Source organism: Chelon labrosus, assembly GCF_963514085.1.
Source record: "Chelon labrosus genome assembly, chromosome: 22".
NCBI classification, from domain to species: domain Eukaryota; kingdom Metazoa; phylum Chordata; class Actinopteri; order Mugiliformes; family Mugilidae; genus Chelon; species Chelon labrosus.
Window position 1 is genome coordinate 8,666,691 of NC_140355.1, and position 122,610 is coordinate 8,789,300.

Below are 122,610 nucleotides of genomic sequence, written 5' to 3' on the forward strand. Positions count from 1 at the left end.
TACGTAAGCACACCCACCTGCAGGCCACCACAAAACCACGTATAGATGATCTATAAGTTGATTCAGTAGAGAATCTGAATTAAAGCCAGGTGCAGGTGCGTCAGCGTGGTTACACTTTTAATTTAGCAATCATTTAATTGTGTTAACCGATGAAAAGATATGACTTTAAAGCTGCATGGACCCACTTTTGACCACAAGGGTGCAGACACACGAGAGAGTGTATCCGGCTCATGCGGAAAAGATGTTGACAAATAAGTTTCTGCAGAAATAGAGAAGCATTCATTTTCATTTGCCCATCTGCTTCTTGGAAAATGACAAGTGTAAGTTCAGTTTCCTTTTTCAGTTTCTGAGAAAAGTGCATGACGACTGTAGCTCTTTAGCTGCTGCTACGGTTAACTAGTTTTGCCGGATTTCTGTTTTGCTTTTCATGATTAGGAAGGTGGCATAAAGTTAATTTTCAGAAATGATTGTTTAATTAGAGTGGCCGGACTGAATATACAGTGCGTTTTGTGTAACAAGAACAAAAAGTAAACAAACAAAAAAAGGCTAAAAGAGGCTAAAAAGGCTTGACACAGATAGAGTTGTGTTTTAATTATCATCATGGACTGATAATTATATCTGGACTGCAGGTTTAAGTCATATTTTTGTTTCTTTTATCACAAAAACCTAAAAAAAATAAGTTTAATCTGTACTGTAAATATTTAGGTCAGAAGTTACTATTGCACATTAATTTTAATGTCATTACAAATCTGGGGTTGACGACTTAAATAATTTCTTTAATTTAACGGACGTCTGATCTCCAGTCCCATCTCCTCTCGTTTCATTGATGTCTGTCTGTTTTATGAATGAACGGCAGAGGAGGAAAGGGCACGGTACACTGGACGCTTTCTGATTGGCTGCCCTCTGTTGACGTCACCTCCGCCGTGACGCGATGCACCCATTCATAAAAAAAGGAAAAAAAGAGAAAGAGAGAAACACACAGAGAGGCAGAGGGAGAAAGAGAGAGAAGTGAACGGACTCAACGTCAAAGAGCAGTGGTGATAACGATGCTGCTGCTGCTGCGCGGATAGAGGAGAGGCGCTAAGGGAGCCCACCACAGGATCCGCGCGCCTTCTCCGCTTTCGCAAATCGGTTCGGGGGATCGTAGAGAACCAGAGAAGACCGAGAGACCAACGACAGCAGCGAAGGACACACAAACACACACACACGCAGCAAACGAAACGACGCGCGATGGAGGACCTGTGCGAGATGGACTGCACGGTGCTGAAGCGGCTCCTGAAGGACGACAGCGCCAAGTGCCTGGTCCTGGACTGCCGCTCCTTCCTCGCCTTCAGCGCGGGGCACATCCGGGGCGCCGTGAACGCCCGCTGCAACACCATAGTCCGCCGACGGGCGAAGGGCTCCGTGCTCAGCCTGGACCAGATACTGGCCGGGGACGAAGACGTCCGGGGCCGACTCCGCTGTGGGATGTACTCCGCCGTGGTGCTGTACGACGAGAGGACGCAGGACTCAGAGGCGGTAAAGGAGGACAGCATCTTGACTCTGGTCCTCAACGCGTTATGCAGGGACTCCCCCGGAACACACATATACCTACTCAAAGGTAAATAAGTGGCATCATTACATTTGCTATTTATGCTTTTAATTTAGCTGCAAGGTTCTGATAGTGTGGCAGAAACATTTACTCTGATATGCTCTTTAAATTTAAAGGTTGAACTTTAATTTTAAGTAGTGCATTTAAAATGACTGATAGATGGTTGCTTATTACTTGAGTGAATCTGAATATAGAGCAAAAAATGTACATGCATTTATCATGAATAACAAAAATATACAATCATGTGGATTATTATTATTATTATTTTCAAATGAAATGCAAATTTTCTGTTCAAAAAAGACAGTGAAAATAAAAAGTTTCAGAAGATTAAGAAGATAATGTTTTTGTTAATGGCAATTTATTTTATCCTTCTAGACTGAGACTTCAAATCGGATCCAATAATAATGACAATAGTACCAAATTGTATTAACTGCCTCATTTAAAATAATATTTCCACTGTCATAAATAGATATTTTGTCATTTTATTTTATGAAGGATGCCGAACGGTGCCTCCTTCCTCTATTTCAACACACTAGTGTATTTTTCTTTTAATAATACACACTCTCACTCACTCACAGCTACACACATTCACGCACAGACCAATGGCTGTGAGCTGAGTGAATGAGGTAATGCTGATGCGTAGAAGCCACATCAAACCGGAGGGATTTACAGGACACACATGATCATCTCACAAAAGAGTCCATTCAGGGCAATTCCCCCCCGAAAGGGAAGCAGTAAAATCTAAAATCAACACCCGATTCGACCGCCCTATATTTAGACGGCAAGAAGATCTCAAGCTGCTGCAAAAGCTGTGGCGCATTCTTTATTTTTTCTGTGCATCCCAATGATGCAGGCGCCTCGAAGCACGGGTGTGCGTGAATGCAGCCTGCAAAAAAATAAAAATAAAAATGACATTTCCTGGTTAATTTGATCCTTGATGCTTGAGGTGCAGGGTTCTGCAGATGTCAGTCTGGACTTGTACTATAAAAAGCAAGGGGAATTGTTCTCAAATCGAGGGCAAGTAGTAGACGCAGGACAAAGCAGGTCAGGGGTCGGTTTAACAGACTTTATGTCGGACTAGCTGACTGCAGATGAGAAAATCCTGCTGCAGATTGTGCTGGAAGTTAATGTCACACTGTCTGCTTCTTTTGCCTTTCAAGTATATAGTACACCTTGCATGATCAGCTTTATAATAGAAGTCATCTTATAGTAAACCACATGAGATTAAATGTATCTATGAGCGGAGGAACATTACAAAAACATAAGCTTTCTGTTTGGTTGTTTAAAAGCATAACACACACCACAGATGCTTAGTTAAGGTTTATCATTCTTGTCTTCTTTTTTTCTAGGGGGATACGACAGATTTTTCACAGAGTATCCGGAGTTTTGTTTAAAAACCAAATCCTTACCACCCCTCACCAGCCAGTCTAGCGTGGAGTCTTCCTGCTCGTCGTGCGGAACGCCACACAATGACCAGGTAAGATAATAAAACAACACGAGGCAACAAACCCATCTCAGCTCAGACCTTTTCAGACTCTTCAAACTGAAAACACTGCACTTTGGACTACATGATTAACATCCAACAGTGTCAAACTGATGTAAATCTATGCTGCTACTTAATTTTCAACACGAAGGTAAAAAAAAATACTAATAAAGGCCTGCCTCATGCAGTTTATAATAATGTTCAAGAGACACTTTTTAAATCACCTGATTCATTTATTAACGGTTTTATATTATCTTGTAAAGTCAGCTTCAGTTTTGCATATTGGCACGGCTCCGGAGTGCAAACGTTGGTGGTTATTTGCTTTGCTTAAGGGGAACTCAACAGTCATTCATTTTCCCAGCAACATTTCCTCACCCAAACCATCACGTGTGTCATCACTAACTGGTTTCTTCAGTCCTCTGGGCTTATTCTAAAGAACATAAAATTTTCTGATAGTCCACAAATTAGTCACTGGTCTTATAATGGGCTGGCTCACTTCCTGTGACCCAGATTACCGCGTTTCGTTGGTCAGTGCTCTGTGGATTCGACCCTGGCACATTTTGTGCTGCCCTCACAAGTCACATGTGATGTAATGCCGCTGGATTGCACGAGGACGAGGAAAGAAAAAAAAAAAAAAAAAAAGCGTCGGTCCGCGCTCTACTGTCAGATGCATTTTAATTCCACGAATACTGCGACTTCCTGTAGCGGTGTAGATATGAGTGTGTTTCCCTCTCATCCTCCATCCCCCCCTCCTCCTCACATTACATCTCTTAGCAGTATTGATCATTTCCTGACGCTGTGTCAGTACCGAGTTCGTCAGCAGCTGTGACATAAACAGACAGAGCTTTTGTCAATAATTTGCACTACCGGTATAGACTGCTGACCGGCTGACCTCTCAGATGCAGTAAAAGGGAATCAGTACTTCCGCTCCTGTTTTAAAATAAGCCAGGAGATGTGCATTCAAACACAATATATATATATTTTATTTATTTTTTTGTGTGTGTGTGTGTACAAATGCACCTAAATCAACAGTGTGTGATAATAATAAAAGCATAATTGATTTCCCATGGTTCCATGATCTGGTAGTTTATGTTTTCAATTATAATGGATGATAGTTTATTTTTATTTTAACCAAAAATATATTTTTAGCCTCTTTGAGGTTCTTCCATTTTCCAGGAAGTATCAGAAAGCTTCCTGTCCTCAGTAAAAGCTCTTGCTGCATACTTACTATAAGTACTGTAAGTTTGCTTACACTAGAACAGCTGCAATCAGATGTTGCTTAGCAGAGCTGGTGTTCAGAGTAAATGCTGCTGTGGGCGTGCACAGTGTTTTGAGCGGTGAAAAGCCAACAAACCACGAGAGAAAGACCTCAAACGGATGCATGCAGCTATTACTTCTGTGACACTGTAAAACAATTGACGAGGCCCTCGGCTACCTACCGTGAGCAGGGCGTCCGTATGTGAAAATAACTCGGCTTTAGGCACAAACTGACAAATTAAATGGTCCACATCGAATGAATTTGCATTATTCACATAGATAATAAGCTGCTCCTGTCCGATGAGAAGCGCGGCTAATATGATTAACGAAATATTTAAGCGAGGTCACGCTTTTGCAGGAGTCATCTGCTGTTCACTGAGACAGGGCATTCTTTGTCTTATCGTGCAGGCCGCCTCTCCTTTAAGTAAATCCCCTCCAACATGGCCGACCGAGATCTTTATTGGCCGAGTGAATTAGGAACAACCTGCCAGTGAAAATCTGTCTCGAAAATATGAATTAATTATCATCTTCCCATCTGTCTACCATCCAGGGCGGACCGGTAGAGATCCTCCCGTTCCTTTACCTCGGCAGCGCCCTGCACGCCTCAAAGAAAGAGGTTCTGGACGCCATAGGAATCTCCGCCTTGCTGAATGTGTCGGCCGACTGCCCCAACCACTTTGAGGGGGCTTACCAGTACAAGTGCATCCCCGTGGAGGACAACCATAAGGAAGACATCAGCTGCTGGTTCCTGGAGGCCATCGAGTTCATAGGTCAGTGTGGAAGTGTGTGATGCGTTATATGAGCAGAACAAATGCATTTTCATGGTGGATATGCTCAGATAAAATGAGCTTTATTCAGGCTGTAGTTCTGTGTTGTATGTGGTTTGTTTTACATAATGTTTAGGTGAAATCTTAGTTCATCTTAATTCTGGAGATGGGTTATATATATGCTTTTGCAGCGTCTGCCAGGACTCGTAGGGCTGCAGTTAAATATTATTTTAATTACTGATTAATATACAGATTATTTTCTCGATCAATCATTTCTCCATTAAGCTTAATTAGCTAATAGTGGTTCCAGTTTTTTCTCCATCAAATAGTTGTTGTTCCACATTTACATATTATAATTTTACTTAAAATATGCGCTCGTGTATTTCTAGTATATTCCATCCAGAGATCACCTGTCACCTGCCATGCAAAAGTTTTCAGACACACTGTGCACATAGAGCTGGCAGGCGGTGACAAATCAGACGTTGATTCTTTGGAATCTGTTACGAGTTATTATTTCAGGTAGCTCTTACGTCTCAGCAGACTTTGCCGAGACAGAAAAAATAAGGATTTGGAACGATAAAATATTCCAATCGATGGTTTCTCTGCACCATGATCTTGTTTCAGTGTATATAGTATAGGCGAGTGTGAGCTTTGCTTTCGCTTTGCATATATAGGCGCCGTGTGTGAGTGTGTGTTTCGGAGTGTGTGCTCGGATATGTGTGCGTGTGTAGGTGCTGGTATGCGTCATAGTTAGCTGCTGTGGGACCAGAGTCTGACTCATCCACTGTTACCGGGTGAACAGACGCTATGGCGGAGTTACCTGAAATGTGTCTGTGTGTGCGAGAGAGAGAGAGAAAATACAGACATCTGACAAAAACTGAGCATGAGGGTTGGGGGAGGTGGTTGTTGGCAGTCCAGCGTCTGAGCAAAATTTCATCACAAAATCACATCGTGAGGCAGTAAAAAAAAGAGTTTACTTCAGAGCTGTCTAATTTCAGCAAAATTAAATTTAACTCATTGACATGAAAAATAAAAGCTATGAATTAAGTCCTTCGCTCATCTTCTTCATACTCTGTGCTCCTAATTTCCTGAAGCCCTCCACACGTGCTCCAGAACATTAACATGGCTGTCCACTAACTAACTAATCATGGGAAATTGAGTTACTGCAAATGCCGTAATCTGACTATTACCTAAATCTCGTTATTCTCCGTAATGAAGTAATAGCGTGCGGCTAAACATACTCAAACCGGCCGGGCCATGTATAGGACAGAGGAGGAAGTGTGAAAGAGAAGCTGCTGACTCAAATTTTGCACTTGTGTGTTTCAGTTATTCTCGATTCGCTGCTCTTTCTCTTTGAGGTTAGTTATCAGTTTGCACAGAGAGGGGGTGTGGGTGGGAAGAGAGGAAATGAGAAGCGTTTGAGGCAAAGCATTACTGTACATCTGTTGTGTTTGAAATACTTTATGTTCGTACAGTATATCAGTTGATCTCACAGTTACTTGTCTTCTTCAAAACTAAGCTATATTTAGTTTACTGTCGTGAGAGATAACTAGCTAAAAAAAACTTTAGCTTTTAGACAAAATGGCTCTTGTTGATTAACTATAAACACTAATTTCAAATCAGACTTCTGTTCTCTGTGAATAAAACTGAATGTACGATTATAAATATACAGTAAAAACTAGATTTGCTAATAGCATGCTAACACACTAACAGTGACAGTGCTAGCCTGCTAAAATTCAGTCTTTAATGTTCATGGTCTCAGGGTAGCACGGTAGCATTCTTACATTAGCTTACATTATCACTCAGCGCTACTACTGGACAAATTAAAACTGTGTTCCCACGATGACACTAGAAATGATTCAACCTGAGAAGGTTATGAACGTTTGTTACTAATTCCATGACAGTGCCTCTAGTAGTTGGTAAGACATTTCACAAATAAAGGTCAGAGAAGAAGCATTTGAGCTGCTGAGTAAACCTGGTGACCACGACTTGATCCATGGCAAGCCACGTAACAGTCACTGAGTTATTTTAGTATTTGTTGATAAAAAAATCTGTATTTATTTTCAGTGGTAACCTCTGACCTCTGACCCCTCTTGTTTCCTCAGATTCAATACGGGACTCCAGCGGCCGAGTGCTGGTCCATTGTCAAGCAGGCATCTCCCGCTCTGCGACCATCTGCCTGGCCTACCTAATGAAGAGGAAGCGGGTACGTCTGGACGAAGCGTTCGAGTTCGTGCGCCGGCGCCGAAGCATAATCTCCCCCAACTTCAGCTTCATGGGCCAGCTGCTGCAGTTCGAGTCGCAGCTCCTCGCCACCTCGTGCGCTGCAGAGGCGGCCGCCACGGCGAGCCCGCTGCTCGGACCCAAGTCGACGGCGGCCACCACCTCAACGACGGCCACGCCCTCCTCTCCGTTCATTTTCAACTTCCCGGTCTCCGTGGTGAACCCCGCCTACCTGCACCACAGCCCCATCACGACCTCCCCTGGCTGCTGATGGACAGCAGCCAGCCGCCCCTCCCCCCTCGACACTTTGTGAGCACAGACTGGGCTGCCATTGGCTGGTGGAGCTGTCAGTCTTACTGACCGTTACAGTATGTACATGCTTCCAGGGCGGGGAGGTGAGAAGCGACACGGTGCCTGATTCAGAACTCAAAGACTGAAAATACTTTTTAAAGTTCGCAAACCAGCCAACGCTCCTTCCATTTTACAATTTAGTGATATTGACCAAAAATGAACTGGCTTTCAAAACTTTTTTTTTCTTTTTCTGTAATCGAGTTCAGATGGAGTGTTGGACTGATGTTTACCCTCTTCCTTGAAAAACAACAACATCCACAGAGACACACTGACACACAAACACCGACACAGAGAGGCATGCGCAGCAACAGCACGCTCTCTCTCCCTCTCTCTCTCTTTCTCCCCCCTTCCTCTCTTTCTGCCTCTCTTTCTCCCACACACACACATCCACGACTACCAACTGAATAAGCTCAGTATGAAGACAGGGGCTGTTGCTATGGAGACGCCAGGTCTTTAGGAGAGGAGATGGACACAGGAAGGAAGGAGGAATTTTAAGCACCCGCTCTTTCCCCTTCGGGCGTCCCTCCTGTTGCCAGACAAAAGAGATGGATGGAAAAAAGAGGGGAGGAGACGGTGATAGAAAGCAGGAGCCTCTTCAGTGACAGGTGCTCTGCCGGCGATTCGACCGGAGCTTCCTGTCTTTCATACGTCCTCTTCCTCCCTCTGCCACCCCCCCATCTCCTTTTCATCCTTTTGTATTCCTTCCCTCATCCTCTCATCTCTGCCTCTCATCTTCACCCAGCCTGTCCCTCTCTCTCTCTCTCTCTCTCTCTCTCTCTCTCTCTCTCTCTCTCTCTCGCTCTCTCTCTCCTCTGCTCCTCAGCTCTTCACTCAAGAGGCTAAATAAATAAAACAAGATGCCAAATAAAGGCCCCGATAAATGAACTGGGATACCCCCTCAATACGCCCCTGATACACTGAACATAGGAAACCCCTTCTGCTACCATCACAAAAAAATTTGGGATGATAGGGAAGTCGTAAAAAAAAAAAAAAAAAAAGCATCTGCGCAGGACGAATTGGTCGTGGGACATTTTGTGGCAGCACCGTGTTTTCCTGGATTCTCCTTTTAGATCAAGGGGCAGATTTTAGATCGCATTTAGATCTCTTAAAGGACCATGCTGGTTGTTTTGTATTTTTTATTCCATTGTGAATATACTTTACAGGTGATAGTTTTCCAAAACACAACATCATAGAGCTTTGTTTCAGTCCTTTTTAGGAAGTTTATTTGTAGAGATGAACTAAAAAAAACACCGGCTCGTATAAGGTCTTTTGGAAAACAGTTAAAATGTGCATCATCTGCAAATGGTCCTTTAAGATGTCTGTGCCTTGTTCCTCAAAGGTATATCCGTGGATTTAGGCATCCCTGGATATTTGCCAGTGGTGGTGTTGTTGTCTTTTTTTTTTTTTTTTTTTTTACTTTCATAGCTGCCGTAGAAAGCAGATCACTGAATACTGGTTTAACTTCTTAAAAAAAAAAAAACAGCTACAGCACAGACTCTTATTCCACGGTGTCGAAAGAGCAAAAGCTTCTCTGTTCGTCTTTTCTCCAACACGCTCACTGGTGGACGCAAACACGCGATCACGTCTGTAAATTTTCAGTCTCGTGAAAATATATATGTATTTAAAGGGGCAGATTTCCTAAGCTGGAAAAAACGTTTAGAAATTAATATAAAGTAGTGAATATTGGGCAAAAAAAATTATGTAAAGATGTCGACTATTTTAGAATCCAACATTTGAGCAAACCTTTTTGGAGGAAAATACACATCCTCTTGATATCATCACAGATTCTCCATATTTGCTGCGCCATATTTCCAATAAGAGGACACCCAAACATAGAAGAACAAAAACAATCATGAACTCATTTTACTTTGAAATCCATTCAGAGAAATACAAAAGTCATGAAATAGAGATTTTAAGCTTCAAGACCTTGATCCAGAAACAGGAAGTTGGACTCAACATGCAGTTAATTCACTGTATATCCAGTGTAACAACCTGACCTTCTCTGATCGGGCGTTTGCACTCTGAAGCCATGCAATACCATAGTTACAATCAAGAATACCCACTAAGCAGTGACTTATTAGGACATTTCACCGAAACATCACTCGAAACCTTTTTACAAATTGAGAAGATGTTTGCTTCTGACCAGGCTAAGCTCTACACTGTGCTGAACATAAAAAATGGAAAAAACAAACATCCAACCTTTTATACCCGAGTCCTGATGTACATTAGATATATAAACACACACACACACAAGTGCGATGTTTCAAAGAACCTGTTTCTGTTTTTGAAGATTGTCGCCACCTATCTCTGTAGCACTTTGAAGTGATGCAATACTGTATTTGTAATTTATGATTGATTTGCACATCATGGTGATGCTAGGCTGGCTAGAGTTTGTCCACGTCCAGAGAGAGAGAGAGATGATCGGTGGAAAATGCAATATTTTGTACACTTGTGTGTTCTGAACCTGTCTGTCTATCTGCCTCTCTGTGTTAAGTCCATCTGTCTCCGTCTGGTTAATGCTGTACACCATTATGGCAATATCAACCCTCCACTTTGAAATATATAATATAAAACAAAAACAACGTCCCTCAATTTTATTGTGGAATGAATGATCTGTGCATTTATTTATTACTAAGGATCCACTGTTGAATAAACAATGTTCTTAATGAAGTCGTATGCCCGCTTTTTTATGCAGTGCAACTGAATACATGCAATTTATATAAGCTGGAATTTATATTAAAAAAAGGACCTCTTAGCAAACAGCTTCATATTGTAAATGGAATTCTGGGAAATGTAGGAATATGGAAACAGTGCAGAACATGATTTAGCAATTAAAAAGGTTCAGTGAATTGCTCATTTAGGTTTTGTCATACCGATTTACAATAAATTGACAATATTAATATTCAAACATATTAATATTCTGACATTCATGGTTACCTATGAACAATGTTACCCAGTCCAATAAGACTGCTTGGTGTATGTTTTTATTTCAACATTATATAATTTAGACCCGTCCAGTATACCCCGCCTCTCGGCCAATGACAGCTGGGCGACCCTTCACAGGACAAGTGGTTACGGAAGATAAATGAATATATAATTTAAGATGAAAAGGTTCAGGGGGGGAAAAGGAAGTTTTATTTTTTATTTTTATTTTAGTTTCACAATGAAAACTAGAAATCCACCTGCAGGAAATGTGTATTTGTATTAAATGTTAGAAGTTCAGCTGGGAACTCTCAATTTTTTTTATTTTTTTTATTTTATTTATTTATTTATTTTTGTTAAGTAATATCAAACTGAAAAGAAGCCCCTCAAACAGAAATCCTGTCCAAGTCTTGCCAGGACCCTCTTTGTGACTTTAATCATGATGGTCTGAATGTTATGTCGCAGCGCCACCGTCTGGTCAGAGCGATTAATGGTCCTCGTTCAGCCTTTTTTTTAGATGATGACAATCACCTTTTTTAAAAAAAAAAAAATTTTGGGTCTTTTTGTTATTTTCATATAAATTACAAAAACAATCAGACAAGACATCAGAACAGAGGTTGCTAATTTCTCTGCCCTGCTCACTTAAGTGGTTGGACCATTGACTGTATATACTAGGGTTGGACCCAAACTGGATGTCAACCCACGCTTTACAGCTCCACAATGACAACTGAAATACTTGATATTACTATACACACAACAATATTCCATACACATCAGAAATCCTTAAGGCTACCTGCCATAATGCCTCAAATACAACCACACTTTACTTCTGGGTGCTTGCTACTTGTTTGGTTTGTACCATGGACTGGAGGGTTTGTACTGGTGAAACAGCGCCCCCATGGATTATAATGGTTGTGTGGTCAAAGTTGGTATTGCATAAGTGAAGCCAGGTGAGGTTGATAACCATTGATTAAATGAGTAAACAGTCAGGACGCGGTGGCGTCGACGTTACAGATTAGCAAAAGTAAAAACAGACAGGGCCCTGTGTAATAAATACAACACTATCCTCGTGGTGGACTAACTACACGTGACTGCAAGTTGAGCTTCAAATAAGGTGAGTAAAATACACCTTCTCTCTGTCTTTTCCAGCTGGTTTCTTCTCCAGTGGTCGCACTAGTTTTGTCCACCAAGGCTGTTTTAGATGTTTGCTTCAAAGCATTTTTGTGTGTGTTTCTCCATCTGTTGTGTTGTGAGAGCTCAGACATTTGAATCTCCACCCTGCATATTATGGTAGTTCTGGTTGGTGTGTTTTGTGACAGTGGCTTGTGGAGAAAGTTGCTGTGTAATCAGTTTACTTTTAATCTAACGGATTATACACAGATCAGCCACAAGATTAAAACCACTGACAGGATAAGTAACTAACGTTGACCAACTGGTGACAATACAATGTTCTACTGGGAAACTTTTGGATCTGGCATTCATGTGGATGTTACTTAGACATGTACCCCCCCACCTAGACCAGACCAGGCACCCCCACCCCATAGCAATGACACTCCTTGATGGCAGCAGCCATCCCCAGCAGGATGCAGGCTGACACAGGCACACACACAAAAATGGTTTAGGAACAAAAAAACATGAAAAACAGCACAAGGTGTTGACCTGGCCTCCAAATTCCCTAGATCCCAAACTGATCAAGTATCAATTTATAAAGTTATTTGACTCTTTCATTTAATATCTCTTGAGTAACTCAGGCTATTTTCTGTAGCTACAATTTACAGATGTCCCTGAACGTCTCACATGCAATCTTAACAGTGAGTGTCACCTTGTGTAATGTTGACAATGCAGGTCATAGAGATTAAGATAAGATAAGACATGTTTATTAATCCCACGTATGGGAAAAGTATGTGTAATGTAGTGCTGTTAAATGTGGTCCAGGTGGGAGGTCAACATTTGAATCTGATCCCAAATTTACACTTGATTATTTAACATACAAACCTAGTAACCCTTGCTGGATTATGACTTTGTTTATCTGGATAGGTTAAAGAGTTGTTATTCTTATCAGAAGGTGGAGGTGTCAAATGTCAAGACACATTTACAGCTTTACCAGTGCAATTACTATGCGTAACATGGCTTAACTATAGTGTGTGCCAGGTAGCTTGTAAAATGAATGAGAGGGTTCTTATCTCAAATTAAAGAGTCTACACTTTAAGCCCATATTCATTGTTTATCTATACCCTGAATATGTTTTGGTCAACAGCTTAAATACCAAAAACTGTGCTGCTGTCCAAAAGTATGTGGGCCTAACTGTAGTAGTTCATTAAGCAGATATGTTGACTTTATTGGTCTGTAGGCTGGTATTGCTGCTTGAACTGAGCAGGTATATCCGGGGTGTCCAGTAATGGTGCAGACCCAGACACACGGGCGCATTACCATCATTACGAACCAATCGTTGGCTCTGGAGAAGGCCTTTCATATTTTTGAAGTGGTGCCTACACACTTATTCAGCTGGTTGCAGCCTCCGTTCCTGTAACTTTTCAGTCAGCTTGCCTAGCAGACTGAGAAAAGGGTGTTTCCTCACTTTTAAAAAGCAGAGGAGAATGCAGATTTAACCTAGGATTGCCGCTGACTGCAAGCCGGTGTGGATCTCCTCTGAGTATTTTTCACTGACATAAGCCTTCCCTGCAGATATGTCCAAGTGTGAGCCACTAGAGAATAATGCATGATTTATTTTCATTTAGGAGACAGGAGATATTGGAGGTGAGCAGGTGCCTGATATGCTTTTGGGATATGCTGCATATCCTCTCCAGGGATGGCTGATGAAGAGATACACCGACAGTGGTCACCTTCCAAGACAGCAGTGGTATGTAGCTCAGATCTTATACTGAGATTTATTTTTATCAGAAACAGAACCAAATCCATGGAAAAGGCCCATGAGTGCTTTTCAGCTTGGACTGACAACCAAACGATTAAAGCCCCTCTGTGGTTGTTCATCTTCTAGCGAACAAAGAACATCAGTAAAACGGTACATGAAACAGAATGAGTATTAAGACCATAATAAGACAGTTTCTTTAGTCTTTTTAAATGTCTCTCTGACAAGTCTCATCATGTCTTGATTAGATTTGGTAACAGTAGACTTGCTTATTGTGGAGTATCAGAATCATTTTCACATGTCACATGAAAGTATTCTTAAAAACGTGCTGTATTTTGACAGTAAGAGGGTGCAGCTGAGGATCAGAGAGAAGATTCAGTGTCGGTAACTAAACATCTTGTTCCTGTAGTTAGACTGTAGTTACACTGATGAACTTTGCATTCAAGTAAACTTCATCAGGTTTTGGTAAAAATGTTTAGAGTGGTGTTGCTTCGTTATAATTGTCATTTTAAGGATGTAGTTGTAGGTGCAGTTGAATTACACTGCATTGTACACATAGGTGTTGTTCACATCTTGGAAGTTCATTAGGTACACTCGCAAAAATAATCTAAAGAGCAAATCAGCATTTGTTTAAGATTATGGAGAGATGTCAATTCAATTGTGTTTAACTTGGAAGGCGGTGGTTTGTAGTTCTGAATTGCGTTGTATCGGAGTACGTTTCTATAATTTTGACAATCCCATTTTATTAATTGGGCTAGGCTAAATAACAGAAACAGTTGTTTAATTCAATACAGTTTAACAGCACCACAAACTACATCCTCCAGAGTGATCATGCTGTTGGATCCTGAGGGGGAATTTAGTTCAGACCGTTAAATTAGAAACTCTTTAAGAGTTTTCAGTTTTATTGCTTTTATAATTTTTACTATCTTTGTTTTATATGCCTGTTTCTAAAACAAATGTTTATGCCTTTAATGACTTTGTAACGTTGATTTGAAAAGAGGTATAGAAATAAGGATTATTATTATTATTATTAATTTCCCTAGTGTACCTAATGAAATGGTAAGTGGATGTATATTCATATTAGTGTTATCATTAGAGGAATTGCTATAAAATGCTTCAAAAACTGACTTCCCTGCTCCAGCGGGTTTGGGTTAGCAAATTACCCACCAAACCCCCCAACAAATATATATACAAAGGCAGGTTAATTCATGAAGTCCATCCTGTTTGGTAACTGTTTTACCAATAATCTGAACCTGAACAAAACAGAAACAAAACAACACTTTAAATTCTTTTATTAAGGACTTTCTTCTGTACAGCAGTGAAGGAGTTTCTCTGTTCCACATGTTAGCTGGTCAGCTCTGTACAACCGTTTATACAACGGGAGGTCCGACATTACTGATGAGGAAATGTGCTGTGGCTTTTGGTAGAAGGCAGGTCAGAAAGTGGGCCATGGATTGATTGAACACACACCCTCCACACTATTTACAACAAAGTTGGGGACTGGCCCTTGACACAAACCAGCAGACACAGAGCAGCTAACATAACTCAAATGGTCCTAACATAAAAAAAAAAAAAAGTCTTAATAGACCCAAGATAATCCATAAAAGGCTCATTAAAAGGCCCATCTGGAGTTTATTTACAGTGTCCTTTAAATCGAAGCCCACATCTCTCTGATGATAAATTATACAGTTCAGATGACCTCAGTGAGGTCAACGCTATATTCTACACATTTTCAGTCTGAGTGTTGAGTCTGATTGGGGACGATGACAAAAGGTTTTCTGCTGGTTTGAAAAACTGCCCTCAAACTAGATTTGTCATCTGATGAGTGCTAAATTAAGATCTAAGCATTTTTGGAGATGCTAGATATCTAGAAAATTAACTTTACATCGGGGTATTTATTGTGTTCCAGTGCAGCAGCTTTCATTTTCCATCTGAAAGCTTGTTTGCCATTTACACATTAATTTCAGGCTCATTTGTTCCATCTACGTATTTATTATCTGCAGTGACTCATTTAGTAATTTGCAGAAATGATTCACATAATTTCTGTTATTGGGATGAACTGTTGTTATCAGATGTTTGGACTTCAACATAAAGGGGAAGTGCTGATAACTTCCCAGCTTGAAAACCGTTGGACAGGTAGGTTTAGTTTATTAGTCTGAGGGTAGGCTATGAAGAGCTGCTGGCTAACTTTCACTGAAATGAAAGATTTTAGGCTCAGCTGATGCTTAAAAAGGATTCTGTGTTGGTTTGGACTCGGTTCAGACCAACATGTTCACTTTCCATTGAAAGTACAAATGAAGTGTTTGACTGGCAGATACTGTTAACGTCTCAGTGTAAAAACAAATCAAATATCGGCGCGGTCGGACTTAATCAGTCATTAGTTGCATGTTCAAACTGAACCAACAGTGTCACAAAAACATAGTAGATATGAACCAGCTATCTGTCTTAGTGTCTGATTTAGATGAACTCAATATAAACCACAATCACTTTCAAAGAGCTTCCAACACAACATTCTCAGTCCCAACAACTTTTAAATTCCTTTCTGTCAGCCATTAACACAATACCAACTCTATGTGGTCCCATGTGCTGAGTGAATAACTGTACATAATAAAAACATGGTTAGTATAGTTAAAAAAAAAAAAAAAAAAAGAAGCTCAAGCTTACAGTACATAGTGAGAGGAAATCTGTAACAAGAGTTGTTGGTCATCTTAGTGTGTAGTAATATTTAGTACAGATGTGTGATTGTTCATTGTATGGTATGTACAACATGTGTATTACCCTCTTTAATCAACCTGCAGATTCCTGGTTATATAAGTATCTTGTTGCGGCCTGTGACCAGCCGGCTGAAAGGCTCGCTAAGATACAATGACAAGGCTCAGTTTTCACATTTGCTTAATGTTTGAGGAGTGTAAACTCAGGAGTATAAAGGTTACTAAAAAAAAAAAATGGAAATGTAAATGCCTCATAAATCCATAATAGCTTTGTAAAATTAAATCCTTGCATAAAAGCCTTCCCTACTGCATGTGTAGCCTTTAGACAGCAGTACCAGCAGTTCCTATGTTTTACCACTAGAGGGCATCATCAGTTGCAGTTCGAGAGGAAAGGGGCGAGAAGGCAGCAGGTTCATGTAAACAGCCACACAGGGTAAATGTGGGTCCATCTCAGAGACATTAAGATACAAAGTAAAACTCCATCATATGAATGTAGATGATGTGTGGCAACAGAAATATGTAAATGTGAAGCTGCAATATTAAAAATTCACCTAACCCGTTAAGATCAATAGCCTTTAAGTAGAATAATATCTTGCCGAGTGTCTCTCCTCCAAATGATGTAACAAAACTCTATAATAAGCACCATCAAGAAAAAGCTTGACTTAATTTGTATCTGTCATTTGACATTTTGGGTCCTTCTGGCATAAAATATCACCTACTGACTAGAGGGAGCCGCTTCAAGTGAAGTGTAATACAAACAAATGGGAGAGTGCGAAGCAGCTGAGAGAGAAGTGCATGTACATATAATAGTGTCACAATCTTTTGTAGTACTCATGGTTCTGTAGAAGTTTTAGATAGAGCTGGGCAGCAGCCACGATGTTTGACTGTAGTTATACAAAGTGAGTAATGAGTGAGAGTTTGTATGTTTAGGTGGTGCTGGCAGCTCTGGCAAAGTAAACCCAAAACCTCCTTTTGTGATTATTCATAATCTTTATGTAATGTCCGTGTGTTTGTTCAGTCCTTAATGTGGCTCACAGCAGCAGTACTGGAATAAACTGGATTGGTCTGACTGGTGGCTGTAGACGATGGTCTGTCTGGACTGTAGTGGAAAGACTGCAGGCTATGCTAGCAGTAGAGGATTGTGGTCTTGTAGTGTCCTGTTAACCTTCTGTGTATCAGTCCACAGTAACCTCTTTTACTACTGTGTTCACTCTCATTTCATGGTTTCTTCTTTGCTGTCTTGTTTACATCAGCCTCGCTGCTGAAAATGTGAGGAGTTGCGACATAAAATACACTCTTTTTGTTCTCTGAGCGTGACAATCGCCGCTTCCGAAAATTGGCCTCCGGGTGTTGTTGTGGATGATGCACAAAGCCAAAAGAGGACATGAATATCAAAACAACACATTAAGATGTGGGGGTAGAATACACGAGCAGTGCAAAGGTGCAAAAATAGCAAAGTTTGTTGGGCTTTGGACTGTGGCCTCTTCTAATTACTTTTAATTTGTAGATCAAGCCATGGGCCTGCGAAAGGGCTTACTGGTACACATCCATAAAAATTGATCAAACCATTTGCATTTTCTCCTCAAAATTAGGCTCGATTAAATAAAGATGGATTTTTGCGGTCTGCTGCTTTGACTGAATATGTATGGTACCCCAAACCTCAAAACACTGTCTTTCCATCCTCCTTCCTCAGACACATCTAAGTCTGTTCCTGTGGGTCGTCTGACGCCTGCTCGGTCAACAGCTTCACGTCACCCACCTCTGGTTCAGCTCAGAGGTCTGGAACATCTTATTGTTCAGTTCTGGTCTTATGTGGCTCTTGTCCACCGTCACACCACCTCTTATCTGATCCAACTGTGTCTTAGGACTTCTGCTCATCCGTGGCAGCAGGCGCAGCCAGACTCTCTGGCTTCACGATCTGGTAGGTGATCAAGTATTCTGGGTAAGCCTGAGGACGAAGAAGAAATGAAATTATTTCCACTCTAGAAAATGAATATGACACCCTATTAATTTTAAATGCTTTGCCGTGTAACTGGTTATGTTTACATGCACAACATATTCAGGTCTTTGTTTTGTTATTACAAAAAAAAAAAAAAACATATTCCCTCTAAGCTGTTTAACATGGCTAATGTAAATTAATATTCCAGTACATTACTGTTTCAAACAGGTAGACTACTGCTGCAGCAGTAAACACAGCATCCCCCCTTTCAATCCCTAAACCACCTTATGGAAAAGGCGTTCAAATCATTCAAAGTTGGTGTATTTCAGAAAAAGGCCTAACTCATTACCCCATGTCAATATGCTATTTACATGACCTGTTTCAAGTTCTGAATATTGTCACATTCAAATTAAGAGCAGAATATTATTGTGCATGTAAACGTACCATACACTGAATATTATTGGACTGTTTGTCTTTTGAGGAGGTGAGACTAGATTCTAAGAAATTGTGATCTGCACTTTTATAGACAAAATAACTTGATAGATGGTTTAAGGTTACAACTCACTTTGTAGTTATAAAAAACGTGTTTCTGTGTACTGACCTGCTCCCCTCTGTAGATGACGTACTCTGCATATGCCAGTCCATTGACGCTGGGTCGCCCTATAACAGAGTGGTGTCCAGGGGGTGCGTGGGCCATTTTCATCGCACTGAACTGAAGAAATGACTTACCCAGCGTCACCCTGCAGAACAGCATCTGTCTGCAAACACAGGACACACACAGGCAGAAGGCTGTCAACGGTACCACTGCACTAAACAGTATTACGTATGTTCTAATAATCATTTTATACTGTTTTTGTAATTAGTATAAAAGAAATCATCTTGACAGGATATGATACAAGTGTCAACAAAAGGGCAACTTCAGAATATTCATTCATTTTCTGTAACTGTGTGTCCTCTAGAAGATCGCAGGGGGACTGGAGTCTTATCACAGGGCTAACACAGAGAGAAAGACAACCAGGAAGCTGGAGTACCCGGAGAGAACATGCAAACTTCAGTTGACCGGTGGCCTCGAACCCAGAACCTTCTTGCTGTGAGGCATCAGTGCTAACCACCACGTCACCGTGCCGCCCACCAGTGGTGTGGTGGTTAGCACTGATGCCTCACAGCAAGAAGGTTCTGGGTTCGAGGCCACCGGTCAACTGAAGTTTGCATGTTCTCCCTGTGTCTGCGTGGGTCCTCTCCAGGTACCTCCCACCATCCAAAGACATGCTCGTTAGGTTCACTGGTAATTCTAAATTGGCCGTAGGTGTGAATGTGAGTGTGAATGGTTGTCTGTCTCTCTGTGTTAGCAACCTGGCAACCTGTCCAGGGTGTACCCTGCCTTTCGCCCGATGACAGCTGGGATAGGCTCCAGCAACCCCTGCGACCCTTCATAGGACAACAGAAGATGAAGATGAAATTCTCCTCTGCAAATTCAGTGAGTATCTCCTCATGGTCATAGGAGCAGTGTGAGGGACATCTTACCTGTGACACACGTAGCAGGAGCGATCTTTATGCGTGGGGCATCCTGTTCCTCCACCGATCCCGTACACATACTGGTTGCTCTTTGAGGAGTTCTCAGCAAAATAGATGCCTGCACCAAACATGCCACCAATGTAGGCGTGGCGCTCGTCAAAACCCTTATGGATGATGGCGTTGATGAAGGGAGAACCTATCAGCGAGAAAGAAGGCAATCATATTAATTACGTTTAAAAGAGTTTGTCTGTAAACCTCCAGCTCAGAGGACATTTTTCATTGTTAGGGCTTCAGATCAGATCTGGTATCATAGTGGTGCTTCTGATAATGCACAAAGAACGCACAGTAGAGAAATCCAGAAACTGTGTGACTGAACAGCTATGATCTAAGAAGCTACACTGGTAGTATGATCGTTGGTGCAAGACATAGTTTCAGGCATCACAAAAAACTGATGATTTTCTACTCCACAGTGAGTCAAGTTCAAAAGAAACCAAACTTGACTGCCCTGTCCCGAGGGTTGTCTTAAGTAAGCCCTGTACTTGAAACGGGACAGAAAATAAAGGAGATTTGTTCAAGCTTACAGTCAGAGTAACAGAGAGTTTATCTTGGGGCATCCCAATAGCTGAGCTGTGATGTGGAAGTCCAAACTGAGTATCACTTCTGTCAACTGAGAACAAGTGACTGAAGCTACAGGGGAGACAATTTAAGTAAGACAGATTTGCCACCAGGATGGAGACACTCTGCTTGGTTTAGTGACCTACATCTCCACCTTGGGGATAATCAGATTTGATTTATCAAAGAGACAAAACAAACTGAACTGTTCTTAATTTTTACACCAATGTGGTCCTTTGGTAGTTTTGCACTGCCAATTTCCAAACTTTTGGCTCATTGTTTCCTAAACAAGTTGTATTCATTTTACAAAACTGTAATTTCTCACAGGGGTATGCAAACTGGCACACAATAGTGAGTTACAACATTTGCAAATTAAATTCGTTGGTATAAACAACAACAAGGAAACAACATTTTGTGGAATTAATAAGGTAAGGCTTGCTGATATAACTTATACCTAAATAACAGAAGTACACCTAAACTGTTTATGATGAGGAAACCCAGCATGCTGTCTTTTTTTTCCACATGTATATATTTACCGTGAAAGAGCATGCGTTCATTGTGGTGGTTGTGATTCTCATCTGCAATTTCCTTTTGTCTGTGTGCGTATCTCTCTCGTAGCTTCTTGTTCACAACCTTCTGAATCTACAGTAGGAGAGAGGAGAGTAGGAAGAGGAGGGGATTAAGAGTTACATTTATAATAAATTGAACCGTAAGTAATTAAATTCAGATGTGTGATTTAAAGAAAAGTGTTTTGAGCGCTCACCTTAATGATGTTGTACCGGCTGAAGACTCCGCCTGCGTTGCCTCCATCGCGATGTTCTCTGATAGTGCTTTGTAGCTGAGGAGGAAATCAACAGACATGAGACAACCTAACTTGCTTCCTGGTACGTGAAATACACTACTCAGAAAAATCTAAAGGAACACTTTTTAATCAGCATCAAGGCAATTAAACACCTGGGATATTGATCTGGTCAGTTAACAACCCCTCTAGGGTTGTTAATCTAGAGGGGCAACAATGAGACGAACACCAACACAGGAATAGTTTTACTGGTGGAGTTTCACATTTGGCTAGGGTCAGTGTCACTACTGGTAGCATGAGGCGATACCTGGACCCTACAGAGGTTGCACAGGCGGTCCAACTCCTCTAGGATGTCACATCAATACATGCTATTGCCAGAAAGTCTGCTGTTTCTCCGGAGCCCTACAAAATGACCTCCAGCAGGCCACTGGTGTGAATGTCTCTGACCAAACGATCAGAAACAGACCGCATGGGGGTGGCCTGAGGGCCGACGTACTCTAGAGGGCCCTGTGCTCACTGCCCAGCACCGTGGAGCTCGACTGGCAGTGGCCATAGAACACCAGAATTGGCAGGTTTACCACTGGCACCTTGTGTTTTCACAAATGAAGCACAGACCTCTACAGACTAGACAACAGCACTCTGACTGCTATTAGTTATCGGGATGAAATCCTTGGACCCATTGTCAGACACAACACTGGTGCAGTGGCACATTATCAGGCAGGCATCCAAGCACATGGGGGCCATACAAACTACTAAGTACCATTTTGATTTGTTGCAATGAAATTTCAGTAAAATGGACTAGCCTGTTGCATCATTCTTTTAACTTTGATTTTCAGGGTGTCTTTGAATTCAGCCCTCTGTAGGTTGATAATCTTTTCATTTAATTTCCATCAAACGATGTGGCAACCTTTCATTCCTAACACATCACCCCGTCCATATCAATATAGATGTCCAGTGTGATGTTTCTCATTGAGATCTGATGTGTTTTCAAAGTGTTCCTTTATTTTTTTGAGCAGTGTATATTACAGGTGCCGTAAAGTCAGTGATGAAGCAGAGCAGCAACTCATTCAGTCATAACAGGTGCACTGATGATACCTGTGGGAAATTTAGACCAATGCAGCTGAAAAAGTGTTGCACCAGCAACTACAAAAGTTGAACTGCTGCATCTGGATTTACACAATGCTGGATCTGGACAAAATTATTTTATACTATATTGAAAATATAGTCTAGACCTCATGTCAGTCATTTTTCATGTACTGAAGTAAGAATTACAGTTGAAATTACCTGTTAAATTTCTGTTAACACCTGACGGTTCTCATTAATTTAGCCAGTTCACACTGATGTCTGCTGTCTCCTTCAATCACTGCTTCTCATTTACTAGGGGATTATAGTCAGTGGAGCAGACATGGAGCCTCTCGTTCAGGGTGGTGCTGTACTGTGGCGACACTGTGTGTTATATGTCCTAAACCACAAGACTAAAATAACTAAAGATCCTCCCAGAGAAATCCTACATTATCTGATCATGCTACCAGAAATTCAAGCTGGTGGTGAAGTAAACATAACCACAACCACTTAAATGTCTATTGTGTTTGTGTTTCTCTGTGTGGTTTAAGTTGCGTGTGTGTAATGGTGTGTCTGCCTACTTCCTCCTCCACAGACTGGAACTCCTTGTCGTCCGGTGCCAGGTCGATCAGCACGGTGCCCTGGCTGGAGCAGTGGAACGTCAGGTACGGGTTTCCACCTGCAAACACACATTTTGAAAGTAAGCAGAGGATAAATGATGACACTGACCTTAAAAGTATCTTATTTTGTCACCTTGGGCAATGTTTGGCTAAGTCGCATTTTTAATCATTGAAATGATCATTTATATATTCACATATTAAATAAAAGAGTTTGACATTTAGATGTAAAATTAACATTTGGGTGTTTTTCACTTAAAGCAGGATGACTGAATATTTCATCTTCACGTTATTGCAATAACGTCTCAATCATATTTCCAATCTTTAAACATTAAATATTAATTTCAATGCGAGGTTGAACATCAGTACTGTAAGCCGTTAAATCTCACCAGATTTATCTAAACACTAACCCCTTTTTTTATTATTTTTTTTGAGAAGTTGTTTTTTTTCAGTGGTGTCTGTGAGTTTACTGACCTTGCTGGCCTCCCAGCAGCCTCTCGATGCCCTTGATAAGTTTGTGTCTGTGACCGTAAGCATTGATGCCGATCTCTTTCAGCTCCTCGTGACCCATGTCTGCCAGCACATCCAGAGAAATCTGCAGGGTTACAACAAACAAATCACCTCACGTATTGCTGCCCAAAGTATGTAAATTGATAGGAAAATAGAACTACATGATGATAATATTCACCAATTATTGTACCCAGACTTCTAATTATACATTTGTTGAACTAATCAATTGTTTTTTAACGATTTAACTATTGAACTTCGCATAAACCTAAACAAGTACATCACAACTGAACAGCAGGTTGCGCAACTGCTGATTATTAAAATTACCTACCAGTAATGATAATGAGTTCAATGATCTAAGACATATTGCAGAGACAATAGGTCTGACAAATATTCATGAATAACAGCAGCAGCATGCGGAGAAGGTCAATGAATGGATGGCAGTAATCAAGCCATTGATATGCAAATGACGGTGAAATCATCTCCTGAGTTTGTTCAGGGAGAGCAGCGATGACATTCATCCTGGAGGCAGAGATAACTTTCCTCTGCGCTGCAGTGATCACTGACATAGGTGTAAATCATCGCAGCTTATAAATACTTCACAAGGCACATATAAGCAAAACAGAAAGCTGTCTGGCACTCAAGGTTTATCCAAGTGTAAAAACCTGATGTGTTTTGTGAGTCACAGCAAAGAGACGTGAACTTCAGCTGTTTGCTTCTATAGAGAAAAAACGTTTGACATAATCATGTAAAATGACTGCAAGGCAAATCAACCTGTTTCTCTCCACAGTCTGATGCATCACTCTACTATTTTACAGTTCCACCTCAGCTGTAAGAGCGCCACATCAGAGCAATTATATCTGTTTAAACAACATTTGCACAAAACATCCATCTATGTGACTTCCAATTCCTCCTGTAGTTTACAATCTTATTCACCCACTTTTCTTTTGGTTCGCAGAGAGCCGAGTACAGTTATTTAGATCAAAGCTGGACATTATCGACCGTCAAAGCTCTTCTCCCGTCACCACTCTCTATTTGAAAATAAAATGCTGTCAACTACAGCATCCCTTCATCTAGTTACCTGTTGTTCCAAACTGCTATCAGCTTGGTGAATTCGGTGCTAGGAACCTTTTTCTTTTTTGTTATATAATTTCCAGACATCTTAAATGTTTAAAATGCTAGTAAAACACAAAATCTACAATTAAATGAAAGCAGCATGTACTGAGTGGACTTTTATTATGGGTTTTATAATCAGCCAGTATTATAAATGGACAGCCGGCTTGATGTTAATCAGTGGATTCAATGCTTGTTTCTTTGTCATAACTCTGAGTTCCACATGTTATTCTGAAATATGAATATTAATGAAGACCTGTTTCCCTTTACGGGCACCAAAAATAAATTTAACTCACACGCACAGAAACGCACGTATCCTCTATATTGCTCCAGCACTGCTTTCTATACTTAGCCTTTAGCCAGCTGTCACCTTTCAGTGTCACTCTGTCTGTCTCTCTCCATGTCTGCTTTCTCTTCTTTCTGTCACCCCATCTATCTTTTACCATTCTGTCTCTGTCTGACTGTTATCTCCATCCTTTTCTTCCTTTTTACTTCTGCACCACCTCTTTCTGTTTTAGTTGTCTTCCTCGTGCTCTCTGTGTTTCCCATTTTAAAACTTTTCAATTCTAAAATTTACAAAACAAGATTAAGAGTGTACAGTCATGCTGCTCAGAGTAGCGCTCTAAGTTCAATGCTAAAGCCACCAAGCTAATATGCTCACAATGATGAGGCTAACAAGCAGATGCTAAGCAGTTACATAGCCACAATCACCTTACTGGTTTAGGATGTTAGCATGCTAGCATTTGCTAGTTAGCACTAAAATCGAATTACAGTTGAGGCTGCCATTAGATTTGCAGCTGAGTAGCCACACATACCACTCATAATACATAATAAAGTTTTTAGGGAGCTAAAGTTAATTCTGTGGATGTGTTAACAATCTATTAAGGCAACTGAGATGTTTCAGTGTGAACCATTGTCATATTTACAGTCATGCTTCAACAATGGCTCAAATTTGACATAAGGAAGGTAATAAATAACAAAACCAAGAAAACTGATTGGATTAGTTTCAAACAATAGAGTGTTAGAGTCGAACCCTGAAGGAAATAACTTTACACCCTTCACAGGCTCATGAATCATCACAGAAATTGTGTTTGTGTACCTGTTCCCGTTGGAAGATGTCTCTGAGGTGTTCCAGCCCCAGACTCTTTAAGAACTGGTTGATGGTCATGTCAAGCAGAGCTACAGAGACACAGGCAGGAAGGTCAGTCTGGTTACAAGAAGCTAAAAATCTAAAAACTTGAATGCTTGTGTGTTTGTGTGCGTACTTTCTCCTTCCTTCCTGTCGGACCCAGATGCTCCGTCTGCGATGCCAGTGGCCCCGGCCACTGTGATGTCGCTGAGGGGCGCGGTCAGGTTGTCTATGCTGCTGGCTGCTGATAGGCAGGATGGTGACGGAGAGGGCGAGATGACCACACCCCCTGCTGCACCTGTACTCACCACAGTAGCACTCACCTGCGTAAGAGGCAGAAGATTCCGTTTAAAAGGTCATGAAGTAACTCTTGTAGTTTGCAAAATGTAATTTAAACTGAGTGTCGAAAACAGTGCCCAAACTTGAACTATTTTGACTCCTTCCAGTTTCAGCTGCTTTCATCCATTGAACTCCTCCTGATTTAGCTGCTTCCAGGACTCTAAAGTCTGTTGACGTTTCAGTTGCTTTCATCTCTTACACTCCTGCTCCTCTCAGGTTTTTGTTTTAGTTTAGTTGAACTGCTGTCAACATTTGCATGTAAACTGACAACTAAAGTGTCTTAACAGTTGGAGCCTGAACCTGAAATTTCAAATGCCTTCAGCTATTGCACTTGAACTGACACCAACACTCCTGTCAATACTAACGCTTTCTGCACGCACGTCATTTCTGTTCCCAAACCGCCTCTCAGAAGATGCAGGGGGAAAAGCCTTATCTGCTTTATCTGTGTCTACAGTTTTTCCACCGATAGCCCCAGTTCCCTGTGCAATTTGTCCCTGTGCATGGACACTCACCACTGTGGCCTGTGGTTTTAAACAGCTTGGCAGGGCATCAGGTGGCATGGCATCGATTAACAGTGCCCTGATGTCATCAGCCTGCAACAGACAAACACAAACAATGACAAAGTGCACATGGACACCTAAAACCCACCTCGCCGTTTGCTTGTATAGTTTCACATTCATATACACTTCCATTTTTTTCTCTTTTTTTAAAGTTTTTATAATTTATAGTTATTATTTTTTGGCCCTTTTATGCCTATGTTTGAAAGAGTTGACAGAGCCTGTGAAGAGAGACAAGAAATCACTGGGTGAGGCAGAGGGTATGACAGCAGCAAATTGAGTAGGCTGGAATCAAATCATAGTGCAGAGTATAGCCCCAGTCTATGGTGCACCCACTAAACTAGGTGAGATATTGAGGAACCCCAAAGTTGGTATTTTCATACAGTACATAATTCTGTCACAGCCACCAGCTGTACTTTCTGGGAGCACATATACAGATGTCTTTGGTTATCCTTTGGTTTATCCATTTTAGCATGATGTTCCCTGGCTAATCAAAGCACAGAAGCATCTTAAATTTAAAATTATAGGATGACTGAATTCAGACATGACACATGAAAAGTTTCCTTTTAAAATGACACTGTGATGTTTACTGAACTGGGACCACTGAAGCTGCAAATTATAGGATAAAATTAAAGGCTAAACTTCCTCATAGGAATGAGTTTTACAGAAATATTTTGGATTGCATTGGCAAGTTTTTTCCTCTTGTCTTCTTAGACACTGTAGCTGATAAAGAGAAATTACATTTCCTTGTAAACAAACTAAATTCCACAGCACTCAAATATTAATGTCGCTGGTACTCTTCTGTGCATCACAGCCCGGGAGATTTCTGCCGGAACATAACCAGTTCTAAACGGAGCGACTCAAGACCAACTTCTCGCTGCAAAACCTCTATGGGTGGGGCTGGTTTCTAGGCTAACACTATCTAACTTTAGGCTACTTTTTTTTTTTTGCAGTGCCTTAAAAAACAGCCAAGAAGCAGGTATGAATAATGGGACAAGCCCTTTCTTTGAGAAGTTGCTCCAAAACTAACCTCCAACCAGAAAAATACACACATTTTCAATATCGTCACACTGTTAAAATAATCGCCTAAGTCATTTTTTGTCAAAATTTTTATTTTTTTTGCCAAAATCATCTCCTCATGACGCCGGCCACCTATGGTTAAATTGCCTGCATCCTCAGTTGATCAGATCATGTGATTTTACCCCTTTAAGACAATGCCTATGTCAAGTGTGTGACACACTTTTGGTGAAGTTTTTTGTGTTTCCTGAAAAACTTGAAAAAATGACTTAGGCGATTATTTTAACAGGGTGACGATATGGAATAAATTTGCCATCATTTTACAGTTAGTTGTTTGGAAGTGGCTGGATTATCCGGGTTATTCTTGATGGTGCTGCATCAGTACTATGTTGAGGTTTGATGGTCAGTCAATGAACTGTTTAGAATTCAGTGCATCTATTAAATATCTTGTGTAACTTTTTGATGTCAAGATGTACACAGAGCCAAACTTTTTTTGTTTCCTTCAAAATGTAGCAGAACATTAGGCTAATTCTACTTAACAAGCCTGTGGATGTCAGCTGCAGTGAGGTGTAGTTTTCTAGGGAACAAGGAACCGTGTGATCTTATTAGGAAACCTCATTAGAGTGTGAAGAAGAAGTTAGAAAGCTGTCTGTTCCACTATCTAACCTTCTGCAATCTCTCCTCATGGTGCTCCACTGTCTGAAGAATTAACTATCAAAGTATCAATTTAAGCTGCTGATGATGATGTGCTGACTCACATATGTGGGTCCTACTGGGAAGATGTCAGGACTGATCGTGAGAAAAATCTCAAAAAAAGTCTCATATACCGTAGCCAAGTCCAGTGGTGTCTGTCCCTCCTGGTTCTTCATAGTGGGATCAGCTCCATGGGCCAACAACAGAGCACAGAGCTGTGTCCGGCCTTTCTGGGCAGCCTCGTGGAGGGGAGTAAATGCCCACTTGTCTGTGGCGTTGACACACGTGTTGTACTTGATCAGCAGGGCGGCTATGTCCACATGCTACACCGAGGAAGGAGGAGGTGGTATTGACAGGCAGGAGAGAGACAGAGAAACAGGAAAGATGTAAAGCAGAGATTCAAGAGGAAGTGTGAGGTGGAAGTTGGGGGAGGGAAAGACAGAAAAAAAAGCATTTTACAAAAGCAATTGTCTGAAGTGTTGGCGAATGGCTGCTACAAAGTGAATTATTAGCTCTTTTGTGACTCTTTTTTGTCTCACTGCTCCCTCATTTCCTTATTTCCCTGCCCTTCTCCCTAATCATTTGTCTCCGGCTCTTGTCTTCGTGTCAAACACAATGCAGCTTGTTTTTCAGTAACAGTGGGAGACGCTCGAGTGTGTATGCCTTTCCAAAATGCACAGCTCATCAAGCTTTCATGCTGACATGTGTTTCCTGACTCTGTTAGTAGTAGGACGCTGACAACCTATGGGCACTGCGCCGCTTAAAGACAACCAAGGACTCCAGATATAATGAATCATTTTTTTCAAGTAATATCAAACTTTATCTGAGATGCAAAACAAAGAACTGCTGATCTGGCTTGTATATTAAGTACTACAGTCTTCAAACCATTATTTTTATTATCTATTTAAAGGCCCTATCATAGACTATAAATTATGTAACTGGAAATAGTGAACGGCGCTCAAGGTAAAATACTCAAATTTAATCCAATTTAAAATTGAACGAAGCACAAGATCCTCACAGCTGAGAAGCTGGAGCCAGAAAATGTTTGGCTTTTATGCTTTGGAAATGTGTTATGTAAAGTGTTACTTGTGAGCTGATCCCAATTATAGCTCAACTGACTATTTTTCCCAGCAACACATTACTGAGTTGTACCACAAGATATGAAAAGATATCAAATAAAATAACGGCGGATCAGAACTCACACTCTGTAACGTTATAGCATGTGTGCGCTTGTCTTACCCCGTATGAGGCAGCGTTGTGTAAAGGTATCAGCCCTCCTTTGTCCTGTGCATTCACATCAGCTCCGTGTTCCAACAGATACTCTGCCACCTCCAAGTTGTTATAGCCGGCTAGGGAGCAGGAAGGGGAAACACGGCAGAACAGAAAGAAAGACGAGTGAGGTGAGACAGATACATGGAGGAAAGGAAGAGTCACAGAAACACGGTCAGGTAATGAGAGAGGTGGAAATAATGATAAAAGACACAGAGACTGTCTGCCTATATCAGCTGCAGCGTGACAGCACGTATAATCACCTTTTCCTATTACAAGCACATTAAGGCAAAAGGTGCGTGGGTGTGTGTCTAAATGGTCAGATCTGTGAAAAAAATCATCAGACCTTCAAAGTGTTTTTCAGCCGTGTCTTTAAAGTACATGCTGCAAAAGGTTTTTTAATTAAGATATACTTTATCTAGCTAAGAAAATTCTATATATATCCAGTATGTGTAAAATGTATATTAAGAAGGTCTGTGCAAAGCAAAAGCAAATTGGTTTCAAACACTGCAGACATCAAAGACATTTGCAAAAAATCATTGTCTTAATTAGAATATGAATTTTTGAGTTGCCAAAAACGTATGTTTTGTGAGATTACAGGGACCTTTGGCCACCAAATTTTAGTCAGTTCGTCCTTGATCAAAGTGAACCTTTGTGAACCTTATAAAAAGTGTGTGCTAAATCATACTCAGAACCAAAGTGAATTTGTGCCAGACCTGAAGAAATTCTGTCAAGTGTTCCTGGGATATTAGTCTCACAAGAATGAGCCAGAGAGACAACCTGAAAATTTTATGCCTAAGGCCACTGTCGTCTCCGGCGCCAAGGACTATAAACAGCTGTTATAAAATTCCTTTATGGTGCATGGCTGGAATATTTGCATTATTCATGTCTGGGCGTGTCAAAACACTTAATGGGAATCTTGACAGGAAAATATTATGAGAGCGCGAAGGCAAACCAAACAAAATGCCTAATTACTGACCCCCTACAACCCTTATTTAAAATAAGTAAACATACATAAATCCTCACTTTCAATATTTATCTGTGCTCCCTTTTGTGTTTCAAGTTTGCAGGTCTGCAGTTTATGCAGAAAGAAAAGTGCTTTAATGGAAATTTATGGATGATTAGATCAGCATGAATCTCATTAGGCGCATGTGTATATGCCTGTGAGGTGCTACAGCAGGATGGTGTATCAGTTGTTATCTCTGAAACATGTCAGGATGATTACAGGTACTGAATATATACATAATAGGGTGTTTGTGTACCTTTGAGGGTACAAGCATTATCTCGGCTATCACGATTTAAAGACCTCATAAAGTTTGTGAGTCAAGGTTATTCTCGGTCAACTACTCTATGGTGCTTTAATCAACCTGCACATTATGACATATTTATAGATGAATACTGGCAAATATTTAAATGGTATAACAGCCCAATAGCAGAAAGCATCCATGTTCACATCAGCTGTGGAAATGAAGAGCAATAGTTGAAATAGCTCAACATATGTGAGTACAGCAAGAATAACAAGAGCAGTCTGACAGTTGGCGAGCGCGTGAATATAGGTGCTTCTCAATATAGGTGCTTCTCAAACTGTTTTGTGATTGGTCATAATCTTGCAGAAAATATTGGAGTTCAGGAAGTCAGAAAAAAATCGCAGTGATAATGGAGCATCAGCAGTGAGCGTGGGCATTTATTGTTGTTCTATGATTAATGTATCAGCGTTATATATATGAACAACAGTTTGATGGAGCATCCATATGCTGAAAAGGTGACTGTTTCTGTTCCCAAGACACTTCAGATAATCTGGTTATATTATTGTGTGGGTGGTCGTATCAGTCCTTCACTTGCGTTCTCACAAACTGCTCCAGGGGGCGATTTCAAGCGCACCGAGACCACCCTCTTCATCCTGTCTTAACTCGTTTGACACGATTGCTGCGTTCACACCAGCCCAAACAAACTGAGGGGAAACGCTCCTGGTTTCACACCTAGTTTGTTGTTGTGACGTGGAGGTGACATTGAGGAGCTCACAATTCACAGTGATAATGACTCTTGAGTGTCCTTACAAAAAACTTGTGCTAAAAACTTATTCAAAAACATTATCAAAAATGGTGCAATTAATCAACAAACTGATTCTGTATGTAGGACTATAGTTGTCTGGATGTGTTTATCATCTAGCTCTTGGCGTTGCGCAGTAACAAAATCCAAGGTCAGCTTTTACTGACATACTCAAAGCCAGAGTGAGTGGCACTGGTAAACAACCCACGCCTCAAGGTTGCTTATTTCAGGGACATGCTAGATATTACTTGACAAAATTACCCCTTTCCGCAAGCATGTTACCTGCCAGGTGAAGCGGAGTTGAGTTGCGTCCCTGCGTGTCCCGACAGTTGATGTTGTCGGGGCTACATAACTTCTGTACCCTGGCCAGGCAGCCTTTCTTAGCAGCGTCCAGCAGGGCGGCGTCTCCTCTCAGCAGGTCCTGGATATCGGTGTCCCCGTCCTTCACCAGGTCCAGAGGCGTGTTGCCATCCCTGTTCTTCTTGGTGGGGTCTGCTCCGTGCTGGAAGGAGGAGGCCAAAACGGAGAAATTAAGGAAGGAAAGATAGACAATTGTGCAACTCAGATATGTTAAAGAAATATTTATCCACTGTGTGTTATTGTGAACTAATACCTATAATCAAGGTTTGCAATTAAAATGCAAAGATAAATCTATCTAAAAGTTCCACTTGGTTAAAAGCCAAGCAGATGATTAGGTAAATAATAAATATCATGGGGAATGCTTCAGTGTTTAAAGAATAGATGTTGCTATAAAACATCAGCTACTAAAAGTTAAATCTAAAAAAGAAATTCAGCGCTCAAAATCCCAAATCATTCCAACCCCAGTGGAAGCGTTTCACTTAGCCAAGGAAGACATGATGACAAGTGACGAGTGAAAAGAGGATGAAGGTAATTCACTGGAGAGCACAAGAGATGGAGAAAGGAGAGGAGGCAGAGAGGTGAGTACAGGACACCCAGTGAAGTGGAAAACACCACATACTCTGGGGATGAAGGGAAAGCAGACATTTTCATCGCTCAGCTGTCTCCTAGGTTACGTTTTACCTTGTCATGTCGTTGTAAGTTTCGAAATCCACTCATTAAAATTGAATGTTGTGGGACCACTCCCCTGGGTATCCACTGCTGGCCTCAAACTGTCCATTATCCACCTCTCATGGCTGTACTCCTATCCCTGTTATGCTTCTCCCTTTCAATTATCTCTTTGTTGTAATCACATTCTTACTGTGATTCATTCTCAACCCAGGAAAATTAGAGTGGAAATGATTGGGGACATTTACGTGTAAACAAAGAAAGAATATTTCCATTTCTAGCAGTCAACCATGCAGGGACCTGGAAGCTATACTATGCAAATAATTATCCGACTCATAGGAACTGCATTTGACATTATTTTTGTAAAATAATAAACACACAAAGTATGTCTGAGGTTGATGGAACTGTCACTGATTTTGCAAGTATTACAGTGTGCCATAAAAGGATTACACATTAAAATGTGGCTTTATGATGTAAAAGGTTTTAGATTCATCAAACTTTACATATTACATAATATTGTGATTACAAAATCGTCTTAAACCTATACTGATCAGGCATAACATTATGAGCAGCTCCCTTATACAAAACAGAATGTTGTTAGTGTGGGTTGAGGGGAGGGGCCCCTGTGGATCATTCTTCCAGTGCATCCCACAGATACTTGATGAGTTTGGGATCTAGTGAATTCGGAGGCCAGGTCAACACCTTGTGCTGTTTTTCACGTTTCATGTTTTTCATGTGCTACTAGCATGGCCAAGAACATTAGAGGAGATACACATGATTCAACAAGCAAAAGAAAGTCACTGAAAGAAACTTTCACCAACAGAAACTCCAAACACAAAAAAGTCCCACTGCCGAGACTGACACTTGGTCTCTTGCGATGTTACATCACACCAAGACATTCGCCAAAATTATAAGTCATTCACACTTTCATGCCAAGCGCTAACAAGACGGATTCCAATTTAATTAAGCAGAAATACATTTTGCTTTTACACGTCCCCCCTAACAAAGAAAATGCTAATATTTTCTGTCTCACAAGATCGTCAGACAATCAGGAGGCTGGGAGTTTTATTCCGCGCAAAAATCCGACACAAAAAAGGAACAATAGCAAGTTGTCAACAAACAGAGAAGACAAAGGAAAACCCACTCCTGAAATCCTGGAAGAGTTTATTCAAAACGAGAGAACAGTTACATCCCGAGGCCATGGCAGATTAACACCAACGTGCAGGAACACTCTGTTTCTCCTGTGCATGAGCGTGTCAAATGAGAGTGCTACCATGTGCACAAAAGAATCACAACCATGTGCCTAAAATCCAACATAATTCAAGACTGAGAGAATTTTCTAACCAGAATGAAAGAAATGCCAAACTTTTCCCCACCATGGGCAATCGATCACCTATCTGTGTCTCTCTAACCTTGCAGACTTCGTATTGCAAGAGCTGAACCCACCATCAGATCAGCGTAATAGTATGCCCCGAGGGAGCTGCTGTATCTCTGAACTCCAGAGCTGTATTGAAGGCACTGGCTGGGATTTATCTGCACATGAGGGCACACAAGCCTCACACACCGACGGTGAGGAAAACATCAGATCTGCTGCTATGGTAACGATAAGGCTAATGACGAAAGTAACAACTTCTAATAGTACTTCGATAAATAAAACTCAATTTCCATTATGCTGAATGGATCAAAGAGCACAAGCTTTCCACCGTTTGAAAGAGAAAAAAGTGTGTCTGTCAAGTATGTTTATACCAGACAAGGCTGAACAATCACTTCTAATGAACTCCCACTATGTTAGCAAGCCTTATGTTGGAGGAACACAAATAAATCTGCTGAGGCAGATGGTACTGCTGGACATGCGCTGATCAGCTACAGTCATGCTGGTCTTCATGACAATCTTAAACATCTATATCATAAAAGACTACACTTGCCTCAAGTTAGCAACTGCTCAAATTAGACAAAAACAACAATGTCACAATAAGACATCAGAACAGCTTTGAATCATAGCGTCACAGTTGTTGGCTCTGGTGATGATGACTTAGCGCTACCCTAGGTTCTCATTTAGTTTGAGACGTAATGACTGCAACTGAGAATAATTTTCACCACTTGTGCTCTGCTAGGAAGCAGCTGCTGTCGTTATGTTTTTATTTACTCAGGTGTTTCTTTTTATATATATAACCTGTCCATAGATAAGTTCCAGAACTATAAACTATTGATAGTCTGAACAGCTTTTGCTCTGAGGCATGTGGCCTTCATAAATATTTCAAGAAAAAGTAGTTTCTTTCAGTTTGGATCGCCTGTAGGATAATCAGTTCAGTGGATGACAACATTGTAGCTGCCTTCCACATATAGTATGACATACTTTTTACCCAGCATTTTTATTTAACTCTTAGCAAAGTGGCAAAGTAGCCTCCCTGAACTGATAAGAATGGCTGTTAGTCTTGCTTCTTTAATCCTGGAGCACCCCAAGGCTACATTCTGGGACCTCCCCCCTTTTCATTACCTATACACACCAATCAGGCATGACATTATGACCACCTGCCTAATTTGTGTCGGTCTCCCTTGTGCCTCCAAAACAGTTTTGACTCATCAGAGAATGGACCTTCCGAAGATGTGCTGTGGTGTCTGGCAACATATTGAGGGGAGGGGCCTCTGTGGATCCGGCTTGTTTCAGTGCAACCCACAGATACTCGATCAGTTTGGGATCTAGTGAATTTGGAGGCCAGGTCAACAACTTTTTTTTGAGTTGTTCCTAATCTGTTTGTGTGTGTGTGTGTCAGGCTGCATCCTGCTGGGGATGGCTGCTGCCATCAAGGAGCTTCATCGCTATGGGGTGGGGGTGCCTGATCTGGTCTAGGTGGGTGGTACATAATGTTGTGGCTGATCGGTGTATGAATGCACCCTTGCCAATCACATAATAAAACCTGGGACCATCATGGGACCAGATAGTTAAGTCTTCAAAATCAGGTATGCATTGGCATGAAGGAAAAGTTGGAAAAGTCTGAAGTTCTGTAGTGTTCACAGTAAACCTTCAGTGGTTGATGTAATCAGAGGCAGCTTATGAATCACTATGAACATACTACTGAAAGTGTCTCAATTGTTTTCTAATTAATTAAGACTTGGTTTGTCACAAAAAATGCCAGAAAACAATCCAGAGCCAGATGTGGCATTTTTTAATTGCTTGTCTTGTCGAACCAACAGCTCTGAACACAAAAATATTTAATTAGCAGTGATTTAAGAGACAGGAGGTAATTCATATTCTGGAACCAGGGAATTCTGGCATGCCTTACTTGATAAATGACTTACACAATTACGTTTTATCAGGACAGCAGTATATTCAGTCACCATTAAATCAACCCCTGCATTACGCCAGTGCGTGTCCACCAGGCCTCTGTTAGCCTGCACAGTCAGACTGAGAAGCAGCTTTTTTTCCTCCAGGGCTGTCACGTTCCTTAGCTCTGCCCCTCTACAACCCACTCTCATCTACCATAACTGTCATTTTGCTGCATCGTCGCACTTTTACTGTTACCACCAGCATTGCTCAGTTGCAGTTAGTCTCAAAGTGGTCCATTATTGCTGCTGTAAAACGCTGCATTTCGTTCTTTTCCTGATTTTCTTTACTACCGTGACAGCCTGACCTGGTCAATTTCACACTAAATTACTTGGTAGCACTAACGCTATGATTTTTCTTTGTTTCATATGCTGCTATACGCTCTCACAACAGACAGTTCACTCAGTTCGGTTTATTTCATAATTTAACTTCTACCTTTCTGGCTGTCTTGTACAAACCTTGTTTTGTTTTTTTATTCTTGTCTTTCACTATATTATGTTTTTATTATAATTTTTTTACTCTGCCTATATTCTTGATTACCAGACTCAATGTCAATATGCATTGACAATACATGAATAAATAAGCATTTCAAGTAACACATTACCTTGCCTTTTCACGTGTTTTGTGACTACTGTGTGTTTGTGTGTGCCCGCGTCCCGTGTGATTTCAGCAGTGTTGATCCAATAATAATTTATGCGGCCCCATATGGCAGCAACAAAGTGGTGATGTAACCTTGTCTGGAGGTGTTTTTGATAGGAAAAACAAAAACGCATTCAGCTGCAAAACTGCAACATTTCACAAGACTCATTTAGACACAAAGAGATGTGACGATCCGGTGTTACACAACGGATATTTTCAGCGTTGCAGTCTGATTGGTCGGAGTTTATCCCTCGCAGAGAGCGTGACACGGCTTTTCAGTGAATATTTGCATCTGATTTGTCAATTAAAAGACTAAACTTAGATCCGTAATGTTGATTTGTACACACGGTAATCACAGGTTACACACGCCACCTGATGCCATTAACTGCATTAGCAACAGATGTTTTTTATCATCATTTTGTCACCAGCTCTTGCGTCCACAGGCACTGATCCTCTCACACTCTGTCATGTAAATAACGTATAATTACAGAGCATTAAAGCTGCACATTTACTAAATAGAGCCACCGATAATATCCAGCGAACAGCGATGATTATCAACATCTGTAACACATCCTAACAAAAAAGTGTGGAGGTGGCGTCCTAGTTTACTGCCAACTAACATAGATTTAGGCTGAAAAGGTCGCTGTATTTGATCTAAAATCTTGCCAGGTGCAGCTTTAAATGTCCAGAATGGTACATTTGCTGCACTTTATGGCACTGAAAGTCAGTTAGGAGTTAGGAAAGGACCATGCAGGTCAAACCTTAAGCAGCAGTTTGCAGATCTCATATTTTCCCTTGGCGGCAGCTTCATGGAGCGGCGTAAACTTCCACAGGTCGGCCACGTTGACTGAGGCTCCGTGCCTCACCAGCAGCTCAGCCACCTCATAGTGGCCATACGAACAGGCATTGTGGAGGGGAACCAGACCACTGCAGAGGCAAACAGTCACACATAGAAAATCATCATCATCATCATTTATTTAATTTTGCCACCAATGACACCGAAAGTGAAATGTCTCACCCTTTGTCCTTGGCGTGCACGTCAGCCCCGTGGTGCAGCAGATACTCCACCACTGATACTCTGTTGTAGCCAGCAGCAAAGTGAAGAGGGGTGGAGTGTCGTCCCTCAAGATCTCTGCAGTTGACGTTCTGAGCCGTACACAGCGACTGCAGAGACACAGGCCGAGATGCAACAATAAAATAAAGTTCAAATTAAAGTAGAGATCTAATTTGTTCGAAGACGAAGCTAGAGCAAAGGCAAATGGACTTGTTGTCTTTTGTTAAGACATTTCGCTACTTAGCTACGGACATCTTCAGATTTTGCATTAGAATCAGATATGGGCAATCCGATCACAAGTGACTGGCCTTAGGTAAGTGTGTTCAGACCTGGCATTAGAATGCATCTCCAGATCCGATCTCAGTTTCCCGCTCTGTATCCAAATAAACCCTGATATCATCTGGGGCGCAGTAGAATATTGTAACAGCTGCTCTCTAATGGATTGCTACCACTGCTCCAGAACTGTTTTATTTGTGTGCATCATGACTTTGGCACAAACGTTATTATTGATTGATCTCCACCCGACATTAGTTAGACCTCAGACTATAACTCCAACCCTGGAAGTTTCTATACACACTACAATCTCCGGTAATAAAGGTAAATAAACCTTGACTTTACTTTAATACCACAAGCAGATCCTTATACATCAACATGACCGCATCAATAATTAACTGCATGCTGATACATTATTTAATGACAGAATCACACTCATATACTCATATAAAATACTTTCACTTGTTTATTCTTGATTAGATTTATTTAATATTTAGTTAACAGCTACAAGGACAGAATATTTTAAAAGGCTCTCCGCTGACGCAGCAGCACCCCTGCTGAGTATAGGTGGTCTTTAACGTGACTCAGGACACATTGTGTTCACACTACCAAAGGAATGCGGGCACATGCGACCCAGCCCCTCCACAAATGTGGTCAGAGATCAGATCTCTCAATGTGTCCTAGGGCTGTTCACACCCGTCTTTTACGTTGGATTCTTGCGATCGAATAGCCCAGATTGGATCTTAATGCAAGGTCTGAACAGGCCCTGAGTAGCTCCTTCATATCTAAATAACTCGTGGGGAGTTTAGGTTTTAATAGGACTTAATCTGGATTGGTCCAGTTGCCGTTGTTTTTAAGATTCGTTTTTGGATATACAATGGCCTGTATTACTCTTCACAGACCAGTGTCGCTGATCTTTCATTCTTTTCCCTTATTTCTTTTTAGTTTTATGTTAAAAAAAAAAAGGAGGTTTCTCATCATGAACATTTATTGAGGTTGACCCTTGTTGTTTGAGTTCATATCTCCCCAGCTGATAAAATCTGTGCGTGGTGCAAACTTTTCATGGAGCACTATGAACAGGTCAGTATTTTCAATTTGTCCAACACCTTGGCCAATGACCCAGTACTTTAATACAGAAGCATTAGATGATAAAATTATAAAGTTTATATCTGCTACACATCAGTATTAATGATTATTTCCGTTCCGGACATACATTGATTATGTTGTATAGCAGTTAAAATGTTTCAAACATGAGTAATGCTGCTCCACTGCATTATTATTTGTAATATTAAATGTCAGTGAATGGAAATATGTAACAAAAAAATGTTTTTAGGCTTTTAAGTTTAAGTGAAACACCTGCACCCACCACCCTATTGTTTACCAAGAAAACAGGCATTACTTTTCTGCTTTTCTTTTATTTCAAACCCAACTATTTTATTTATACATTCTTGTCTTCCCCTTTCCGCCAACTTTTTCTACAGGAAATGAACTGAAAGCGTCCTGCTGTTCCACAATCCAACGCCATTATCCATCACTTCAAGTGCTCCTCTTTATGAAAGCTGTTTTTAGCAAACGCTGCTGGGTGGAACACAGATTCTGCATACAATGAAAACTGAGATTCAATGTTCAGTCCACATCTAACAGCAATATCAGCAATGACCAATTTAAGTAGAGCTGCAATGTTAAGTCGATCGATCCATTAGATGGACAACAAACGAGTTGCCGAATTAGTTCTATTTTCTCAAAAGGGAGAATTTGATACTTTGGGTTTAGTCAGTTGGCCAAATTCAAGATTTGGAAATTTCAAAATGGCACTGAGCAGCGGAAAATCATTTTGATTTAAAGAACGTAAATGATTAATCAAGAACACGGTGACATTTCTTGCAGCTCTAAACTGATGCAAGTTCATCTAAAAGAAAATTAACAGCCTCAGAAAACTTTAAATACAGTAATTTATCTACCAAAAGTCCCTTTCCATTTATTTCTGTCTTCAGAAGTTTGGCAATATTAAAAATCTGAATCTCTTTTAAAATGGAACAACTGATAAAAGCAATATGCCAGGGCCCGACGTTCAAATTGCAGCAAATGAAGGTCTAGCTTATACATTATGGAGAAAGAAATGAGGGCATAATCTGTAATGATGTTTTCAGGTCTGAATGATGTAGAAAATGTTCCTGAATGACAGATTCCGTCTCTGTCTTTGACTCATCGTCTGGGGCCTCCATCTAACTCGGTGAACTTTTGAACAGACGACAGGAATAAGCCCACGATTTCTTAGAAACGTCAATCAGAAGCTCAGGCAGACTGTTAACCCCGGTTTGTGTGGGCATGTGCCCGTTCGTCAGACAAAAAGGGGCTGACAGAAAGTCAGACCAGAGCTCATCTGCTTTTCCACTGCCATCCTTTGCCAACCTGTCAAAGCATTTTCAGACGCTTACAGCACCTCTTCATCAAGATAACCCCATTTACTGTGTGTCTGTGAGGGTGGAGACACCCCGGGTTTCACTCTAAACCAAATACTGAAGGTCCTAGGGCGGCACGGTGGGGCAGTGGTTGGCTATGTTGCCTTACAGCGAGAAGTTTGCCTCTTTTACCTGTGTCTGCTTGGGCTTTCTCTGCGTGCTTAACCTTCCTCCCACATTAAAAAAGGCATGCATGCGTGATTGAAAATTGTTGTGAGTGTGAACGGTTGTTTGTCTTTTTGTGTTAGCCCTGTGACAGACAGGCAACCTGCCTCTCGCCCAATGACAGGTGGGATACGCTCCAGCCACCCATGACCCTCTACAGGATATGCAAGAATAAATAATAGATAGATGGATCTGAAGGTCCTGACATTAGTTTTTTTTTTTTTTTAAACTGAAGTATATTACAGTGCATTGTGTGCAGCCGCAGAGGATGACTGCGGAAATGTTATCAAATGTAAAATGTGGCCTTTGACGAGAATAAAGGTTTGCAATTCTTTTTACCAAAATCAATGAGGGCAACAAACAAAGACATGAACAGAAAACATTCAGTTCGCAGCGGACGATATCCACCTGACATTTAACAAAAATCACTATGACCGGGACTCTGTGTGAGCAACAAGAACAGTCGCAAAGGTCAGGACATTTTCATTTAAAAATAAGAGTCTGACGTGAGTGGATATAAAAGTCTGCCAGTGTAAGATCATCGGAGACACTTTCAAGGTACCACTTATATCGCAAGTTTTTATCTGTGGTTCATCGCATTCTGTCGTGTACCATTGATTCAGTCATTTATAATCATAGCATTTATTGCCAAGTAAAACAATTACAGACTTAAGAAGAACACATTTATCTTCTTTTTCATATTAGAGCAGGACATATCGCATGCCAGCATTAAGAAGGCACATGCATTTTTCTGGAAATTACTTCCGAGCCTTAATGAGGCAATTAAAAAGATTCCTGCCCTTTCGGGGCAAACCATTTCCCCCAATCAGTGTCATTAGCCACAGCAAAGCAACTCAGGTCATGTTTGAAATTCATTTTTTCATGTCCATTTCCATATTTTTTAAGTCTGCCTGCATTAACTGTTAGGAGAAGAACTGGCTCTGCGTTTTCTGTCATGTAACCCTTTAACACCGACTCTAAAAATCCAATCTGTTGACAGAATTAAACTGAACTACCTTGACGGTGTCCAGGTCTCCGGCTTTAGCGGCTTCCAGAAGTCTGTAGTCCACATCCGAGTTTCTCACCGGCACGTTCTCTACAGAGCAGCAAACGCAGAATGAACAATGGAGAAACACAGCCTGCACAAGCTTTGGACAAACATTAGTTAAAAGCTATAAGTGAGGAGGAAGGTAAATTTATCCTCTATAAAGATTTAGACGCTATGTAAAGGGGACAAGTGACAGTAATTCACAGATGACTTTAAGGGGAGGCATACTGCATTAAAAAAAAAAGTTAAACGACCACATTATTTTAGATTTATGGGAGTGAAATCTTGTTGATTTGCACCTTGACGAAAACAGACAGAGATTAATGAATCCTCCACTTTTTCCAGCCGCTTTTTCTGCTGGCTCGTTGCAGATGAGTTGCAGGTTCTGCCACAGCTGCTATAATAAATGCAATGTTTTTTTTATTTATTTGTTCATATTTCTAGTTTGCAAATCAGCTCCTCGGTTATGTTATGTAATACTGTGTCAGGCACAGGGAGGCAGGACAGGACATAGATTTTATAAGGTGCCTCTGCAGCAATAAAGGTAACACTAATTACCTTATACCTTAGCTCCAGTATGACCTGTTAAATGTGTCAAAATATTCAGTTATTAAATTGATTTGCCTGAAACAACTGAACCTCAACAATGCGCCAGTGATAGCAGGGAAGAAGAAAACCGCGAGCAATGCAGGTTTCATGTTTTAAACATTTTTTGTGAATTAGTTAACAAAACCAATGCACGGGGCACCTTTAATGTTGAAACGCTGTACTGTGATGAGGAGCTTCTTCTACCTTTAAGCAGGTGAGTTTGCTCACTTCTCCCAATCCAATAAAATCTATTTGCCTATCTGCACCTTCAGTCTGAAAATATCAATATTGACCTTTAGAAACAATTCAAGTTAATCCCACTATTTGCAGCAGGAGCATAGCAACCAAAATACCCACCCACTCATCAGCACACACACACACACACACACACACACACACACACACACACACACACACACACACAAAGGCGTGGCATACCGTTGAGAATTTGCTGAACAGCTTCATTTCCCATTTGAGCAGCAGTGAAGCCCTGCAGTGACACCAGCGAGGCGTCGGCCCCGTATCCTAGCAACTGCCTGCAGGTCTGAAGGTGGCCTGCCAGAGCCGCGCGGTGCAACGCCGTCTGACCCAGCGTGTCCAGGGCGTTCACCTGCAAACACATTTGCATTATGATTAATGAAGGCACCTCCTCAGTCGTACTCGTCCCTTAAAGTGCGGCGCGTCATAAAAATAAATCTAATCCACTCACATTTAAGCGCACATAAACGTCGGATATTATCGGTTACTCTAGATGTAGAGCCCTGATCTTTTTTTTCATCCATATCTGATTCAGGCCAAAATATTTTTCCAACTTGCGGATTTCAAGTTTGAAGGTGAAGTTGCTATTTTTTAAAAATGATCCCCAACATTTCAAGAAAAATATCCACTACAAAGAAACACAATTCTGTTGATTCAAAAACGTGGCTAAACTTCTATTTAAACTTTCATTCTTACATTCTGGAGAAATGGTTAGGTACCGTAGCTGCTGCATTACACAAGTGTTATGACGATGTTCCTGTATCACGTCTGAAATATGGACAAAACTGTCACGATACATGTAATGTGTCAAGGTGAATAAGAAGCGGTTTCTGGAAAAAATAACCAGACCAATAACCATGTCCAAATCAATCATGTTGGGGGTCACTGTTTTTCCTGCGATGGCCTAAGTATTAAAGGGACTGCGAAGCGATGAATCTGGAATGAGTCACCGCTTTTACTGAAATAAGCTACTTTCTGTTAATGTCTGAATATCAAAGCTTCCACTAGGCTGAATATCAGCCTGTATAACTGTTGAATGGTAGGTTTTCAAAGTCATCCCTCCCTTTATATCAGACTGATTATACAGCATGTAAAGCTCGTTCCTACTCTTATCTGTCAATCAGGGGGAGAGAAGCCACTTTAAATCTACTATGATTGAGTCTTGTAAAAACAATAAATCACACACAAGAAAGTGGGAGTGAACGAGAAGTTGAAGATTAGAATTAAGATACTGTGATTTACCTTTGCTCCGTGTTTCTGCAGCACCTCCATAATATCATTATGAGCCCGTTCTGCTGCCACGTGGAGAGGAGTCATGAAACTACAGGGACGGAAGAGAGAGGATACGCTCAGGAGGATGTTTTAACGTGGAGCAAACAAGGACAGTCACGGAGAAACGCGAGACTGTTTTAGCAAATGGTTAATGTCACATCAAATGCGAGTATTGGGGTGAAAGCCACGTGTCTCCTCCGCATGAAATCAATTTTACTTTTACAGGTTATTATCAAATCATTGTTTTTCAGATGCTGCAGAGCGTGCTTTCGACTAAAGATAGAAGCAATTGGGTTCCCAGTGCTTTTACACAATCACATGTTTCTGACTTTTACTAAATGAAGCATGTATTCTGATTCTGAAGAGTGATGGATGATTGATGATTTCTATGACAGATTGGTTTAGTTTGCTAGCGAGTGCCACACTTAGAAGGAAGATAGAAAGAAGCATTGTTTTTCAGTAGCTGGTTTGAGCTGTCAATCCTGGTTCGAGCTGTCAATCCTGGTTCGCCCAGCCATCTCTATTTACGTTTCGGTGTAACGTGTTCAGTCACACAGCGCCATCGCAATAATGGCAGCGTAAAGAAGTGCTCAGTACATTAACGAGAGAAACTGCATCAACAAATGCTCAGCACTGTGGTCTCTGATCAACTCAGTAGCTTTTAGCTGCATCAGAGTTTGTTAATAATAGATGACAACTCAGAAGCCATGGAAACAGTCATAATCTGATAACTGATAAGTCATAAAGGTATTAATGTACAGGCTAGAGTTTACTTTATAGCATAAGACATTATGACTATACCTTCGGACAGAGATTAATGTTTGACCATTCTTCTAACATAATCAGCAGCTGGATATTTTGTGTTTAAGAGCGCTGCAGGCAGATTAAAGATTACTCACTCTTTATTCTTCTCATTGACGTTGGCACCTTTCCTCAGCAGCAGCTCCGTCACCTGTTTCCTTTTGGGGTGAGGCGATGCTACTGCACAATGCTACCACACACAAACACAAAGAGAGCTCAGCACCACGGTAGCGGTGTTGTGAACGTGCGCCAAAAAAAAAAAAAACAAACGCGTGTGGATCTCACCAGCGCCGTTTCATGCGTGTGAGGGTGTTTGAAGTTGATGATCTCCAGTGCCAGGGTCTTCTTAGCCTTGGCCATGTCAGCTTCCCGTGCAGCTTGAAGAAGTGAGTGGCCCTTAAATTCATCTGAACGCACACGAACAAAATGTCAACATTCAGGAAAAGATAAAAACAGACAGAAGTTTGTTGCAGAAGCATCTAAGCGGGCAGTGCTTCAACTGAGTTATGTGGGTTTTGCTAGATATTATTTCACTTGTTGTGGATCTGCTGCATATAAATGCTTCAGAAAGATTACTTCAAAGTTGTTTTTTTAACCAGAAAACTAATAAAATATGATCTGCGTGCTAGAGTTGGAGCAGAAACAAGTGATGATCTGCAGGGTATGAAAATTACAAACAACTGTTTTGCTTCAGAAGTATTTCAGGCTGCAAAAAAGCCGTCTGTTCAACTTTATCTACAGACAGCTACAGTGCACATGCATTTATTATGAGATATTTAGAGAAATAGTGAGGACTACTAAAAAAAACAACTTCAAGGATGGTCAAGGAAGACAAGAATCCAGACGGATTAGAAACAGAGCTGATAAATAGGAAACAGAAGTAGCCTGTGCAGTAATTTTTCATCACGCTAGTCACACACTCCCAAATTGTTGGCTTTGCATAAAATGAAGCAATGTTTACTTGAGCCCTCCTTCTGAAGATTAAAACCTGAATGTGGACATGAGTTGTGAGCACTTGCTCACTTTGTTGCAGGGGACTGAGGAGAACGATAACGCTCCCATATCTGCAGAGTAAATATGAAGCTGCAGCCAGGAGATGGCGAGCATAAAAAATGGTTAACACCGGGAAACAACTGTCCAAAGGCAAAAATAATAACAGCCCCTAGAGCTCACTTTATAACCTTGCTTCTTTAGTTTACACAAAAGCATCCAGAAAGTTGTGGATGTATGGGTGGTGATGCGAGCAGATTTGGTGTGACTGAGAACCAGTTACCTTGCTCTTTTTGTCTTAGTCAGCTGGAAAAACTAGACTAGACAGTATTCTGTATTCAAAGCAGTAGGAACAACTGTCCCGCAGTTGTACCGGCTGTTGATTCATGTAGCATGTGATTGTTGTTTTCATCTGAAGATAAAGCAACAAGTGCAGCAACAAGAGAGCTGACTCCCTAATTAACTTTCTAAGAGTTACAGAGGGCTTTCTGGCAGAAACAAAGACTTATCGGGTCGGCTTTGACTCTGAGGAGGCTGGTTCTGTTCTAACAAAATGGACTTAATCCCAGAATAGTCTCTGTTTAATTAAAGTAAGAGAACGTTTTGGAGATTGTGCACCTCCAAAATGCTCAATTAAGTTAAAACATGCTATGAGATATAAAGTTTTAGTGTATGCAGGACTAATGCTAATGTCTGAGTAGCTTCAAAGAACAGCACTGGCGGAGAGTATATGTCAGTATACTAGCACTTAAAGTAATGTTTGAATGCACATCCTGATCAAAACTGAATCACTGAATAAACAGAGCGCTGTGCTTTTATGTATGAACTACGAAAAAGGTTGGTGCATGTGTAATTCAAAGTCAAGTAGAAATATAATGATTGCAATGTCTGAATCAACTGCAGCCAGAACATATTAAAATAACAACAACAAAATGATTTGCTATTTTTTGTCAGTAAATTTAAACTCCAGTTACTGCTACAGCTTCTAACCACAATGGCTTCCTCTGTATTTTTTCTGTATCTGTGGTGTTTCGGCCAGTTAAGAACACAGGAAACAATAAATGAATATGAGCATCAGTGAAGACAGCTTCCAGCTTTCCAAGCAAGCGGATCGTCTGGCAATCAGATGTTCATAGTCGGCCTTTTTTCATCAGTAAAGGTCATGAATCAACTTCAAATCAACTGATCCAAACATAACACCCTTCCTAAAACACCCTATTCTTTAATTCCGTGGCCCGACACATTTAGCAGAGCTGCACACCGTGCCGCTGCTGTTTATGTAAATGAAGATCCACGCTCTCACATGTGAGTCTCTCCTTCAGCTCAGGAGTGGGTGCCATGTCCACAGAGCTCTTGCTGTGGCAGTTGAGCAGGGTCGGGTCGGCCCCGTGGCTCAGCAGCAGGGAGCAGACCTCCACTCTGTTTTTAGACGCCGCCTCGTGCAGCGGGGTGAACTGCCACAGATCCATGGCGTTCACACAAGCTCCGTGCTGGGAAAGAAAAGCAAGAGAAGGATTTGGAGATTAGATTATTGAACATTTATGTCACATAGTTCAAATGGAGTCGAGTTTCCAGCCGGTCAGGTGTATGTTTGCTGTGCACGTTTCTCGTAGTTCATGAAATCCCAAGGCTATCACATCAGGAAATACCAAACTGGCAAGTGTAAGTATACGTACCTTTAGCAGCAGCTCAGTAACTTCATAGTGTCCATAAGAGCAGGCATTGTGTAGAGGCACCAGACCACTGATGGGGGAGGGGGGGGGGACAAAATACAAAAGATTTTTTAAAAGATCACTTCTTACAAAATTTTAGACCAACATTCTTCTCTTCTCATATTGTATTTTTAAGTCTCTAATTCAATGAAGATGTTGCTAATGTTGCCTGCACTGTGCTCGCGGCTCTAATGATGTACTTAGCCAGAAAGCAGCAACATGTATGCTAACATGCCAGTGTTACGCACATATATTTACTATCTTAGTTTAGGTTATTAGCAACATCAAGCTAATTAGCAGTAAATGTAAAGAGTAGCTACGGCTAATGGAAATGTTATTAATTAATGCAAGTATTCAGTCATAAGCCACGCTGGAGCTATGATCTGATGAAAGCTTTATTACAATTCGTCCTGAGGGGAAAATGAAGGCGAGCGTGGAATTTTATGAGGTTGTTTAGATACCTCAAACACTGAAATGTCAATGTCATATTGGGACTAGAGAAAAAGTCGAGGGATTATGAAAGTTTGAGATTCGTAGTGTTATCGCCATGCATCGCTCTTTTTCCTCTTCAAAAGTCTGAATTTTGACACGCTATCCTAGGAGTAGCAAGGCAAAAACTCCCTTTTTGCTGTACTTACCCCTTGTCCTTGGCGTGGACATCTGCTCCGTTCTGTAGCAACAACTGAACTATCCTCACCCTGTTGTATCCTGCTGCCAGGTGGAGTGGGGTGGACTGGACAGAGGGACAGAAAGGAGCACAGCAGGACCAAGATAAGAGCAGGAAGAGTCGGACAGCGGGAGGAGGAAAAAAAAACAAAAAAAACAGAGACAAATACGAGGTAAATGTCGGCCCACATGTTCAATCAACAGTGTGACAGCCTGTTATCGCAATTTCATTATCATCACTCCTGAGTACAAAGAATGCGCTGAGGAAGTGGGCACTTTGTTTTCAGTGAGCAGCCAGATCTTACAGTGTTGCAGGTCAGACTTTGCAAGGAGAAATAGGCTGTTCCACCCTAAATCCATCCGCAGCAACAAAGTCTGACTGTAATTTCCTCCATAATGCCGGTGAAAGGCTGCAGTTCTGAATGCATTAAGAAGGAACCGTGATGAGGTGGCTTCAGCTCTTCATGCGGCCCTTCCTCTACATGCTTTCAGCAAAGGCAATTGTTCCCCAAAGCTGTAGTGACACCCAGCAGTGAGAATGTTCCAGTGATTGAGTCAAATTCAAACTTGTTGCAGGGGAAACCCTAATGGAAAACCTGCCTCTAAGTTATTATATAAAAAATATTTCACAGCGCTGGCTGTACTGCAGAGCAAATTTGAAATAGGACTGGGATTAAAGCTACTAGATGCAGCAGGAATAGATTTAAAAAACAATTACACTGAGCCGACGAGAAATGTGTTCATTTTGGAAACGAGTTAAATGCTTAATGTGTAACAAAGTTGCATGGTGTTTGGCCAGATGCTTTCTGTCAGGCGACTTAAACAACTGAAATTCCAGAAAGGCTGAGCCATCAGTAAAAAAAGTCTGCGTATCAAACACTAAAAAACAACAACATATCTTCACCTTGTCAACAGTTAACACATGGTGAAAGGTGCTGGAAGTGTTTTTATCCAGTTTGTATTTCTGTTGCAAAGTCTTTTTCTTTAATCAATTCACTTATTGTTGAAAAAAATCCTAAAACATTCTTTGTTTTTTCCTTTAACTGTTTCATTATTTCTACTTTCTGAGAAACTCTGTTCTGTAAAGTCATATCGGGACCGCAAATGGGTCTTATTACCGAAACACCCATGAGCCTCGGGCAGCACTGCTGCAGAGAATCACCCCATCTCGTGTGAATCAGTAAAACAGGTAACAGGTAATTCAAAATGCTTTGTTGACAAAATGTGATGATGTATCCGCTGAATTCTTGAAAAAAAAAAAAGAACACAGTAATTCTAAGTGAATGGGTTTGAACAGTAGATTGTGTTTTCAGTTCAGTGGTCTTTATGCCTTGACCAATTTTCTGAACTGGTGTCAGCGTGACAGAATTTTCAGCCTGGTCAGAGAGTGCATCCTGCCGAAATGCATCTTATTCCTTGAAGGTTGCATGCACACAAGCTTGTCTCCTCAAGAAACAGATACTTGGGGACAGAGTTGTGATTATGTGAATTGATGGTTGAGCAAGAGGAGTTTCATGCCAGCCCAAGCCATTTAATTGTTTCCCTAAATCAAACTTCGGGAAGCAGAGGTGTCCAAAACAAATACCCATACCACAATATATCACTCACAGCAACCGACAAAATAAGTTTGGAGTGGTACGCAGTTCATGAAAGTTTTAAAGCCTTTGGTTTAAATATGCAATTTTAACAGTCCTACTGGCCGTCTCAGCAGACGATGAAGTTATAATAAGCAGTATTTCATCAAGCGGAACTCAAAGAATAACAAGCCTATATGGAAATTGTACAGATGTAAGCTGATGGTTAGAAGAAAGAAAATGTCAAAATGCCAGTGAGGCAGTCTCATGTTTGAAAAGGGCTTCAACATTCCTCTAACACCTAATAAGGTATGCATGTGGTTGCCATATTTTATACATTACACTTCAGAAAGGTAGCACAAGGTCCCAAGAGGTGTTGGAATGGAGGAGAGGTACGTTCTTGCCTAATTGATTAGCTGCTTTTCTGAAGAAAAGTAGGCCCAAGGAACCCTAATGACAGTCGGCTCCCACAAAGTCAAACTCGTATGACTGTCTTCCACAGATCATTTTAAATTATACTCTAATTCCATGTATGATTAGCATAGTTAAAGCAAAAACTCAGCTTATAATTTAGAATAAGTGCTTTATAAGTCTAGTTTTCCACAACTGCTGTCCATACTACCTTCAGCATTGTTGGGATCGGGTGTGAACCTTTAAGAACGTGCACGTCTCCTCATAACCACACCATGCATATGGCCGTGTCATTCAAATGCAAGTGATGCTGCTGACAACCATTTTATGTTCTGAAAGAAGAATGACACTTTGTGACTGGGGGATGGCAGCAGGCTAATGATACCGCAGGAAAGTGAAGGGAAGGTGCTTTGGGAAGAAGAGTTGTGTTTGCAGGATTTGCTTGTTCAGGTGGTGTGATGTCTGCACAGTGGCACACTTGATCCCGCTTTTATGACAAAATATCACCATAATCCATCCAGCAAACCACCCGAACAGTGTGACAATCTGCGCTGCGCAAGCCAGCTGCAAACAAACAACTTACCAGCATTTTGTGGGATGTCAACTGCAAACAATGGCGCCAAAAACCACGTAATGAAAAAAACAACAAAAGAAAAAAAGATGGCAACATTCAGAAATGCTATAGTACAGCGGTATAACTCATTTTTTTGGTTAAAAATCCTACAGGCAGTCATTCAGAGGGCACCTACAGGGAGTTTATGCCTCTAGACCTAGACGCAGTAACCTATGTACGTAGCCAACACCAATGGGAGCCATTTATACTTGTGCGCTCGTCAGTCTGGCTCGCTCTGTAACAACGCCACCCAAACGCTAGTCAGCGCTGTGTCTTTTTTTACCAGTCAGGTTAACTTTTGTTTCCTGCTTCACCTTCCACTTGCTGCTTCACTTTCAACAATGGCGACTGAACCTTTCGACAAAATTTCGTCCGAATTCTGCGGAAATTTCGCCGAACATGAGTCATACAAATGTCTGTATCTCCAAACCTCCTCAGTTAACCTTACCGATTCTTTATTGATCCAAAACAATTCGAAAATTGCGGAGATGGAGGAGCAGACGGAAATACTAAAGCGGAAACACGCTACTACCAAGCGGACCAATCTTTTGTGCTCTGCGTCGTCACATAGTTACATTTCTGGGGAGGTGCACGTCAGTTACGGCGCAAGGGTCTGCAAAACTCCTGCCAAGGTGTCTGCGTTGTCGCCGTGGCCTCTGCGCTGACTTAACGCAGAAGCATAAACCGCCTATTTGAAAAACACTATTTCATAAGCTGGAATGCAAAACGATGTTTCTGGCTACGTCAAAAACTGTTGACAAAGGATTTCAGAGCTGAGGCTCTCTAACTTTCGGTCAGCATTTTTCACAAACCGAATAAATAAGCAAACAAAAAACGCTTATGTTCTCATCTCCTATCCATCTCCTTCTTATAGTGTTGACCAGAGGGCATCTTGAAAAATAGATCATCTTTGGTGATCTCTGCTGCTCACTCAATTCAGCTAAGAACCAGCGGCAGCAGCATCACAGCAGCACTGAGGCAGAGCTGGGTGGACAGATGGTACACTCTTATTTACAGGATGTGACAGCACCATTTGGAGGGAGCAGGACAGGCTACGCAGTTAGTCATCAACCTCATTTTAAATGCGGTGTCTTTCGGTGCGTGGGTCCTCGCCTGTGTACTTGTTACTGCAAGTGGTCGTGGATATAAATAAACTAGGGGGGAAAAACGCAAAAGCAGGTTCTCAGTACATCTTAAACTGTTTGCTACTAGTCATCAGTTAGGCCCAACACACACACACACACACACAAACAAACACAAAGACGCATGTACTGTTGCATCACCATAACGTTGTTGCCAGGATTGGACTGGGTAGTTTAAGCTCCGCCTCTTCAATCTGTCAAGGCTGTGTGAGGGAACATGTGTGTGTGTGTGTGTGTGCGAGAGAGAGAGAGAGAGAGAGAAAAAGCAGGCTCGCTGCCACACATCATCACTGCCTCTGTTGATCTCGATTGGATTTTCTACACAAAAGCTTATTTGGAGTAAGGTCATAAAAGAAATCCGTTCCAGTCGAAGCTGCTTGCCTCTAGCCAATACTGCTAATAATCAAACACATCATCCATTTCTCATCATTGAGTCCCCATCCTTCATCCTCTCTACTGCAGCCTGCTCTTTTTCTAGTCTGCGAAGCAGGGATGGGTTTTTGCTTCCCAGGCGTTACGGGGTACATTTAGACGGTAGAAGGGGGAAAACAATGAAGCATGTCTTCTTGAATGAGTGAATCTTCAGAAAGAGATAACAGGGTAGCGGCAGCGCTGCGAGCACAAATTAAGGCTTTTAAATGAGTCTGTGTTTACATAACCAGAAAAATTATAATGGTGCCAATCCAGCAAGCAAGATAAAGGTCAGATTAGGCAGTTGCCTGAAATGACTGTTGCTCAAGCATTGCGGCTTACGCAAGGCGAGCACGCATTTTAGCTGCACAGAGATGTGACACCGAGAGTCTCAGTCTGACATGGTTTGGAATTTGATTGCTTTGTACACTCATAATATTCAGGCTCATGACAAAGTCACTACATGTTGAAGTGTATGCTCATATATTGCTATTTCAATCTGACCCCACAATCACCACACTGATTGTGGGCTTGGTACATCGGGTGAACACAGAAGCTGCAGCCTCTTTGATGGTATTTTTAATTAATTTATTTATTTTTTTCAAACAGCAAGCCATGAAGGCATCCCTAACCTGTCCATACAACAAGAATTTTATGTTCTGCCCTGTTTTACTTGGGGTGGGAAATATACAAGAGGGCTACCTAGACGAGCAGAGACAGGAAAATCCACCAACGACTAACAGTGCTACAAAGTGATGGGGAATGAGCGAATCTCATTATATGTGGACAGGCTTCCTTAGAAATGAAAATGGAGAGTGACACACTACTAATTAAAAAGAACATTTATGTAATGCAAACCCTTTGTTGTCGTGCTGTTCTTTTTTGATTGACTATTCACTAGTTAAACCCAGTAATCAATCTGACTAGATGTAGATGTTGCCAAAGTTCTTCCATTCCTTCTCTAAATAAAGCCCTCTTAGTTTCTACAAATTATATTCCATGAAAGAAAAAAAAAAAAAGGTTCACAATAATTCAGTGCAATCAAGCCTTGGAGTGGCAGACGGATAGTGAACAATAACAATACAAAAACCCACTCTGTTGTTTTTTTAATCATCTAAAAGCTTTTCTGTGAGGTGGATGAGAGTGAGGAGTTGGAGGAGGGGAATAAGATGAAGGAGGAAAACACTGGAAGAAAATGAAGAAAGCAGGAAGCGAGAGGAGAGATGCAGAGTGAATGTTCAAGCCACGATGGAAAATACTCGCTTTTCTTTCCGAATTCCCTTGGTGGCATTTCCATTTATTTATTTTTTTAAATTGTTATCTTTTCCTCCACGCTTTCCCCAAAAGCCTATGTTATATAGCCTAGGTTTTAAACATATATATACTATATACTATATAAATTATGTTTATTGCTCATCTAATAGTAAAACAAAGACTGTGAAAAATAAACCACAAAAAGTGTTAATAACTAATTTTGATCACACCACACTTTTACCGTGTGTTATCTGCCGCTGTGTTCGCTCCTTCTTTGTTTCCATTTTTCCTTAACCCCTCTTACATCCGCCCCTCTCAGCCTTCCTCTTCTCTTTACAAGCCTGTCAAGCTGTTCCCATGACAACGGTGACTGCTAGCTGTCAGCAGTTGCCATGGCAATGGGACATGATCTATCTGGGAGGGTGAACGCTGCATTTGTACTATTTTGTTTGGTGTCGTTGTGCGTGTGCAGCTCTGATGTTATTCCTTAACTCTGCCCTGCGAGGTTCAGATCCGCTGGACTCGTCATATTATGCTGCAACAGCATTGTCCTAGCACGTTCACTTTTAGCTCAAAACGCAGAAAAAAAAAAAAAAAAAAGGAAAATATTGTACCAGTAGGCATAGTTCAACTCAAATCCAAGATTAAAATTGCTTCGTGAGATCAGCAGATCAGATTTGTGACCTGACCTACAGCATCTGCTTGTACAGCGATCTAGCCTGGTGTACACAGACTCAGCTCTTATCAGAATCTGATAACGTGCCATTTGGATTTCATTATGGGACGTGTTTCAACCGATACAGGGAAGAAATTACCTCGGCATGCAAGTGGATAATCCTACAACCAATCAGAGCCATTGTGTTGTGCAGAATTGCAGCTCCACTACACACTCAGATGACGTGTATGACTATGGCTCTGTCACTCTTCTGTCCATCACCCAATAAAATCTGGTTCAGGACCAACTGGAGCCAGGCAACACAAAACCTGCATTAATATCACTGGTGTGGAGAATCTTTACAATCAATCAGCAGGATGACAGAAATACAGGAAGAATCCTTAGAACTGACATTGCCACAGATGAATATAATAACGCTGCGCTCAGTAATGAATAAATAGAGCAAACGTCAGGTTTAAATCATCTGGTCCAGAGGGAATATCCTGGCTTCTTGGCCTCACACTACTACAAAGTCAAAAAGCCTCGCCCTACTGTATCAAAACCAAACTAAAACAGTCCACTGGCTTCTTTTTAAAGTTCTGAATCTCATAATTCAACCAAATATTGTCATTATCTTTGAAACCCGTATATATGAATGCTTTAAGTCTGGATGAAGTCCATATATAAAAACTAACTTTAAACTTCAAGTCGTTTTTCGACATTCCCTCATTAGTCTTGATTGATAGTCTGGATTTTATTACACTGAGTAAGTAACTCTGAACTAATGAGAAGTAAGATCATACATATAGATGAATGATGCAGCCAATCTGCCCATCATTAGTGTATTCAGGTTCTCCTCATACATTCACATAACAAGGCCTATTAATTGTTAAATGTAGAATAATTGTGAGATGTTGTTCGTGAAAAGGTTTCCAAAGAAGTTAATCAATACAATTTAAAATGAAAGCATCTCTTTATCTTGTGCATGAATGGACTTCTGCTGCCTTAGTACTCAGGTCAGGGCTGCACATCAGTAGGTGGATTCTCTAAAAAGATGAGCAGTGTCAGATGGCTGGATCAACAGACATATTAGCAAATTTCACACACGCACACGCGCATGCTCACACATGCGCATGCACACACACTATAAGCTACCGACAGCTCAGCCCAGCCAGCATCCTGGAAGATAAATAACCCACAGCTATGCTTCTCATCTCATGCTCTCCATGCACACTCGCACAGTCAAGTGCACGCAGACACACACACACACACACACACACACACAGATATCGCAGCCATCACCTGCCTATCTGCTCCTGCCTCCCAGCTAGAAACACTGACTTTTCCCGAGGAGCTCCATGGTAAGTTTAAAGCTCAGCAGTTCAAAAAGTATCTTCACAGAAACACTGCTAAAAACAACAGAAAGTGTCCTTCTTACTTCCAATCACAGATGCAGAGGCTGGTTTGACTTTCTAGGCAGACGATTGAGTGCCATTTACTACAAACTTGGGATCCTAATGATACTTGTTAACTGGTTCACTGCCATTGAAAATATAAAAAGAACAGTTTAATTACATGCTGTTGAAGGTGTTTACTGAGAACAGTGTTTGCATAAGCTGTGAACTGAGCTTGTCGCTGCCGTCCAAGTTGATGAAAAAGGTGGTTGTCCGTTTTAGCTAGAAATCTGTAGATCATGCTAATGCTAAACTGCCATTAGAACGCTAACAGATATGAGGATTACTTCATATAAAACCATATATAAAATATAAAACACTGCAGTGTCAGTGGTTAAACACTATTTTATCAGGTTGTGGGAAAGCTTCAACTTCTCATTCTTTTTAGTAATCAAATAGTGATTGTTAACATGGCTGCCAGTCGGTTAAGGACATTTGTGTAGCTACTAGAAAAATAAGGCAAGCTATAAAATTTCTACCATAAACTATAAAAAAAAAAAAAAAAAAAGGTAGAATAGAAAGTAAAAATAAACTTAGCTTCTTTGTATTTTGCGTTTTAAGTATTTTTTGGTGTGTATTTAGTGTGAAGCACTTTGAAACCCATAATTATACATTAATAAAGTTGTACTACCACTTCTTACTCTCTCTAGAAAATAATGGTAATATTAGACATCACCAGAAAAGGAAACTTCCTTAAATATCCACACATGGTATGGTTAGTTTTAACTGTGAATGTTGTACTCCATTCCTTGACAATTGATTCTTCTGGGTAAACTCCCTGTGCAACAGTGAACTGAATTTGTGAATATACATCTTACTCCGACAACAACAGCCACAGGCTTCCGAGAAAATGAGAGGTTAAATTTGTCACTGACAAAAGTTTATTAAAACATTTCCTTGTCCTATTTGTCATTTGCACAGCGGATATTTTTATTTTGTTTCTGAGGACCAGAAATGCAATTTCTCTCTCAGGCAGTGCATCAGGCTAAACCAACTCCGCTGTGAAAAATCTTGTGTCAAGTAGAACTCACAGTCATTCCTACGACCTTGTGCTCGTTCGCCTGGATTTGTAAACACGAGCAGAATTCCGCCAAGACAAAAACCATGACAGCCTTGACTCTGATTTGCAGACTCAACTGGATCCCAGAGGAAACCAACAAGTAAGAGTTTTAGCAAAAGAGGACAGTTTCCAGTCAAGCTGGCATATTGATCCATACAGACGTCCACACTGGAATCTAAGACCCTCATTGAACGGTGCGGCAAAATCTCAGAAAACAGCAATTCTACAGTTAGATTTCACAAATAACATTTCATATTAAAGAAGTCAAAAATAAAGTCAAATATACACACATTTGCCAGTTCATTAGGTACACTAGAGAAAAAACAGTCCTCCTTCATGACTGTTGCAATATTCAGTTTATGCTGAAACTGGCTTAAATTAAACACGTGAAACACACGTGTTTCTGTTATTTAGCCTAGCCCACTGACTAAAATTGGGTTGTCAAAATAACAGAAACACAAGTGTGTCCGGAGCAGTACATTTAATAATCCTACAAACCACAGCCTCCAGAATGAATTCACAGTAGAATCAACAGCTCTCTGAGTAATTTGAAACAAAAGCTGAATATCATAATTTTCATGAAGTTAAAAGTTAGTGCAAAACTGTTATAGCATAAAGCTATACCTATAGTGTACCTAATGAACTGGCAGGTGAGTGAATGAATACATAAATTACATCATGAAAAAAAGAGCCCAAGAACACCAAAAAGTTAATGAAACAAGCAAAACTGTTTGCCTTTTTCTATAAGTGGCATTTACAGACCAACCTCCAGTCCATTTATATTATCAGCAACCAAGCAGCAAATGATGTTCCTCTACGTTACACGTTTTTTAATCTTCTATAAGCTGCATATTGCTGTAGCATCAATTTGTGAACTCCACTATAGTCTATAGAAGCAGTAGCTGAAGAACTTAGACAAAGAAAGCTAACTTATGTTATGAAGAAGGATTAAGTTTAACAGTGATGACACAATGAAGTCATTTTAACCAAAAGTAGGTTAGAGGTCAACGGTTATTATTTTACATACAGCGTTCAGAAGACTACACTGGATCGGCCTCAAATGGCAGAACATGTAAAACGCAAACACCATTTCAAGACCAGCTTCTTTCTTAAAAGTATATCCAATATTCTATTTGGGAAAAGTTCCCTTCTTTTTGAAATGCACATTTTTCATCAAATAGGGAGGATAAACACAGTCAGTGGGGTGCTCTCAGCAGGACAAGCTCTCATAATTAACATTTAAACAAGGCTTCAATGAAACTCTTTTCTCCTCTCTTTTCTCTCGCTCAGTGAATCTACAGCTGGGTTTTGCTCCTCCACTTTCTGCTTCTTTGATGTTTACGCCAGCAAAAGACACAAGCTGGTGAGGATTCACGCTGGTAAGATAAAGATCCAAAATTCATAGTATTTCTAAACACGCACTAATAAATGCACGCTCGCATTCGCAACACACGGAGCTCGATGGGATCCAAAACTTGAAATGCAGTTCCTGAAGCCCGAACTGAAAACTGCACCAATACACCTGGCAGCAAGCATAGCTGAGCAGTCATGTGCGTGTTATTTTATGTTATGTGCCCTGACACAATTTATACTTTAGCTCTTTACCAAAACATCCAAGTTTCAGTAACATAATGGTCTTAATGTGCAGACTCGCAGCTTTAAAGGTTTTCACATCCACATTGGAGGAAAGATTTGGAAATTACAGCTTCTTAATATGTTTTTCAAGGGGCCAAATGTAATTAGGCAAAAAAAATCTTTTTCACGTACAGGTGTGGGGATTATTCTTCATTAATTACTTTATCATTTCTTCAGAAATTAAGCAGGTAATAGATCTAGAGCATTGCATTTGCATTTGGAAACTGCTGCTGCTGCTGAGCCTTCAATGCCAACTTTAGACTGCAAAAACAAAACATAACTCATCAGAGAGACAGCAGGAACATTACAACTGGCCAAATCAAAAGTTTGGTACACTCTGAGGAAGAACGCACCAGTGAGCTCTGCATCATAAAAAGGCAGATGAACGCAGGATTCTCTCCGAGGTAAAGATAATCAACATCTAGTCAAGGGAGGAAGACTCTCCAGGAGGTAGGCATATCATTATACAGGACTGCTACAGAGAAAAAGACTTTGTAGTAGAGTAAATGCACTAAACAATTCAAAAACTTCAAGAATAAAAAGGACAGGTCAAACTCATGAGGAATGAAGTGCAGGGATATGCTGTGTGCTCAGCAAGCTGAAGTGAAGATGACTGAAAAGCCCTTTCACAGTCCAAGAGTCTGCCCATATTTATTAGATCAATATAACTGGAATGTGTTTTTCTCCACAGCTAAAATAACAATGAGGAAAACTGAACATTTAAACAGTAGAGAAATCATAAAAGACAAATCTCGGCTTGTTTCCAGCGGGTAGTTTGAAAACACATACCTGTAAGAGCTGTGTGACTGTGTGAGTTTGTGGATGGGAGTAAGCGGTAGGTTTCAATAGAGGCGGCTTAATAACACTCTCCACTTAGCTGTGTTAATAATATCCCACTCTGATGGGTCCTCAATCATCTGAGTGTCAGCGGGCACACACAAACACACGCAGGCGGCTACACTAGAAAGGAGTGCGATAAGGACAAGTAGAATAAGAGCTGTGGAGGGAAAGCAGTGTCCGAAAAAGGGCGCGATACACTACAGGGCCAAATATGGATACCTAAACACAGCCGGCAGCTGATTTGAATCAATCAATATCAGGATTAACTGTCTCACTCAGTAACAATAATTATTATTTTTTGAATACACACAAATCCATCTTCAAATTAAACAGAAAGTCATGGATTTGGAGCTCGTTACGTATGCAGCTTCCCGCTGTTTCCTTGAACGCGTGTTCAGGATATCCCGAGACATGAATGTATTTCAGATTTAATAAAACACTGTTGTGTATCATGTATACCAAAGCGCACTCGCACGACTGATGCAGGCCATCCTCTGCACCCAGGACTGCCTCTCTTTATGACACTGGGCTGACTCTCCCTGTCCCAACTGTCCCTCGGGAGTCAAATCTGTTAAAGCTGGTAACTAGGGGAAGCAAGCCAACTGCAGCTGTGTGCGTGGGGGTGTGCATGTCAACAAAAATAAAGATTTCAAGCACATGCTAACTGACAGCAATTAGCCGTAGTTTGTTAGTTAAATAAACTTACGGTTGGAGCCTTAAGAGTAGGCGGACTGCCTGCGCGGAGCAATATGCTGACATTAGTAAAAGTGGGTCAGTTAAAAAGTCGTCATGTTAATCAATTGATCACCCAGCCTGCATACATGAGGGCATATAGTCTGTCTCTCTCTCTTCCTCTTGTTTGCTCTCACTCGCGGAGCCTTTTAATTCTCCATGAGCCGTCTGCAATCAACATTTAAGCTCAGATCTGTGTGTGTGTGTGTGTTTGTGGAAGTGTGTGTGTGTGTGTGGCTGTGGAGGGAGAGACAGAGAGCCAGTGCCACTTCTAATTAAAGTGAAATGGAGAACAAGAAGAAGAAGACGGCGACGACGAGGGGGAGACTGAAAGAGGAGGAAGTGGCTCTTGTTTAAATTTTAAGAGAGAGGCATCGTTATTATCAATCATTAGGATTCTTCCACGCTCGGCTCCGTCTGTGAAGTGTCCTCGTAGAAATTTGTCAGGAGGTGTGTTTGTGTGTGCATCGTCTAAGTGATGCTCAGTGTGCCTTTGTTATTTGTGGAGACAGGTATCGACATCTAATTTACTGAGTTATTACAAAAATGTGTGCTGTTTACAAGATGCATTTTTTACACATGTGTATGTTATTGTGTGTAGCTATGTAATACGCATGTACATTTACCTATTTTAAGCAGAATTTCACTCAATAATTCCTGTTTGCTGTATCCCATCGGATTAAACTGCGTTGGTGTGAAAATATATTCCATCAAACCATGCATGACAGCTTTGTGTCTGAGCAATTAAAGAGCACTGCAAATACAGACTGTGCAGGAGAGGTCATTTGGCCGTCTGTCTGAGCACAATTATTACATTCCAGATGTGGTTGCATTCATCCACTTATGGTCCATTACATTTCAGCATTTCTGAATGATCTCTTGTGTTCGTCCCTGGCATCTCTACAGAATTTCAAATTACACGGTTTTCCCCTCGGGGTATCACGTCCCCGGCAGGCCACCTGCACGGATAATAACCAGAGGATGTTCTCTCACAATTATGGATACTGCGGTGGTATGATGAATATAAGCTGCAGCTGAGCATCATCAACAACATAGAAGTACCCATAATTAGAGGCAAGAGCCTCCTGAAGGCTGTTATAGCATTTATGTGACAGTTACCAGGAGTATAGGGTAAAAGGCTCCCTTTGGCTACATGGCTGTCCCGGCAGTTGTCATAGCAACCGATAAAATACAGCCAGCTCTGCTTTGCTGAGTAAATTACAGCGATCTCTATGTCTGTGAAGATTCTTGGTCATCCAGGTTATGGTGTCTAAGTAGAAAACTATGTAAACCAGACTTTACTTACCAGACTTTAGTTACTTGAAGACATTTTGCCTTTCATCCAAAAAGCTTCTGCACTTCTAACTGACTGAAAGGGTTAGGGCATATATCAAAAAGGTATTCAAGCTCTAGTGTGGCTGAGAGTCAAGGTGCTATTTCACATCTTCAAGAAAATCTAGCAAGTAGGTTTCCTTCTTTTTTTCGGACTTAGACATGTCGCCTGTTTGTCGGGGACCAGCTTGATCCCTTAGTTAAAATTAAGCCATAGCTTTAACAACAAACACAAAGGCTACAAGTCACTCTGATTGGATACCACTGCTTCGGCTTTCTCGGTTTAAGTTTTAATTTTCAGTTTTGCTATGTTGAAAGCTGCCCTACGCTGAGAAGAACAACAGTTTAGAGTAAAATCCAAGTGACATCAACAAGCACTCAACCGGGACCTCGATACTGTTTGGGCAATTGCAGAGCAGAGCTTCACTCGCGCTCTGCTCGAAGGGGAAAACAGGGTCACTAACAGTCTTTATTTCTGTTAGATTGCGGAGTAATGTGGAGGACTGCGGGGACTACTTAAACTAAGGCTACACAAATACAAAACTAGAGAGCACTCCGTTTTTCCTTCCAGTTATTTTTCCGAGGGACTAATCAGTCATATGCCAGGCGTGCTGTTGTAACAGCAGAACTCAACTTGAGGCTAAAGACTCCCTGTGGACAAGTGCAGGGATGCTATAGTCACAAAATAATTTCTATTAAGTTAACAAGATATAATACAGCACTTCTCTCTGCAGGCCAGTGTATATATTGTGTTGTACCTGGCATTTCATTTAGCAAGCTTGACATTTTTACTAGCCCTAAAGTCTCCCTCTACTCTCTGCAATCTAATGAGACTCGAATTAACTTGCTGCCGTGACTTGAGCTGACAAACGCTAATCTAACGTAGCTATTATTCGAGTAGGTCCAACACTAGTCCATAATTACGATTAGGATACACACACACTAACATAGAAGAGACAAACACAAGAGACCCAGAGAAGCTGTAAATTGTTCTCATTCCAGTTCACTAAACTGTTATCAATATGGTGAACCATGTGGAGGATGTCAGTGGAAATAAACACACTTGAGTGGCTCTTAATTAGCAAGGCTTTCCTTGGCTCTCCTATTGATATATTAGATCTGTTCCAAGATGCCCAGCCATTCAAATCAAAGCTAATTTAATAAATCTCATTTAATTTCTACAAAATGTATTTAAAGGGATGGATGCGTAGATCCACAAACCGAATAGAGTCTTTTGTGGCCAGTGTGCATTCAGACTTTTTAAGAACCAGTCGGGATTTAGCAGCAATTTAATCATAAAGGAAGTTCAGGGGCAGTTTGCTCATTTTGCATGTTTACTGTCAATGCAGAAGCAGACTGGCTGAGTTTTAAAACTGTAAATCACTTAATTGACCAATTAACAACAAGACAAATGTTCTCTGCAGTAAACTCACCAATTAGTAGTGAAAACAGTCAGAGCAGTGGGCAGCCATTAAAGGTGCCCAGGGAGCCGTTTTTGGGGTTAAGGGCCTTGACTGACCGTTGACTTTTGAGTGTTAAAGAACGGAGACGGACGCGCAAAATCAACATTAAAGAACCGCCTGCAAGAAGGCAATCTGTGCCGTCACTTCGTATCTCCTGTGTCTGGGCCGAAGAATTGCACTTGAACACACTGCAGACATTATAGCTGACACACACGTTCTGTGCCTGCATGAGCAGAATAAACTAAAAGAGCTACTATTAGCTGGGGGGCTAGGAAGAGCTATAAACTGTTGTACAGAGCTAACCACCCCTGAATCATAGCGATCAGTTGGTTTACATTTTGTTAATTCTAAACGATCATGACATGAAAATATTTGTGTATTTAAATGCTTAAATTAGATAGACGTGTAAAATGAGAATAGCCTTCTGTGGCCACTTGTTCACATTAGTCAATTCTGAATTTCTACTCGTGTACAGGTTCTTTAAAGCTGATCATTTAATAAGAGCGATGACGATATCTCTCACTTGTAACAGGGGTCCAACTAGTGCCGTAACAGTGAGGAATATATCGAAAAAACTATGGTCAAGCACACTAACAAATGGTCTGACACAGGAAAACAGCTGACATTCACAAACAATTACCAAACACACCAGTATCTTAACAACTACTGTCTGCTTCTCTCACTATTCAAAGTTAATTATTGGAATAACTGGAGCAATACACACATTCAAATTATACCTGACTAGAAAAAAGCGTGTACCATTTTTTCTTTCTGCTTTCAGGGACTGTGAAAGAGCTGTCCCTGAGTATGACAGTGTTGCTATTGTTCAGCACAAGTACTAATTTATTCACTGAAAGTTTATGTCTCTATCTATTCATTATAATAAGTGACAGCCAAGAAAGGACGCTGCCTGATGGTGAGAGCTAGGATTATTTGATACAGCCAAACGACCACAGCTGCCAGTAGCAGCCTTTTGTATTGGTCAAGGTAAAAAAAAAAAAAAATAATAAAAATAGGTTTAACTCTAATGGCTTTCTTGAGATGCAGTCAGAACGAAAATGCCAATGAGCTATATGTGTGCATGTTTTTGTGGGTACACGCTTCACTCTTACCTTGCGTCCGTCGCTTGCGTGGCAGTTGACGTTGAGCGGCGTAAGCAAGGCCATTAGCTTTTCCTCGTTTCCACTCCTGCAAATGTACACACACGCATTAGATAGAAAAAATAACACACACACACACACACCACCACAGAGGATTAGCACTGTTTCTCAGCAGGAGAGAGAGAGGGGAAGACAAAATGAGGAAAATGAGATAAGAAGCTTGAGACTGAAAACAAAAGCCTGAGAAATGTCCTCTGCAGAAACCGACTGACGTAAAGAGATATGCGGAGGATGGATTGAAGGTGAATGTGCTTTTCTGTAAACCTGACTGCAATGAGAAAAATCTGTTAGAGAAGATCCTTTGGTTTAGAGAGTTAAAGATTAACTTTGTCTGTGTTGTTGTTCTGTGTTTCCTGGTTCTTAGGCTCATTGCCCTGGCATTGGATGGACACCAGGAAGTGTTGCCAAGGCAGCGGCCAATCCGAGCAGCATCGCCATGACAGCCGTAAAGGAGGAAAGCTGTCAGGTGGTTAAATAAGGATTATTGTCTTATTCTTATATGTTCCTCTCCCTCTCTTCGTTTGACTTTTGTTTCCTGCCTGGGCCTCCCCTTCCTTCTATTTGTTTTGATATCTTTCACCCTCTATTAAAAAAAAAAAGACATTTACAACCTCTCATTCTCCCACTTTTCTAAACTCACGCTTGTCACCATTTTTCTCAACAAACCAATTAGCTCCCACCGCTATGCCCAACTACGCGTTTCCCCTTCTCCTTCATTTTGATGCCAACACCATCTTTGGGATTGAACATTTAAGTCCTGATAGCCTTGTAGGCACGTTAAGCTTCAGTGGGGAAATGTTCTTTTACCCCTACCGGTAGGGGGAATCTTATTGCCTTTCAGCTGATTGTGATTTGGATTCACTCTCCCTGCTCTAATCTGAGTGGGTTGCATCAATAAGAGACCATCATAGCACCACATTTACCAGCACAACAGCCAGATAGGTGGAGAGAGCAAACCAGAGAAACATGGTAGCAAATCAACTGTAATGTTGATTCATGTCGGTCGGATAAAATCAGATAATCTGATCATTTTTTAATTAACAAATGTACAGGTTAGGCAATTACATAAGGAAATGTAGTCTGACGTCTGATGGAATCAATAATCAGGAAGCTTCACTTAATAAATGAGACAGCCTTAAAGAGACAGAGTCACCTTGCTGGGTAGACGTGCACATGTAGATGATGCATGTTTACCGTTTTCCCACTGTTTCCTGTGAATCAATGTATATGAATAATCCGGTATATTAACAATAACCATTTTCCAGTCAATGCATTCCTCTCAGGCTATGTGATGCATAACTCTTTGCTGTACCTTTCATTATTCTATGCAACAATGCACCAAGTGGCCCTTATAAAGAAAAAGGAAAAAATAAAGCAGAGAAACATTAATATCCAATGAGCGATGTGTGGGAGTTATTATTGACTGAGCACAATACTAAAAATATAGAATAAAAAAAAAAAAAAATAATTCCTCAGAAAAACGATGTGTGATAAGCCAGCCAGTGGCTCAGCTGTGAGAAAGGCACACTGGGTTCACAGTTCACAGTTAAACAGCCTACTGACCCTTAATACACTGGGGTACTGCTAGGCTAGGCCAGCTGCTTCCTTATGTGCTTGTGTTTGTGTGGCTGGAAGAGAGAGGGGAGGAGGGGAGGACTGTTGAGGCATCGAGCTCTCAGCCACCCACACACAATCCCTAACGAAAGCTATTCCACTTCCACATGCAAGAGACGGAAACGCACACACACACGCGCAAACACAAACACAAACACAAACACACTGCCCACATGCACTGCCTGCAACCATAACATGCCTCCAAAAAAGCACAAGTGTCACTGGCCCATGAGTACTGACTGAGCTCTCTGGATCTGAAACACCTGCCTAGTGTGGGAGCGGAGTGTGTTTAGGTATGTGTGCATTTAAGGAAAGAGGTAAACAGTTTGACAAACAGATAAAGAGGAGCAAAGATTACCAATAGCGGGATTAAAGTGAAATTGAAGAGAGAAGAAAGGAAGAGGGGAAGCGGGAGAGGAGAAGGCATTTACATGGTAAGGAAATAAAGACAAATAATAGGAATGGAAACAAGAGGAGGCAAGGGAAAAGAGAGGAAAAGGAAGCAAGAGAATTGAGAAGGAAGAGAGAGCAAAAATACAGTAAAAGAGAAGGGATGCTAAAAAAATAAATATATATATATATATAGGGGAGAGCAACCATAACAGAAAGAAAATGAAGTAAAACAAGAGTAGATGAGGCAAGGAGATACACGAAGAGAAGAAACAAGAGCAAAGCAGAAGGAAACAAGAGGAAAGCTGGGAAGAAAGTAAGCAAGGAAACAAGGAAAAGAACAGATGAACGAGAAAACATGAAGGGACGCAACAAAGTAACGAGGCAAGAAGACAGCAGATGCGAAAAGCGAAAAGAAAACAAAGAGCATGCAGAGCGTGGTACTCACCTTGCCGCCTCCAGCAGCTCATCCTTCTTGTATTCACCTAGATGGTTACAGAAGATCACAGAGTCAGAGAACTGGCTGCTAACACACATCAGCCAGACACAGGCGCACATGATCAACCAGAGAAAACAAGCATGCAAAGATCCACACACTGTCTATTGGGGGAAGACACCATGTTTCTTTCTATCACCCCCCCCCCCCCCCCCCCCTCTCTTTCTCTGCCATTCCCACTCAGTGCGCACCCCTCTGGCTCCGGTTGCCGTGACGATGCGTTGCCGGCAGCGACCACAGCACGTTCATTGTTTGGGCGACGAGCGGCGGACTGACGCGCGCTCTGCCTCTATCCGTCCGTGTGTCCGTCCATCCCTCTCTCCTTTGCCGCGTTTGTCTCCGGTGTCTCGACCACGGCTCATGTTGCAAACCATCGCTGCTCAGTCTCCATCATCTCTGTCCCCGTCTCTCTCTCTCTCTCCCTCTCTCTCTCTCTCTATGGTCTTTCTCTATATCCGTCTCCCTGCTTTTTTTTTTTTTTTTTTTTTCCTGTGGGCTCAGGAGGCGCAGTTACCATTAAAAAAAACAAAACATGAAATAAACAAACCCCTCCCCCTGCCTCCCTCACCCTCTCTCTCTCTCTCTCTCTCTCTCTCTCCCTCGTTTACCCCTGCCTCCCTGCTACTCCAGTCGCCAAACATACACCTTCCAATATGTGCATTTTATTCCTGGATAACAGACACTGAAGGGGGAAACATAAATGAAATGAAAATCTGTTATACTGCTTTATTCATTCCTGTTTGGCATTAAAGCTAAAAGCTAAATCTATTATGAATAGGAGATAAATCCTGACCAGTCTGCTGTGATATGTAATTTCCTCCATGAAGTTCACATTTAGTTGTTAACAGCACTGACTTTTCTGTGTCTTTACCTTAAACAAGTAATCCATAAATAGTGCTTATCTTTTCTCCTCACTGCCATGAAAAGGTGGAATTCGCAAAACAGAAATTTGAAGAACGGGGGGAATTCATCTAGCTGACCTCTGCACCTGTAATTTGCAACAAAGGCTTTCTCTCATCGTGATCATCAGGGGTATTTTTAAACTTTGGGAGTCCCCCTTCAGAGTCAAATGAGAGCAGTTGTCATGAGTCCAGCAGTACTACCCCGGATGGATAAAACTAGCCAGGAAAGACCACACACATTGCCCAAATTGAGATTCCTTACGCCCCGGCAAAGATCTGCCAGACCAATCAAATAATGGCTGCTGTTGGGAGAGGCAAGACGTTTAGATGTCGCAAAATAACTTTAAAGAAAGGACAGTTAATAGCGATTAAGGCGTTCATCGAGAAGCATACGACGCATAATCCATTGCTCTGATTGGCTGTAGGCGTCACGCCATATAATGAAATATAAATGTTGTGTTATCAGACACAGAAGTTACAGTTTGCCAGTTAAATGCCATTTAAAGGCACGATATATTTAGCTTTGTTTAGCATACGGACCAAAAGTGGGGCTGAAAAGCCAAGCTAGATTGACTGTTTAACCTATAATTGGGCGACTGAACCAGTAATGTCTACTGGCAATATAATCCGTTGATATTTGATCGGGTTGATATCTTGTCATTTAACTTTGCTAATTTAATTCCTCTCAGTTTAATAAATATTTGGTCCACAAAAGTCGCACAATATTAAACAAGCATGACAAAGGGTTTTTCTTAATAATTAAAGACTATTCGCAAAGTAGTTTTTAGTTTTAGTACTCGCCGGCAGACAGCAGTGGCTGCTGCTTTAAACATATTGCTCCGCCCTACTTTAATCTGTGTGCTCAAGTTGGGGTTTAATGAAGAGCTGTGTGATGGATTCTTACTCTACGAATGGATTTTAATGTTATGGAAATTCAACGTGCGCTGTAGAAAAAAAAAAAAATCAAATGCTTAGCTGAGAATCAAGCCGTGCTATTACTTTATCATCGAACCAACGCTAAGTTGGATGTTCCATGTAGGAAGTGTCACATGAATATAAGGCTTTTTTAGCCATTGGTTTAGTTTAGTCTGTCACAGCTCCACGCTAAAAGCTTTTTTTTTTGTGAACCAAATTTGAAAAAATTATTGCAGGACATTGTTAGCAGTGCCATTTCCACAATGAAAAGTATTAGTCACGACAGAATACTGACAAAACTGAGGCCATTTGGTCAGTTTTTGGTATTTCAGGGAAGAGAGAGAGAGAGAACCACACAATGTACAAAAACTTTTATAAAAAAACGCATGAGGGACTTCACGGCTTCTACTAAGGTGACTGGAGGGCTTATTCAAACATGAGGCTGATACGGCAACATATTTACACAACTAAGTTCATATCCAAGAGCAGAGAGAAAAACTGGGGGGAAAAAAAACATAAAATTGAAATATGAAATAAAATAATAAAAATCAAAGGAAGATGGAGAGGTAACCGTGATACATATAAATGGAAAGAGGACGAGGAGGATGGGCTGTGTGTACACAGAGCAGACGGAGGGTGGGGTAGGGGCGAGGGAAGAAGAAAGGTTACAGAGAAGGGAAAAGGGGGAGGAGGGAGGAACAAAGGATTTATAGATGAAAGAGAGAAGGGATGATTAGGGATCTGGAAACTGACATGCATGGATTTGACACAGTATAATTGGTGTTAGGGAGGCTAAGGCGGAACAGCGAGAGGAAGGAGAAAGGGGGAGACGGCGAAGGGCAGAGACTGGCAGAGCAATAGGAAAATATGAATACAAAGAGAGAAATGGAGAGAGAGAGGGAGACAGAGAAACTAAATTAGAGGCTGTTGTTCTGAACCAGATTGATTTTTCCATTACACACCTAACAGCCACAGTCTTCACAGCCAGGTGCATTTTGTGTCGTTATTATCGTCAAAATTATTATTATCATCACCGCTAGTGAAGCATCACACATATCTATCTTATTGTTTTGTACTCTTTCTTCCACCAATTTTTCATTAGACTGCATCTATCTGAGTATTATCACCACAGACACCTAAAAAATCAGCTCTTGATGAGGACTGATGGGCTATTACATTTAGTAGTAATATTCGTACACACGAGATTGTTTCGCCACACAGGGAAAATGGAAGTGGGAGTGCTATTTAAAATCTTAGAAATTTGTCACACTCTAAACTTCATTCAAAGTTTAAATGGGCCATCAAACTTTGAACTTCACTGGCTTAAATGGAGTTTTTAAGCCTTTTGATATCTGTTCTACTTCTGTGGATGCGTCCATCGGGGGCATTTCCATCTCTGTGATGCAACGGTTTTTAAACAACAAAAAATACTTTGAACTCATGTCACCCTTCAGACATGCATTTTACATCAAAATGTTAACCTACACCTCGGGAAGTGATTCGGCCTCCTACTTAAAAGCACAGTCTGTATAAATGTGGATGCAGCCACTGTGATGTCATCCACAGATTAGTGGACTACAATTTTGAAACCCTGGAGTTAAACCATTTTGGCATTGCCATGAGTCTTAAGTGATCGTGTTTGGATGAAAGGATGAAAATGGAAAGCGAGAAGGTGAATCTGACTGACAACCTGAAGACACTTACACGCAACTGCAATGTCTCAATTGCAAGGTAGCCAAACTTTAAAGCATAGCCTGATTTTATTTATTGTCTATTTTCTATTCCTAATGGGAATAGAAAATAGACAATAAATAATTCCTAATATTCATAATTTACTAAATGAAAATGATGCTGTATTGAAGAAAACCTAAAAATAGCAATTGAGACCATTATGATAATATTATTATTATCATCTCATTAGGAAAATGTTTAATGAAACTCATTTCACACATGCACTGCACTCCTGACATTTTCCAGACATCTCCCGGAGGAGAGGTATGTGTGAGCGCAAATGCCTGAATCAGTCAGACTGGATATTAGATGGACCTCATCCTGCCAGCTAACAAGTACAATATCTGTGTGATGAGCCTTTGTGTGAGTAGAGCAGGTAACCACCCAGGGAATCTGCTTGTCTGCATATACCTTTCAGCTCTTTCACATATACATTTTTAATGATATGTCTGAATACATGTGTAACTGTCATCATTACCGACGAGTCCACATCCTCCTGCATACTCCACAAAGGCACCATGTCTCCTCTAAACAAAACCTAGTATTTCCTTTAGAATGTGTCAGACATGGACAATGTTCTTCTGTCTGCTTCGGTACAGCTGTGAAAGGGCAACTTGGGACAATGTCCAGGCTGATTCTCCAGACATTGTTCAGAATTTCCACAGCTGAAGCCAGACATTTACATATACCCCAGCCAAATACGTTTAAACTCAGTTTTTCACAGTTCCTGACATTTAATTGTGATAACCTGTGTGTTAGATGAGTTACAATGCCTTCCATTTTCAGTGGGTCAGAAGTATACGCACACTTAATTTGTTTAACCTGGGTCAAATATCCTGACATGTATCCAAATCATCTTCTTTCCTCAACTATTTTTAAAGTGCACCAGTTCCTCCTGCAGCAAATCACCCCCACAACATGATGCTTCCACCCCTGTGCCTCATAGTTGGGATGGTAATCTTAGGTTAGGAAGCCACGCCCTATTATGACCAAACAGTTCAATTTCTGTTACATAAGATAAAAGGGCATTTATCAAGAAAGTAAGATCTTTGTCCCAACAAGATGCATAAAGTAGTCCTAACAGACAAACTGCCAAAACTATATCATGTTCAAATGAAATCATCTGGAGTGCCTAAAAGTGGTTTTAATGACTTCAGCCTAAGTGTATGTAAACTTACCACGACAGCTGTATGAGAAAACGGTTTTGAGGTAATAAACCAAGTGAGATGTAGAGTCATTTTCTCGTAGACTCCTATGTAAATCAAACCAGAGCCTCCTGCATGGCCCTTTAAGGCACTACTGCATTGACTGCATCACTTTTCAGACCGAGAGGCTTCATCCAATATTTTTTAGATAGTCTGTGATTCAATTTTAAGTGTAACTGACACCTTAATGTAAACATACATCATCACTGTTACTTAGTATCTAGCTGAGCGTGCTGTCATACACAGTGCATATACAGAGCCATGAACATGAAAGGTAGAGTGCTCAATCACTATTTGATTCAAACATATTTTGAAAGCTTAAGTGATTTAACCCAACTGTGACTCAGGGGTTTTAATTAGTCGCTCTCACACGCACAAACATCAAGCAAGGACAAGAGCAGGTTATCTTAGTTGTTAATCTGCTGCCACTTCTCTGGGCTGCAGCTCCTACACTTCAGGCACCAATTCAAAACCCAATTAAAGACGTATTTTCCTTTCATGTACCAAATGTCTGAGACCACATCTAAAATCTGCCATATTCTCATGGAAGCATGGAAATCACAATGTTAGAGAACTTAATTCAACATGTGAAAAGAAGAAGTAGAGTCCATCAGCAAAAGTCCTGTCTAAAGAAGGCAGTCCAGTTGTGTCTCCAAGGACCAGTAGCTTCTCTAGACAATCATTCAAAAAGCCTAACACTTGGGGTGGGCTAAGATGCCAACAACTCGCAGTGGATGATGAAAAAGGTTATATTTAATGATGAATCCCAGTCTGAGATTTGCGGTAGTAACAGAAGGGTATGTGTGAGGAGACAGTTGGAGATGGAATGATGCTGCAGTATATCAAACCCAGAGTGAAACAGTGTTGGAAATATTCAAGCCTGGGGGTGTTTTCCCACTCTGGAGTTTGACACCAGCACTGAATCGACTCCACTCTGACCCAGGAGAAGCAGTACTCCATTCTTCAGAGACATGTTACGCACTCTGGTTTGCATCTTTGCTGAGAAGGATTCATACTGCAGCAGGATCACGAGCACAAACGCACCTCAAAGCTTTGACGAGCTACTTGAAGACTAACAAAGGAATGCTGACTGTCACGGACTTTACTCCACCTGAACTCAGCCCCATTGAACATTGATGGGGGCGCTTGAACGCTAAGAAATTCAAGCATTCTCGACAGCATAAGAAAAGCTTTGGAACATTGTCCAATCATGCTGGGAATGCACAAGTCATTGGGTTTTGCATAAACTTCAGTCCATGCCGGCTCGAGTAAAGCAAAAGTGGGGCGTACCAAATCACTTGTGATGAATGGAAGTAGTGGAATCTTCAGAGGCAGCTTTTACCGTAGTTTTTTTTTTCTTCAAGCTTGACAAGCCACTTTCAACTTTCTGAAAATTCACCGCCACACAGAAACACACCCTAACAACCACAAGACAACCGCACAGTCTCAACGGAATTACCATGTCTTGCGAAAAACACAAGGTCCGCGCAGCAACGACCTAGTGACACTCAAGCAACCAACAAGAACACGTGACAGCTGTCTAGACATGCTCTTTCATCTTATTTGTTGGCATATTGTTTCACAACATGAAAGACACACTTGGCCACAGTTCTGTCTCCCAATTAAAGTAAAGGAATGAAAAAAAAAACACAATATAGATATTTTAAAAGCTACAAGAATAGATAAGACAGAGAACTGACATAACAGAGAGATCTGTAACAGAGCTGAGAGAAGACCTGACTCACAGATCACTGCTATATTTGATTTAATATATATTTTGTTTTTTTTAATACAGCCACTGGGAGTCACCAAATACACAAATGTGCTACATTGAAGGACTATATGGTTCTTTAATAATGGGAAACGCGCAAGAAATGTAAAAATATATCTGCTACTGTGCTGGAACAAAAACAGCCGGCTTCCTTTAGGCCAGACTGCACCAGAGCATGACAGCTCATTCATGATAAGTGATACGGAGTCGGACAGTCAGTAAAAGATGTAAAACATTATATATCAATAGGAAAATGTTTGGCTGCATCTATACATTCAAGGTGGTAAATGACATGCAACGATATGGTATGAGACAGGGGAGGATGCATGTGTTTAAGTATGTATGAACACATCAGAGAGAGTGATGTCGACATTCCTGCTGTTTTCTGAAACAGAAAAGACAAGGACAAGGCTAAAGCTCAGGACAGGCTAGCTACGTCCTGAATGATGATATTATGTGTGTGTGAGTGTGTGAGTGTGTGTCTGTCACTCCCTTGCCAGAGTGCAGTAGACACCAGTGGTGACTATCTGAATTCTAATTGTTTTGCGTTTGAAAGCGTGTACGGCTTTGTGTGTGGGTGTGTTTGTTCATGTGATTGCATGTGCATGCACTTAGGTGAGTGTGTGTGAGACCCCAGGGTCGTGCACAGGTGAACACAAGTCAATATCAAAGAGTAACAATCTTCAAGCCTCCTATTGGGTAATTACTGCACGGGCGATTATCTTTCAGCTGGCAACAAGTTATTTAACCCCAACTGTTGCAATGAGTAGCTTCCAACCGTGTCGAAAGACACATCCCGTGGTCGTGGAAAAGATGTTAGTCTGTTTGAGAAGCATCAAATCATTGGCATGCATCAAACAGAGAAAACATCTAAGGAGATTATAGAAAGTATTAAAATTGGGTTAAGAACTGTCCAACGTATTATAAAAAAACTGGAAGTTTTTAATGGGGAACCAGCGCATCAGGGTAAGAAGAGAGGCAGATGAAGTGATGCACCCATCATGCCTAGTGCCTACTGTACAAGCCTGTGGGGGCACTGCTATGATCTGGGGTTGCTGCAGTTGGTCAGGTCTAAGTTCAGAAACATTATGTGCCCAAAGAATGAGGTCAGCTGACTACCTGAATATACTGAATGACCAGGTTATTCCATCAATGGAATTTTTCTTTCCTGATGGCACGGGCATATTCCAAGATGACAATGTCAGGATTCATGGGGCTCAAATTGTGAAAGAGTGGTTCAGGGAGCATGAGACATCATTTTCACACATGGATTGGCCACCACAGAGTCCAGACCTTAACCCCATTGAGAATCTCTGGGATGTGCTTTAGAAGACTTTGTGCAGTGGTCAGACTCTCCCATCATCAATGCAAGATCTTGGTGAAGAATTAATGCAACACTGGATGGAAATAAATCTTGTGATATTGAAGAAGCTTATCGAAACAATGCCACAGAGAATGTGTGCTGAAGCTAAAGGCGGTCCAACGACATATTAGAGTGTGTGACCTTATATTTGGTGGCGACTCTTTATTTGGCCAGGCAGGTTGCGTGTGTATGTGTGTGTATCTATATGAACCTTGCAGCAAGGACCCACTCCACTGTGTGTACAATAAGTGGCTGTGCAAGCGCAGATGATGCTGACCAATGCTGACTGGTCCATGAGTCGCCTCAGTGCCCAGCTGCCTGCTGGTGTGTTTGTGTGTGTCTAAATCAAATATCATTTATTGTAGGAGCAGTTTATCTGCTGTTACACAACAACCGGCTTTGAGTCAGGAGTTGAGCGATGCACTTATAACCTCAGCAAGGTCGCAACTGCTGAGTTTGTAAGTGGATCTGTGTGCGCTGAGACCAATCAAAGTGGGGGGAATAAATGGGAGATGAACGAAAATTTATAAAAAGAGGTTGTTTGGGCAGTTAGCTGGCCGGCTCGGCTTACTTCGTACACACTCATCACTTACCCCGTGTGATTAATTGCTGCACATGGTGCACCAGAGAGAGAACTGCTTGGATTCGTTGTGGGTTTTTTTTTTGTGGGTTTTTTTTGGGGGGGTGCCCACTCCGCCCTCTTTCATATTGCTGAGTTTTGTGAAAGTACCAATCTGGTTATTCGTCAGTGTATACTCCTCTAAACCAGAGGACGCCATTTATCATGATAGAACATCAGTGTGTGTCTGTCTGCGACCTTGAATAGACAGCCAAACCACCTTAAATAAACTGTGTATTTAATTGAGGTGACTCTGGGGCAATTACCATTTTATTGCGGGTGTAGTCAGAGGGGAGTCGGCGTGCGTTCAACTGGCCCTCACAGTTTTTTTTAGATAAACGTTTCATCGTCAGTGAGCATCATTTTATGGCCGATTTGGTGAGGATGCTACTGCTTGTCTATGGAATTGATGGTTATACTGTTAATGAAAGCAGGAACTAAGCTAAATAAATAACAAAAAGCAAGCCATGTGGTGTCGCCCTGCTCCAGGAGATACTACATGTTCCCATAGACTTCATAGGGATCGATCATTGTTTGTTAGACCCAGTACATGCAGTACATGTAAAGCCTTTACACTTCACTAACCGGGCGGATTCTGGATCTTACTTGGAGTAAAAAATATTTGGCCCTGATCTGACAAAGTCGTTCTCCAACTCCAATTTTGCAATTTTGTTATTACAAAATCTGCAAATAAAAGTCAGGTTGAATGTTGTTCAAGGACCCTTCTGTAAAAGGAAGATAACCTATGATTCTTTGTCATCCAAGCTTCTTTCTTTAACAACAGGAGCACCGCTGTGCCTGAGGACTTCAAGCTGCTTTCCTACATATTTCCAAAAATGCAAATTTTTTGATAGTATCAGGAAACCAGTTAGCATCCAAGAAATAGCCTCAATCCATTAGCAAAGACTCTCTTTGCTGCTGCTACTGCTTAAACAGATACAAAGGACAAGTACGAGTCTGCGAAACGGATTCCTCCTTCATAGGCGCAGATCTATAAACAACAACAAACTTCAGTGTGGACAAATAAATAAGGACGAGATTAGATCATAATGTAGCTGCCCTGACTGAGGCACACAAACAAATCTCACACCACAACCCAGAAAAGAGACAGCTCGCAATTATGGATGTGATCCTCAGCAGTCCGCCAACCACACAGACTGGCCCAAACTCAAATGAGTCATGATAGATTACAAAAATATGTGATTGCAGTATTTGACATTTATGTTGTATCTTCGACCAGTAACTTCTTTACTAGACAGGTTCTCTTTGTCTTATAGTAGTTCAATATTTCCAATATTTGTGTCCCACTTAAACTGTTCTGAAGAACAATTCTTCAACAGCTCCTTTCCGGAGGATAACGAGTTGGATTTTTTATTTTTTTATTTCTGTTCTTCAATTATTCACAAAGAATTAGATGTGAAAGTGTAAAACAATTCCTGCAAGGCAAACCGGGCTGCAATCTGTTTGAGATACTTCAGCCTTCCAAACCTTTCACAGTTCACTGGCATTTACAACCTAGGAGAAACACAATAATGTGCGCTGTTGCTTTTTAGTTTACTTAAAATTGTGTCAGACTATTCTGCAGAGTGACTGACTGAGTTCCACTAACTTACTCAGTGTTGTGGAGCTGTGCAGCCGTGTGGAAAACCAGGCAATTTCAGCTGCAGGAAAACGGCCCAAAAGGGGTGAGTGAATCTTGGAAGTGCTTTGAACACATAACATGAAAGATGGAAAAAAAAAAAAGCGTCACTTGGTTTTGCTTTCTTTGGTAGGTAGTTTTGTCCTCGTTTTAGATTTGAGGACAGCAAACGAGACTCGTGTAGTGATCCTAAAGTGTGTGAGAGGGTGAGTCTGAGGGGAAATAAGCTTCGCTCTCATTCATCACCGGGGACCAATCGAACAGCAGTCATCGTGGCAATCAATGAGTGTGTCACTGATAATGGGTAGAAGGCTACAAACTTGGCCTTGTAGACGCAGGAGTCCACTTTCTCTCGCGCACAAAGGTGTTGGATAGGCTGTCCTCTTGCGTGCATTAGCAGGACGAAGCCTTCTGAGCAGCTACAGCAGCGCTTTGTCTTCATGATTAGGCTGTAAACATACACACAGATCTGTGCTCCCCACGCTTCCAATTTCTTTGCATTCCTTTAAAGTGGCATCAATTCATCTCTCTGTTCATCTGTTATCCAAGCCAGTAAGCATCTTCATCGTTTTTTTTTTTTCCCTTTACACTTGCTCATTTCTCTTCACGCTTCGTATTTGCTTCCTCCTTCTACATCTATCCTTCTTTCCTCTTTCCTTTGTGACTTCCACCGAGGCTCTTTCTCTTCCCTCTCCCCTCATTTGTCTACATTTTCTCCATCTGACCCCCGCCCCCGTCCTCGCTCTCCAAACTCTCTCATCATTTTCCCCTGGCCCTTGTGAGAGCGTGCAGGGTAATTTTCTGCTATGTTAAAGCTGCCTACCCACCACGGACCTTTCCTCAAAGCACCCATTTCTTTCTACTCCTTATTTACAACAGAGCAGAGGTGCTTGCTGACAGCATGTAAAACGGAAACACACGTCCACAATTTCTGCAGGAGTACACCGTGTAGTTTTGTTTTAAGGCTCATGCAGCAACAGCAGGAGCAGGAACGACGCCTTCCCAAAGCTTCTGTTGAGCACTGCTTGATTTAAAAGAAACGCAGGGTGAACAGGAGCTCTAATTGATTTCAGTGGATGAAACCTTGCCTGGCAGTGACAAAAATGACATTAGTACCAGTTCCAGTTACGATGCGACGACAGGAATACCGTACAAAAACGATTAAAAGCCATTTTATTGTCAGCGGAGTCCTTTCTTCTCTCCGTCTCATATGAGCATATCCTTCCAGCCGCAGTTCCTTTATCAGTGGGAGTCCATTATTGTTGTCTGCGAGTCATTCCTGGGGATGAAATCCTGACTGTGCCAGGACGACATGGTGGGTTGTTGACATAAATGTGCTTTTCTGCGTTTGTGCATCGAGCTTCTTTAAGTTCTCCGTCTTGATGACAGAGAGCAGAAGGAGACCAACAGTCAACTGGATGTGGAGTTGAAAGTTAACCACACAGGGACATTGTGTTTGTCACATTTAAATCCTACTTGAATGTCAGAATAAGACAAGTATCTTTAGGGCCATAACACTAAAGGCTTGTACTGCGGGACATAGACATATGCATGTAGGCAGCACCGGTGCAAGCCTGTAAAAACTCTGTAAAAACACCACCCAAACGCTAGTCGTTGCTGTGTCTTTTTTGCCAGAACGGTTAATTTTTATTTCTACTTCCTGCTTCACTTTCAACAATTGCGACTTTCGCAGACATTTTCGCTGAAGACGAGTCATACAAATGTCTGTGTCTCCAAAACTCCCTTTCCTCGATGTGTTTCATCTTCATTGATCCAAAACAATCAACTCGAAAAATGCAGAGATACTACTAAAAATACTAGATAATACTGAAAATACTAAAGCGGAAACACACTACTACCAAACGGACCAATCACAGCTCTTACAGGCTGCGTCGCCGTGGCGCATAGTTACATTTCTGGGGAGGTGCACGTCAGCTATGGCGCTAGGGTCTGTGTAGGGTCTGCGTAAGCTCTGCGTAAGCTCTGCACAGTCACAGTAGTTACGGCGTCAAATCTGCACAAAAGTCTAAACCGCCTATAACTCTGATGTCCGGCCATTTTACAATGTCAGGGCACTGGTGAGCATCCGTTGCCTTTTTCCAGTGTGTCCCAAATCATTCAGACAGTTGGACCACTGTCACCAACTTTCGGCCGTTAAATTGTTAAATTGGTGACAGACGAGATTATGAAAGAGATCACTCTGATTGGATGGTCAGTTTAAGAGCATGTAGAAAGCTTTGTATGCATGCTCATACAGAAATATTGTGTTTTCAAGTGAAATTTTGTGAAATACGTTGAAAATTTACTGGATGCTCTATGTTTTTACTATGTCTGACTTTGATCCCGCTTGATTTTCTACGTGTAGCTTGGCATGGCTGCCGTTAACAATAGCATGGCGCGTATTTTTAGTAGAGTTGAGAGTAGCATCTTTATTATAAGTATGATCTGTGTGTGGTCACTATCAAGTTAATTCAATTTAAGAAACTAATTAGCATCTATGGCTGAAAATGTTCTCTCTCTCTCTCTCTATATATATATATATACAGTAAGATTCTATATTTCGTGGTTCCATTTATGGATTTAATCACGCTTTGTTAAAGGAAAGCTGCCGCAACTTCATCCATTAATCCATAGAGTATATAAAATTTGATCCACGGACCAAGATGGAACTCCTTGGTCTTCACCGACCTATCAGCTGCAGTCTGGTAAAAGATTACATTGACATAGCCTTGCACTTTCCATACTTGACCCATACAGAGCAACACCTTGTGTGTCTACAGTTTTTTCATCAGGGACAATAACAGTCAGAATTTTAATCTATGCCCTCAGATATAAAATAAATTTTAATAGCAAAAAGCTGAAGTCATGTTTTGTCAGTGCCAATTTATATCACACTATTGAGTCATCCCACCTGTACTGATGATCATATGGGAATTTACCTCCATTTATAAGACAATAAGCAAGACTGTTATCTGTTTTTTAATCTTGAAAGAACAGCGTTAGCATGAAAAACAACAAGACACAACATCAAGGCCAACTAGTCTACATTCCGGCAGATTATTCTTCATCTGACTTCAGCCTTTTCCACTGCACTCAAGAGAATGCAGGCTGTGCTAATATAAAACAAGTTTGATCATGCTGGGCGCATCCCAGACAAGGTCAGGAGCACATTAGGGCAATTAAAAAGAGGTGATTCGATATTTTCTAATGAAAAAACAGACACTCAAACTGGCTACACAGCTGTGTGGTGGGAACCTTATCTAGAACAAACAACAATGTGACAAAGTAGCATAAATGGAGAACAACTGTTGAACAACTGTTGAATTACATGAATTTTGATTTCTTTGAAGGATGACATAGTATACATGCTGGAGCAAATGCTGCCACTCATATAGGAAAATAGATCTTAGGAAGTCAGACTGGGAGAATGTGAGTGCAAACACGAGTTAAAACAAGACGGGCCAAAGGAATAAGTAAGTGCGTCTGTGTTTTTACAAGTGTGCGTGTTGACGGAGGTCCAAAGTGGAGAATTGATTTCTCTGAGGCTCAGAAGCAGCTAGTCTGTGAATACCAATCAGAAGTAATTAATAGCAGCTAATGGACTCTGTTTCTCACTCTCTCTGTTCTTCCCTCTGTTCATTCCTACCAGTGTTTCTCTCTCTCCTTTTAATTATGCAGCCAGAATGCATACAAAGATTAATATTTATTCTTTTCCGTTTTAAGTGCCCTAGCTATAGGATTCCAGACAGACATTTCAAACTTCACAACTTCAAACCGCCTAATGGAGTGCCATCATGTCAGGGGCTCGTCTCCGACGAATAATCGCATTTCAAGAGTGATGCCTAAACCCCAGAGATCTGGAGAAAACCAGGGAAATGCAGCCTTCTTTGCAAAAAAAAATAAATGAAACCATCAACAAGACACATTATCATTATCAGCAGCCTTTACAATCTCAAAATCTGTTGACAAGTGGGAAAATATATTGTGACAGCGTCTTTAAAGCTGAAATCAAGTTAAAAAATGCCACCCAATTACTAATTGCAGCTTCTTAAATGTGAGGCTTTTACACAAAAACAAGACGACTGAGGGTGACAGATCAGGCACTGGGACACTGGGAAGAACATTTTGACCGTTTTCTAGTACTGAAACACAGAAATACCTTACAGATTAATAGATTATGAAAACACTTCTTAGTTACAGCTCAAATAATATTTACTGTGCATTTGAGTTCAGGCGGTAAGCAGACCTAGGCCAGTGGAAAAGGCACTGCAAAATTTTAAGTATATACAGTCAGCTGCTGTATTTGTTCTTGTTATCAGACTGAGCCAAATGTCAATTATGGCTTGTTAATAATTAGAGTGAGTAAATAGTGCCATGCTTCTCACAACCATCCTTCCCTTCTATTTATTACCCATGCTAGCAGTATGTTTCCAAGGGTGTCGGTCTGTCATTCACACCACCTTCGCGACAATTTATAATAAACTGTGTAACCAATGATTATCAAATGTTGGCATGCTAAACCGCAAAACCTAAGATGGTGATCGTTATATTTTCTAAATATCACCATGGGTAGTATTGTCATTGTGAGCATACCTGTGTTAGAAGTGGTCCCAAAGCCTCACAGTTTAGATATTCTTGTTATTTAAAGTCTAGTGACTGCCTACATTTACCATGCTATACCTCTAACACCTCACTCATAACAAAGCATCCAACTTTTCACCTTTGTGCACGCTTCGCTTTCCCCTTCGGTGGCTCAAAGTTCAACCCAAGCACCTGTCACTCATTCTGTCTTCCAGCCTGAGGCTGAAGTAAGCTTCTGCTTCTTCTACAGGTGTTTTTTTTATTATTATTATTTTTATTTATATACAGTGGGGGAAATAGTTGTATAACCCTCATGCTGATTTTGGTCACTTTCAAAGAAACTAGCGGCCTATAATTTGTATGGTAGGTTTATTTGATTTATTTTAATTGATAAAGACAGGATATGCACAAAAAATAGGGAAAAAAATACCTTGGTTATCAATGCATGTGCATTAAAATACATATTTGATCCGCAAGCAAAACATGACTTGGTGTGTACTTGGTGGAGAAACCATTGCTGGCAAGTACAGAGGTACCACGTTTGGACACCAGGCTGTCCCTTGGCAGCTCACAGTCTGAGCTCCCTCCACAGATTTTCTATAGGATTACCTTCTGGAGACTGGCTAGACCACTCCATGATCTTAATGTGCTTCTTCTTGAGCTACTCCTTTGTTGCCTTGGCCGTACGTTTTGGGTCATTGTCATGCTGGAAGACCCACCCACGACCCATCCGCAGTGTTCTGGCTGAGGGAAAGAGGTTGTCATCCAAGATTTTACGGTTCATTGCCCTGTTCATCTGCCCCCCATGCAGTGAAGTGGTCCTGTACCCTTGGCAGAGAAAGAGCCCCAAAGCATAATGTTTCCACCTCCGTGCTTAGCGGTGGGGAAGGTGTTCTTGAGGTCGTAGTCAGCATTTCTCTTCCTCCAAACATGGTGAGTCCAACTGATGCCGAAGGGCTCAATTTTGGTCTCATCTGACCACAACACTTCCCATTCCTTCTCTGAATCATTCAGATGTTCACTCTCAAACTTTATGTAGGCCTGTACATGTGCCTTCTTGAGAAGGGGGGCCTTGGAGGCACTGCAGAATTTAAGTCCATTTCGGTGCCGTGTGTTACCAATGGATTTGTTGGTGACTGTGGTCCCAGCTGCCTTGACATCATTAACAACCTTCTCCTGAGTAGTTCCAGGAGCCTTTGGCATGTTCACCCTTTCCCCATGAGGTGAGATCTCGCACAGAGCTCAAGACCGGTGGCGATTAATGGTGTGATTATTCAAAAATGGAACAAATACAAAATAACCAACAGATGTCTCCTTCACACCAAGCTTCTTGCTGATGTTCTTGTCGCCCGTCTCATCCTTGTGCAGGTCCACAATCTTGTCCTTGACTGCTCTTTGGTCTTGCTCATGGTGGTGGAGAGGTTGGAATAAAAAACATTGATTCTGTGGACATGTGTCTTTTATACACATAACAAGATGAGATCAGGAGTACTTTGTTAAAATTACGTGACCAATTTGTGTGCCTTGGAGGCACATAACCAGTCTGTGGGAGCCCAAATTCTTGCAGGTTGGTAGGGGATGAAATACTTATTTCACTCAATCAAATGTAAATCAGTTTCTAGCCTTTATATAATTTGACTTTTTCTGGACTTTTTTATTGATTTTCTGTCTCTCTCAGTTAAAATAAACCTACCATAAAATGATACTGTTAATGTCTTGTGGGCAAACTTACAAAATCAGCATGAGTGGTAAACTTTCCACTGTATATAGCTTAATCTAGCACAGCTTGTTCCATATTCAAGACAAACCAGAATGACTTTGAGGCAGACAAAATCAACAATTAGAGAACTATGTAGGATAGATTAGCACTTACTTTTAGATCTACCAGTGGAGCCTATACCTTCACCATTCTGTTTGTTAGTACAATCAGTGTATATGACTGAAAGTTAGTGAACACCTAACCTTGGTCCTAGAGTTTGTCTTTGTGTAGACACTGGAATCTGTAAAGTACTGTGAGTGATTTCAAGTGGATAGCAGAAAGGAAATAAATGACAAATGTCAACAGGGAAAAGACGGGGAGGCTGATTATGACGTGTGAAAGACAGCCGGGGGCAAGAGGAAAAAAGACTCTAGACGACATGTCAAAGAGAAGGAGCAATGTTGAGGTCGATGTAAGGATGAGAGGTGGATGGAGTACATGCTGTAACTGAGAGCTCATTAAACCTCGCAGTAATTGATGACTGAATAAAGAGTGGACAGTGGACAGATGACGGGACACGGGAAGGAGTCGTCAAGGGCAGACACAACTTGACGAGAGTCCTAATCACTGCTTTTGGGCCAGAAAAAGATCAATCACCAATGACGGGGAAGATTTATGTGAAGAAAAATTGCCCTGATAATCGTACGTTAGCTCCTCAGGGACTTTACACATCATTAGTGTGTGTTTTCCCAAATTATTTATCAGCAGCCTGGCAAAGGGGTACTTCAGGCTCACTTGTTGGTACAGGAGCACGACAGTTGTTGGTGTAAACGAGTCTGGACTGATTCAACCAGAAGTTCAATATGATGGAGGGGGTGGATGCCGTTTTCTTCCCATTTATTTATTTCACAAACTATAGGACGTTAATGAAACACATTAAATCCGCAGTCATGTCGCGTGCTTATGATCTTCATGCTAAGCTAAGCTAATTATTGCTGGCTGTAGCTTAATATTTGCCTAATAGATATGAGTGTGGTGTAAATCTTCTCACCCAACTCTTAAAAAAAAAAAAAAGGTGAGCATCTTTCATAGCAGTACACCTGCAATTACTATTCATCATGAACAAGCTTGCTTTTAGAAACACAGGATACAGATGTAATCAGGTCCACAAATGAATGAAGATAGAAAAGGCATGGCTTTCGTAGCGGCTTTCAAGAGAAGATCTAAAGCAGCCCAGATCAAAACACTGATTGCTCATATGAAAGCTTTTCAAAGTCCAGCCACACAAACACGACTCAGCGCAAAGAGCATTTCAGTAATTAGTTAATGATATTTGAAACAGGATGTCGGGGGTAAGACAGTACAAAGAGGGGATTGTTCAAAATGCAAAGCTGGTAAGAAAATGGTGCCGTGTTCGTCAGTTTAATAGATGTGGATAATAACGTTTGAGAGAAGTTACGTTTGAAGTGAGAATGTGAATCTGTTTTCAATTTGATTTTAAAACGTGTTTTTGGTGATCCAAACACAAGCGGACAGTCAAGACGGATTGACGGATTCACTTCTGCTAGAAAGCCACATTTATTACATATTTTAGCATTCACAGTAGAAAAGATCTACGGTCAAATGTGTCCCAGACCCTCTTGGAAAGTGGTTTCAAACATCAGATCACAATGTTGCCGGAAGAACATTTGCACTTGTATTTCACACTGTCTACTTGTGTTCCATTTGCCACATTTTAAGACACATTTTGAATCCATTTATAAACAGAGCCCTGTGTAATATTTGAAAGAAATCTCACTATCGTTCCCTAACAACTAAAAATTAGATTTATAGGAAATAAAAATACACACCTGCTGAAGCGAATACACTCAAGGGTTTTGCTGTAACAACCGTTTTTGGTCTGTTATGACTAGTAGCCAATGTTTGTAAGTGTTATTGAAACTAAGTACCAAGTGAGTTTGCCAACTTGATGACTCTTCTTTACACCATCCACTGTTACATATTGTTTTAGTATTCACCACATACATCTGTGGCCACAGGGGGCACTGTTAGTTATTAAAGGTTCGTCTTGCTTCAAGTCAACTGCTCGCTGGTTTTAAAATGAATTCCATCAAAAGTTGTGCATAATTGATTAAATGGTCTACTGAAAAGTTACACTCTCATTCACCTGCTGATTGAGAGCAGGGCCTCTGGGTTGTACAGAAAATTACTTTTCTTGATCACAAAATGTAATTTTGTTCTAGCATTCCTCGACCCGCTTCACACAGACTCACAACTTTCAGCCTCCCTCCATCATCTGAACAAAGCAGTGCAAAAGCAGCTCTAGGAGTCACTGACCATTTAGTGATAAGCTAATCTCACCTGGAAACGAACAATAGACTGAACTTGCTACTCTCCAAGCTAATACACTACAAAAGCATTTTAAAGTAATGATGAGTTTCACCTCCAGCTTTTGGATGAGATTTAAGTCAATTAGTCCAATGCAAAAGCCTAACACACCCAATCAATACTGCTATACGTAGCACCGTTCCTTACTCCTTGAACTACTGCAAACGATGAAGAAGCACATTGCACGGGCTTTTGTCATCAGATATTTTATGTGGGAAGAGCAGTTGTGCATGTGAGTCAACCCCTTGGTGTGTTGTGAACACGGTTGTGTATGCAATAATGTACTTACAGAGAGAACTAAATGAATAAAGACAACACAAGCCTGCCTCGATCGGATGTTCATCCCTTTCAGGAAAAACTGCGTGACTGACTTCACAAAACTCTACAGACTCACAGATCATAGCCCATATAGTAGATTTTAGAAATTAAAACACACCGTGAAATTCCATCTGCTTTAGAAAATAAATAATTCTTTTTGTCTCCCCATTTCACATCGCCAGCCAACAGTTTATCATTTCTGAGAGCAGGCTGTTGGATATGGCAGAGCACTATAGCTAATTTATGGGTCAATATAAACTTCCATCACCGCCGACTGAAGCTGAGAGCTGTGCTGGGCTGCGGCAGTGTAGAGGAACAGAGGAGAACCTCTGAAACCTCTTTCTTGGAATTAAAAAGACTTGGCTCAAATTTTCTGCAGCCTTTACCAAACCCTCGACCGTGCAAGTCAATAATAAAACGGTCTGTCAGAGCATCGCATTAAATGCATCACTTCCTACAGTAATTACTACAGTGGAATCCCTCCAGGATGGCACGAGGTGCAAAGACAATGTAACGAGACAGTAGTTTATGTAATTAGTGTCGCCCGTTAAAAATACAATGCACATTACTTACAATATGCTGTGAATTAATTTTAATCTAACACACAAACAACAAAACCACCACAGGGTGAAGGGGCTGACGACGAGGCGCAGGCTCAGAGTAATGGCGATCAACTAGTTAACTGTGTTTTCTTTTCACCTGAATGCATCAGCCCGCCTGTGAAAACGGCAGATGCTGAAACAGGGATGATTACACTTGGCGGTCCTTGAATAACTTTTGTCTTTTTCAGAAGGCATTTTACACCCATATCTGCTTCTTTTGGAGGCTCACACACGAGCGAAACAATCTGCATTCAGTCACATTCTGTGCGCTTTATGCACTTCGCTCTATCTGTATTCATCACGCGGAGACTTTCTAATAGGTCACAGCCGACAGTGTGACATGTCGCAGCAGGATAAGCGCAGTTAATAATCTTAATAAAGGCAGCGTTCCAGTTGGATGTTTAGTTGCAGCATCCCGGCCCATGCTGCACCACTGCTGTTGCTACTGCTGACTGTTACAACCTATATATTGTGTAAAACAAAATGTGTTGTAATTCCAAATTATCTTTTACCCCCACACAGACATTTAATGGTGACTTAGGCCCCTGATAAAAAAAAAATTGTATTCAATCTGAATGTGTTCATGTATGAGTGGGGGATATTGTTTAAAAGCAAACTAACAAACTAACTTTAAGCAGTTGCTGTTGGCAATGTAGGCCTGGATGAAGAGGCAACTACACTGAATTACTTGGGGTATATGGATTTGTAATTGATATCAAGAGATAATTATATCATCTGGAGGTACACAGTATGTCTGACTAAGTCTAAAAATGTGTGCATTTCATCTGCGTGTTCGGGTTAGGGTTTGAACTGCCTTTGAGCAGAAGGAGCTTAAGTAAATTCACTGTCTCCATAAACTGTGTGTCACAGGCACCGCTGCTGTTGCTACTAGTGACTGTGCTGATAAATGAACAACAAGGAAACCCACGGTAAGTAAATTCCTGTTTAGTTCAGAACACCCGTCCTTTCTTTCGCCGAATGCAGTACGTCGATCTCCAGGTGCGTCGCAGTTTGAAAACCTTTGGGCAAATACACTGCGACACTGGCTATGCTGTGGCTGATAGGTAAATAGTGCACACACCAATATGTAAAAAAAGACCTGTATGTGCATATGCAAAAAAGTCTGTACAGACGTTTATGAGAACATTACCCGTAGTTTACCTCTGTAAACATTTTCCAAATGAGCTTATGGTTTATTTTGTAATTTATAGACCAATTTACAGTAAAATAGACAAAAACACTGGGTATGCTTTAGGGCACTTCAACCTAATGATTGATATATGGATATGCATGGTGTCCTCGGTGGATCTTCTCAGTCAGATCCACCCTTTGCTCTTCTCCAACTCCACCTACTTGTCAAAATATGATCACTTCAAACTCAAGATGACAGCTATCCACACGCCAAAGGGTGTCGTCACAACAGCTATGTCAACTCATTCCATGCAGCCGAAAACAATCACACATACGCACATTTATTTAAGATTACAGGGTAGGGTAAATATTTCATGCACAGACCAAACTCCACTGTTGAATCTTCTAAATTTACTGCTAATGAATCACGTCATTTGACAGCTCCACTGCAAAACCTGTATAAGGGCCAATCCTGAAATGGGGTAAAGGAAATGGGGCAAACTGCAACATGTGTTGCAATGATCAATAATTTGGGCACAAACAACCTCGTGTTTTGACACAGCACAGGTTCACTGCTGTGGTACCTTCACGTTTATCTCATTTACCACGGGCCGAACAAGGGAAGCGGATGATGTAATCCAGTGTAAACACACAAGTGGGGCAGCAAAAACGTTTTTAGAGTTTGTATCAACACAAAGTAAAAGACAGTGGAGGCAGAAAGCGTTTTTAATTTTTAAAATTCTCTTTACCCGTGCGCAACTGCAAACAAACGAAAAAAAAACAGGCTAATTCAGTTCAATACGAACGCCGTCTTTCAACCTTTCTGATCTGAGGACAACGTGAGGTAAGCACTCATCAGTCAGTGTAACACCACATGACATTTACAAATACAGAGCAGAGTGAAGAGGTGATGGTGATGATTTGCAGAGAGGAGAGTCGGAAATTCGGTTTAAAACAAAATCATCTAGAGAACGTGCACCTTTATGCAGTCGGCACTAGGCAGTGAGTACCTGCAGATGGATAATTAAGGAGAAACTGCCCAAAAAATAAAATTAGGCTAAGATAATTTATTTAAAAAAATATATATATATATATATTATTTTTTTTTTTTTAAATTAGTTCCTCATTTAAACCAGTGGCTCTTCTACCACTGAATAGGTGGAATGAGTCCTCCTGCCTTTAAGAGGTCGTAACAATGAAAGAAGCAGTAATGAGCTTTGGTTTCCAGAATCCCACATTTGTCAATAAAACTCTCGACTGAGTTTGAGGGTTTTGGGTCTTTCATTTATTTGTTTGAATGGTTTAAATACCCATTTCTGCTGCTTCCCTGGCTTTGGATGAAAAAAAAAAAAAAAGAAAAGTGTTGGCCTTCGAACTCTCATGGAAACTGAAGCGGGAACCTGATGATGATGATGAAAGATAGAAAGAGAGCCAAACAAAGAAAATGGATGGAGGGACAGTCTTGGATGAAAAGACTAAATGACAACGGTGATGAGTGCATGAGCAGCACAGCCTTGCCAAATCAGAGCGTGATAGACAAAGGTGACAGAGAAGGGTGAGACAGATTGCAGCTCTCGATGATGAAATGAATGTTGGTTGAAAGTTGAGAACATAATGTGCAGGAACAGATGAATGGCACAAGATTGAGCATGACAATAACACAAGCAATCTGTGTGTGTGTGTGGTGTGTGTGTAGTGTTTGACAGACCTGTAAGCACAGCCTTGGCGGAGGGTTCAGCCAGGTCCAGGGCGGACTTGCCATCAGTGTTGCGGATGTTGGGGTCGGCTCCGTGCTGCAGTAACACTGTGCAACAACAGGGCAGACACAGACAGTAGCTGAGCTCCTGGACTGACATACAAACTCCCCGACATACACCTCCTCCCAGTCCACCTCCTGCTCCTCCTGCCGCTACTGTGGAACCACATCCTGCTCCATAAACTGCCCTTCCTGAACCTCCTCGCTTTTCTACCACTTGCTCCTCTGCCGTCCCTCCTGTTCCTCCTCTGGTTGTGTCTCCTGGCTCTCCTGCCAGTCCTTCTGACAGTCCTGCTTCACATTTCTCTCCTCCTCCAGCTGCTCCTCCTCTGTTGCTAGCGCTGCTCCCTCGGCTGCCCCTGGCTGCCCCTGTCCTGCGAGCCATGCTGCTCATGTAAACAGACATGCCACAACAAAAGCAGCGGAACGCTACGCTACACCACACCGCCGGAGAAACAGCAGATCTAACAAAACAGCTACGTGACAAGCCACGAAACACATCACACTTCCACGGATGAGGGAGGGACGGCTGTGATTTGGCTAAGAAGATAAGTAAAATTGAGTGAAGGAGGGAGAGGCGAGTGACTACAGCTAATCGAGGCAGCGACAGCGACGAGGCGGGCAGGCAGTGCGAGTGGAGAGACTCTCGCCTCTCCGACTGACTGAGCGATGCAGCGGAGAGCAAGATGAGAGAGGAGGAGAGGAGGGGGGAGGATGGGATGGGGAGGGGAAGGGGGCAGAGAGTCAGAGAGGATGGGAGATGTAGAGGACAAAAAGAGGGAAGGAAACAAAATAAGAGAGCTTGATCGCACAAAAAAGATGAAGAGAAGAGAAGAGAAGAGAAGAGAAGAGAAACCATTAAACAGGTATGAGCTGAATAACAAACTCTGCCTGTGCTCATTTTTTTTTTGTAAATGAGCTCTGTTGAGGGCGCTAATGTCAATACTCTCACTGCCTTCCTCTCCACTTCACTTCCCACTATCGTGACTGCTGAGCAGCTCCCAGTGCTCATGCCCTTTGACTTGTTCACGCTTCAAACTACTCTGCTTAAACCCAGCAGAGAAGAACAGGAGATAACCAGGCATGTGCATATGTGTGTGCGCCTCTGCCCCAGCAATGACGCAGACCTTAGTCACCCACTCGCCCCTCAACAAAAATATGATTTAGCTCTGCAGCAATCCCACACAGACACACACTGATACCGACATCGGGAGAATAAAGCTATGCCCATACTGAAGTGGAAAGAGAGAAGTGACAGTCTGGTGCACGGCCGCTCGGTCTAATACGTTCAGTACACACAGGTTTGAACTGTTCATAACTCCTGCCATCCAGTCTGTACCATTTCTAATTCATTCGCAGTTGTCAGCGTCTAATTCTGTGTTCAGTTTAGTCTGTAATGTGCACGGCTTTCCTGTAATAGCTGCAAAAGCCCTCTCTGAACAACCCAAATCCCTTTTTATACAGGATTAGTTTTCAGGACGATGTCAGATTTGCAGCAGTTATCTTATGACTGTCTGCCATGCCTGTGACCAATCAGTAATTTCTACAAAATTATGATGAACTCAAAGGTGCTGCAGCCAAATTTTCTCAGTGTGCTCCATCTTCACGGTAAAAGGCGCTACTTTGGCTCCTATCTGGTCTGGGTTAAATTTATTATTATGTCTATTATTATTTGGGCAGAAGAGACCTCACATAATAAAGATAAACTCCCCCATGCTATCACAGTTAGTAAAAGCTATAAAAAGAGATAGAAGAGCTTTTAACCCACTTTAGAAATAGCAATCTATTGTGTGAACTCTCAAGGTAGCAAATAAATGCATGAAACACCTGCAAACTGAAAGAAACTGACTGACAGGAAAATACTCAATAAAAACGCCAAGAATAAACTGCCATTTCAAAGCCTCTTTATCTGGCAAAAATGCCAATTATTTTCCTTTTTCCGGCTCCTCAAGTGAGAAGTTTTGTCTGTGAGAAATCACTGCTGTGTAATCTTTAAAATGTCCAATTTAAATATTTCATTTTGGGCTTTAAGGAATTGTGATGTCAACACGTTTCTGACATTTAAGTAAACGAGGAGAAAATGAATTGACAACCAAACGATTACTATTTGCAACCTTAGCTGGATGTTTCAACGGTATTTTATCCTTTAAAGCAGCCCTGGACAAGACATCTCACAACTTACAGACTGAAATCAAACGCAAGCAATAGTCTCTTATAACATGGGAGATAAACAAACAAAACAAGATTGGTCTAAGGGTATCCTGAGATAGATACTAGGTTTAGTTGGACTTATTTCAAATTGTCAGCCCTCCATCTTCATCTTACGAAGATCAGGAAAAATCCTAAGAAAATAAAATCCACCCATAAACGTGTCAGTTACTATTCATATTAATAACCAATAAAACTACTGAGGACACAGTTAACTCTGTACTGAAATGCCAATAGAGACCACTGTTTTAAAACTAACTGTACTACTGAATTTGAATTTCAAAAATCTCCCCATCCCAATTTTGTTGATGAGATTTTCTCCAGATCCTGATCGTGGATACTTGCAGGCCTAGTAATAATTTCTTATTCAAGATGTCTCAACAGCAGAGAAGAGGACAGAGCATCCATCATGCGGGGCGGAATTTACAGTCAAATCCGAGCTGATTTGAGTCTCGTTCTGCTGCTAAATCTCTAAACTGGCAGGATGACAGGCTGCTAAAACTCGGTCCAATAAACAAGCCACTAGGCATCATGTTGTTTTTGTATACATGCCTTAGTCCACTTGTAGCTGTGCAGTTAGTTAGAAAACCAAGCAAACCCAAAATGTCTTTTCTGGTTCACAACAAAGAAATTTACAACAATCTATAATGTTAATAATAATAACAGTCTGAAAAAACTAATGATTTTAGTGATTGTGGAGGTCAGTCTGAAGGTTTTACAACCCTCAGGCACTGGAGGTGTCAGGTAACTGGAATGAATGCGCACACCTAACAGCCTTAAAACACCAAGACAACAGCCGGTCGTTTTCTGATGATGGGCTGACTGTGTCCACTGTGTCCTGCGCCACTGACAACAGTCGGACCTCTGTAAGCAGCCTTTCAGCCAAAACAACATGTTGAACTGGTGGCAGAATGAGTCGGTGAGAGAGAGCTAGATGGTTAGAATGAAAGAACTGTAGACCATATGTACGACCTGACTGCTGGCCGGTTATTTTTCGTGTTGCATCCAAGTGCAACTTTTTGGTCCTGAAACGGGACGGGATGCAACATCAGAGTCTGTCTTTCTATGCAATAGTTCTTTGACGTCGGTTGGTGTGTTCACATCTAAACGTGCTGTATAGTGATTTTATACTTCTTTTTAACTAAACTGCCTGGACTGTTGGTTTATGCACAAATGGCCAAATAAAGAACCTTGAACCTTGAAGAAAATGTTTATGTTGTACCATATCCCCAGTGGAATGACTTGTGCTACATCATTTGATTTGCAAAGGCCAAGTTCGAAATTGATTTTTAACAAAAATAAAGACTCTAACTGTCATCGGTATTTTAATTCAATTGAGTACTAACTTTGAAATATCTGAGTTGTCTTTCGCTTATTTCTTCCTGAAAAACATCCCCATGACTTCAGTCAAGGACATACACAGCTAGGAGGATGATGATAAGTGGAAATGTGCATTGCACTCTTCTTTTCAGCCAGAGATAGAAGTATGGATGTGTTATTTGAGGATGGGAGCTGTGAAGGTGTAAGCTTTTCAAATAATCTCTAGCAACCTGATAATATGACCTGAAAATACTTGGCTTTTGAACCTGTAGCAAATGACACATTCATCCTCTTCTTGCTTCAAGAACTCGTTAACTGTATTTTGTGGAAGTGGAAGCACTTCACTAATGGGCCAATCAGAGCAGTGTGACTGTATGTTTCTTTCACATAAGCCACCTAGACAACAGACTCTCGAATATTTTTTTTTATTGTGGATCTGGATCAATCTAAAAATATTTTACAAGTTCTAGTCACAAATCATTTAGGAAGTTTGTGACAGACATGAAAAGGGAGTGCTCTGACGTTTTAAAGTCAGACATTTTAAAGTAGTTTATGAGCTTTGTTTTTATTTCTGTGTAGAACAAGCCCTGATGTGCACAACTGCACAACACTGCAACACAAATCGCATCAACTGCAATTGGTCCTCTTGGTGGGACGGCCAGGCAAGCACAGAGGATTCACCAGTTAATTGATTCAATGGTCATCCACACCAGCTCCTCTGACTTCATCCTTTTTTTGCGTTGCAGTCATTCCAGCAACCTTTCAGCTAAATATACTATTTGAAGCGCTCAAAGAAACTCAGTGACATAGAAACACAACCGCCAATCAGCAAGTGGCTCAGACACACCAGTGCACAGGTATACATTTCCATAACGGTATAGACCATGTGTATAGCGCCTACTCTGTACATCTACAAGCCAGCCTGTAGGAGGGAGGTGGTAAAGGTGATGGAAAAGATGATGCAGCAGGTGCTATTTCACTGTCAGCTGTTAAAACAGAGGATGATCCCATCCTGTATAAAGACGCTGAGCCAGCTGTCAGACGGGAGTGAAAGATATGGGGGGAAAATTGCAACTATCTTGATTGTTCAGCCCTACTGTACAGCAACTACTGTACTACATAAGAAGCAATGCTAAAAATACGTCCCTAATGAATTCATGAAGCACGAAATAGCTTGGGAATATCAACATATCTCTGCAAAATTAATTTTTTTTGCATTGTGTTGTGCCTTTTTGAAAGCTTTTAACGTGAAGTACTGTTCAGACTGAAAATCAATAGCACACAAGAGTGAGTGAAGTCAAATCTTTTAGCTCAAATTCAGTCTCATTCATAATTATTGATAAATCAATAGCTGACCAGCTGCCCTGGCAACAGGATGAAGTCTGTGCTCAGGGATCATCGGACCTCCACAAAGCAGATTTTCATGGCCCAGATGTTCTGCAGCACAACATTTCCTCCTTGCTGTTCTCAAAACAAGGTGTCGGCGAGTTATCATTGCAGTCATTTGTTGTTATTACTCACACGGAGCAGTGCCTTTTCCATGAATATCAAAGAGATTATTGTCTGCCATACAGCGTTGACATTTATCATGCTGTTGGCAACTGTCCTCAGGGAACAGTTTCACAACCTCTCTACTTCTCTGTTGAATTAAATCTACATTGGTATCGACTCATTTACAGTAAAATCCACATTAATCAACACTGGTACCCCAGGCCCTGTGTGTTGCTCTTCACACACGGCAGTAAAAATAACAAATTTTCTGCTGCGTTATGTTGGGAAGGTGTCTGTACAGACTAGGGGTGCAACGGTATTTGTATTCGTCCTGCGGTGACACGGTACGGGCGTCACGGTTTGGTGCATGCAGTCATACGGCGAATACGTCTGAGTGAGTAGCTATTACAAAAAAGAAAAAGTGGAGTCCTCACTTCAATCCAGGTGACAGTAGTGAGCCTAAAAGTTGCCAGCAAATGTTATTAGCCTAGAGAAGAAGAAAAAAGACGAAGAAGAAAAGTAATGCAGAGTGTGGAGCATAGATGTACTGGAGAAGTGTGGAGCTGGAAGAGCTGCCGGCTTCATTTAAATCACCTGAGTGGGAACTCTTTGGTTTCCTGGTGCAACATAACGGCCGGACCGGACAAAGACTGTCTGCCGACGATGTTTTGCGGAGGTGTGGTACGTCGCTGGAAACACGTCAAACATGCTAACGCACATAAGACGGCATCACCCTGATAAGTCTGTCACTAGTGCGAGGAAAAAATCGTGTGTGCAACAAGTTAGTTTAGTTTCTTATAATGAAGTCACCAAAGTTGCCAGTTGCTACCTGACTACCTCAGTTTATCCCTACAAGAAATTGTGCTTTTTCTTTTCCTCTGTATGAACAAGATGAATGAATGGTATGAGAACCCTCCTAATGCATTTGTTTTATGTTTTATTCTATTTTTTACTTTTATAACAGGAGATGTTTTTTAGTTTTTTCAGTCCATTGGTGTCTGTTCAAAATAAATAAAAAAAGCTAGTTTTATACACGTGTGTGTTTTTGTTGCTTTTTTTCCCGTTGTACCGAACCGTACTGAACCGTACAGAACCGTGACCCCCCCACACCGAGGTATGTACCGAACCGTGACTTGTGTGTACCGTTACACCCCCAGTACAGACTACTTTGTTCAGTAAATTAGTGTTGCTGGTGAAAACAGTCTGGCCAGCAACTTTCGCTTCTGCTGCAGACGGCTGGCTGTGATGACCAGAGAGATGAACAGAGGTCAGAGCCAGTTTGGACTGAAGGGACCGAATACTTTAGTATTACTTTGCAGCGCTTATCTCTCATCTGTAATGTGAATTCCCACTAAGGCAAGGGGATCAGTGTACTTTTGTCCCCTGCGTAGGGGAAAAGTAGCAACACAGTAACAGCAATAGAAAGGTTATTTGCTGATTTACGCTTCACAGGAAATCGGAGCTTACAGTCTATAGGGGGTTTATTACAGCTTCAAAAACCACTGCATGATAATACAAAGCTTCGAGATGCGACTCTGGAACAATGGGGGACAGAGGCATCTGAAGATACACACACGATTGACTTCAATGACAAAGCAGAATTTAATATCTATAATTAAGCTATGGCATTATAAACAGAAATTAGAATGTGTATTTACATCAGCCCTTCACTGTACCCAAAGGGACAATGCAATACCAGCATGCTATCACACCAACCAGTGACAGTGATAGATGTTTTTCGTTCCCGACCGATTCAATCACACCTTCAAACATAATAATGTCTTTTAAACATACTGACATTCGCTGTCTAATCAAGACACATGAGCGAGAACGTACTCCGAGACAACGTGTGCGGTTGTTTGATCTGAATTTTTCCTGTGTGTTTTTGCGTGCTCACCTATACAGACGTCTATCTTGCCTTTGATGGCAGCTTCGTGTAGCGGCGTGTAGTTCCAGTTGTCTCGAGCATTAGAGTCCGCCCCTTGACACAGCAACAAGGAGACCACCTACAAAAAAAAAAAAGATTCAGGACACATGCATTTACATTTTTTGTCATAAAACAATGTCGGCACCTCCTCTATTTAAATCACTAAAGTCTCAGCCCTCTATGCCCCCACGGACAAACTCAGAGCATCATCCGTTCCCATTGATTAATTCAGTTCAAAGTGGTTCACAGGACTCTTGTTTCCAAAGTTCACAGACCAAAGCCTCCCCTATTCATATGCACTAGTCTTGCCAAGTCTTAATACGTGCCCAGACATTTTTAATGCTCTCTCAAATGGTGCAAAAACTGATAAATAGCAATCTAAAATATTAAACGTCAAATGGAACTCAAATCCTTTGACAGCTCCGTTTGGGGAAGATATCTGTCCTATGTGGGGAGAACCGGTATTTACCAGAAGGAGTTGCATCTCCTTTAATGTTGCTGTCAGCCTCTTGACACCCTCCCTGACCAGTTTTGTCTTTTCATCAGTTATTGGGTGACATCTTGTTATTGATAGAGTCCCTGTTGTGTCATCTTTTCTCCACTTGTTGGTAACAATCTAAAAAGTGACACCTCAAAACTTGGTAGCCCTAACCTGAGCAATACCTTTCAACGGTGAGATCCCTGTGGCTCTTATATTAGCATTAAACTAAAAAGATCTGAGAAATTCCGACAGGAACAGCTGAGATCAGAGTCACTTCAGGTGAAGACAGGTGTGTAAAATTTCACACAAACTTGACAAGACGTTGATTCTGAACACAGCCTGAATTATAAAAGCACGTGCACACTTTTGCAGCTCGCTATACATTTTTATTGTAATATTATTTTTTTCTGAAATGTGTCACTTCAGTTTTCAGCAGCTTCCTAATATTGTGTAGGTCTCCCTTGTGTTTTGACAGTTGTAACTCATCAGAGAATGGACATGGGTCTTCTGAGGGTGTCCTGTGGTGTCTGGTAACAGAATGTTGTTAGTGGGGGCCTTTGGGTCCTATTGGTTGAGGGGAGGGGCCTCTGTAAATCCAGATACTTGATCAGTTTGGGATCTAGTGAATTTGGAGGCCAGGTCAACACCTTGTGCTGTTTTTCATGTTGTTTTGAGTTGTTCCCAAACTGTGTGTGTGTCTGTGTCAAACTGCATCCTGCTGGGGATGGCAGCTGCCATCTAGGAGTGTCATTGCTATGGGGTGGAGGTGGCTGGCCTGGTCTAGGTTGGTGGTACACATCTAAATAACAAACGAATGCCATTGAATTGTCCCAAGATGGTCAATGTTATTTACTTTACCTGTCAGTGGTTTTAATGTTGTGCCTGATCAGTGTAGGTTGTACTTTGTAGGTTAAAGCTTAATGATATGTAATCTTTTCACAGGACATTACGCAGAAAAACTGCACAACATCACCAGGTCGGTCCAGCAGAGCGTGCTCCAACACCATTATTCATAATATATGTCTGCAGCACATGTCGCAGATGTATCACAGCTTAACAGAGGGTGATGCAGAGTCAAGCGGCGCCTTCATAATGAGTTGTGATCTAGTTGGTGAAAGACATTGCCGTTAATAAATAATGATCCCATCATTTCCCCCTCTCCTTACAACTAACATAATCCCGTCACCCATGCTCATCACATCCGTTTGCTGTGGTACTAAGGTAACTAGCCCTCCAAAGTGTATCAGTATCGGCTGATGTATTGTATAAATATCAGATTTTTTTTCTCACTAGAAAGTGATATCTATCCCCAAAGTGTCTGCTGGACTCCAATGTGTATATAGATAGACATTTCTCTTTTTATGTCCTCTGTAGCTGTTTTTAGGTTGACATTTGTGTCAGTTGCTGTTTATATAATCATACTAGTGATTCATTTGTCTTAATGTGATTAAGTAGTGCTGCATTGTCCTTATGCCAGTAAATCCTAATAAAGCAGTAAACACTTGTTTAGAAGCAGGTGGTTGCAAAATTTGAGGAGTAATCTAAACCCATTTTTTCCCGTTAATTGCTTACTAAACTCAGTTTTTAACTTAACAAAATACTGCTGTCAGCACCTCTGTGTTTAATGTGGTATATTTAGCCTAAATACTGATTTAAGAGTGAAATATCTGATCAAAGAGTATGTATACAAAACTAAGAATCACACCAATCCCTCAGTGCCAATGCTGTCAGTTTGTAAAATGGATAGACTCCACATTCCCAGAGCCAGCCATGATCAAAAGCTGCCAAGGCACACACCTTCAGCCAAATCGTCTTTCCTCACAAAATGTGTTCAACTCACAACTGAACCCCTTTCAGAGCCTTGGCAGTGTAGAATCCAAGTAAGTGGCTTCAGTTTGGACAGTAGCTCTCATCAAAATGCTAATCATTGCCGCACTAGGACACTTGCAAGGTTGCAAAGTGCTTTCCAACACAGCTCTAAAAGCCTCTAAAACATCTGAAACTGGGCACGTTGCACTGGTCCCCGTGGTTAAGAGCCAAGGGAACCGAAATAATTCGCACATATGTCACAGGCAATACGCAGCAGGATTAGACATGAGCAGAATATCAAGGTTGGAACGACAGTAAACATGCAGGTGTTCTCAATGTGATCTTGAAGGCTGACTGTGCACAACACAGTTAACAGACAAAGAGGCCACGTACGCCTTGTTCGAGAGCGTTATATCTTTTGCACCAATAGTAACCGTCTTTACATTTTGATCACCATTCTTTCTGGATTGTACCGATTCCCATGTCAATTATGGGGGAATAGAGAGGTTTATTTAAGTCTCGTGCTTCACCTAACATCCACTAAATGATCATACCACAGTGAAAACACAGTGACAAAATAAATCAAAATAGATTGAAACGTTACAGTTTGAACTCTCACCTCGGAATGACCGAACGAGCAGGCATTGTGCAGCGGGATCAGACCCCCGTCATCTCGAGCGTGCACGTTAGCGCCCGTCTGAAGCAGGTGGTCCACCACATCTTTCCTACCAAAGCCTGAGACAGAGTTGATAAAAGCAGAATTAAAAAGCCAGCGCGCTAAAACGCACTCACTTAATATATCAGTCCTGCACTAAATCCCGCTTCACGATTGTTATAATGTTCAGTTTATGTTGAAACAGTGTAAGAAAGGCGGTAAATCAAATCACTGTATTGAATTAAACTAAGATTTAGTGTGAGACTGTAAGACAGTAGAATGCATTCGTTTTCAGTAGTGTACTTAATGAACTGCCAAATTAGTGTCAGTCAGTTATTAATCCATCTTATTTTACAGATTTCTATGCAGTTCATTTTAAGTTCTGCTTTACATCTTTCACACTCTTTACACTCCTCTTTTTCATCTTCAAGAATCAATATTTGTTTCTAATTAATACTGAGCACGTTTTTTTCTATTTACTGATTTTAAAAACTGTTGAACAAGTGAAGATTGTTCTGTCTTTATTACAAACATCCTGAGTAATTCAAGAGCATCAGTTCAGGCGAATAATGACGATGGGAAGGCCTGTGATCAAACAGCTGAGAATTTTTAACATCAATTTTGTTAAAAGTGCCTCAGTGTTTGAACAGGAAGGGCCAGAGTCGACTCTGAGGTGACTGAGGTCTTCAAACGTCTGATGGACAATGTTGAAGATGTTTAATGAATCTGTGGTGGTCAGGGGCTTCCTGTATGCCGCTGCATGCTGGGGCAGTAGGCTGAGAGTGGCTAATAGACTCAACAAACTGATTCGCAAGGCCAGTGATGCTGTAGCGGTGGAACTGGACTCTTTGACCACAGTGTCAAAGACAGATGACCACAGAAGGAGGTTATTCCTGCCTGTGGCCATCAAACTTCATAACTCCTCTCGCTGAGTGTTGGTCACTCTTAACACTTCATACTCTGTTGTAATTTCTTTTTAACCATTTTACCTCTGCAAATTGCTTTTTTTATTCTATTTGTATTTGAGTGTCAGGCTGCAACTGTCACATTATGGGAGCAACAGCAACAAAACAATTTCCTTGAAGGATTAATAAAGTATTCTGATTCTGACAGTCAAGCTGAACTGAAGCGAAGACGAGTGTTTTTAAAAGCCGTGGATATTTGATTTGATTCATGTATTCTCTACATTTTGACAGCGGCAAACGCGTATAATTAAGAAGTTAAAATCAAATTTATGTCACGTTGATGATGTTGTCCATCTGCCTCAGTATGATATTTGCATTCTGGAAAAGCTGCTAGGCTAAATGTCACAGCCCAATGGGCTGGTCAGTAGCTTAATTTAAATATAAACCAATTCATATTCTGTAGACAATGACTATTTTTTGAAAAATTATTCTTCAGCATACTGGGATGTGTCGTTGTATTCTGCATTTACAAATAAAATTCAGGTAATTTTAACAAATGTTAGCTAATCACCGATTCAATGATTTAATCGCTGATTTAAGTGTATCTATCCAAACCTTACACACACTTGACAAAACCGTTTCCAAATTTTCAGAAAATTAAAATACAAATCAGTCTACACAATTATTATTATTAGCAACCAGTATTAAAAGAAACAACATTACACAAATTCAGTGCATTTACAGTGTTACGAACATTATTTCAGTATGCTGGCCTCTGTTCCTGACAAATCAGTGTCTGCAGATGAATTGATCATGAACTGGTTTTCAATTTCAATAAGACCTATTCCCATCCCTTTCTAGTTGAGACAGGGATGGGAAAATGCTTTCGATAACAAGAGAAAAAACATGACACATTTTCTTGAAATGTATAAAAACATGTTTTGCACAATTAACAGAAGATCATGTTCATCTCTACTCGTGCATGTTAAATTTGGGATAAAAACTCTGACCAGTGTAAAACATACAGCTTACGGTTCTTGCAACTTATGTATCCTGTATTAAAGTGTTAGCTGTTCTCTGGTCAGTCTTTACTTGAACTCTGCTTCCGACTGTACGAACAGCCTGACAATGAGACTAATTTGTTTATTTTCTGTGGTTACCTGCAGCGAAGTGCAGGGGTGTCGACTTGCGTCCAGCCATGTCTTTGGCGTTCACATTCACCGCATCCACGACTTTCTTCACCCGAGAAACGTCCCCGTTTCGACAGGCTTCAAACAGCTCCCTAAAAGTCCCGTTTGCACCGCCGCTCCCGCTACTGTTGTTACACGGGTTACCACTGCCCGAATCGGGGGTGGAGCTGGGACTGGTCCCGCTACCCTCGGTGTTGGTTGGAGAGCTAGCACTGCTGCTAGTGCTGCTGCTGTTGCTGCTGCTGCTGCCTCCGGCAGCGAGGGCCAGAGCTGGGGAGGTGGCGGTGGGAGAAGCCGGGGTTACCTCACAGTCAGCCGTGTTCTCCATTCCGACAGGGTGGGGAAGCGAGGAAGCATCGTCGGCGGGTGTCGGCGGAGAGCCAGGCGGAGTGACGGGGAGAGAGGAGCCGCGGGGAGGGGAGGACAACAGGGAGTTTGGTTGCTGCTGAGAAGAGCGACGAGGCGTCGCCATTTTCACAACAGTCCCCACTAGCAACAAAAACACCGCTGACAGTTTCCTGTCAGAAAATCCCAACTTCCGGTCTTCTTTATTGGAATTCGTTTACAAGAGGTCACTCGTAGCAACGGTTGCTAAGCCACGTGTGCTGCCCGCGATGACGTCACTCAGTCACTTCCTTTGATCTTTTTTTTTGGCTTTGAAGGTGCCCACGATGTTAACTCAGACATACTTATAGCTTAGGTAGGACACTTATTCTGCTAGTGTAGGACTTAACTGCTTAGCTTACAAACCGGAAATTATCACAGGTAATTGTTTGGTATACAGTCAGTAACACAGCAATACGGTATTTAGTAGCCTAAAACAATATTCAGTAATATAGTAATAACAGCCACAATGCAAAGAGAAGCAACCCCAAAACCCGAGGAGATGGCGGAGGCTACTGTAGAGATGGAAGGCGTTACTGTGGAATCCGTGCGCCCAGTGATCGCATCTTTTTTCAGCAAGATGACATCTGAACAGTGGATGTTGCTGAAATCAGGAACCCCCGATTTCGCCACCAAAACTATTTTGGCAGAGCTCCTATTAGATCTCATTATTGTTCTGACAAAATCTGTTGCAATATTGTTAAAGAACGAAACCAAGGTGACTGAAGAACAGGTTTTGTCCATTCTGGGTGACACACTTCCTATGGCTTTCACAGAAGTTTTGAACATTGCAGAAGAGGTTCGCAGCATCAGCTCAGAGCAGCTGACTCACATAATTGTGAAAGAAATAATAGAAAGTGTTAATTCAGTCCACTCTGACAACGTGCTATCTGCGGAGACTTTAATCAGTCAGCATGTAACTCCTCCAAAAAGGCTGAATAGGATGGTTTCCCTTGCCATCAAAATGATCAAAGACTTCTTATGCAACATACGTTTTCAATGCGCAAAAAGACAGACAAATCTAGGGACAGTGACTGAAGTACAGTCTGGCGAATCAGACACGACATCAGAGGGCACCCAGTCACAGGACAGCGCAATGACATCAGCAATTAAGGCAGTACATGATGTCTTTGAAAAAGAGGTTAATGATCTTACCGCGCCTCTATTGGGCGACATGACATACTCGGACTATGAGGAGATGAAATCAGCCATCTTGGAGGAGACTGTCGCAGCAGCAGATGACGTTGCATCCACAGTTGTTGAGGCAATAAACGGTTTAGAAGACATCAGTGGTGAACAGACAGAGCCCAAGCGGAGATCGTTATTTGAAAGCAGTGGCAGTAAAATCAAGGTGTTTTTTGCAAAACAGGTCACAAAAGCATCCATCCATCGTATTGTTGCACAACTCAGAGCCAAATTCTGCACTGCTCCCAGAGCTGAAGGCAGTCAGTCGGTGCAGACAACCATTGAACATGTTGACTCCTTGCTTCAATTAGATGAGAACCAAGAAAGCCAGAATGAAGTCTGTGAGTACCGAAAGTTGAAAAACATTTCAATGGGCAAGATTCCAATTTTCAAGGCTCAACTCAGGGAGTTTCTGCATTTCAGCATTTTGGAAGGGATGATGCCTGAAATAGTCCCAGAAACAAGGAAGCCTCACACACTACGACCTGTTGTGCATATGCAGGGTAATGCACACGTTGACATACACAACAAAGTGACGCGTTTCTTATCCCTGATGGGTTGGTGGTTTGGCACTCAAGCCGAAGACCACAGCAACAAGATGATGCGCGCTATAAGACAGACCAAGCCACTAGCACAAGTCATTCCAGAAGACATCCCTGTTGCAGTCAGTGAACCTTTGGCCACTGTTTCAGAGATCAAAGAGGAGCCTCTACCAGAACAAGTAGTGACAGAAACAGAACAACTGACAGAAGAACTGAAAGCGTACATTAGGATAATACTTGACAAGGTTGTACTGAAAACATTCAAAAAGGCGAAACTGCTCCCCACATGCGGATATCCAAAGGCCATTCTCAGTTGGCTAGTGGAAAAAGTTTGTGCTGAAATTGAAGGTGCAGATCTTAGGTTCAAGGCAACAACTCTCAAAGGTCTTCACAAGGTCATTTTCAAGGATCTCTGCAAAATTTGTGGGTCCGTGGAGGACCTTGTGGCATCAATGGAATCGCAGGAGATATTCATTGTAGAGAGTATTGCCTCATGCTTGAAAGGTCGTCTGGTAGTTCCCAAAAAGAGGCCTAACGCCATCAGCAGGTTCTTCTCTACTTTAGGCAGAGCCATCGCCAAGCCGTTTAGGACTAATAGGTAGATAATATTTAGGTTTATGTAAATTGTTAGGTAGATATGAGGCAGCACATTTAGTGCCACCTCTGTAGTCAACAGTGCATTCACACAACTAAGCGATTAATCAGTAGTCCTTCGCTTTTGTGAGTTTGTATGTTGGGGGTTTACCCCGGGTACTCCGGTTTTTCCCTCATTTCTAAAACACACACACACACACACACACACACACACACACACACACACACACACGCGCAACCACACACACCCACGCGCAACCATACACACACACACACCCACACCCGCACGCACGCACACACGCACACACACACACACACACAAACACACACAAAAAAACACACAAAAAACACAAAATAAACAAAAAACATAAAAAATATATATTTGACTTTTGTGATTTCTACACATGAAGCTACCCCCATGGTGTTAGATAGATAGATAGATAGATAGATAGTGGTAAAAATAAGTGGTAATATAAAATGTATAAACATTGTATATAGTGGTGTAAGTGTAAATATACAATATATACAGTATGTATCTTTTAAATTGTGGACATGAGATAAATTGTCTGCAAATATAGATGAATATATATAAATAATACAATATTCATGTATAGAGGTAAGTATATTAGTGTATTTGTATGTTTGAAGGATTTCCTTCATTTCTAAAAAACACAAAAAAACACAAAATAAACAAAAAATATAAAAATCACATTATTATTATATAGTCTATGTAATATCTTCATTCATTCATTCATCTTCTGTAACCACTTGTTCCTGTTACAGTTTTTTTCAATTGCTTACACACAAATCCTTTATGTAGCACACACTTTCTAAAACCTTTGACTCAAACTTCACAACTCTACATCAATTCAGCAAAACCATACACTAATTCTCAGCCTTGACACAGTTTTCAATTTAGCTTTTAACTTTTTGCAATTCAATACACACAATTCTCTACCTAACACACAAAAATCTATCAGGAAGTAACTTGATTTCCAACCAATGAAAATGCCACACTTAGTCATCAGTGCCTCAGACTCCATCCTCATGTGTGCAAACAATAATTGCTTTGCTGAACACCAACCAATCACTGCCTGATATAGGCCTATAAATAGGCCAAAGGTCAAGTAACCTGTCTTGAACAATGGATAACGTCAATGCAGAGAGAGACAGGGGAGTCAGAGGAGGACACAGAGGACGGCGAGGAGTTCGAGTTCGTGGAGGACACTTTGGAAGAGGAGCAGTAAGAGGAAGAGGACACTTTGGAAGAGGAGCAGGAAGAGGAAGAGGGAGAGGAAGAGGAGGACTTGGAGGAGTAAGGGAAAGGGAGGAACCAAGGAGAGTAGTCCCTGATGTCATTAGGGCTACTCTCATTGATCATGTCATCAATCATGGGTTGACCATGAGAGAGGCTGGACTCAGAGTCCAACCCAACTTGAGTCGATTTACAGTGGCAGCCATAATTCGAACATTTCGAAATGAGAACAGATGTGCAACAATTATTGTAACAGTAATGTAGAGTACAGTAATAGCCATTTCTGCATACATAGTACTATAAAATACATGTATTCTATTGTAGCTCAAAACATCCAATGTATATACTGCATACTGTATGAATGGTCACAGGGCATTACAGCCTTGACTTACTGCGCATACACTCATACAGCTATTTCTGAATTTTCCAGAATTGAAAGACAACAGTATCATGGAGGACGAGGTCGTATATTCTCACAAGAGCAAGAGACCGCGATTGTGAATATGGTTTTAGCAAACAATGCAATTAGAATCCGTGAGATCCAAAGTCGTATTTTGCAAGATGAAGACATATTCAACAATATTGATGCTGTGAGTCTTGCAACAATACACCGTGTCCTGCAGAGGAATCAGTTTCGAATGAAACAGCTGTACAAGGTCCCATTTGAAAGGAATTGTGACAGAATCAAGAATCTGCGGCATGAGTATGTGGAGGTATGTACATAGCAATGCCAGTACATCACACTTTCATCTGCTGAGACTATGGTATCGTGCATATCCTGATCTATTGTTTTGTCTGTGTGATACAGAGAATATTGGAGATGGATGCCCACCCCATTCTGCATGAATACATCTTTGTGGATGAGGTGGGGTTCAATCTCACCAAGTCAAGACGTAGAGGGAGAAATATCATCGGGCAGAGGGCAATTATCAATGTCCCAGGCCAACGTGGAGGCAATATTACCATGTGTGCTGCCATAACACATAATGGTGTTCTGCACCACCATGCAACACTTGGCCCCTACAACACTGACCATATCCTGACATTTCTGGATACTCTTCAGGGAATTCTTGCTCCAAATGAAGATGATCCAGACCAGGCAAGATATGTGGTTATATGGGATAACGTCAGTTTTCATCGCTCTCAGTTGTTCCAAAATTGGTTTGCCAATCATCCAATTTTTTCAGTTGTAAACTTACCTCCATATTCACCTTTCCTAAACCCAATTGAGGAATTCTTTTCAGCATGGCGCTGGAAAGTATATGATCGTAATCCCCATGCCCGTCTGCCACTTCTCCAGGCAATGGAGGAAGCATGTGGTGACATTGATGTTGCCTCTATCCAAGGTTGGGTACGCCACGCCAGAAGGTTTTTCCCTCGATGTTTGGCCAGAGAAAATATAGCATGTGATGTAGATGAAATATTGTGGCCAGATCCAGCCCGGAGGAGAGATGGACCCTAAATACACACCCAACTAGTTCTCTCTTTCTCTCTCTCTCTCTCTCTCTCTCTCTCTCTCTCTCTCTCTCTCTCTCTCCCTCTCTCTCTCTCTCTCTCCCTCTCTCTCTCTCTCTCTCTCTCTCTCTCTCTCTCACACACACACACACACACACACACACACACACACACACACTTTTGTCATGCATTACTGTAAATCTCTATTTTTTTGGTTGATGTACCACCATATGTGGTGGTTGGTGTACATGCTTTGTTTTTTCCTATGTGCTGTACAAAACTGAATTCACTACAGCAACTGATTTATTCAGAAAAATAAACATGTTTGGTTCCAATATTGATTGGATTGATTTATTTTTGCATATTACTGTATTTTCACTCTTATATGGCAATATTTTAAAAAAAATCCATAAAAACAAAAGAGCTTTAGATTTAGAGTAACAGTGTGTACATGATAGACATAAGTTTATAATACTATGGAAAATGTGTTTATGATGTGAGACAAATGCTTGCTTTTGAGATATGTGTACAATATTTTGAACGCTGTGTTTGATTTTGCAAGATAGGGGTCACTTTTTGCATTTCATTTGAGCAATTATTGAATTTGTGTGTAGAGCTTTGAAAAAACAGATAGAGCTTTGAAAATGTGTGTAAGCAATTGAAAAAAACTGTAAGCGTTGCGGGGTCTGCTGGAGCCTATCCCAGCTGTCATCGGGCAAGAGGCGGGGTACACCCTGGACAGGTCACCAGTCTATCACACGGCTAACACAGAGAGACAGACAACCATTCACACCTACGGCCAATTTAGAATCATCAGTTAACCTAATGAGCATATCTTTGGACAGTGGGAGGAAGCCGGAGTACCCGGAGAGAACCCATGCAGACATTATTACAAGGAGAACATGCAAACTCCCCTATGTAATATCTATATATTAAATGGCACCATACCTGAGACATAGTACTGTTAGCAATTGATCATAACTGTACAGTATTAATACAGTATATACAGTATGTATAGCTTTAAATATGGACATGAGATAAATTGTCTGTATATGTAGATTCATATATATATACATATATATATATATGAATCTACATATATATATATAAAATACAATATTCACAGATAAGGTAAGTATATGGGTATTGGTATGAAACTATACAAGTTATATAAATGCATATATGAAATATATAATTCTGTATAAAATATATAGTAGCAGCAAAGTCCAGGTTGACCACCACAGTCCAGCTTTCTCTGTCGTGTGGAGGGTGGTGGACATTGTTCATGATTTGTGGGAGTTCAATGTCCTTGCCTTTACCACTGATGTCAGGGACTCCAGCTCTGCTCCTAACACAGAGGCAGCCCTCTTTATCAGCTTATCTAGCCATGAGGTACCCCTTTTTCTTAATGCTGCCTCCCCAGCATACCACAGCATAGAAGAGGACACTGGCAACAACACTCTGATAAAACCTCTCCAGCAGCTTCAGGCAGATGTTAAAAGACAATAGCCTCCTGAGTAAATAGACCTTTCTCGTACACTCAGTCTATAAGCTAACTAGTCCAGTTTGTGATCCAGCTGCAGACCCAGGAACTTATAAGTCTGAACCATCTCCATACAGCAGTCCCCACTGATATGATTGTCAGACAGGTGGGGTCTGAGTCTCAGAAAATTCACCATCATCTCCTTAGCTTTGGAAGTGTTGATCTGTAGGCGGTTTGCGCTGCACCAAGAAACAAAGTTGTTCACCAGATTACTGTACTCCTCCTCCTGTCCATCCCTGATACGCCCCACAACTGCAGTTGGAGAACTTCGGCAAGAGGCAAGACTCCTGGGTTGTGCTTGAAATCCAAGGTGAACAGTGTAAATAGGACATTGGTGAGCACACTCCCTGCACCAGTGGTGCTGACTACAGTCCCAGAGGTGTAGTTTCCTAGCTTGACATACTGAGGTGTCCTCATGAGATAGTCCATATTGTTTGGTTAGTCCTGCCCGAGCTACGCAGATGCAACACCATAACCAGACCACTACTTTGTTAGACAATACAACTTGTTTAATCTCACACTCCATTTCATACACAAAACTTTACAAAAATTGGAAAGTGTACAGAAATTGATTTTGTCCACAGAACAAAGCCTTAAATCCTTGCTAATCTGATCTAGTCAGCAGGGTGAACATTATCAAGTGCAGGGAAGAGATAGACTCCATTAAAAGGTATGATGAACAGCCACAGAGGACTGCCTTTCAGAGCAAAGCAGCCTCTATTCCTTTCAGCAAAAATTTAGATGTGTGCTCTGTCAACGTCCGTCACGTGAGTAAGTGTTTGCAGACTGTTTTAGATTCTTTGAAATCACAAAAACGTTGTGTGTATAGCGGAGAATTCTGACATACTCTTTACTCAACCACTTGTCCTCCATAGCTCCTTTTGAACCTCACATCTCATTCTTCTGTCTGTACCCGGCTGGCCTTAGGCAGATGGGTCCCTCCATATGAGCTGGGTTCTGCTCAAGGTTTCTTCCTGTTAAAAGGGAGTTTTTCCTTGCCACCGTCGCCTTCAGGCTTGCTCTGGGGGTTTCAGGCCGGGTTTTTTTCAGGCCACGTCTTGAGACGATTTGTATTGTTATTGACGCTATATAAATAAAATTGAAATTGAAATTGAATTCTCACTTAATCAGTTTTTTGCTGTTAGCCATGGCTACTCTGTCTCCCTCTGCTTCTCCTTCTCTCTCCTGCACATCCTGTCACATGTTTACTCTTCTGCCTCCTTTAACGGTAATGGTACGTGTAATAAATGCAGTTTATTTGTAGCATTGGAGGCAAGGCTCTCTGAATTGGAAGCACGGCTCTGCACCATGGAAAACAAACCAGTAGCTACAGGGTTTCCACGGAGTCTTAAAAACTCTGAAAAAGTCTAAAATTTGATAATCCCAATTTAAGGCCACAAAAAGTCTTAAATACAAGTATATTTTGCATTGTAGGTCTTAAATTACATTTAGTCAAGTCTCAAATCCATTTACCGCTTCATTTGTTTTTGTTCAATGCATTGGTGGCATTCACAGTTAGTTCCGTGTGTTCCATGTAGTTCTTTAAGAAATATAACTATTAGCAGTACGCAGAAATAAAACTACAAATGAGACAGCCCAGTTTGGAATGTGTTGCTGCACCGGGTATGGTACGTGCGCAGACGAAATGGGGAGATTCTTTCGTCATGCAACATTTGTTAGTCTTTAGATTTTGGCTACCTTCTGGATTCGAGACTTTTTTTTTTTTTTTTTTTTTTTTGTCCTGTCCAGCATCGAAACAAGCAGAATAATGGTCTGTTCATTATGCTGTGCTGAGCATATTTTGATTTTTTGCCAAGGGGAGCTTTATGGATGATAAGGCTCCTCTTGATAATCTAAGTTAAACTTATTTAATTTAATTTTATTGTTTATACATGTTGATGGATGGACCTTTACATAATATTGCCGAACTAGACAAGGAGAGAGAAAGTGAAGAGAAGATAGAGTGGACAGGAGTTGAGAGGGGGGGGGGGGACTTGAATCTCACTTAAAAGCAGAGAAACACCAGACCGCTCTAAAACGTCTCCAACAATCTCATGCGATCACCCAGTTTTGTTCGCCATTGCCAGGGCCAAGTACAGCCAGAGACGGTGTTATAGCCAACCCTGTGCGAACTGTGCAAAACCCAGACTCTACTGATTCTCCTGCCTCATTGGATCAACAGCAACTCTGAAAGCTGAAGTCTTGTGGATTTTAAACACCGTAACAAAGCATCACTTGTATAAAAGCAATGACAGTATTGGGGAACTGTTTCAGGCTATGTTTCCTGATTCAGATATTGCCAAAACATTCCACAGCTGCTGCATACATAACAAGGTTTGGACTGGCCGAGTTTATTAAAAGAAATCTCATCTCTAACGTCTATGGGCCATTTGTCCTCATGTTAGATGAAAGCCTGAATCAAACTTCAAAAAAGAAACAACTTAATCTTCATGTGCGCTTCTGGGATGGCGACCTATAGTACATAGTACCAGATAACTGGGATTATAATTCATTGGGCATTCCCATGAATTATGCTGATTGTTTGTTTGTTTCCCTAAGGAATGTGTGGACAAACTGGACCTTTGCAGGTTGAAAGTTTATTTCAATAGATAGGCCCAATGTGAATTTAAAATTTTTTGACCTTTTTCAGTCTGATTACGCTGAGCTCTATGGGGGTTCTCCGCTCATTTCTGTGGGAAGTTGTGGGCTGCACACCTTGCATGATGCCTTTAAAACAGGGTTCTCAATGTGGCAAGTAGACAAGCTCCCTAAGGCGATGCATACCTTGTTACCCAATGTGCCAGCAAGGAGGGAAGACTATGTCAAAATCAACAAATCTACACTGTTCCCATTGTCATTCCATGGCCATCAGTAGCTTGAGGTGGTCGAGACAGCTCTGGAAGTCTTGCCATCTCTTCTGTTGTATCTAAATTCTGTAAAGACAAAAGAGCTGCCACAGGCAGGCAAGTATACAGTGCAAAAGGAGTGTACTACCTGTTTCAGCCCCATGAATAGCTGTCCATTGACAATCAATGTGTTTCAAAGCCATTTAATTCCATTGAAATACATTTCAAAACTATGCCTGGCCCATGGGACGGAGGAAGTTGTCTCAATACATGTTAAATCACATCTAGATCTCCGATCTTGATCGGCAGCTCAAGTTCCCACCTGAGATTGCTACAACTTCTCTGAGACCAGACATCGTCCTGTGGTCCCCCTCAGCACGATCAGTGATCATGGCAGAGCTCACTGTCCCTTGGGAGGGAGGAATGGAGGCAGCCTATGAAAGGAAGAAAGAGAAATACACCGAGCTGGCAGCTGAGTGTCGAGAGGTGGGATGGTCAACTGTCATCTGTCCTGTGGAGGTTGGCTGCAGGGGATTCAAGGGAACATCCATCCAACGCCTCCTGAGGAACGTGGGAGTGACCAGGCCAAGGCTGAAGAAGGCATCCAAGGACTTGGCTGAAGAGGCAGAAAATGCAAGCTTCTGGCTGTGGCTGAGAAGAAAGGACATGTTGTGGGGAAAGCAAGGATCCTAGGGGTAGATGCAGGGGGCGGTAGGGAGACATCCCTATCGCGGCTCCACCACCGTGAAATGTACTGGGATTAATGGAGCAAAACATCAATGTAGGGTGGCTCCCAGCTGAAGACCCTGCAGCTACCCTACTGGCGCCGTTCGAGGTGCGTCAGGCAGAAACGCCATGCAGGTAGCCCTTACCTGTGCTTACATCTGTAAATGATGGTATGATACACCTAATGTACAAAAATCGTTTTTGAGTAAAAAGAAAAAGCAGAAATTCTGAATTATTTTCTGTGAAACTATTTCTTTGACCTTCTTTATAAAATAATAAATAAAGAAAAACAGTGCGAGAGTGTGTGTGTGTGTGTGTGTGTGTGTGTGTGTGTGTGTGTGTGTGTGTGATGGACAGCCTGTTGGCACCTGACAGGGGGTTGTAATCCGTTTATAGCTGTATACACTGGTGACCCGCAACAAAAGGAATAAACAACAAATCATTCAAAAATGTATTCTTATTTCACACAGGAATACAATGCATTGACCTGAATGAATATTGATAAATATTACATGAAAAAAAGTGCAATACCTTGTCGAGGTTGTGGACTCTCCCTTGTTCTTGTTATAATCAAGGATGATCTGGGGCTTTTTGTCGTGGCGCTACTAAAAGCAGTGTCCCAATGCAGAGTGCTCATGAGAAGCAATTCTTTTTCTCTCTTTGGGGCAGGAGAAAGTTTATTTCGAAAGGCGAGAGGCGGGGTACACCCTGGACAGGTCGCCAGTCTATCGCAGGAGGTGTGAAATTAACATGTTTAATATTTGTAGTGCTGTCTGGAGGCTAAATGCACATCAGAGGTTGTAAATTGTACACTGAAAGAATCTGAGAGTTGGTGTGTGTGTGTCTTTGTGAGGACCAACCCTTGGTGGGAGACCAACTCTGTGAAGACATATTATCTATTCAGCTTCATTGTACTGGTACTACTTTATAACATATGTTGTACTTGCTGTGAGCATGTAAAAGCAAATTTTCTTTGCTACAAAAGTCCCCAAACCTCCAAACTATATGATGGGTATATATGCCTGATATTGCATTTTCATTCATTCATTCGTCTTCTGTACCCGCTTATTCCTGTTAAGGGTCGCGGGGGTCTGCTGGAGCCTATCCCAGCTGTCATCGGGCGAGAGGCGGGGTACACCCTGGACATGTCGCCAGTCTATCGCAGGGAAATACTGCATTTTTTTGTTTGTTTTTACTGATGTGATAAAGTTTGTTTAAAGCACTGAGCAAATCCTCTGAGCAAGATCTAGTTTATTTCTCTAACGGATATTTAAAAAATTAGATGCAACTGGAGCTCTGCATTTTAAAAATGGCATCTCACCGGCCACATTTTATGGGCACAAGAGAAGTAAATAGTTTAAAAACATGTATTTAAGATGTATTTATGATAGTTCTAAGTGTATATTTGATATGTTTTAGTTAGAAAAGGATTTTGGCTAACCTTCAAACAGGTTTTATTCATATGCACAACATTTTAACCATAGAACAGTAAACTTTTTGATGTCCCATATGGACATAGTAATTGTTTAAATTATATCACTTTCGCTTGACTTGGGCTCCCAACGCTCATGGTGGTCTCTGTGGGCTCAGTGAGCTCTCACGCTCCCTCAATAAATCGTGTCCCATCCAACAAGAAAGGGGCTTGTTGGAAAGCTATTATGAATGCAGTCATGATGCATATCATTTAAGATATAGTGTCCTTTTACATAGTGGAAAAGGAGGGGTTTATCCATATGCGGAAATCTTTTGATTCCAGATCTGCTCTACCAAGTCAAGTATTTGGGAGTTTTGGAAGCCTGTAAAATGAGTAGTGTAGGAAAAGAAAACTCAGGCAAGTCTCTGTGTTAGCACTTGGATTTATCATTACCTGAATGATTTAAAGTATATAATCGAGCAGGACTCATATTTAACAGATACTTGAGGAGAAATGTGCTCTTTCAGTAGTCATTTCATTCACTGAAAAAAAAAATTTGGAGTGTTATTTACTTAGAAAAACCTAGGAAAGTTTTTGCACTTAGAAACTGTAAGTAATTGTACAAGGGCGATCATCAAGTAAACTTTCCTTGCGCATATAAGCTTCTTTTACTAGCAAAACTATTATACTAGCAAAAATTATTATTGTGGTCATTGAATTTTACTCTCTTTACTTAGACTCTGCTTCAAACTGAAAAATCTCACTTAAAATCAATGGCTTTTCAAGGTAATTTTTAAACACTTTCTCTAACTTTTATTTATGGACTACACTTAAGTAACATTTAACACAACATTTTACATAATTGTTCTGCAGTTTAAATTGCCTTAATTTGTTCTTAATGTTTTTGTTTATTGAAACAATGACTGTTTCATTTAACAACACCTTTATTTTTCTTAAGAGAAAAAAATATTGTTTCAATAAAACATATTCCAACAAGTTTGCATGGCAAAACAACAACAAGGTATAGTTCACCCTAAGATTAAATTTTCGTTATTATTTACTAACCCCTTTGTCGATAGACGTTTTGTTAACATCCGTGTTCTTCTGTGAGTTTGAGAGGCGTTTTTCCCACTCGTTTTTTCCGCAGTGAGCGGTATCTTAGCTTCAAATGTCCAAAAATACATCAATAATCAATAAAATGTCTCCATACTGCTCGTCTGAAGTAATCCAAGTGTCCTGTAGCTCGACCATTTCATCTTTTTTGAATCTGGAAAAAATACAGACAGAAATAAATCAAACCTCATCTGAACTAGATTTTCATATCACTATAAAAGTCAATTTAAAACTTATGAAGTGCAAACCTTAATAGCAAGATGGCTTTGCTTGTGACACAGCTTGCTGTAGCTGCTGCTTGACTTCTTGACTTCTCGACTGCTGTTGCTCGGCTTCACTGTGTCAACTGCGGAAAGTTGTTGCTTTGGGCTTAAGGACAAAAACACAAAGACAAAATAATACATAAAAACTACAGAATCATGTAACCAAAATAAACGGTATCACTGTCAAACCAATGTATTTTTGATAATATACTGGCAAAATATTTTAAAAGGTCGCTCTGATCTAAAAAATTAAACATCTTTCATGCATCCAGAATCTAGCGAAGGATTAATCATACAGTCAGTCCCGGTTTACACACACACTTCTCACTGCAAGTGCAAAATAAAAAGAGGTTAGCTGGTTAGCTAGCAACACATGGCGCACTGGCCACATTATATAAATAAATAAAGAAAACCACCTTCAACTTTACATTAAAAGATTGGCTCGACCGTTAAGGAGCTATAAGTTTCATAAACACAAAATAAACCACTCGTTTTGTATAACATTAAGATAATTAATAAAAATGATGGTGGAGCTCGTAACTTGTGTACTTACCAAGGGGACAGCGGTTGGACTGCTATACCCCCTGGGCTGTACGACCCAAGTCCACAGGGACGTTGAATGACCATAGTAAAATTAAGCTACAGTGATACGTGATTTTAACTCCATTACATACGCAGGAAAAACCCTGAATGACTTACCTCCAAAATGATTTAGCCGCTTCTTCCTCCATTAAACTTGACCGCCGTCCTCGTCTTGTGTTTTGGCGGGCAACGAAGCGCATGCGTGCTGTATGCGCGTCACAAGGCGCATGCGCGGATTCAAAACACGCAACACTTAATAAAACTCACTTAGTATTTCTGCGTTCATGTGCAATGATTATGAAACCTTTGAATATTATGTGAAAATACATAGTAAAAATTACTCTTCCCACACAGTTTGTTTATTACTTGAATGACATATATAGTTTTACTTGAATAATTCCAGTTCTCACTAATTACAATTACAAAGTAAAAATTGTGACAGTTAACCCAATAAATATTACTACACCACAAAAACATTTTTTTTCAGTGTTGGATTTCATTCATCTGAAAGATAATTGGTAATTTTGAACAAGATACCTTTGTGCTCATTTATCTGAAATGGGGGGACTGGAATATTTCAGCCTTCTCTTCCTTCTATGAGAGTGATTACAGCCCCTGCACCTCAACAATAGAGAGCAGTGATTCACGTGTTTGTGATAACACAAGCTTAATCTCACATTCTCCCAAAATGGCTTCCGAGAGTCCTCATCTAGAAGGGCTTGAGCGCACAGCTAAAAGCTGCAAAGAAAACTCCATCCTCAGAGCCGTGTTCCTGTAGAACCGTCACCTGCGAGTACGCAAGGTGATGAGGAAGTTGAGATAACTTGAAAAGCCATTCCAAACCTAAGGTGAAAACCACTGGGCCTGGCTGCTCGGACACCAAAGCACTAAACAGTGCCTAGTGTTTGTGATTATACAGGCAACTGCAGATATGGCTGAGTAATTTGTGCAGACCAAAACTGGAGGACAAAATAACAAAAGATGATATTAACTTTTTTTTTGTTTTTACTTACAACTTTGTAGGTTCTCTTGCCATGTCTCCTCTGAATACACAAAGGCGTCTAGTGTAAATTAAGGAGGACTGGGAAAGATCATTAATATGTGAGGAATTAGTGTGGCCCAGGTTAATAAATTGAAAAATGTCAAGTGACAAATCAATACTACCACCTAGTGGACAGTATTGGTAATGTGAAGAGATTCTTAATGGAATATCTAATGTGTGTAGCAGTGACTCACAGTATTTAACATTTTAAACTAGATATAGGCTTAAAGGAAGACTAAGCCAAGTCAGGTATTAGCTCCATATTTGAAATCACATTTGCCTTGCCTGTTGACAAGCTACGCCATTGCACACACACACACACACACTGTGCCAAAAATACAGTCTTTGGTATCTGCCTGGACACAACACACATTTATCACAGAAGTGAGAGACACTTTATAAGTCACTGGCATTTCATTGACTGTGTAATTCTTTCATAATCAGAATTGCATGTTTCTGTCCTGCAGAAGGAAACTTGAAGCATCAGGATGAAAACCTCTCCACATATGATGGAAACTCAAGGCAGGTGGCTGATTTTGGGCCAGTGGCCTTTTAGCTACAAAGCAACACTGAGCTAGTGATTGAGCTACTGAGCCACACTTCAAAAACACATACTTGGTGCAGTTTTGACAAATTTAACTTCTTGTCGGACAGTTTAACAGAATATGATAGCAGTTAGATTGATTGACCACCAGGTGACAGCAGACATTGTGCAGCAAACCCTTTCAATGCTTTTGCTGTGGTATCTTGCTTGTGTTTTTAATGTGAAATTATAAATTGCACACTAGAGATAGACCAGTCTTTTATATCAGTTCATTTGATGCGTCAGCAGATGAATTAATCATGAACTAGTTTCAATTTCAATAAGATCTATTCCCATGTCTTTCTAATTGAGACAGGGATGGGAAAATGCTTTTGATAACAAGAGATAAACATGACACATTTTCTTGAAATGTGATAAATTCAGAACACAGAACTGATGTAGGTATATAAAATGTTTTGGACAATTAACACAAGATCATCTTTACTGGTGCATGTTAAATTTGGGACAAACACATACAAACTCTGACAAAGAGTTTAAAACATACAGCTTATGGTTCTTGTAACTTATGTAGCCTGTATTAAAGTGTTAGCTGCTCTCCGGTCAGTCCTTAGCCTACTTGAACTCTGCTCCCGACTGTACGAACAACCTGACAATAAGACTAATTTGTTTATACTGTTTTTTTTCTCTTCTTCTGTGGTTACCTGCAGCGAATTGCAGGGTTGTCGACTTGCGTCCAGCTATGTCTTTGGCGTTCACTAAGGGTGGGTGATACTGAAAAATTTGGTATCTATCTGATACCAAGTAAATAGTAAAAAAAAAAAAAAAAAAAAAGTATTGCCGATACCGATACGTTTTACTCGAAATTTCATGATCGATTGAAATTATTTTTGTAATATCAATATAATAAAATAAAATAATTCCCAGAAATCCCACTCGTAGCAACGGTTGCTAAGCCACGTGTGCTGCCCGCGATGACGTCACTCAGTCACTTCCTTTGATCTTTTTTTTGGCTTTGAAGGTTTTGGATTTGAAGGTGCCCACGATGTTAACTCAGACATACTTATAGCGTAGGTAGGACACTTATTCTGCTAGTGTAGGACTTAACTGCTTAGCTTACAAAACGCAAATTATCACAGGTAATTGTTTGGTATACAGTCAGTAACACAGCAATACGGTATTTAGTAGCCTAAAACAATATTCAGTAATATAGTAATAACAGCCACAATGCAAAGAGAAGCAACCCCAAAACCCGAGGAGATGGCGGAGGCTACTGTAGAGATGGAAGGCGTTACTGTGGAATCCGTGCGCCCAGTGATCGCATCTTTTTTCAGCAAGATGACATCTGAACAGTGGATGTTGCTGAAATCAGGCACCCCCGATTTCGCCACCAAAACTATTTTGGCAGAGCTCCTATTAGATCTCATTATTGTTCTGACAAAATCTGTTGCAATATTGTTAAAGAATGAAACCAAGGTGACTGAAGAACAGGTTTTGTCCATTCTGGGTGACACACTTCCCATGGCTTTCACAGAAGTTTTGAACATTGCAGAAGAGATTCGCAGCATCAGCTCAGAGCAGCTGACTCACATAATTGTGAAAGAAATAATAGAAAGTGTTAATTCAGTCCACTCTGACAACGTGCTATCTGCGGAGACTTTAATCAGTCAGCATGTAACTCCTCCAAAAAGGCTGAATAGGATGGTTTCCCTTGCCATCAAAATGATCAAAGACTTCTTATGCAACATACGTTTTCAATGCGCAAAAAGACAGACAAATCTAGGGACAGTGACTGAAGTACAGTCTGGCGAACCAGACACAACAGCAGAGGGCACCCAGTCACAGGACAGCGCAATGACATCAACAATTAAGGCAGTACATGATGTCTTTGAAAAAGAGGTTAATGATCTTACCGCGCCTCTATTGGGCGACATGACATACTCGGACTATGAGGAGATGAAATCAGCCATCTTGGAGGAGACTGTCGCAGCAGCAGATGACGTTGCATCCACAGTTGTTGAGGCAATAAACAGTTTAGAAGACATCAGTGGTGAACAGACAGAGCCCAAGCGGAGATCGTTATTAGACAGCAGTGGCAGTAAAATCAAGGTGTTTTTTGCAAAACAGGTCACAAAAGCATCCATCCATCGTATTGTTGCACAACTCAGAGCCAAATTCTGCACTGCTCCCAGAGCTGAAGGCAGTCAGTCGGTGCAGACAACCATTGAACATGTTGAGTCCTTGCTTCAATTAGATGAGAACCAAGAAAGCCAGAATGAAGTCTGTGAGTACCGAAAGTTGAAAAACATTTCAATGGGCAAGATTCCAATTTTCAAGGCTCAACTCAGGGAGTTTCTGCATTTCAGCATTTTGGAAGGGATGATGCCTGAAATAGTCCCAGAAACAAGGAAGCCTCACACACTACGACCTGTTGTGCATATGCAGGGTAATGCACACGTTGACATACACAACAAAGTGACGCGTTTCTTATCCCTGATGGGTTGGTGGTTTGGCACTCAAGCCGAAGACCACAGCAACAAGATGATGCGCGCTATAAGACAGACCAAGCCACTAGCACAAGTCATTCCAGAAGACATCCCTGTTGCAGTCAGTGAACCTTTGGCCACTGTTTCAGAGATCAAAGAGGAGCCTCTACCAGAACAAGTAGTGACAGAAACAGAACAACTGACAGAAGAACTGAAAGCGTACATTAGGATAATACTTGACAAGGTTGTACTGAAAACATTCAAAAAGGCGAAACTGCTCCCCACATGCGGATATCCAAAGGCCATTCTCAGTTGGCTAGTGGAAAAAGTTTGTGCTGAAATTGAAGGTGCAGATCTTAGGTTCAAGGCAACAACTCTCAAAGGTCTTCACAAGGTCATTTTCAAGGATCTCTGCAAAATTTGTGGGTCCGTGGAGGACCTTGTGGCATCAATGGAATCGCAGGAGATATTCATTGTAGAGAGTATTGCCTCATGCTTGAAAGGTCGTCTGGTAGTTCCCAAAAAGAGGCCTAACGCCATCAGCAGGTTCTTCTCTACTTTAGGCAGAGCCATCGCCAAGCCGTTTAGGACTAATAGGTAGATAATATTTAGGTTTATGTAAATTGTTAGGTAGATATGAGGCAGCACATTTAGTGCCACCTCTGTAGTCAACAGTGCATTCACACAACTAAGCGATTGATCAGTAGTCCTTCGCTTTTGTGAGTTTGTATGTTGGGGGTTTACCCCGGGTACTCCGGTTTTTCCCTCATTTCTAAAACACACACACACACACACACACACACACACACCAACACACACACACACAGACACACCCCCACCCACACACCCACGCGCACACCCATACACACACACACCCGCACACACCCACACACACACACAAAAAAACACACAAAAAAAACACAAAATAAACAAAAAACATAAAAAATATATATTTTACTTTTGTGATTTCTACACATGAAGCTACCCCCATGGTGTTAGATAGATAGATAGATAGATAGATAGGAAAATAAGTGGTAATATAAAATGTATAAACATTGTATATAGTGGTGTAAGTGTAAATATACATTATATACAGTATGTATCTTTTAAAATATGGACATAAGATAAACTGTCTGCTGTGATTGTCTAAAATACGTATATAGTGATAAAATAATAACACGGCGTACACGCCAGTCTATCACAGGGCTAACACGAAGAGACAGACAGGCTCACATGCACACCTAAGACAAATTTAAAATCACCAATGAACCTAATGAGCATGTCTTTGGACGGTGGGAGGAAGCCTGAGAACCCACGCGTCTTCTTATAATATATGACAGCAATTAGATTGATTGACCACCAGGTGCCAGCACACATTCTGCAACAAACCCTTTCAATGTTTTGCTGTGGTATCTTGGTGTGAAGTGTTTTTAATGTGAAATTATGAATTGCACACTAAAGACAGACCAGTATGTGTCTTTTATATCATCAAAATGTGTATCCTTTTGATGCATTTTGTGCTTTAACTAAGCTTTGCTTGGACTTAACTAAGGTGATTTCAAGGAAAATAGAAATGTACTGCTTTTTTCAAATGTGCACACACAACAAATGATTGTACATGACTGATTCCGGCAGCCTGAAGAAAAAGAATCACTGCACATGTATTGTATTGCATAATTTTTACCTTGTGAAGATGATGTGCAACGAAATGTGACGTGATCTGCCATACGGAAATGCAATACCAGGTAAAGAGAGCATATTCTTGTCTCAAAGATTAAGCCATGCAAGTCTAAGTACTCTCGGCTGGTACAATGTACCAGCTTATTAGTCATAATAATAATAATAATAATAATAATAATAATACATTTTATTTATAGGCACCTTTCACGACACTCAAGGTCACCGTACAAAATTGTTTAAAATAAAACACAATTCAGTTATCATCAGTTATAGTTTTTTGTAGTTTTTTTTGTAGTACATAAAAATCTCAGATCAAGACTGTCAAACGTATGAGATGAGCATTTCCTTTACACCACTGACAAGGCTGTTAGGGCAGTATAAAACATTTTTACAATACAAATTCATTTTTATACTTTTCTGCATAAATAATGACTTAAAACATCAGCAGATTTTCACACAAATCAGAAAACAGGCAAGGAGAGCCCAGTCAAAGAAATGAAACAGAAATACTATACAATGCTATTTGTTTATTCAGGAAATTCAGCCGATAGCTGTGAATAGCTGTTGTTGCTTATGAGGCTGGAGAAGGTTACACAAATTTACAAAACCACAGTCAGACAGATTGTGAACAAATAAAGGTGATTTATAATGACTGTCACCATTCACAGGCACAGGAGTGGTCGGTTAGCAAGGATCACTCCAAAAGCAAGACACACAGACGCCTCATAGGCCACAAAGAAACCCACGGTAAATTCTAAACCACTAAAGGCCTCTCTCACATGGCTAATATTAATGTTCATGAATCCATCATTCAGGAGGACACTCAGCAACCATGGTGTGATGGCAGAGTGGCAAGGACAAAGCCACCGCTTTAATAGTTACTGCTTATCGCCATAGGTGCCACCAAAGAAAAAGAAGCTAATATCTTCAAGACTGTCGCTTTAAGGAAGGATGAAAATGTTAAGATTGTTGGATTTGGAAAATGGTTATTAGCTTTCAGAGGATTTTAAAGCAGATGTCTAAGATGTTTCTGCGAAGGTAGTCTTCACGGGAAGAGCGAGCCGACAGACTACAGGCTTAAAGTTTGTTTTGAAAACCTAAATCTCTTTCTGAAGCCGAGAAGTCCTTAATGATTTGTCACACTATAAGCTCAAATAGGTTATGATGTCAATGTGAATAATGTCATTTTACTTTGCAGCCCAGACACTCAGAGTACATAGGAGGAGTGATGGTGGTGTCGATCTTGACAATTACAGAAATATACAATGTTTGCCAGGTTGATCCTTCGAGGTTTTTCTGCACAGGTCGGCACCAAGTGTAGGTGAGGTTGTGAAAGGGATCGAACAGCTCTGCGGTGTCAGTGGACGGGTATGCAAAGTGCGTCTGGTTGGTTGGTCGACATACCTGTCATACCTCTTTCTATGTCCTTTGTGTGTGTGTCAAAGCACACAAACAATTCTCAGAACAAAAACAATCCCAGCTGCTTTAAGAGGATATGACAGGCTCAATTTTGATAGACAAGAAAAATGTCCGCATTCTCGTGAACATGTTGGAAGGAGAAATACGCAAAAAATAAAGCCTTTCCATACTTTTAAACACTTTTTTTCATCTCTCTGCACCGATAGTTCAACCTTATTTTTTAGTCACCTAAAAACGCCACCACCTCCACCTCCGTCTGCTGCCACGGCCGTTATAAACAAAACCTGAGGCAGCTTTTGTTTGGCTGAAATCTAATGAAAGGTCAGTTTAAAACATTGTGGTCTCTGGGCGGAACATCAGCCGTTCTCAGCTCTTTAGAAACTGAATCAATGGGATCAGTAAAAACGATGGCTGAGTGAGAGTGGCACTCTCATCTCACACGCCTCAGTCAGAGTTATTCAGGTTTCGAGTATCATTAATGAGCATCTCAACTTCCCCTCTGAGGACCACCAGCTCAGGTCGAGAGAGAGTCGGAGAGAGACCGCGATGGCAACCGGGAAGAAAACAGGCAAAAACTAGCAGATAGAGAGACGTAGACGAGGGTGAGGCCGAACAGAGGTGGGGTGGTTCTCAATGGATTCCTGCAGAACTGCATTCTTATCAAAAATTGTTCCCACACAGCCAGAGAGGCATTTTTTGCCTTGTCATGTTGTAGTAAACTTGGTTATCTGTTTGGAAATTTGAATTTTGCTATGAAGTTCTCTAACTTAAGAAGCTGGCTCATCAGCAAAGTTGGGAAAGTGAAGTATTAAAGAGATATTAACTCTCAACTATGTGTCTTCTGGATATTTCTGAGTATTCCTTCTAGTGTCACTGCATTAACAGCATCCCTGTAGTTAAAGAGAAACCACCTCAGTGATTATTTCCATATTCATGAGCAGGACTATGCAGTTTTCTCTCTGATAACGCCACCATCAAACATTTGATTACATTTAGTCAACAAAGGTCCAATATTTAATATAGTTCTG

General features: G+C 41.1%; 2 protein-coding genes across 2 annotated transcripts; one reads left to right on the forward strand and one right to left on the reverse strand.

The window, feature by feature from the left end:
• Positions 1 to 753: 753 nt before the first annotated feature.
• On the forward strand, positions 754 to 7,592 carry dusp4 (dual specificity phosphatase 4; the record flags this gene model as incomplete). Its single annotated transcript, XM_084571929.1, has 4 exons — positions 754 to 1,600; positions 2,941 to 3,068; positions 4,882 to 5,101; positions 7,204 to 7,592. The coding sequence occupies exons 1-4, from the start codon at positions 1,231 to 1,233 to the stop codon at positions 7,590 to 7,592; spliced, it is 1,107 nt and encodes a 368-aa protein (XP_084428055.1). The 5' UTR covers positions 754 to 1,230.
• Positions 7,593 to 14,555: 6,963 nt separating this feature from the next.
• tnksa (tankyrase, TRF1-interacting ankyrin-related ADP-ribose polymerase a) lies at positions 14,556 to 101,003 on the reverse strand. The gene is made up of 29 exons (XM_084572479.1): positions 100,483 to 101,003; positions 98,382 to 98,497; positions 95,443 to 95,551; positions 88,479 to 88,574; positions 65,859 to 65,895; positions 63,359 to 63,434; positions 47,643 to 47,737; positions 46,969 to 47,035; positions 46,596 to 46,782; positions 44,588 to 44,709; positions 44,401 to 44,492; positions 43,472 to 43,550; positions 42,410 to 42,581; positions 41,352 to 41,431; positions 37,400 to 37,545; positions 37,143 to 37,308; positions 31,674 to 31,893; positions 29,313 to 29,422; positions 28,208 to 28,396; positions 26,319 to 26,399; positions 25,604 to 25,790; positions 25,438 to 25,517; positions 23,193 to 23,313; positions 22,683 to 22,780; positions 21,004 to 21,078; positions 20,777 to 20,882; positions 19,638 to 19,824; positions 18,715 to 18,871; positions 14,556 to 18,122 (listed from the first exon to the last, which is right to left on the reverse strand). The coding sequence occupies exons 1-29, from the start codon at positions 100,982 to 100,984 to the stop codon at positions 18,036 to 18,038; spliced, it is 3,840 nt and encodes a 1,279-aa protein (XP_084428605.1). The 5' UTR covers positions 100,985 to 101,003; the 3' UTR covers positions 14,556 to 18,035.
• Positions 101,004 to 122,610: the final 21,607 nt, after the last annotated feature.

Coding starts and splice junctions, on each gene's coding strand:
- tnksa (XM_084572479.1), bottom strand. CDS start 100,984: ATGGCGACGCCTCGTCGCTCTTCTCAGCAGCAACCAAACTCCCTGTTG. Junction 43,551..44,400: donor GTCAATGAGAAGAATAAAGA/GTGAGTAATCTT, acceptor CCGTCCCTGTAG/TTTCATGACTCCTCTCCACG. Junction 25,791..26,318: donor TAAAACCACAGGCCACAGTG/GTGAGTGTCCAT, acceptor CCTCTTACGCAG/GTGAGTGCTACTGTGGTGAG.